The sequence below is a fragment of the Miniopterus natalensis genome, chromosome 17 (assembly GCF_054644295.1).
Source record: "Miniopterus natalensis isolate mMinNat1 chromosome 17, mMinNat1.hap1, whole genome shotgun sequence".
Taxonomy (NCBI): domain Eukaryota; kingdom Metazoa; phylum Chordata; class Mammalia; order Chiroptera; family Miniopteridae; genus Miniopterus; species Miniopterus natalensis.
In genome coordinates this window covers 43,498,715-43,638,975 of record NC_142097.1, presented here as the reverse complement: position 1 = coordinate 43,638,975, position 140,261 = coordinate 43,498,715, and the positions used below count along the sequence as shown (strand labels likewise).

The 140,261-nt window shown below is 59.6% G+C and overlaps 1 protein-coding gene and 2 long non-coding RNA genes across 4 annotated transcripts; 2 read left to right on the top strand and 1 right to left on the bottom strand.

Annotated features, from left to right (window-relative positions):
• Positions 1 to 57,775: 57,775 nt before the first annotated feature.
• On the bottom strand, positions 57,776 to 131,049 carry SEPTIN9 (septin 9). 2 transcript variants are annotated; one of them, XM_087826376.1, is made up of 11 exons: positions 130,919 to 131,049; positions 111,823 to 112,464; positions 64,205 to 64,396; positions 63,133 to 63,264; positions 62,569 to 62,650; positions 62,139 to 62,276; positions 61,833 to 61,950; positions 60,819 to 60,914; positions 60,482 to 60,578; positions 58,556 to 58,607; positions 57,776 to 58,397 (listed from the first exon to the last, which is right to left on the bottom strand). In XM_087826376.1, exons 1-11 carry the CDS (start codon positions 130,971 to 130,973, stop codon positions 58,268 to 58,270), a joined length of 1,734 nt encoding a protein of 577 aa, XP_087682502.1. In that variant the 5' UTR covers positions 130,974 to 131,049; the 3' UTR covers positions 57,776 to 58,267. The 2 variants fall into 2 exon arrangements, with proteins under 2 accessions (XP_087682502.1, XP_087682503.1); XM_087826377.1 differs by lacking the exons at positions 111,823 to 112,464; positions 130,919 to 131,049 and adding an exon at positions 81,315 to 81,399.
• Positions 130,270 to 133,697, top strand: LOC148091317 (uncharacterized). The gene is made up of 3 exons (XR_015715896.1): positions 130,270 to 130,481; positions 133,064 to 133,273; positions 133,414 to 133,697. It is a non-coding gene; the product is annotated as an uncharacterized LOC148091317 (long non-coding RNA).
• An 873-nt stretch (positions 133,698 to 134,570) lies between these two features.
• On the top strand, positions 134,571 to 135,376 carry LOC107532042 (uncharacterized). Its single transcript, XR_001602681.2, has 2 exons — positions 134,571 to 134,917; positions 135,225 to 135,376. It is a non-coding gene; the product is annotated as an uncharacterized LOC107532042 (long non-coding RNA).
• The last annotated feature ends 4,885 nt before the right edge of the window (positions 135,377 to 140,261 follow it).

The following is a 140,261-nucleotide window of genomic DNA, read 5'->3' as shown; positions in this document are numbered from 1 at the left end:
AACTGAGCTGCAGGAGCCTCCCGGAAGTCGTCTGACCTTGTGGAAAAATCAATGCCCTTCTTGTGTTTGTCGCCTGAAATACTTCATCGGTGATGATCCTTCCCCAGGTGACAACACGTTTTATGACAGAGCGTGTGGCAGGCAGCCGGGCCCCTGGTGGCTTCAGACGCAGCCTGACATCCCTTCCTGTCGTTATGGATGAGCCTCACCTGCGGGGGCTGGGAGGCGGGCGCTCTGCAGGGCCGGGAGGAGCCTGGATGCCACAGCCCTTTCCAGAGGAGACGGGTGGGGAAGTGAGAGGCTGGATTCCTAGAGCGTCAAAGCCGATGTCAGGGTGGCTGGGCCCACCCCACGCTTTGTGGGAGCTGAGGCCTGGAGAGAGGGGGTCCCCGGGGAGATCTGGAGGAGAGAGGCCGAGGTCACGCTGCCGTCAGGAGAGGGCAAAACCCGCATGCCGGCTTCTCTCTTCTAGCTCAGCTCAGGATTTTTTCTGTTCTTCTGTGAGCCTTTTAAAAACGGTCCCTGCCTCCTGCCTCCCCCGCTTTCCTTTCCACAAACATTGGAGAGCCTTCCACACACCGGGTACTCCCTGTGTTTATTTACTCAGCCTGGTGTGCAGACAGCCTCTGGGGCTGTCAAAGGGGACAGCAACCAGCAGTGTCATTCTCCCAGGGTCCTACCTGCCTCGCTCACCCTGTCCCCTGTTAGAGCAGGGCCTCGGCGACCCAGTCAGGGCCTGGGCCAGAAAGGGTCACCTGCAGGGCTGGGACAGGCCAAGGTCAGATGGCTTCTCTGGGTCATCCCTGGGGAAGGGCAGGAGTTCCCGATGGCTGTTGCCATCGGCCTGGCTCCTGGGCACCATGCTCCTCCCCGGGCAGGCGCCGCACCTCGCAGACATTTAGTCTTAGAGTCCAGGAGGGGACACGTGACTCCCGGGCACCTTCTGCCTCAGGACTATCCTGGTCGTGAGAGAAAGGGGAGGCCCAGGCACCCAGGTTCCTGTCTTCATCGTCTGACTGGCTGCCACAGCTCCTCTGCCTGCCGTGTGGACCTCTTTTTACTCTGCCTGTGTCGCACGGCCTGGCTAAACTGTCACTCCTTGGCTAGATCTAAGGCAGAGGCCCCCTTGTTACTTGGAGAGGAGACTCAGCTTTTCTGTGCCCATCAGAGAGCAGAGGGCAGGATGGGGAAGGAGGGGGGCCCCAGCCGGCCAGGAGCCTCCCCCCTCCCCCCCCCTCTCCCTCTCAGCCCTTCCCCCTGGGCTGACCACTGAGTCTTCCTCGGAGGGAGATGTCTCACAGGACAGCCTGGTCCTGGGAGGAGCCAGGACCCAGCCAGCAATTACTCAACTCACCACTTAACAGGAAAATCCCCGAGCCCGGGAACTGTCGCTCCGCCAGCTAGCAGCTCCCCAGGGAGCCAAGGTTCTGGGGGTGTTACAGGGAGGGTGGGATGGGAAGGCTCCCCCAATGAGGGGGCTGTGCCAGTTCTGTGCTGTCCCATTCCCCTCCACTCCATTGGGGCTGGCACATGCCAGGATCCTGCTTTTGGCAAAGGGAAGCAAAGTTGCTGCTGCTGAGTTAATTAAGGAGAGGAGGAGGCAGGTGGGTGGGAGTTGGCAAGCCCGGTGGTCATCAGTGCCAAGTGTCCAACACAGTGCCCACATGCCAGGTCCTGGGAGGGTGGGAGATGGGGGGATGGGACCCCTCCGAGAGTAACGCCAGCTGTTTGGAGGTCAATGCACCCCTCCCCCTGACTGCCTGCACCTGTCAGCCCCACAGATGGGGCTGTCTGTCCCCATGGCCGGCACTCACCAGGCACATCCTGGAGGAAGGAGACCCAGGGCCCACTGAGAGCAATCAGTAATAAGACGACAGGCTCTTCTGCCCCCACGTGGGGAAAGACTGGAGCGCACACTTCACCGAAGAAGATACATGAATGGCGAGCAAGCAGGTGACACAATGGGACCGCCAGTGAAACCTGCCACAAGACCAGAATGCTGAAACGGTATCTCACACGCACGTACTTGGTATGGACAGCAAAGTGACTGAAGTTCAAAAGACTGAGAACACAAGTCTGAGTGATAGCGTGAAACAGCTCCCACATGCTGTGGAGGGAGCGAAAGGCAGGGCAGCCACAGCTGGTGCACGCTGGCCGCTTCTTACGGAGTTAACATGCACTCGCTGAAAAACGCGGCAGCTCCACACCTCAGTTATCACCCAAGAGGAATGAAAACGTACACCCACGCAAAGCTTTGCCTGTGAATATTTATAGCACATTACTTATTATAGCCACTAACTGGAAATAGTTCAAATTTCCATTAACTAGTAAATGGGAAAATTTCAGGGTGGGGCAAACAAAGGTTTGAGTACACAAAAACAAAAAGTTTATGCTTGTATTATTATTTATTAATTATTGTATTATTTTCCATACAAACCACAGTAAACCTACTTTTGCCCCACCCTGTGTAGTGTAGTCATAGAATGGAATACTACTCAGCAATAAAAATAGTGACTATTAATATTAGTACTTGCAACATGTATAAATTTCAAAAGCCTAGGTAATAAACCTTCAATACATTGTGACTATTTTTGTTTTAAGTAATCAATTGGTCTTTAACAAAATTGAAACCTATTAAAATAGTTACATTATTTTATATTTTGCATATATTTGCCATTTCTGATCATTGTGATTCCTCTGTGTAGATCCAAATTTTCATGTGATACCATTTTCTGTTTGCCTGAAGGACTTCGTGAAAATTTCTTATAGTGCTTGTATGTTGGCAATTAATTCTCTGAGCCTTTGTAGGTCTGGAAAAAGTCTTTATTTTAAAAAACGATATGATCTTTAATTTTAAAAACTGCTTCCACAGGGTATAGAATTCTAGGTTGATAGGATTTCTTTTTGTAATTTGAGGATTTTATTCCACCATCTTCTGGCTTGCATTGTGTCGATGAGAAGTCTGCCGTCATCCTTGACGTCTCCCCCCCCCCCCCCCCCCGGCTGCTTTTAAGATTGTTGTTGTTGTTTTTATCACTGGTTTTCCACAATTTGATTATGATGTGCCTTGGTTTGATTTTCTTCATGTTTTCTTTGTTTGAGCTTTATTGATCTTCTTGGATCTGTACTTTATAAATTTCATTCAATTTTGAAAATTTTTGGTCATTAATTTCCTTAACTATTTTTTCTGTCCTGCCTTCTCTCTCTGCTCCTTTAGGCACTCTGATTATACATATCTTCCCCTGCTGATGTTATCCTGCAGCTTCTCATTGGTGCTTTGTTCATTTTTTTTTTTTTTCCCCAGTTACTTTCCTCTATATATTTCATTTTGGATAGATCCTATTCCTATGTATTTATGTTTACTATACTTTTCCCCTTCTGTGTCTAATCTGTTGTTAATCCCATCTGGGATATTTTTCTTCTCAGATATTGAATTTTTTACTTCTAGAAGTTCTATTTGCCTTTAAAAAATATATCTTCTATTTCTTCTCTTCATCATGCTCATGCTTTCCTTTTTTAAACGTATAAGTTATATTTATAGTAGCTGCTTAAATATCCTTGCCTACTAAATTTATTAGGTGTATAATTGTTGGGTCTGTTTCTATTAACTGCTTTTTTTCATGTATGAGACCTGTTTTCTGCTTCACATGTCTGGTAATTTTTTATCAGATGCCAGACATTGTTAATTCCTGTGCTTATTCCTTTAAATATTTTTGCACTCTTTTCTGGTTCATATTAAGTTACTTGGAAAAGAACTTGATTCTTTTTTTGAAGGATCATTTTTAAAGCTTTGTTTCACAGGTTTAGAACAGCCTTTAGTCCAGGGCTAATTTGCTTTCTGAAGCAATACCTTTCTGAGAACTCTGCTTGATAGTCCCTGCATTGGGAGATCTTTCTACTGGCTTTTGGACACATGAGCTATTCCTGGGCTCCTGTGAGCTCCTCGGATTGTTCCTGCTACTTTCCTTCCATGACCTCATAATCTCTCACATGCGGGCACTGGTCAGTATTCAGCCCAAAGCTTCAGGTGGACCTTCTGAAGATTTCTGAGGACCTCTGGGGTTCTTTTTTTTCCTGTGTGCAGCTCTGTCCCATCCAGTACTCTGCTCCACAAACTTTACCTGTCTTGGCCTTCCTGAAGTCTGAACACTATCTCCACAGCTTGATGAGTTCTCTGGATGCTGTGTAGTTTCCCCCTTCCTGTACTGTGGCCTGGAAACTCTCTCCAGGTTAGGAGCTGGGGGACTTGTAGGTCTCACCTCATTTTCTTCCCCCCTCTCTCAGAGATCACTCTTCTGTGGTGCCTGATGTCCAATGTGTGAAAACTGTTGTTTCAAATATTTGGTCTATTTTTAGTTAAGGCAGGAGAGTCAATGCTTACTCCATTGTAGCCAAAGCCTTGGTGTTTACAGTTTAATGGAGAGAAATAGCGGGTACATTCATATTGAAATACAAAGTGCTATAATGTCCTCAGAGCAGCAAAAGCAAGTGCTGCAATTGCTTATAGAAAGAGAAGATGCCTTCTGCCTGTTAGTGAAAGGTTTTGTCACTGAGAACACATTTTTCTCTACCACACTAACTGCATCATAACAACCCCCACTCTCTCCTGAATTCTGGGCCCTCATCCATGCAACTATGTCGGGTTCATCTCTACTTGGATATGTCACCAGCACCTCAAGCTCCAAGTCTGAATACACCCATGTTTCTTTCAAAGTCCTGTATCTTCAGACTCTCTTTCTCTGCTGCTAGCTAGTGGTCCTTTGAGATTGAACTCTTTGTCACTTCCATCAGAAAGTGTTCCTAACGTCTCCCAGCCTCTCCTCACCTTTCCCACCACAGCCACAGCCACAGCCGCCTTCTCTATCCTACCCTGTGTCTGTGTCTTGGGATCCTGTGAGCCCCATGAGGGCAGGACAGTGTATATCCTGGGTTATTCTAATTCTTAGCAGCACATAGCCGAGGTTCAATAAATGTTTCTTAAATAAATGGTCTCCCTGGCTGGGCTTGGCCCATCGAATGGTTGCTGCTACATACATCCACTCGGCCTGTACCCTGAACCTGCTCCCACTCCCCAACCCTTGCATGGTGACTTCTTTTATTTTAACTACTGGGTCGGGGAGGGGGTGTATGGAGACAGAGAGGGGATAGGAAATTTCATCAGGTGGGGCCTGTCCTTCTGTGATATCTGGCCCCTACAGAAACACTCTGCATGTGTGTTTGTGTGCATACACATTTGTGTGCTTGTGTTTATGTATCTGTGTGTGTATAGCTGTTTGTGTGCGCATGTGAGTTTGTGTGTATGTGTGTGAGCCTAAGCAATGTATTTTGTTTGGGTCTTTTGGTTCTTTCTTTTTTTTTACACAGCACATTTCCCATCCCTTTACCCCACCATACCCCCAGATGCCAGCAGCAGGGCCAAGAACTGCAGAGTCTGAGGGGGAGGCAGGAGCCCTGTCCAGGGTAGGTCTCCTGAACTCAGAGCTGTGACAATAGGAAGTGAGAAGTTATCTGGGAAGAAGCTCTAATAATAAATAAAACCAGCAAAGTTTGTCCAACTCAAATGTGAAATGTTCAAAACAGGGAGCGGGTGTCTAGTTCCCTGTGGAGACACACAGGCAGGGGCGGCCCAGTCCCCTCCCCCAGGCCTGCCTGCCCCTCCACCCCCGGTCAGCACGCTCATCTTTAACGGGGGACAATGCCAGTTCTGGCCCTCTGGCCTCACCAGACTTGAGGTTGGCGGCTGTGGACACATTTTGTAAACAGCCCCGGGCTGGACATATGTAAGGAATTAGGGAATTATTTCTCTGGATTCTGGCCCCAGAAGCCAGGCCCTGAGACATGAAGTAATGCTGGGGGTTTCTGCAGAAAGGAGTCTGGGGAGGGTGGGAGGAAGTGTGGCGAGATGAGAGACAAAGACAGACAATGGAGTCAGACTTTGCCTTGAGATTTTTATCATAAGATGGGGCCTGGTTGCCCTCCCTGGGCACTCCCTGTCTCCTCCTCGGCCTCCTGGGCTGCCCTCAGTCCTTCCCATTGTTCCAGAGCCACACATGCCGCTCCTTTCCGGAGGCCGCCTCCCCTCCCTGGGACTGAGGGACTGGGCCCTTGGGTGAGGGGCACTAGGGGGTCGAAGTGACCAAGAGGCTGGGGAGGGGCTGCCACCCTGTGCCAAGCACTCAGTAGAATCACCCTGTTCCTTTTTGAAAGTCAAAACCCCTCTTCAGGCTCCCCCACTCACCCTAGAGCCCCTGTATTATCCTTAGGCCATTTGGTAGTTGTTGCTATGGAGACTACAAGCAAAATGGCATGCAAATCAACACGGGCAATAACAGGGGGGGCGGGAGGAGGGGCGCCGAGGCCGCGGGGAGGGCAGGATCCCCCCCAATGCGGGCTCAGGCTCAGCAGAGCCCATTGGAAGGAAGGGCTGGGGAGGGTCCGGGCACAGGTCGTGAAGATTCCAATCCAGACTTAAGCCCCTGTCCCAGGTGTCGGATCACTGCAGAGAGAGGCTGGTTAACACGCCCCTCCACCCCCACCGCCCCCCCAGCCTCAAGCATTAACAGGGTCTGGGGGTGGCACAGGGCACACAGATGAGGAGCTGGTCTTGAGCCCTTCAAGCCCAGGTCCCAGGGGCTCCGTGATCCCCCCCCCGCCCCCCATGGAAACAATCTGCAATGCAAAGAGGCCACGGGACAGTGTGATGTTTGAGGGAAAAACTGCAGCCCCCAGAATGTAAATGCCTGCGACTGCGGCTTCTTGATTGAAATTAGGACTGACTCTGCGGAACGGAGACTTTTGGGGCTTTTCCCTTTTTCCTAGAGGTTCCCCAGTCAGGGCTGATCAAAGCCCCGGCAAATGTGCTCCGATCGGCTCTATGAGAGCAGAGCCCCAGGACGCTGGGCTCCGAAGCCCCACCGACTCGCTGTCGCAGTCTGAGCCTGGGAATGGCACCGAGGCTCCCTCAGACAGACGGCTATGAGGCAGGGGCGGGTGCTTAGTGTGGGACCCCCCCCCCCCCCCCCGAGCCTGGTCCTCATAGCCAACATTGTAGGCCTCATATATCTCTGCCCACAGAGGAGGAGACGGAGACCCAGCCTGGTCATTTCCCTGAAGGCTTGGAGCTGGCAAGTGGCCAGGCAGGACCTGAACTCGGGTCCCTCCCTCTCTGGCCCGTCTCCCTGCTTCCTCATTCACAGGACTTGTTCTGTGGGACCAGACCCTGAGAAGGGGGGCTCCACACACGTGCAGCTGGTATTCTTAGCACCGTTTTTACAAGTGAGGCTACTGAGGCTCAGGGGCCGTCATTTAACTCAACACACCCTTATTGAGCACCGGTCTGTGCTGGGCCCACACTCCGCTGTGAGTACCCGGGGTGTCACCTGCACCCCGCCTGCCACAGTGCCTGCCCTGCCCAGGGCTACGTGGTTCATTAAAGGCAGGTTCGGCTCCAAACGCAGAGCAATCAGCCCTTCCTGGATGTTGTTCTTTCTCTGGCAGCACACGCAGTGAATTTAGTTTTATGCCAGATGTATGACTTTTTACAGATGATCTCCCTGGGCCCTCACCAGGCGCTCTGCGAGGTGCACGAGGCAAGTGCGGCCTCCCTGGTTACAGACAAGGGAGGAGGCCCCACAGCCAGCGAGTGGGGCTGCAGGACAGGCCTCAAGTCCCGGGCAGGCTGCTCCCCCACTCCTGAACCAGTGTCTCCACTATTAGTGTCCTCACCCCCACTGTCCCCCTGTATGGGCTCCGTATTTGTATTTGTATTTTTTTTAATATGTGTTTTTATTGATTTCAGATAGAGGAAGAGAGACAGAAACATCCATGAGGAGAGAGAGGCATTGATCGGCTGCCTCCTGCACGCCCCCTGCTGGGGATGGAGCCCGCAACCCAGGCCTGTGCCCTGACCGGGAATCGAACCAGTGACCTCCTGGTGCATGGGACACTTATCCAACTGAACCACAGTGGCTGGGCTGGGCTCCGTATTTTTAAATGTGTTGCCTATAAAACTGAATATATTAAGTGTGAATGTGTTTCCCCATTTTTATGAAGCAACGACACTCCTCCTGTGAGTGTCAGCTCTCACTCAGTGTCCAGGCCCAGGCAGAGGTCAGGACACCTGAGAGCTTGGGCTCCGCTGGAGATGCCTCTGCTCGCTTCAAAATCGTGCGCACCTCCTAGTGCCAGGCACTGTTAGAGGCTTAAAATATGTCAGGGGCAAAACAAAGACCCCAGAGTTTATGTTTGGGGGACAGGAGGAATAACAAATGTGAGAAATATATAGACTGTAGCCCGGCGGGCGTGGCTCGGTGGTTGAGCGTCCACCTATGAAGTCTCGGCACAGGCCCGGGTTGCGGGCTCGAACCCCAGCAGGGGGCGTGCCGGAGGCAGCCGATCAGTGACTCTCCCCCTTGATGTTTCTGTCTCTGTCTCTCCCTCTCCCTTCCACTCTCTGAAATCAATACAATCATATTTTTTAAAAAAATGCAGATTGTAGATGGCAGGTTAGAAGATGACAAATGCTATGGAGGCCGACTGAGCGAAGTGAGGAGGGCTGGAGCGTGTGGGGGGGGTGGTTAGAGCAGGGGTTCAGGACAGACCTGCCGCTGGCATTTTAAAATATTGGAAATAACTCAGACCTCCTCAGGTTTCAGGGAACCCCACGTTGGTCACCCCTGGACTATACATATACCCAGCCTGGAAGCAGATATAACACCAGGATCTCGTGCCCTGGGTTCAGATCCTGCCTCCAACTCCTTTTTTTCAGAGACTGCGCCTTTAAATGTGCCCCACGAGCCCTGTACCAGGTGCAGGGTGGGACAAAGGCCAAGAGCACCTGGCCCACTTTGGGGCGCTCTCGGGTAGGGACGCCCCAGTCGCGGCTGTGCACCGACGCCGAGCGGAGCGAGCGTCTGCCCCGGACGGCTGAGAGCGGCACAGCCGGGGGGAGGCTAAGTCCAGGCGGGCGATGTATTTCGCTCCTCGTGCCGATTCTGAGTGACGGCCGAGAGTCCCCGGATCCTTTACCGAGAATGGCTGGGGGTGGCTGAGGCCCAGTCACTGAGGTAGGCGATGTTAGCCTGGCACAGCAAAGCAACCCTCCCGGCGCTGAGGAGGGACGGCCTGTGAAGCACCCCACGGTTGCCACCCATCGGACGAGGCCCCTCCGTAACGCCTCGCTTCCCGTTAGCCACTGCCCTGCTCTCCCCGGGAGGCCGCCCAGGCCTGGCCCACCCGCCCTGCACAGTGCCCGTGCTCCCCGGGCCCCACCCCCGTGAGGAACTGCGCCCTGCGACCCTGGACGTCAGCAGCGACAGTGATCCCTGGGCCAGGGTTGTCTGTGGTTCATCTTAGGGAGTAGCCGTTACTGCCGCTCCAAAACCTGGGACCTTCCACTCCAGGGAAGGCCAGGCCCCGCTCCCGTCCTAGAACTCTCCGTGACTAGGTGGGTGCGAGGCAGTTTCTTGGGGCTAGAGCAGGGGCCTGGTGCCCTCACTGGGGCTGCTCTGCCACAGCGTGACCTGCTTTTCCCAGGCAGCAGCAGCAGCATCTGAGCTCTGCAAGTTCCCCGGGGGGCAGGTGTCTAAGACCGTCCTACCTCAGAGAGGCCACCCTGGTGTTCCACCCCAAACACATGCACACATGTGCACACATGCACACACACACGTTCACAGGCATTACACACATGCACCTGCTCGCATGCACACACAGGTGCACATATCCACATGCATACACATGCATGCACATACACACTCACAGGCACAAACATGCATGCACACAGTTCACACTCGTGTGTGTACACATGTGCACACATATGCACTCACATGCACACAAAGTGAAGCACATGCACACATCCACACACACACACCTGGTGTGGGCAGAGGCGGGCTGACTCTGGGGGGCAATGACGGCCAGTCCTCTCCCCTTGGTGACAGAATGCCCCCCCCCATTCCTTATGCTGTGGCCCAGCAGATGCGGCCACTTCAGTTACCGGTGGCTGCGGTGGCCTGGGCTCTGGGCTCCTGCCCCCGGGGAGCCAGCCCTGGTCTGCAGCGAGGTGTGGAGAATGGAGCGGCTCCAGTGCTAACGACACTCCCGGAGCAGCCCGAGCCCACTCGATGGCTCTTTAATTATCTGGGATGAGAGCGCGGTCCTCCCCTCTTTATGTTCTGCTGGAGGAACCTGGGGCACCCGTTAATTACCTGATCCATATGTAAAGTGTCACGTGTAATTTTCCCAGAGCCAAAGGGCTCTCCCTCCAAGGCCGGCTCCTCTGTCAATAATGACGTGAGGGGAGGGAGGGCCTGGGCTCTGGAGGAGGACCCCTGAGCCGGGATCCTGCCAGGGCCAGGTGCTGGCCCAGCTGAGGGCTCCACCCGGGCTCCCCGAGCACCAGGCCCCAGGGGCGTCTGAGCGGCAGAAAAGGAAGGAAAGGCCCAGACACAGAATTAAGAGTCTGGTAAAGGGCCTTTCTCTATCCACCAGAGCCCGCCGAGGAGCGATGAGTGACAACTCAAAGCAGGACAGGAGATAAGCTCATGCTACAGCATGAAGGGCGCGGGTTAGATGAGAAGAGGGACTGTCCCGTGGGAGGGGGAATCGCAGACCAGTGACTCCCCACAGCAGGAGCAGGACGCGCTGCTGGGAGAGAGTGCGTGTCCCGGAGACCGAAATGGCCAAGACAGCAGCTAAAGGACCACGTGGTAGGAAGGTCATCTCACCAACAGCTTTACAAATGTGCCCAGGGACATGGGGGCAGGGGAGCAGAGAGGGAGACGGAGACGGAGACAGAGAGACAGAGAGATACAGATGCAAAGGCTTAATTTTACGCTGACCATGGGCTTCACCCACTGAAAACATCTTAACCTCTAACCAGGTCTCCAGGGGCCCAGTCATGCTCCCCAGGTGGATTCATCACACGCTGGTGGCTTTGAGCCTGGGCTCTGGAAAGGCTGAAGGGACAGGAGAAAGCAAAGGCACTTGGTTAAGCCCCGGCCCCCACCCCAGCCAGATTCCCTTCGCCCGACAGAGGGGGGTGTCCCTGGGCGGACTCCCAGACCTTGGGTGTGAGCTGGCCTGCGGCCTGGGCAGCCGGTGTGAAACGGGGAACCTTTCCAGCGGGATGCGCTCCGATGGCTGCACCCGGGCAGGGAACAGGGTCCCAGTCAGGCCCACGGGGGCGGCCAGCTGCCAGGACGAGCTGCTCCCATCGCCTTCCACCCACCCCGCCCACCCGGCTCTGAGGCTCCCTGACCCCCAGCTGCTGGAGCCCCTGCTGCCAGGCTTCCAGCATGTTCCAGGAAGAACCGTGGCAATTCTGCCTTCACGGGACCCGACAGCCCCCTAGCAGACCCTGTCTTAGCTGGGCCTGAAACGCAGACAGTTTGGGGAGGGGCACTTCAAGAAAAAGAATGGAAAGTTACAAATGGCAAAAGGGGAGCGTCCTGTGGCTTCTGCGTCATTCCCGGGTGCCCTGCTCTGGTCTGCGGAGCGCTGGACACCTGGCGCAGGCTTGGCACACAGGTGGGACTGATCTGGACTGACTCCGCTCTCGGCTTCAGAGGGCAGCGAGGTGGCCGAGCCAGTGACCTCATCCCATGCCTGAAGTCCCCTGGGTGCCACAGCTCAGGGCTGACACTTCCAGAGATTGGAAACCTGTACCAGGGGCCACAGTCCACCTGTCAGGGACCTAATGCAAGGACCCCACAGCTCTCTGCTCCCACCAGCCTGTTTCCCAGACCCTGGTCCTCCCTGGCCCTAAAGTGCTCATGTACACACACACACACACACACACACGCACACGCACACGCACACGGCCCTCATACACACACACACGCACACACACACACGCACATGGCCCTCATACACACACACACACACACACACACACGCACACGCACACGCACACGGCCCTCATACACACACACACATGCACACACACACGGCCCTCATACACACACACACACGCACACGGCCCTCATACACACACACACACACATGCACACACACACGGCCCTCATACACACACACACACGCACACGGCCCTCACACACACACACACACGCACATGTGGCCCTCACCTGCGTTGAGCCTCTTAGGGTGGGTTGCCCAGGTTTCCTGGCAGCCCTAGACCCCAGACCGGGGAAGCCGACAGCCCTGCCACACCCCGACTCCCACAGACACGGACAAGTCAGTGTCCCCTCCCTGGTCACTCTCCCCCAAGCCCCTCTCAGCCCCCCCCGCCCGGTGCTCCTCAGGCAGGGGTGCCCAGGAGGGTGGGGAGCGGCATCCTCGCCATCTCCTGCCCTGGCCTCTCGCCGCCTCTCCCCTCCACCCCGGGAATCTCCCAGCCTCTCCCGCCCCCTCCCTCCGCCTTTTCCCCTCATTACATCTTCTCACATCTTCTGGAATGAAAAACAATTCTCTCCCGCCACCCACTCGCCCCTCCCAGCCGGTTAAGACCATTGTATTAAATAGCGAGGGTCTCCAGCGTCCCTTTGTCGGTCTCCACAGCCTGGCCGGTGCTCATTTTAGAGCCGGAGCCCGAGGTCGGGGCCCCTCCGCGGGCTTAGATCAATCTCCCCCACAGCCCAATTCTGACAAATCTCCAGTCCGAGTGCCCTTTGTTGTATTTTCTTTGTTTGAAATATGGCAGCGACCGCCTCCGTGCCAGGCTCTGCACCTCTGCATATTAAATCACGGCCCTGATTCCCAGGAAGGGGAGGGGAGGGCGGGGGGCCCCCTCCCTGCCTGCCTGGCTGTGGGGGGAGCCCCCATCCCCTCCCTGCCCCTCCCCCTCCGCCCAGCCTACCCTGGCGGCTCCCACGGTGGCAGTGGCAGTTCATTGTCCTTTGTTCTCTGCTGCCTGCTGGTCCTGCTCACCTTCCTGAGGAGCATTAGTCCCTGCTCCCGAATCATTTATTCTTATAACTTGATGAGATCAAAAGGCACCCTACGGTCCCCCAAGCAGGGGCAAATGGGTAAACGGGGATGGCGGAAGGCTCCAGGAGGGGGCGCTCAGCCAGCCGCGCGGGGGAGAAGGGCTGGGGTGGGGGGCCGCTCCCCTCTGCCCTCTAGGCCCTGCCGCACCCTGCTGGGCTCGTTCCTGCCCCGGCCACCCTCTGGGACCCCCCCACCCCCCCATGAGAGGTGACTGTACCCCATCGCTCCATTCTCTCTCCTACGTCACGTCCACCCAGAACCCGAGAAGCTGAGCTTATCTGGAATAAGGGTCTTTGCAGGTATGACCAAGGTAAGGATGGAGATGAGCTCACCTGAATTTAGGGGGGGCCCTAAACACAATGACGAGGGTCATTAGCACAGAGAAGGACCCAGGGACACAGAGAAAAGGCCACCTGAAGACAGAGGTGGACAGGAGGTGATGCGGCCACAAGCCAAGGAGCACCAGGGGTTGCTGGCCACCGGCAGAGAGCAGGGGGCCTGGACCGGGCGTTCCCCCAGGGCGCCCGCCACCCCGGCTGTGAGCAGGGCCTCGCCCGCTGCTTTCTCGCTCCCGCGAACCTCCTGCACCCCGAAGACGAGCCCTGCCCTGCCTCTGAGCCCACAGACTGGCGGACGGGACTCATGCTGCGATCAGGGAGGGGCCGCTCCAGAGGGCCTGGTCTCCAGGCAGAAACCCCTCATTTGGAGCAAAGGCCAGGGTGCTCCCCGAGGACCCGGCGCCTGCAGAGGACCCTGCGGGCGCGGGTCCGCCGCACACACCTAATCACAACCCGGCCGCCGCACCAGGACACGCGCTAAACCGTCACGTCTATTCTTTCCCGTGGGAGGGGGGTGGGCTTCTTAAAGACAGAGATTTTAATCTAAGCTCTAAAACTGTGACTGAGCAAGACGTAATGCTGACAATTAGCCCGGACAAACAGCTAATGGCCCTGGTGGGGGATTTATGCCGGCTCCCTGCAGCCAGGGGGCGGGGCAGCCCTTCGAGAAGCCGCCAGTGGAGGCGGCCGGGCCCACAGCCCGCCACTGCCTGGCAGGCGGAGCAGGGCTGGGGACAGCCACCCAGCCAACGAGCCCCTGGGCCGTGGCGGGAGGAGCTGGGGTGACAGACTGCGGCTGTCTGGTTCTCAGGAAAGGAGAGTCTGGCCTCCTCTCCGAGGTGGACTGATACAGCAAACAGGACCCGGGCCTTCTAGGGGTTTAAGGGCTGCTGGGTCCCTGGGGGGCTGTGTGGGCTGGCTCATCTGCTGTGCCTCAGTTTCCTCAGCTGTGAAATAGGGGGTGCGTGCCCAGGAAAGGCCTCGGAGGATGCAGACGAAGCCTCTCTCTCAGGTCCTGGCCCATGTAAGGGTCCAAGGGACGGTCTCTGCTCCTGAACTGAGAGCACCCTTGGGCCCCCAGCACCCGTGTGCCCGGTGCTCGGACATCGGCACGAATGGGGGTGAACTGACTGACGTCTGGTCTTTAGACCCCCCCATATTCTCCCAGACGGCGCAGCCTTCCCAGCTGGAACAGAGTGGGATGGGTGAGGGATGGGCGGGTGAACGGACAGACGGACGAGTGGTGCACGGGTGAGCCTGCATGTCCTTCCGTGGCCGTGCTCGTGGCCGCCCAGGCTGGCCTGTCAGCACACCCCACAAACCTGTATTAGCAAACGGCTTCAAGCAGAGACAAATGTCCATGAGAGGCAGTTTGTTGGTCCAAAATAATTGCCTCCGATCAGGATGCGTTAAAACTGAGGCGTAACGAGGGCTCTGGTTACCTGACGATTTATGTACCCGACAGGCCGTCCTTCCCACCACAACACATTTGCATAAGACGCCGAATGGCTGCAGCTTCAGCGGACCTGACGATGCACCGTGATTCCAACCCCGCTTCTCTGGAGACAGACAATGGGCCGAACAGAAACACCTGTGCTCCCGGTGCTCCGTCTTTATTAACGGACGCGCGGGGAGGCAGAGCTCGAGCCGCACGGTCGCCCGGCGCAGAAAGCCCACCCCGCACCGGCGGCCGGCGGCCCCCGCCATCCATCTTCCTCCTGCCCGGGTGTCAACGCACCGCTTCCGATGCGGAACAAAGCTCGTGGCCCAGGCGCTGGTGCTGCTGCGACCGGCGTCCTGGCCTCTCGGTGCCACTTTGCATGTTCGGCGACGACGCTGTGGTTGAGATCCTCGGTTTTCTCGGTTCAAATTCTTTGCTCTGTCCACGGAAAAGATGGCTCCGTGCTGGGAGAGGCTACCGCGGGGCGGTGAACGCTGGCTCCCTGGCTCCCTGGCTCCGGGCTGCAGGCTGCAGGCAGGGACCGGCCCTTCTCCCTCCGGCGGCGCCAGCAGGAATCAACGGGAGGTGGCACTGCCATCTGCTGATGTGAACGCTCACATTGCCCCGGGAAAACTAAGGCCAAGGCCAAGGCCAAGGCCGAACTTGTGGGGAGATGCTCAGCCTCGCTCAGAATTAAAGAAATACAAATTAAAAGGATAACATAAGATTTTTTTTCACCCATCCAACCGGCAAAATTGCACATCCTTTCAGTGGCCAGCCCTCAATAAGGAAGGGACAGGCGGAAAGGACACAGACCCACAGGCCAGATGGGAGGGTTGTAAATTAGTTTCGGTTGTCCTTACCACGGTTTTCTAGAATTTGTGCAATAACACGCACGTTCTGTGCAACGGTGGGAAAACCTCCCAAGTAGTTACGGTCCCGATGTTCACAGATTCTTGCTATTATAGTGAGACTCAGGAAACGGAAGAACATAAACAGAGCTACGGAGAGATGCGGCGCAAGGTGACTTGTCAGAAGCGCCGCACAGACCTGCGCGTTCAGCCAGGAAGGCGGGAGACCAGGCGGGGGGGCGCGGCTCCCGGGGACGGCTGCGGGGGAGCATCTGTCCTTCTGCACTTTCCAAAATGTTACCCAAGACACACACCACTGTGGAAACCACCAACCGGGACCTGCTCAGAGAGGACTTTCCGGAACCTTCCCCGGGCAACAGCCCAGCCCTCGGGGAGGAAGCGCCCCCAGCCCCCGCTCTATGTTCATTCGCAGCCCCGCTCAGCCCGGGCGCCCGTTTGCAGGCGGGGCTTTGCCTCTCTCCCCGCCCGACTGTCGTCCGCTCCAGGACAGTGTCCGGCACACGACAGGCATCCCGTTGGCTGGGCGGGTGGTTAGACGGACGGAAAGGCAGGTGGATGGAGGAGGGAAGAGCTAAGGTCACAGGAAACAGGCGGACGGCATCAGAAATGGGCTTTCTCACCCCGATAGGTACCGAGTCCCGGCGATGTGCCAGTCGCTCTGCTGGGTGCCGGGGCACAGGTGTGCTGCTTGTCCCCGAGGAACACGGCCCCCAGGGAATCTGGCCCAGGGTGGGGCGCGCAGCAGGTGGGGAGCTAAGTTATTAAGTGATTTATTATGTCAAGCTTTACGTACATGATCTCATTTAATCTTCTCAAGGCCCCTGTAAGACTGACAGTGTGAGACGCGTTTCTCACACGGAAGGGGGTTCCTTATAAGACGGAGGAGGCCGTGAGAGCTGATGTGCGAACGGAGGGGCTTCATCAGGCCGCTGGAGTGGTCCCGGCAGGAGAGCAGAGCCTTCACCCCGAGTCTGCGGCGACCGGAACTGGGAGAAAAGCTGAGATTCCCCAGGCACTCGGCAGGCGGGGAGACAGACCCCGCTGGGCTCTCGAGGCAGAGAACAGAGCCCCGTCCTGGCTGCTGGGCGGCCCCGTAAAGCCCCGCCTCCCTCACAGCTGCTGAGCATTGAAGACTCCATGTTAACGACCCAGCAATGTCCTCATGTGGTGCCCCAGACATCTCAGCACCCAGTGGGACTTGGTACCTGAGTCATCATGAGGGTGGGGGGCAGTCAGGGAAGAGAGAGGCAGAATCAGGGTCACCAGCGGGGGCAGTGGGGTGAAGGAACCTGCAGGAGCTGGGATTTGGGGAAGAGACCTCGCCTGGGGGACGGGGAACCACCAGACGCTAGGGAAGGAGGGCTTGGGCCTGGGGTCTGGAATCTTTTGGCTGATGTGATGATATTCATCGTAAAGTGTGGGCTCCACGCCAGGCCGGTGTGGCTCAGCAGCTGAGTGTCGACCCTTGAACCAGGAGGTCGCCGGTTCGATTTCTGCTCAGGGCACATGCCTGCGTTTTGAGCTCCATCCCCAGCAGGGGGCGTGCAGGAGGCAGCCGATTGATGTTTCTCTCTCGTCCATGTTTCCATCTCTCTCTCCCTCTCTCTTCCTTTCTCTCTAAAATCAATAAAAACATATTTTTTAAAAAAGGGTAGGCTCCAATCCTGTTTCTCCAAGAAACAGACCTTGGCTTTGACACCGGGCCCCTCTGGGAGCTGGGACCACTCCCCCGGGGGGTGGGGAGACGTCGACGCCGGGCAGAAACAAAGGGAGACAGCGGCTCACACCCCAAGGGCACGGGGAGTCTGTTTCTCACCCTTCCCATTCCTGTTTCATATTTCAGTTAAAAAATAACGATGGCGATTTCAGAGCAGTCTCCCCTCCTCGGTAATTACCGAATTAACACATGCTAGCCGGCAGCGCCCAGCAGCACGCTGTGATGAATGCCTGGGACAATTAGATGCAGAGCCTTCCCCCGGCGTGAACCTCCTTAAACAGCCCAGACAGTGTCCTGCGCACGCCTCCCTTCCCCTCCAGTTAATGGGATCTGACGCTTGGCTTAATGGGCGGGCCCCACGGGTCAGAGCCGTGACTTCCCCGCCCAAGCTGGGAAACCAGAAAATGGGCCCAAATTAACTCATTCAGCTGATGCACCACGGAGTCGTGCCCGGCCTGGCGCTGGCTGTCCCAGGAGCAGAATGAGTGACCAGTGAGGCACCCGGGGAGGAGGGCAGGCTAGGTTCTCATGGGTGGTCCTGCACTCGGATGGTGGGAGACGAGACTTACGCTGAACGGCTGGCTGGCTGGCTGGCTGGCTGGCGAGATTGAGCTGAAAGCTGAAGATTTCCCAGCTCGAAAAAGGGGACTGGGTGTTGACTAGGAGGTAACAGGAGCGAGAGCAGGAGTCTGGCCTGGTGTCTTTGGCGTGAGCGTAAATGGGTGATAGGCAGGGTGAGGAAGACGGTGTGGCTGGGTGGGGCTCCCCCAGGGGGACTCAGGACCCACTGTGTTTTCGGCAAAGGGTGGACACACCTGGGCTGCTGCCTGTCCCGGGGGCCAGGTTAGAGACCAGAAGGGAGCTGATGCTGAATCTGGGCAGAAAAAGTGCCTCCAGGGGTCTCAGGCCCGGGAGAGGGGCGGGAGGGAGTCAAGAGAGAGTTCAAAGGAAGAACCAGCAGGCTTGGCACCGATTAGACACGAGACCGCAAAGAAAGGCAGGCGTTGGGGTGTGAGCGCAACGCCTAGGAAGGGGGATCGATCCACAGGGGTGAAAGAATGTGGGGCTGGAGGCATCAGTGTCCGGCTGGGTGGGGGGAGAGCGCCAGGGGTGGGGCGTCACAGCCAAAGACGCTCGCTGGAGCTGCTCGGGGCTCTGGCGCGGCTCGCAGGAGGCGCGGGAGGGGGAGGAAGGGCAGGCGTGGTCCCCGTGAGGCCCGCACAGGATTCTCCTGGTCATCCTCGGGGGAACCCCCACTCCCCGAGGCCATGTTCTAGACACTCAACCTTTCTTTTCTTTTTAATATGTTTCTACGGATTTTAGACAGAGGGAGAGAGAGCGGGAAACACCGATGATGAGAGAGAGTCCTGGATCGGCTGCCTCCCGAGCGCCCCCTACTGGGGAATCTAGTCCACAACCCGGGCGCATGCCCTGCCCGGGAATCGAACCAGCGACCTCTTGGTTCCTGGGATGACAACCACTGAGCCACGCTGGCCGGGGCTCGACTGCGCGTCGTAACACAGGTTATTTAACCTCCCAGCCCTCCATTTCCTCGGGTAGAATGAGGCTAACAGCAGCATTTATTGTAAAGGCCTGTCAAGGGGGTTAACCTGTGGTGCATGCTGTATGGCTGTCACCGTCACCACCCTCGTCAGTCACCTTCCTATCCCGCCAGGAACACGCGGGCGGCCCGGCCACTCAGCCCGCATCCCTTCCCCCCCGTGTGAATGTCGCGTTGTCCTCAACCGGCCGTTTCTTTTGAAGACGTCTTAACCACAGCTCGTGCCTCCGGAGTCTTCGCCGTGACAAACGTCAATAACCACGATGACTCCCCAAGGCTGAATTTTAAAAGAGCATTAAAGATTAAAGGAGGCGCAGGTCAATTACTGGGGCAAGTAAATGACTCTAGGAGTAATTACAGATAATTTTGTCTTGTTTATTTGGCATTCGTTCTAAGTGTCCGTAATCCTGGGTCCCGGGGGTCCTTGGCTTCGGGTCTGCTTTGGGCAGATGCTGGGGCTCAGCTCCAAGGGCAGAGGCCTGGGGCACTGGCACTCCTGGCATCTCTAGACTCAACCAGGTTGACCGGCTTCAGACCCACTCACAGGGGCATCACCCACCCTCCCCAAAACGTCCCAGATAGGCACCTGCTGTGGGAGGCACCAGGATGCCTACCAACCTCTACTCCCTGGTGGCTGACAGTGGGATGCAGACACCGGGGGCGGGGGAAGACCGAGCAGATGTCCCCAGGGTCTGCAGCACACCCAGAGAGCCCGTCACGTGACAGGGTGAAAGGCAAGGTTAGGCCACAGGCGAGAGTGAGGGAGACTGGTGAGGGGAGAGGGGCTGGGTGAGCTCACAGGTCAGGAGGAGGCGGAATCTTCAAAACATCTGAAGGAAACAAGGGGGCGTCATGGCTCCGAATTCTCCTTTGGTTAAAAGCGAGAGAAACCTACTCAAACCAGCTCAATAAAATGGTCTATGATTGGAAGAGGTGTTAGTTACAAACTGGGTGGGTTTAAAACAAGAGACATTTATGTATGCGTTGTTATATTTTTCACAATTGAAGGCAAACAAGAACTGAGATGATTTATCGCCAATAGAACTGGACCATGAGAACGGTTCATAAAAGTCCTTCAGGCAAAAGGAAAACACCACCAGTGAAAATCTAGATCAATACAAGGGAAAAAAGAGCATCAGAAATGACAAATAAGTGGATATGAAGCACTTTTTTTTATATTTTTGTACTTTTATATTTTGTACTGTGGGGCTTGCAAAAAATGTAGAAATAAAATGTATGACAACTAAAGTGCAAAGCATAGGAGGAAGGAAACATAAACTCATAAAGTTTTAAAAGTACATGTGAAGTGGTGTAGTACTATTTGAAGGTAAGCTGTGATAAGTTAAAGATGTATTTTGTAAACACTAGAACAACCACTGAATGAGAGAAAGAGAGATAAGCAAATGAGCTAACAGTAGATATAAAATTGAATCATAGCAAGATACGCAAGCAAAATTAAGTCAGACAAAGAGGGGGAAAGAAATAAAAACTGATGGAATGAACAGAAAACTAAGAGCAAGATAGTAGGCTTGAATTCATGTCAGTAACTACATTAAATATAGACGATCTAAACACCTCAGTTAAAAGGCAAAGATTGTCAGATCGGATCAAAAAAGAAATACAACATTATTATGATAGCACAAGAAGTCCACTTAAATAAAGGATGGATGTTAGGAAGAAGAAGAATGTTGAAAAGAAGAAAGATCTCAAACTAATGATCTAAGCTCCCATCTCAAGAAACTAGAAAAAAGGGCAGATTAAACCTAACATGAGCAGAATGAAGGAAATAAAGATAAGAGCAGAATGAAATGAAATATAGAAAAAAAACAAAACAGAAAAATCAAAGAAGTCAAAAGTTGAATCTTTGGAAAAGACTGTTAAAATTATTAAAACTAAACAAAACTAGCCTGACTGATCAAGATAAAAAACAACAACAGAGAAAACAGATTAACAATATCAGGCATGAAAGAGGGAACATCACTATGGACCTTACAGAAATGGAAAGGCTTATAAGCAAGCATGATGAATGGCTTTCTGTCAATAAATTTGATAACTTAGATGAAGCTGACAAATTCCCTGAAAAATACACACTATGAAAGGTTACTCAAGAGGAAATAGATAATCTGAATAGCCCTATACATACTTTTAAAAAATTAAATTTTTAAGGAAGAAACAATACCTGTTCTGCACAAACTTTTTCCAAAAGTTTAAGAGGAGGGGACACTTCCCAACTCATTTCATGAGGCCAGCATCACCACGCTACAGAAACCAGACAATGATATTACAATAAAAGAAACGTATACACCAATACCTTTCATGAACACAGGTGCAAAAATCTTATATAGGATGCATCCTGAACTGCTGACACTGGGAGGCCCGATCGATCTCTGTTGGGGGCTGTCCTGCACATCGTAGGACATTTAGCAGCATCCTTGACCTTTGCCTAGCAGATGCCAGGAACACCCCTTTATGTTCGCCCTTCCCGCCGGTCCCTGCCTCCGAGCGGGGTGGCTGAGCGCCAGCACCTCTTTAGAAGCCATGACAGAGATGGAGCATCCAGAGCTGCTTGGACTGGGTCTAGGTCCCTGAGGCCAAGAGTCAGGACCACTGGGCGGCTGGTTCCTTTGCCCGCTCCTCCCGTGGGGAGCTCAGCGGGACCAGGGACATCTTGCTCAGGCCTCCCTTTCACAGCGTGTCTGGCATCAGAGGTTTCCCGGATCAAGAAACGGCCAGCACTTCCCTCTAACAGTGTTTTACAGTGCTCTGCTAACAGCTATGGAAATTAAGTTTTATTTACTTATTTATTTAAATATGTCTTTATTGATTTCAGAGAGAGAAAGGGAGAGAAAGAGAGAGAGAGAGAGATCAATGATGAGAGTCATTGAGCGGTTGCCTCCTGCACGCCCCCGGCTGGGGGATCGAGCCTGAAACCCAGGCCTGTGCCCTGACTGGGAATCGAACCTCGATCTCTTGGATCCTAGGTCAATGCTCAACCGCTTAATCATACGGGCTGGGCTGGAAATTAAGTTTTAAAGGCAGGGTCTCTGGAGCTCTGGGCAGCAGCAAGCCAGGTGCAGCCCTGGTGCTAATGCAGGGGCCCGGCCAGCTCTCCCTGTGCCGGCTGCTCCCCAGCCACCGCCACCTTCTGCACAAGCCCAGGCCTCTCCCGTGCAGCTGGCACCTTGATCGATGCACCTGCTGTGTGGCTCATATGTGAGCGTTTGTAGGGGCCTCTCTGCCCACTGCCACGGGCTGCTCGCTAATAAAAGTCCTATAATGTACTGACTCCTCCACCACGATGCTGCTTCTCTTTCCTGGGCAATTTGCTCCTTTATAGGATTTAATCTGCCCCTGAAATCACTGCGTTATTAATGGGAAGCCAGCGCCAGCGCTGCCTCAATTAAACAGACCGCTCAGCAAACACCCACAAGAAAACCCGCGCCAGCCCCTGAGCTGGGGTCCAGGCTGGCTGTGCCCCCCTCCCCACGCAGACCTAGCCCCTCGAGCAGGGGCTTCCTGACTTAAAACCCTCAGTGACCTATCACTCCATTCGGGACAAAATCCAAACTCCTGGCCAGGGTCCTACAGGAAACACTGCCCCCACCTCACGGGCCCCACCTGAGGGAGCCCTACCTGGCTGCTCTCGGTCATTTCATCCAGTTTTATTTTTTATCATGCACTTATCACTACTTAGAATCATCTTACTTGTTTGTTTCTTGCCTGCTTTCTCCCGCTGGGAATCATAAAACTATGAGAACAGGGAGTGCACCTGAATCCCCAGGCTTAGAGCAGCACCTGGTGTGTAGGGGGCTCAGAACACAGGTAATGAGTGAATGAGTGGCCTTCTCACCCCACAAGCTGGCCGGCTTCTGAGCAATCACAGAACCCTTCCACTCTTTACTTTGGGGGCACAGCTTGGGGGGGGCGGAGGGAGAAGGAAGTCAGCCCAGAGTCCTCAGAGCAGCACGTGGAATCTAAACTCTCCCATGTGGGCGAGGTTCGGAGTGTGCTTGTGACTCGGGGACTGACAGCATGTGGCGGAAGTGGAACTGTGTGCCTTCTGAGGCTGGGTTGGAAGAGGCCACCAGGTGCCATCCTGCTCCTGGGACACTTGCCTTTGAAGCCCCGAGCAGCCAGGGAAACGGGCTGATGGTCCTGAGGCTGCCATGGTGTGAGGAAGCACAAGCGTCGTGAGGAGGCCACACGTGGGGACGCTGAGGTCCCGGCCAACAGCCAGCACCAAGTAGCAGACGCGTGAGTGAGGACGGTCCCAAGAGGATCCCAGCCCCAGCCATTGAACCGCCCTAGCAGGGGGGAGAGGAGAGCCATCCCCAAAGAATCCTGACCCAAAGAATCTGACAGCGTAATACAGGTGCTGCTTTGTGCCACTGAGATTCGGGCTAATCGTTGAGTTATTGGGAGGGTGGCTTGGGTGTGGGTGTTACTGTGGTGTCAGAACCAGGGGAGGATGAGTGGATCCCGATAGGGTCAGTGACCATCGCTCAGTCCAGCAGACACGGTGGCCCCAGCGGCCTCCCCCACATGGGTCTCCTTAGGAGGTGGGAGCTCTGGCTGCCAGGGGACGCCTGGGTTTCTAGAGGCATCCTCGGCAGGCGAGCACCCACTTGCCCCATCCCACCCGGGAGCGCTCCCCGTGGTCTTGGTGCAGGATGACTGACGACAGGCTGTAATTATTTTAATTCAGACGCACTCCCGTGTAGGCCTGACACCATGAATGCTGTTTTCCAGAGCAAACAGCTGTCAGAGCCATCAAGGCGAGCTGCTTACTGTTTTATATCATTACAATATTTAATTCCAGCCCCGTGACTCCCTTCCCCGCAGAGCACTCTCAGGGCGGTTTCTTCCGCGCCTCCCTGGAAGAACTAGAGCCAAGAAAGGTGAGAGGAAAAAGGCTGTTTCCTCAGATCAAAGTAACTAGTGACTGGGAGCTAAGCAGGTGAGAGGGGGAGGGAGGGAGGGAGCTGCGGGCGCTGCAGGTGGGCGCCCTATCTCAGCACCTTAGGAGACAGCAAGTCCCGGGCAGGGGACCCGCATTATTCTCTGTATCCTGAGAGCCACGTCACAGACCCCAGACCTAGGTAGCCCTCCAACAGGGCGTGTGAGGCCAGTGAACCAATAAACACGTGGCCCGATTCAGGAGGATCCGGGCCGGCGCCTTGCTGAGAACCTACCGCCCAGTGAGGCAGGAACGCGCCCCACGGTAGAGCACGTGTGGCTCCCGGGCTCAGACCCGCGGGCAGGTGCTGAGGGACCACCCCAGGGACCGGCCAGGCTCAGTCCCCTCTGACGGGCACGAGCTCGGACGGTCAAGGTAGCTCCCTGCCAGTTCTAATAACAGGCGAGCACATTCCGCAAAAGGCCTCCAGGCTCTGGGCCCCTCCCGAAAGGACAGCCATAGATTCCATCCCCTCAGTGTCCCTGCCCGGCCGGGGGGTCTAGGATCTAGAGCTCTGCCTCCTCGGACGGCCGCCTGCAGCGAATGCAGAGCCTCTCAGTGACGCTCAGAGGCAATTAGCCTGACGCGGACGCAGGGGCTGGATGGCGATTCACGGTTCTCCCAATTGTCCCTCCGGCGTATTTCCCACCCCCCCCCCGGCCTTCGAGGAGCCTGTGCTCCACGGCACAGGACAAACGGAGTCATGCGCAGGAAGGAGTGCGACGGGCTGGTTCCCAGCCAGCTGCTCCCTCTTCCCCCGTGCCGCTCGGCCCGGGTGCGGGGCCTGCCCGCGGCGCGAATGTGCAGTAGGACACCATAAATCCTTCTGACATTCCAGTGACCTTCCTGGGGCCTGGGGGAGCCGCATTTCACACCGAAGCTGGAGCCGTAAATATTCTCTCTGTGCGGTAAACGCTGAGCGACGCTGGCTCCTCGCTCCGGCCCCCTTTGTGCGGCCGCCTCGCAGGGGAGATTTATTCACCGCGGAGAAGTCCGGCCCCGGGCGGGCAGGTCGCCTCGTTCCAGCCGCGGCTCACCGCCTGCTGCCGCCCGATCCCCCTCCTGCACGCACACACATGCCCACACATGCTCACACACGCACACACATGCTCACATACATGTGTGAGCACACGTATGCCCACACACACACATGTGCTCACATACATGCGCACACGCACATATGCACACACGTGCACACATATACATGCACACACACATATGCACAGACACATATGCACACTCACGCTCCCATGATTATAAAGCTGGGAGAGGACAGTCCTGAGAAAATTGCACTCAAACATACACCAGTCTTTTCTTACCAGTCTTTTCATTGGAGGTGACTTTTAGATGGATTTACGTTAAATTTCTTTTTCTTTTTGCTCATCTGAACTTTATTTTATCCGCAATAGTCAAATAGTTCTTCTATAATTTTTAATTTTTCTAAATGAAATATGTGTTTAAAGGCAACAGCCCCCTGGGAGAAAGGGCGTCTAGGAGAGCCAGTGCCCGGCAGGCCCCGGGGATGGCCTGACTGCCCAGCATCATGCCCGTTTGTTGGATGGGTAGCGACAGACCTCAGAGGTGTGGGCTGGCCAAGAAGAGACCTGGTGGTTCCTGGCCAAGGGGCGGTTAAAGGAGTCCCCGTCTCGTTCCGCCAGAAGGCACTGTGTGGTTTTCAAAATAATGTCATGGGTGGCCTCCAAGGCGCCGGGTCTTGCCCAGCTAGGAAAACGTCCAAGCTGCCAGCTCAGTGAGTGGGAAGAGCCCGGACCAGCTCCTGTCTCTTGTCTCCTCCCAGAAATCAAACCCCAGCCCCTTAAACCACAACCTCCCTCCTCAGAGGGGAGGGCTTCGCTTCGCCCACCCACCCAAGAAATCGGGGATTATCAGAGGCTTCCCACTGCCTCTGCTACCCCCCCCATTTATTTCTGCAACTGTAATTAAGGTCCCGACAGAGAGGGCTAGCTGCCCGAGCTGTTGGTTCAATTTATTGATCAGCTATTTCTCAGAAGTTCATTGCTGGCTGGAGGCCGGGGATGGGGAAGTGGTTTCCTAGGGCTCGGGCTGCTCCGGCTGATTAAACGCAGTCACCGCACATCCATCCCGCAGGAGCAGCCCCCCAAGGTCAGACACTCATGCAAAGCGGGAGCCCGGGCCTCTCAGCCGGCAAGGCCTGAGAATCCTGGAAGCAGGAGAGGAGAGGGGGGAACCGAGGCTCAAAGGAAGGCAGGGGTGGGGTCAGAGTGATCCTTCCCTGGAAAAATGGGGTGCTCCCGGCCCCCAACAAAGACTACAAGAGGGTTTGCCACACAGAAGCCATTTGATTGGGTAAAAAGCCAAAGCTGAGGGTAAAAACTGGGTGTCCTGGTTTGGGGGATGCAGGACACGACGGCTCCCCCTTCCTCGGACGCGAAGCTCTGGGGGACTCGAGCCTCTGAGGAATCGAGGGTTACTTCCCCAGCTACAAAGGATCCCCAAAGGAACCGGTAAACCAGCAGCAAAGTTAGCGCCCTCGGGCAGCCCCTCGATGGGCACGAACATGGGCAGGGGCAGGGGCAGGGTGGAGGGGAGGCCTCGGCCCCCGGAGAGAAACGAAAGCCGATGGTTTGGGGGGGACCAGAGAGGAAGGGAGAAAACATTGCTCCCGGGTCATTCTGCTCCTTTTGAAGTGGGGGAGCTCAGTCTGGAAGGGCAAGGGGGTCGGGCTGCCTGGGGGCTCCCCACCCCACCCCACCCCCACCTGCCCAGACTCCTGGGCGCGGGAGCGGCCGAGCGAGGCCTTCGCGGCCGTTGCCACAGAGGACCCCGTGAGGTGCGACTGTGTCACCACGACTGAGCGTATGACAGACCGTGGCAAACGCCGCGGTGGCTAATTTCAAGCATTCATTACAATTCTTGGGAGACCCGGGAGCTGTCCCCGCTCTTGATCTTAACAGATGCCGTCCTGGAGCCGCCGCTTATCAAAATGACACACACGGTGCGGCGAGTAGATCGCGGTGCAGGGAAACACCGGCAGACGCCGTCAGAGACGCTCCTCGGCCCCGTTTAAAACGGTCCCCGCGCCTCAGCCCGCGTCACGGCCGCAGGGAGCCCAGCGGCGGGGGCCTCGGCACCAGCGGCAGCCTCAGCCGGCCTCTTCCGCCCTCGGGGTTCCCTCAGCCTTCGGGTGAAGGTGCCTGGGGGGGAGCCCGCATCTGGGCGGCAGGGTCCTGGTTCGGCAGCTCCGGGCAGGGCAGCGACCCCCAGGGAAGCTGCGATAAGAAGCCCCCCCCCAACTTCCAGTCCTGCTGCCAGTGAGCTCTTACCCCTCCGGGCGTCTGGAGGCTGCGGCTCCTGCCTCTCGATTCCAAGTTTCTCTTCTCCCCCCCCCCCCCGGGCACACTGAGCTCCTACTGTGCGCCACGCGTGGTACTGAGGTCTGGGCACGTGCAGGGGCCCTCCGAGGGCGTCCAGTCCAGAGCGGGAGCCCGTGGCTGTGTGGCCTGTGCCCAGCCGGGCCTGCCGGGTGACAGGGCATCCTGGGCAGCTGTGCCCTGCTGGGCTGCCGTTGGCCCAGTGAGTCGGGACGGCCGTTACCTGGCCAGGCGGCCTGAACCCTGGAGCCGGGATCTGGCCTGTCCAGGTGGCCTGGCTCTCCCTCGGAGGACAAATGACCAGGGAAGGCCCCGCACATCCTTAAAGGGCAAGAAAGCTGGGGGGCCACTTTAACAGATGCAGTAACCCCGGTCTCAGATACGTCACCTTCTCAGAGTTCAGCAGAGCTGCGAGTCCAAGGAAGGGGGGAGCCATCGCGTTCTGCACCCCCCACTTTAATAATGTTTGCCTTACACCCCTGACCCAAATAAAGGTTGCAAAGCCCCCCCAGGGTCCCCGGACTCACCCGTCCCTAACGATTCCCTCCCGAGGTGTGGCTCGATTAGAACCAGTCCCTGGGGGCTGTCGCCTAGCGCGTGGACACAGGTACATGTAGCACTCTGGGGAGACCCAGCAGCCCCCCCACGCCCCCGAGGACCACGTCAGCGGGCCACTCGGGGAGGGCGCCGCCCGCGTCTCAGAGACCTGTGCCGGAATGACAGGGCAGAGCGGCGTCCGAACCTCACCGGGGACTAATCGCCGGAATAACTAGACACGGGCCGCACATCAGCCCCAATTAATATTCAAACAAAGCGCAGCGAGCAGCTCCCCGCTTCAGCCTGACCCCCCACGGCCTCCTCGAGACACCGTTGCCCCTCTGGCCGGGTGAGGCCACCCACTCGCAGCAGCTGCGCCGAGGGGCCCGGCGGGCGATGGGCCACGCGGAGTGTATTCGGGGTGACGCATGGAGCCAAACAGCAGCTCAACTTTGAGCCGCAGCCCCCCGGGTGTGGGGAGGCGAGGGGGGACCACCGACCGCCTCCGGAGTCTCCCTCCCCCACACGCAGTTGGTGGGGACACAGGGTGCCCACTCGCGGTCTTTTCACCAAGAGTGGGGGGCCCGATGGCTCCGAGGAGTAATTCCTATCTGTTTCATTTTTTAAAAAAATAGGCATTGGATTAAGAAACTAAATAGTTTACATATTTAAACCCAAGTTAATAGATATTAAATTGTATTATTTATGAAATATTAATAATTCATTAGGATTTTCAAATTAAACATCAAACCTCTAACAAATTAAATTTAAATAATTAAGTCTATTATTAGTGGAGAGATCGCCGGGACGGGGCGGGGAAGGAAATGTGTTTCAGAAACTGTATTTTTTGTCCAAGGGGCTCAGGGTCTTCTTATCTCCATGTTGTAGGTGGGGAGGGGAGGACGGGGGGGAAGGGACTGGATTTGACCTTGAACCCTCTGCGGATGCATTTCTGAGTCGGGGCCCAACCCTCTCTCAAGTGCCTACGGGGGCGGATGGCCCTCCTCCTGCGGGAAGCCCACTGTGCCTGCAGGAGCTCCTGGGAAGCACTGGGGGCGTCTTTGTGGTTCACAGTGGGAGCTCTGGAATGGGCCCCCCCCCGGAAGTCAGCAGGGGAGGTGTCGGAGGCCAGGTGGGGCTGCAATGAATGGGGGTCAGACAGGAGGAGCTGCTGATGGCCCCCTGAGGAAGGGGGGGACAGCTTGAGCAAGACACCCCTGGGAGGTTGCTGACACCCGCTTGCCTGAGGTCTGGGAGCTCCAGGAATCGGGGTCCTTCCATTGGCTCGCAGAACAGCCCTGGGAGCGGGGATTATTCCCACGTAACAGATGGGGAAACTGAGGCCTAGGGATGTTGGAGAGAGGAGGCCTCCTAGCTGGGCATTCGCCTCCCAGCCCAGGAAGACGCACTTATCCTCTGGCACCCGAGACAGAGCCCGCCGTCGGTGGAAGCAGCCGAGTGTCGGAGGATTTCCAGAGCAGAGGCCGCCTCCCCTCAGCGGTACCTCCCAGGTCAAGTTCTCCCTTTCGGGGGCCTGACATCTCTTGCACCGCAAGTTAAACCATCATAGAGGCAGCTGAGTTCCAGAAACCAGACCCGGGGAAAGGAAATCTCACATTAAACACGAGACCACAGAAAGGGCCCCCCCCCCCGCCCTGTTCTCCAAGCCCACAAACCCAGCAGGGCCCCCGGAAGCTTCCTGTGCTGCAGAGTGGGGCTGGCAAGCCCGCCTGATCTGGGGGTGAACTGAACACCCCCCCAAGCTGCTAATTCCTCCTTAGCCGGGTCCAGCTGCGGGCACAGCGCTTGTCCCAGGGGCTCCCTCAGATCCCCCCATTGGGGTTCCATGAAAGGGGTGGAAAGAAACTTGGACCTCAAAGTGCTCTTACAAAACAGCATCTTTAGCAGTTAAGCAATTAATCCACACACACATGGATTCAATTTCCTTGAAACAGAAAATGGCTTGAAAACTGAGGGAGAGAAATGCTCAGGGTCAGATCCCCTCTGAGCTTGGTGAGCACGTGGGGAGACCAACAGAGAGGCCACTCTGCCCCCCAAGGCACCAGAGCCCCAGCTTCAGCAGAGGGCGAGGGGCCTGGGTTTCAGAAGAGAAGAGGCATTTTCAAGTGGGGACAAGAAGGACCGAGGCCCCCCGCTCTTGTGTGGACCGTCTTAGGCACAAAGTACACGAACAAGGCGATAAAACAAAGAACTTCAAAGAGCCACGCTGTGTCAGAGTCAGAGTCTTCTCCGAAAAACAACCCCCCCCCCCCCCCCGTTTCCCCAAGGCCACAGGAGGGGTTTCCAGGCAAACACTCGCTTCCTCTCGCAGTTTTATAACTTGGCCTCCACCAGTCACTCGGGAGACCGAATTTAATAGAATTATGTCGAGCCCTTTAATTGACCTCCCCACACAAAGAAAATTAATCACAGGACGACGCTTATATAAAACTCCTAAGGTCAAATGGGAGCCAAGCCGTCGGCTCCGAGGACAGAGAGAAGCAAGAATCAAGAGCTCTGCCCTCCGAGGGTCCCCGTGTTGGTGACAGGCAGGCGGGTGGGGAGGGGGATGCCACCGGGGGCACCATGAGTCCCTTCACTGTTTTGTGCGCACTCGCCGGGCGCCTGGCCTCGCTGGGAGGGTGTCCTCCGGCCGGAGGCCAGAAGCGCCGGGAATTTGTCTCCCTTCCCGGGACGGATGGGCGAGTTACACGCTCTCAGCTCCTGAGCCCCTGATGGGACACTCTTGGTCTGATCGCCATCCCCAAATGTGGGCTCGGCCTGACCCCAGCCCCATGTGTCGCCCCTTCCCGCCGTCTCGGCCCCACCCACCGCTCTGCCCTGCAGGAAATACCTCCTCACAAACTTTCAGCGCAGGCTCTCATCCCAGGACCTGCTCCTGGGGACCCCAGCCTACGACACACCTTCCAATGTCGTGAAAATGAGCGTTAGACTCGGGCACATACATGTCGAGCACTATGCGGTGTGTCCCCACCCACTGACTCCTCCGAGTGTTCCCAGGAAGGGACATCACTACACCCGCGTAAGAGACGAGAAAACCGAGGCCCAAGGTGGCCCGGGAAAGGGCAGCACCGGCGGTTCACACACAGCCACCCCTCGGCATCGGTGGGGGATCGGTTCCAGGACCCCCCACAATGACCAAAATCCACAAATGCTCAAGTCTCCTTTGCAAAATTACATAGTATTTGCATATAACCTACGCACATCCTCCTATATACTTTGAATCATCTCTGGATTCCTTATAATGCCTGAAACAATGTAAATGCTCTGCAGTTGTTGTTAGATTGTATTGTTTAGGGGCTAATGACAAGAAAAAAAGAAAGTCTGTTCATGTTCAGTACACACCCAGTCACCATAGTACAACAGCAACAATGTAACATTGTTAAAAAAGGTTTTTAATCCGCTGTTGGTTGAATTTGCAGGTGCGGGACCGTGGTTACCAAAGGCCAAGTGTGTTTCCAAGAAAGAACCTCAGTGTCTTTCAGGACTCCCCCCCCCCCCCCCCCGCCTGCCCCCCATAAAATGTAGCAGCTCTGAGATGCCACCCTGCCTATGGGAACAAATTGTTTCACGCTGGGTTTATCAGGACGCATTGTTTCGGACGCCGCTTCTCAGCATAACTGTTTCAGGCGGCAGACAGGCTGCGTATCGCGGCCCGGCCGACGCGTCTTCCAGGCTGGAGGCGCAGCCCCTCCGCCAGGCCGCGCTCGGCCTGTCCCACCCCACGGACCTGCCGCCCGGGAAGGAAAGAGCCCAGCCAACCGTACGCTAACCGCTGGCTTGCTGGCGACTGTTCGGTGAGATTTATTCTCTCATTCATCACCGCCCTCCCTTCATTCGTGTGAAATATAAAATTGATTAGGAAAGACTGCCATCATGGTTTAAGAAAAATAATTAGCTGCTACATCCTGCTGGCCCGAGCGCGACAGGAGGGGCGCCGGAATTAGGGACATTAAAACCCCACTCGCCCGCGCCGCGGAAGCCCTGCCCTTTCATCTCCAGGCGGCGCTTATTATTTCTGACACCGCGAGATATCTGCATCACCAGCTGCAACAAGGTCACTCGCTGAGAGGTGTCAGGTCCGCCATCAGTCAGGCGGGAGAGGGGACCCAAGCGAGCGCCGCCGGTGTGTCGGGGCGGCTTTTCCTCACGGCTGTCGAAGTGTCTCAGATGTCATTCCGAAAACCGAACACCGGGCAGCGCCCCCCCTCTGGGGCGTCACACACCTGCTGCCCATCGGCCTCTGGGGTAACCTCCACGGCCCCTGCCCAGCCCTGACCACCCGCCTGCAGGCCCCGAGCACCCCACTCCTGGGACCTGCTCCCCAGCAGTAATCAGGCTCTGTCTCTGACCCCAGGGTGCCTGGGGCAGCTGCTCCCAATCGAACTGCTGGTTTAAGTTCAGGTGGGGCTGGGGACCCCCCGGGTGCACCCCTCTTTCCAGATAGGAAAGGAGGCCCGTGGGTCACTGGCTGCCCTGCTCGCACAGCTGGCCGGTAGCTGGCCGCCCTAGAGAAATGCGCGAGGTTTACTTAGGAGCACAGGGGCTCAGACCTGACAGAGGCTTCTGCAGGAGGGACACCTGGAGCGGCCCTGGTTCTGTCACCCCGAGTTCTCTGTCCTGCCTCCATGCTTCCCACCTCTGTGCCAATCACAGCTGGCACTCGCAAAATCTACCAGCCACCTCAGCACGAGCCCCTTCAGCTCCTTCAGCGACAAATCTGACGGTCAAGGGCGGGGCGAAAAGGGGGCCGTGAGGGTGCCCAGCGGCCCAAATCAAAGGGGGTCAAGTGACGCTGAGCGTGGGTTTCGACTGCCCACCGGGGACCCCAGAGCTGGAAGCTCCTGCTGCCTCGCTTGGACCTGCGGGAGCAGAAAGCTGCGCTTCTGAGAGCGACCGGGCCGGCTTTGGGGTTTCCGCGCTCCCTGATTCCCGGGGGCAGTGTCCCGAGGGGTCTTTGCTTCACTGTTTGACAACGGACAGGCTCGGGGAGAGACCTCAAGAGTAGGTTTGTCCCAGGTCTTGGGTCAGCACATGAGCAGGCTCCACTGTGATAACTCGGGGCGCTGCCACAGGCCTCGGGACTGGCAGGTGGGGGGCCAGACATCCCCCAGGCACCTGAGGCGGGGCTGGGAAGAGCGATTTTCTGGGTCCCTGTCTGTGGAGGAGGAATTGCCCTCGGGGCTCGGAGATGAGGGTGCCGATCCGGGGGAATTTACGCGGAGGTGCTGCTGCTGGGGGACCCTGGGCCCATCTCCCGGTGGCCAGGTGCCCCTTCCCCTCACAGACACTCTCCACCCCCCGTGAGATGGTCTGACCCCAAGCACAGAATTTTCTAGATTAGCTCCTTTATGAAGCCTGGGGGGGGGGGGGAGATGGGAAGAGACAAGAGCCCTTTGGGGCGTCTTCATTTCCTCCCCCCACCCCGCCCAACGGCATTTGCGGGGGGTGTTGTCCCGGGTCGCCGTAATCCCTTCAGAATATTAGGGCATCGCCCCTCCATCTCTGGCGACATTAACTTCAGTTTTCCTTATGAGTTAATATTTGGCTGAAAATTAATATCATGGCGTTGAGGAGGGTCTCAGGGTAGGAGGAGAGACTAATTCATCCCCGGCTGCCGGGTCCCGGAGCGCAGGGGGGTCACGTAATGAACTGGGGCTGGGCCGGCTGCGAACACCCGCCCGCGGAGCCAGGGGCTCGCCGCTCCGGAGCCCGGGCACCGCCCCGCACCACCCGGGCCCACAGCCAGCTGCGCCCGCGCCCGCGCCGTTTGTCTAAGGATTTAATTAAGTGTGCTAAATGGAGAGGTTCTCTGAATTAACATTTTAAATGTGACTTATTGCAGGTTTAATATCGTCTTAATGCCAACCTGGGAAACTCCACGCCAAGTTGTTGACGTGCGAATCGAATTCATTTGGGCGGCTCCGGGGGGACCCATTAATTAATCTAAACAATGGACGGGCTCGGTCCTGACTTCTGATGAAGGTTATTTACGGAGACAATTTGCGATGAGTAAAGAGGCACAGTAGGCAAATACTTAATTGAATTCAAGAAAGTCTCGTGTTTAATATCGGGACGCGCCGGGCGAGGGAGCTTTGAGATCCCGCGCACGGGGCGGTCGCCGCGTCTTTCATCTCCTGTGCGCGGCGCTAATAACCAGGCGAGCGGATAATTACGTTTCCTGGCAATAAGCTGCTGGAGAGGGGACAACAGGTCTGGCCGGCGAGTCGCTTCCACGGAGAGAAATTTCTAAAGGCACCAACTTTGGCCCCTGGATGGCACCGAGCCCCCCACGCCCCCACCCCGGCTTCCCAAGGTGAAGGCATGGAGGGGTCTGGGCGGCGGGACCTTGCCGGCTGAGAAAGCCCTCCCACCCCCCCAGTCCCTGAGCGCCCGGTGCCTTCCCACTGCCCCCCCCCCCCCAGACGCCAGACCCGCAGGTGCCCGTTAGGGGCCTGGCTGATCGGGTGAGGACCAGCTGTCCTCTCTGGTTCCCACCTTCCCGGTCATCGCAGGCCCTGCCTCGGCCTCGGCCTCCAGGAGAACGGAAGCTCTAGGGAATGGGGCCCCCTTCTGCGTGGGGGGAGGCGCCCAGGGCCTCCCCTCCTGCCCCTCCAGCCCCAACCCTGCCTGCGACATCCTGGCACCAGCGACCTCCGACCTCCGTCCTGTCCACCCTTCAAGGCCCAGGGCAGCCCCGCTTTGTGCAGCGTCTTGAGGTCGCCGCTGGCTCACCGCGCCCTCGCCTTCCCCCGGTCGTGGGCTTCCCCCGGCTTCTCAGAGTGCGGCTCGGGCCCAGCAGCCTGGGCATTGCCCGGCACGACGACCTTGCAGACTGGCGGGGCCACCGGCCCCCTGAACCATTCGCTGCCTTTAACAGGACCCCCTGGGGCACACTCTCGCTGCGACCACCGATCCAGGGCGCTTTTTCTGTGGGGTAACTGCGCCCCCTCTTCCCGCCTCCCCCCTGGTGTCAGCTTCCCTGGAGCAGGACTCGGGCTGTGCCCTCTGGGATGGGTGGTGGCACCTGGGACCAGGGAGAGCCAGTGAAAATGGTGGTTTTTTCTCCTCACACGGAGCCGACTCCATGGCCCTGGGCATGGCTCCCGGGGCGGGGTGGGCAGTGGGGAGTAGCTGCCAGCCGGGCTCGGCTCGGCTCAGCAGCGGGTGGGCCCTGCAGGACCAGGCCCCTGGTTTCCTCCAGCGACAGCCCCCGTCCAGGGCGGTAAAGAACTTTCCACAAACCTCCGTTTTACCACATTTATCTCACGGTCAACCTTCAAAATGCCAGACGCTGCCACCAGCCCCGGGGGACGTCACGTTGCCTCTTCCCCCGAACGTCACACAGAAGCTCACTCCGAACCCCACCGACGGACCGAGGGGCCGGCTTCTCCTGTGTCGGCGCCCACCCCAGGGCCGGGCGGCCCAGGCAAAGGGACTCACCTCTGCCCCGCTCGGCCCTCGCCGCCTCCGCGTCCAAACCACGGGGAGCCACCTCCCGAGCCCGGGAGAGTCGAGGCTGGCGATTCAGTCTCGGGGAAAGCGTAACCATGTCCACGCACGTTACAGAGCCGCACGCTCCCGCTAAAAGAGAACACATGCATTGAAGACCATTTTTAAATTGGGGAAAATGCTCGCGTTATGTGTCAGCTGAACAAAGCAGAAGACAACGGGATCCCAAGTTTGTAAAACGACAGGAGGGAGGGGAATGGAACAGAAAAGCAGAAACATTATATTTCACCTCCAGACAGAGAAGTGCAGGTGACGCGTTTACCTCCTCGGGCGGTTCTGTAGTTTCCAACTTTTCCGCATGAGTGAGTGATACTTGGATACCACGTAATTAAAAGTTCCTTTTCTTAAAGGAAGCTTAATTCTCTCTCTCCCACCTCAGGGCAACGGCGCTCTGACAGGTGACACGCCGCAGGAAGGGCCCACACCTGAAGCCAACGGCACCCTCTTCCCTAACTTATCATGAAGAACCTCCTGGACATTAGCCCCCACGGGGCATCTCAGGGACTTCCTTCTGGTGGTGGGAGTGGGCAGAGGGGACCGCTTGGGAGAACCCAGCACAGCTCGCTGTCAAAGCCAGGGGCACAGAAGAAGTATTTTAATGGCACAAACCCCTCCGACCACAGAACGGGACTCCCATCCCTGTGCACCAACGTTGGCACCTATGGAACCTTCCAGAACCCAGCTGGCCCTGCAAGATGCTCCCCAGGCCCAGAACATGTTTTAGAGCTGATACCAGAGCTCAGTGGGCGGGGGGGGACGTGTCTGGGTGTCCAGGTCATGGGGTGTCCCTGGGAGGTCAGCCCACTGCCCCAGGTGGAGGGGGAGGCGTGCCTGGCCATGGAGAGCTGGACGGGCGAGACCGCCCAGGTCAGAAGGAAAAGGCACCGTGAGCCAGCTCTCCCCAGTCCCAGGTCTGGGCCTGCAAACATGGGGATCCGCCTGCTATGTGCCCACGGCCCTGGTCACTGGGCACACCTGGAGGGGGCTGGGGAGCGGGCAGGTGGGCGGATGACGGCCGAGGCCGGTAGAAGGGCGGAGGGCCCATCCCCAGACTGCTTCCCCGGCTCCATTCATTCCACACCTGTGAGTGGGGCACCCACAGCTACGCGGGGGGTCGGTGCCAGGTGCAGGCAGGGTAATAACCCCTGGGCACTAACTTTAGCACAGTGGTTCTCACCCTGGATGGGCCTCGGAATCACCTGGATGCTCTTTAAAAGACAGGTCTCTGAGCCCCCCCCCCCCGTTTCCCATTCAGCAAGTCAGAAGTGGGGCCCCCAAATCTGCACTTCTAACAAGTCCCCAGGCCACGCGCTGCTTCTGCTGCTGGCCGGGGAACCCACTTTGAGAACCGCTGAAAGAAAGAGCAGGAAGGCAGCCGACTGGAGCCCATCAGCTCCTTGCCCTGTGGGGATGGACACAGCGCGGGCACCGGGCCGGGGACAGCGGCCTGGCCGCCCCGGGGGTAATGGCACCGGCTCAGCCCACAGGGGACAAGCCCTCCCCGGGGAGTCTGCATCTCAGAGACGGGTCCTCTCGGCCCCGCGTCCCGTGGCGGCCAAGCCGCCCAGGCTCATTGGCATCCGCGCGGCTCACACACCTGAGCGTTTGAGGGTTTGCTGAGGGCCGGGGCTGGGGTCCCCCGGGGGGGGCGTTTATCACACTCAGTGGCTGCAGGTAGAAGGACATGGGGGGGTGCGGTGGGGGGCGCGGGAGCAGGGAAGATTAGTGACTAATTCACGCGTCTCTTTCTCCCAGAACAAAGCTGCCTCCCCTCAAGGCTGATCCTCACGCTGAGGTTTTCCACCCATTTTTAAAGGAGGCAGAAGGTGAAATACAATAATTTTTCATTAAGAAACGAAGCCACCCCTTCCTAAATATTCGGTTCTGCGTCTATCACCTCCGGGAGGAGGGGGGGAGAGTCCAACGCTGGAGAGGGAGTCTCCTCACCCGCAAAATCCATCCCAAAATAGCCTCGCCGTTGCCCTGGCAACCGGCACCCCTTTGCATATGGCTGCATGTTCTAGCCCAGTTCCCGGCGCTTCCTACAGGGCCGTGTCCTAAAGAGCCCTACGGCCGGGACTTGCGGCCCTGCTGCGCCGACTTCCCGCGGGAGGGGCGCGGACTGATGGGCGCCCTCGCCTGTGACAGCCTGTGACGGCCTGTGGCCGCCGTCCTCGAGGGCAGCCCGGATTCAGGAACGAAGCTGGTCTCGCCCTCTTCCTGCCCGAGAGCCAGTGCGAACGGGACAATGCCCGGGGGTCTCATTAGCACCAGAAAGTGGGGCCCCAGCCGGGGTTATGCCAGCAGCCCCTTCAGCCCCTCTCCCGTCGGAGGGCCCAGCCGGGAGGCCGGCCTTTTTGAATTAATGATCCTTCTGCACAGATTACCCGGGCTCGGTGCTGGGGGCAGTGGGGTGAGGTGGGGCTGGGGCAGGTGAGGGAGGATTTTCACACCCACACCTGGAGCCTCCAGTTTGGGGGGCTGAGCAGCATTCATGGGGGGCTCCCTCCACTGGTTAAAGCAGGAAGAGAGAGCTCTTGGCAGCACCCTCAACCCGAGTGCTACTTCTGTCCCAAGAGGCTTCTTGAGGCCGGGGAGTTAGGGACCTGGCTCCCTCTGGCCCCCAGGCAGGGGTGTAATGGAGAAAGGGGGAGGTCCCCAGGGCACCAGGAGACACTTGAGAGAAGATCATGGAAAACGGGGGCGATGGCAGGGGTTGGGGACAGGGATGGGTGGATCGGGGCTGCAGGGCCTGCAGTTCAGTTGCCAGCTGCCTCCCGGACCCGCCCAGTGCCCAGTGCCCTGGGCAAAAGCTGCTGAGCACCGGCTGTGCCTCCCAGGCTCTCAGAACTCAGGTCCATCCTGGGACCCGGCGGGAAGGAGAGCTCTGGGAATGGTTCCCGGGGACGCGCTGGGAGGAGAATGTTTGCCATCCCCCCAGGAAGGCTTAGGGGCTGCCTAGGACCCAAGTGCCACCAAGATGACAGCTCCTGCCTTCTTTCTTCTAGGAGCCGGCCTGCAGGCCGTCCTGGGCCAGCTCCAGGGGAGGGACCCAGGTAAGCGGCTGCCCTCCTGGAGCCCAGGGACGGTCCCACGGGGGCCATGAGTGCGTCCCAAGTGCTCGGCTCCCTGGAGCTGTTCTCTGCTGGCCGCCAGCAGCCTCACCTGTGCTGGTTCTGTCGCTGGGGTGGCCGGGGTGGAAGGGCCAGCGGTTTGGGTAGGTGGTGGTGTGAGCTCGGGGTGGTGGGGGGTGGGGGGATTTTGCGGCCTGGAGATGAGTGGGGTTGAGTTGGTGGGGTTGCCAGTCTGTGTCCCCTGGGTTTTCGGCTCTGCACAGGCTGGGCCCCAAGATTACCTGCTGATATCTTCCCTAGACCCTCATTACCAAGATGGAAGAAGCAAGAAACTGGACAAAAAACTGCCCCTGCTCACCCAATCCCAGCAAACTCCTTTTTAAATTGAGATTAAATTCATGTGAGGTGAATCCACAGTAAGGTCAACCGTTTAAAGTGAACACACAGTTAGCGGCATTTAGTGAGTGCCTTCACAGTTGTGCAACCTCTAGCTCTCTCTAGCTTCACCCCAAAAGGGACCCCCGTCCCGGGGCAGGTACACCCCATCCCCCGACCCAGCCACTGCAGCCGCCCACCGGCTTCCTGTCTGTGGACTTCCCTGCCCTGGGTACTTTGTATAAATGGAATTAAACAACAGGTGCCCGTTTTCCTTGACTCAGCATGTTTTTGGGCTCTGTCCGTGTGGCACCGTGTCAGCACTCCGTTCCTTTTTCATGCCCGAGTAATATTCCGCTGCATGGGTGGAGCCTCTTTTGTTTCCATCCCTCAGCCGGCAGACATTTGGGCTGTTTCCCCCTTTTGCCCCTTGTGAATATCGCTGCTATGAACGTGCTTGCACATGGACCTGTTTATACGCATTTTTCAGCTCTTTTGGGTATATTTCTAGAATTGCTGGGTCATGGGGAGGTCGTGTGTTTAAGTGCCGTTCCCGCCAGCCATGCACCGGGTTCGTCTCTCCACATTCTGATTCTGGCCACCCCGTGGGCGTGACGTGGCCCTGGCTGTGGGCTTGACCTTGTCTCCCAATGACCGATGACACTGAGCATCTTTTCATCTGCTCATTGGCCCAGACGTGAACGTTTTCCTCTTTGCAAAGAAGTGTGTTTTTTTCTTTCTTTTTAATGGTATCGATCTTTTTTTTGTTTATTTTTGTTTTTTTTCATTGTGTTTTTTTTGAGAGAGAGAGGAAGGGAGAGGGAGAGAGATAGAAACACCTGCCGTCTCCTGCACGACCCCTACTGGGGGTGAAGCCCCCACGGCAGCCCAGCGTGCCCTGCCCGGGAATCGAGGGGGCGACCTCTCGGTGGTGAGATAATGCTCAGCCGCTGAGCCACACCAGCCAGGCAAGAAGTGTGTTTTTTCCAATAAAGATTTTCACTCGCAGGGACAAGAATTGCAAGCTGAGCCTGGGGACACGTGTGGCCTGGGACAGGGTCCCTTCGAGAGAGAACTTCCCACCTCTTCCCGATCACAGAGCCGGGGAGACAGCCCGACAGCAGAAGACCCAGAGGTTGAGGAATATTTAGCATGAAGTTCCCGCGCACCCAGGGACCTCTTGCATCCCCGGCGGAGGGGAGCAAGGGGCATGTTCCTGCCAGAAGGTTCCAGGTGGGGCGGGCCTTCGTTTCCTTCACCACAGGGGGCCAGCAAATCTGCCCTTCGCACCATGAGCCGTGTCCAAGGAAGGAAAGACTAGCTTTGCCTTCCACAGGGGGCAAGGGGCTTCGGAGGGGCAGTCAGTTCACAATGAATTTTCCCTCCCCTGGGACCTTACCCCCGACACCATAAAACATCCCTGTGGGCCATCGGGTCATGGGGTCCCGTCATCTACAGGAGCGTTAAATGCAGGGAACCGGCTGAGAAATGGCACCGCATCCCTGCCCCTCCCCTGGGTCAGACACCTGCTTCCTCTGTACCCAACTCCACTGGACCAGCGGCCCTGCACGCGACCCCCAGTGTCCCTCGGTCACCGGCGATGTAGCCCCCGCTGGCCCTTGTCCTGGAGAAGAGCCCTGGTGGGGACAGCCCCGCGCCTACGTCGCCCGCAGCCTCCCGGCAGGATGCCAGCACCCCGGCCGCCGGCCCTCGGTGCCGCATGGCTCGAGCGATGCGCACAGCCCCTGCAAAGGACGAGTAATCCCACACAAACGGCAAGAGGAGAGGCCACCTCCACCGGCCGAGACACCATAACCCCCGTGTTCCTGAACCTCGCATTTCTTGTCCGACTTGTGCATAAAACTTTTCCAGATTCATACGCGCCAACCGCGTAAGTCACCCCCTCCCCAGACGGTCCCCATCCCGATGACCTTTTAGAAACTGATGGCTGCTTTCCTGTTGTTATCTGTAATTGGAAAAGCTCTGGAGATAAGGAAATTTATGGCAACGAGCAATCTACCTGCGAGGAGCCATAAAGAACGCAGGTGTCTGAGGGGGCGGCGGGCCGGGCACACACTCCCGGTTTATGAGCTGCTATCTCGCCAGCCAGGCCCCTGGCAGCCGCGGACCCACAGCACCCCTGGAGCCCAGGATGTGGCTCCCGCAGGGCTGGCCCAGGAGCCACACGCGCCTGCCCCCCAGGTTCACTCACATCCCCACCCCCATGGAGACTGAGCCAGGACAGGGGGGTCTGAGAGAGGAGGGATCACGGGAGCATCTTGTCCCTGCCCGGTCCCTGGTGGCTTACCGAGGGCCTACTGTGTGCCGCATGCGGCTCAATGGGCTGGAGGCGCACAGTGAGTAAAATATGCGAGACTCCTGCCTGTGGATTTATAGCCGCCGGGGCTGGAGACACAGTCCGAGGGCCCCAGCCACAGACGGAGCAGGAAATGACCCCTCTGTGCGCCCCACACCTGTAGTCACCGCCTCCTGGCTGGGCTGCCCTCCCTCCAGTCCAGCCTCCAGGGGGAGACCTGGATAAAACACAGGTACAGGGTACCCTGCCCTGCTCCGAGCCCTCTGCGCCACACGCACACCCGTCACAGCATCGTTCACAAGGGCCAGGCGTCCGTCAGTGGGCACACGGACACCCCGGGCCCGTCCGCGCTAGGAGAACTAACTATCTGGCCTTTGGAAGGCAGGCATCCTGACCCCTGCTCAAGGACATCAAGCTCGGTGAAATCAGCCAGACACAGGACAAATATTGATGGTTCCACTTACATGAGGGACCCGGGAGTCAGGTCCACAGAGACAGGGAGTAGAGTGGAGGTTGCCAGGGCCGGTGGGCAAGGCCTCTCTCCAGCTTAAGGCACGAAGCTGAGAGTCGGGGGGGATCTGGAGGCCACACACGGCCCCCACCTTCATGCGGTTATCACCCCCATCAGGGCGAGGACACCTCTCCCCAATCCCCAAGTAATTCCTGCTACAAACTTTCTGCCCGAGGCATGGAATGCACTGGGGGGGGGGACTGGGGAGAGTCGGGGGTCCAGAGGGTGGGAGAGCCGGGAAACCCTCCCATGCAAGGCTCACTGCCCCCCAGAGGAGCTGGGGCTCCCAGAACTGCCCCTTTCCTGAGCTCCCTGCTCCCCATGTCGCAGGAGCCACTCTGCCGTCCAAGTCCAAGTCCAAGTGCCCACCAGCGCCCCGCCCAGTCTGGTGCCTCCGCGGACGCTGGGCTCGGAGCAGCCGCTTCTCTCCCCCCCTCCCCGAGGGTAGGGTTCCCAACCACCCTTCGTGGGGCCTGAGCCTGGGCCCTGGGGCGGTGGGGGGAGTGTGAGGACAGCTCCGTGTGGCCCTTGTTTCTGGTGGGGAGAGTGCGTGTGTGCACACGTGAGTGTGCGTGTGTCGTACGTGTGTCACTGTGGAGCAATTTGGTTTCCAAGGAGACGGCGGGAAGGCGTGGGGCTGCTGCCCCCACTCCGCGAGGGAGAAACGCATGTGGTGGCGCCCAGCTCCCCGGGGAGCCCTGCCAGTTACTGCCCGCGTGCTGGCGGCCACGCCGGGGCCAGCCTGCCACGCCGCCCAGGAGGGGCCGGCCGGGGAGCGCCCCCTGTGGGCTGGGCTGGGCCGGGGGCTGGGGCTGGGTGGCAGCACAGGGACCCGTTCCCCGGTGAGAGCCAGCAGCCCCCCTGGGTGCCCACCCTCTCCCCGCCCCTCCCCGCAGGCGGGGGGCCGACAGGCAGCTGGCCACCCAGGGCCCCACTCCACTGCTCGTTATTTCCCATGATGAACGTGTTATTAGGTCTTACCCTCGGAATAATCAATTTGGAATCACCACGCTGATGAGTTAATGGGCACTTGGTGGGTGTCATTTGAGACTCTCTCTGCAAAGCACAGTTCTGTTTTTAACAGCGCTGCCTCGGGTACACAGGAGGGCACGCTAAGTGCCCCCCGCCCAGCGTCACCACCTCTGCTGCTCTGCGCTGTGGCCCTGGGCTGCTGCTACCCAACGAGCCAGCTCGTGCCCTGTGCCCGGATCCTGCCCCCCCCCGGTAGCCCTTGCTGTGTGCTATGGACTGAACATGTGTGTCCCCAAAACTCATACGCTGAATCCTAACCCCATGTTGAGTGTCCTTATAAAAGGGACCCCAGAGAGCTCCCTTGTCCCTGTGTCCCTGCGAGGACACAAGGGGTCAAGAAGACAAGACGCGTGTCTATGAACCAGGTGGGGGCCCTCACCAGACGTGAATCTGCCAGCACCGTGACCTTGGCTTCCCCTCCGGGACAGGGAGACAAATGTCTGCTGTCCCAGCCCCACTCGCGAGGTTGTCACCCCGCCCGCCTGCAGGGCCCCGCAATCCTCCAGCACCGACGGAGGGAAGCTCTGAGGGCGGCTCCCTCTCCCGGACGGGGTTGAAAAGAGTCCGACCTCACACCCGGCAGAGGTCCGCCCTGTCCGGCTCAGCGGCACCACCTAACGCTGATGGAACAAGCGGCAGGGAAACTTCTTATAGAAAAAATGTCACTGCAAAGACAGGCGACGGGACAGAGCGTCACTGTCGGCCACCACAAGGAGGTGTAGGCCAAGCGGGGCGGGAGAGTGAGCCGACACCGGACCTGCCTCCCAGCCCCAGGCCTCCGGCTGACAGGGAGGGAGGGAGGCACTGCAAGAGTTAATCCTCTGGGTCATTGGGGGGAAAGAGGGACATCTGTAATATTTTAAACAATAATAAAATTTTAAAAAAAGAAAAAATTAAATCCTTGGGACGGGGGCGGGGGAGGCGGGTCGGGGCTGCCGTTTTCCACCACGGGCCCCCCGGCCCTGGGATCGGCTCCTACGCGCAAGTACAGCTCCGATGAAGAGACCTCCTCCAGGGGGAGGGATGGCTGAGCTAGAACTGCCACTGTCACTGGCAGAACTGTGGCCCGGGCAGCTTAGGAAAAGGGAGTCTCCGTCTCCCACGGGGGCACCTTGACGAGCTCCCTCCGGGGGGGCCGGGCTTCCATCACTGTGCCCCCCTCATCCCTCCCCACGTGGCCACTAGACCAAGGCCGTGGTCACGCTGGTACTGAGTGGGCTAGGGCACTACCACGCCCGCGCCCCACAGGCTTGCCCGGCTCCTGTGGCCACCTGTCTGCAGTGCTCGGACATGTGCCCTGGGCCTCCGGCCTTGGCAAGACAGGCCCCCCTTGGCTGCCCTCCTAGCGTTCATGCCACCTTCCCAACAGCCTCCATCCCTCCAGCTGGGGTCTGAGTGGGTCCATCCCTGGGTCCGGGGATACAGCACATGACACAGGCTGAGCCAGTCAGTGCGCTTCCCATCCCTTTGCCAGTGATGGGCAGGTGGGCACGTTCACACATCCAGCCTGACTAACGCCAGCCCGGAGCCTTTGCTTGGGGTGTCCAAAGAGGCTCCCCCCCTTTCTTATCAGGTATGACCAGGAAACCATGGAGCCCAGGGGGCTGCCGGGAGCCTCCTGGGACCTACAGCTGCAGGCGGAACTTAGAGAAGGGGACACAGGTGTCTGTGCGCACGCACACCCATGTGCACACACACACATGCACACACACATGCACACGCACCCATGTGCACGCACACACATGCACACACACATGCACACGCACCCATGTGCACGCACACACATGCACACGCACCCACATGCACGCACACACACGCCTGCTGTGGTTCCCGCGCATCAGGCTCCCAGCTGCCTCACACGGCCCCTCGGAAAGTGACCGGCAGGGGGCCCCAGTTCAGCCTGTTCAATAGCCGGCTGCTCTGTGGGAGGCCCCCAGCAAGCAGATGCGGGCCTCCTAGTGCGGCCAGACCACCCGCCCCGGCAGGGAGAGGCGAGGGCCGCCCTCCCCAAAGCAAATCCCAGCTTCTTGATGGATCCAGAAATGGGGAACCGAGTTCTCTCCTTTCCCTGCAGGATTTCTGCGTTTTCCAGCCACGCGCCCCAGGACCGAGGAGGGGAGCACACGTCCTCGCCGAGCGCCCCTCCCCAGAGCCCCTGAGCCAGCCGAGCTCCTAAAAGTCCACACTCGGCGCTGGCTGAGCTCGGACGGGTTCCCGGGGGTTTGTAAAACTCATGAAACCTAAGAACGGGGAGATCTCCGGAGCACCTTTCCGAGAACTGAGGTATCGTGTGAAACATTCACTGAGGTCCCAAGATAAGTAACAGTTGGGTGTAAAGGTCGAATGGGGCTGCCAAGCAGGGGAGAAGGTGGGGGGATTAAAAGAGAGGCCAGCTGAGCGGGTGTTGGGGGGGAACAAGTGAGGCCACCTAAGCGGCGCCCGGTGCCACTGAGCAGCGGCCACGGGCTGCCTGCTCCCTCCCGCCCGCGCGAGCGGAACCAGCGCTGAGGTCTAAGCATCAGCCCCCCCCCCGGATCATCGTGGCTCATGAGCAAATAACCCAGTGACCCCTTCACTCCAAACTAAAAGGGGTCACCGGCCCTTTGGCCTCTGTGTAGTTTGACTGAAGACAAATAAATTCTGTTTAAGGAAAGGTCTGCAAAGCCCACTTAGAGCAGCAGACGCCCCCTACGGCCCTGGGGCTCCCCCGCCCCCCAAAGCAGGCTGCACAGGCCACGGAGCGGGTGGGGAGGGGAGGCCCAGGCCCCTCTCATCCTGTTTACTCTCCAAACACGCGTCTCGCTTCTATGAAGTGAGTTCACCGGCGCCTGGGAGATTGAAATCCGGCTCCCAGTGGGTAACCTCCAGCAGACAAGCCTGGGCGCAGGTACAGCCCAGGAGCCGACAGACAGAACACCGAGTGGACAGACGGACAGGGTCCTACCTGGGAGCTGGGACCTGAGAGCACAGAGGTCCAGTCTTTCCTGGGTGGCCGGTCCACGTGTTTACCTCCGGAGCCGAGGACAGTGGTCGCTGGGCTCAGGGGCCGCCCTGGCCCGTGGGCCTCCCACTCTCGGGACCCGCAGCCCTCTCGCTGCCGGGCCTGCTCAGGCCGTTTCTTGGGGAAGTGTTTCCGTTTTACTGAGAAAACTCCGCAGCCGGGAGGTGAAGTCCCTGGTCAGTTAGTGGAGAGCCAGGACCCGAGCCCAGAGGGGTCCGAGTCTGAAGTCTGGGCTCCCAACACGTACTCCCGGCGGGGCAGGTACCAGAGAATCCTCCCTGCCACGAGCTAGCCGTCGGCTTTCCAGACCCTTCCCTGGGGCTCTCGGTCTGGCCGCTGTTCAGAATCAGCTGTAGAGCTCTGGAAAAGGCAGGTGCCTGGCCCATCCCTGCAGAACTGCCCTCCAGGGCGCTGGGTGCAGGGCCCGAGGCTGATTCCCACCAGCACTGAGCCCCGGTCAGTCCTAGGAGCCTCCAGACACACTGCTGGGCCCAGCCGACCCCCTGTGCCGTGCCGTTGGCCCGCGTTTCCACTTCTTCGGGGACTCCAGGACCCCACGCCGGGTTGAGGAGGGGGCAGGAGGGGACAGGACGTCCAGAGGAGGCGCTGGGGGTGTGTGCGTCCCAGGTGGCCAGTCAGCTCGGGAAGGACACTGACAGACCAGAGGGTGGACGGGATGCTCGGCCCAGTGGAGGCCTCCCAGCCAGAGCTGCTGCGTGGGCCGCTTGAGCCCACCCGCCGGGGGTGGGCAGAGCGGCGGGCTCACAGGTGTAGGTGCAGCCTGGGGGAGGTGTGGAGGCTGCAGGTGAATCTGCCAGATCGCTCCCACCTGAGCCCCCGCCCCGCCCCCCGGCACTGGGTTACAGCCTTGCAGCCGCGGCCTGGCAGTTACCAGCCCACCGGTTTCTCCGCCGGCGGGCACGGAGCTCGCATCCCATCCTGGGCAGCATCACACGGGAATGACCGCCAGTCAGCTCACCTGGACAGGCGCAAAGGGCCACCGCTCCAGGCCATGCCCCCACAGTGCCCTCTGTGTGCCCTGCGGTGCTCAGCCAACTCCTGTGGAGTAAGGGGCGTGGTTCCCAGGCTGTCATAATTGCAAGGGGTGGATGCAGCGGGTGATCTCAGTGACCCCCCCCAGAGGAGGGCCAGGCTCTGCACGGACTGGTCAAGGCCTCCTCCCTGCACAGGGACAGGGCAAGACACATCCTGTGTGCAAGTGTTTGTGTCCACACATGGGTCAGAGTGAGAGGCAGCCCTGGAAACCCAGCCTCCTTTCCGGGGCTGAGGCCGGCAGAGACGTGAGGGGGACCTCACTCTGCCCTCAGGGTGCGGACACCTCGGCTCCGCTTGCACAGATAGCTTCAGCACCCGGGACAGACAGTGTGTCCCTCACCCAGCCTTCCACGGCACCTTCTGCAACAGGACGTGGCACATCTGTGTCCTCTGCGGTTTGCATTTCAAAACTCAGGGAGGCACGTCATGGAAACAGACTGGACTCAGGGTCAGGCAGGACCCCAACTCTGCCCCAGGAAGCCTGGGACCTCGGGCAGGTCCTGGGGCCTCCTCGAGCCTCAATTTCCTCTCCTGCGAGGCGCACGGGGTTAGGCCAGGTGATTCCCATGGTCCCTCCCAGCTCTGAGCTCCGAGCACTTACCTCCAAACCCCTCTGCACCTCCTCCGAGTCCTATATGCACGAGAACCAGCCGCCGCTTATAAAAACGCCCACGTGCCCGGAGGGGCAGCCTGTGTTCTGCTCCTTTCTACCTGAACCTCCTGGCTCCCAGGGAAGCAGCTGTTTCATCTGGTTGTGCGGCGGCCGGAGTATTAGCTGCGCTGGGCCACTGAGGACATTCCAGCCATAAATAATGAGGCGGGTTATAAACGTAGCGGGCGCGGTCCCTCCCCTGCCACGGCGCTGGTTGCTGCCGCTTTTCTCGTTTTGAAATGCCACTCTGTGCCAAAAGCCTTCAGAGAGGGAGCTAATTAACATCCCTTGCTGTGGACTAATTCTCGCTTCAACACGTGGCTGTCACTTCCCTGTCATCATCGCTGATTTACAGCAGGGTTTAATTAAATTCTCCGCACGTTATTTAGCATTCTCCTAAGACACCGCCGGAGAGGCCCGGGGTGTTGAAAACGTCACCTGCTGAGACGTATCACCTCCCCTTAAGCACATATGACAGCGACAAACTTGGACTAATTGCAGTGACTCGGTTATTTGTTTGTGTGTTTTAATATTTAATTGCTTTCATGTTCGTCCAATTACCCAGCAACAGCAAATAGAAATTAACTTTTTATCAGCGTGTCCCCAGCCCAGCGAATGAGCGCCCCGAAGACTCCGCGCGCGGGGAGCTGCCCAGCCCGAGAGGGACGCGGGGGTGCTCAGCTCAGCTCAGCTCACCCGCGGAGGAAACTAGGGGAGCACCCCCCTGGCTCCCGCCCCGGCTCCCAGCCCGCCTTCCAGGAGCATCCGGCCAGGGATGCGGGGCCACACCGCCGCCCCGTGGCCGCTCCACGTAACTGCCCCCGTTCCTGCCGGCGCTCAGGGTTCCCTGGAAGGAGATGAGTGCTGGGGACATGCGAGCTTTGTCCTCAAGTTCCCACGCACACCAGCCGCATGCTCCTCCCGGTGGAGGCTCTGTCTTCAGTACCTTCTGCCAAGCTCCCTGGGACAAAGGTAGGACCCGAGACCATGTCACCTGCGTGCCATTTACATCACTAACCCCTGGAGACAGGATGTGCAGGAGGCTTATCAGGAACCGTGTCCTGAGCAGATGCATCGCCCGGACCCCGAGGCGGCCCGCGGAGCCCCCCAAAGCCAGTCCCTCGGGTGTTCTCTCGAAAGTTCCCACTCGCTGCCTTTCCCGTCCCCTCGCTCCAACATGTCCTGTGACATTTAGACATGTGCTTTTCTCCCAAGCCCAACCTCAGCATCTCAGAATATCTGCAGGACATTAAAAACAAGAAGGGAATGAAGAATTCGCCTTTTCTGGACCTTCGGCGTTTCCACGTGGAGTAAGAACGCTCTCCCCCCAGCCCCACAGGATGCTGGCAACATCCAGCTTTCCAAAAATAAAAATAATCTTTCCGTGTACTCACATCTCATCTCCCCGGCTCAGCTGTAAGCTCCTTAGGGGGCCGGCCCAGAAACTAGCAGAGACAAGTAAGCAGGGGGAGAGCTAAAGAAAACGCCCGGGCAGCCTCCCGCTGACGGCCCACGAGCAGCCCTTAGATGAGGCCTGGCTTGCGGGGGGCAGCCTGGGGTCTGGGAGGAAAGGCCCCCGTCCACCGGGCCAGCAACGCCCTCCGCGGGCCAGGCGCCGGCCCTGTGGTGGTGATAAAACAATGCGAGTCCCTGTCCTTGGTGCTGGACTCTGGGAGGAAACACAATGACCAGGGAGTCGAGGTGAGTGGAGGGAGGGTGCCCCCCCAAGAGTGCAGCCAAATGGGGGAATCTGGGCTGAGGGACCGGCAAAAGCTTGCCCAGGATTCGGCTCGAGCTGACAGCTGAAGAAAAAAGACAGGAGCTGTTTTCATTTAGCGAAGACTGGGAGGCCTTTCGGAAAATATTTCCCGGGACCCAGAGTTGATGCAAATGGACCCGCCCCAAAAGACGGGCTCTAATTGGTCCCTGCAGGCGCCTCCCCGGCCCAGGGTCGGCGAGCAGTTCAGCGCCCGCGTGAACAGCTCCGTCCGGGTCCCCGAGGCACTCAGGGGCTGTCACAGCCGCTCTTCAGGTCCCTGAGGTTTTTACCTTAAATTCACATTGAGTCCTCAACTCGCTCTTCCTCTCAAATTAATTCCCCCTGACAGGCGAGTCCTCAGAGGAAGTGACAAAGCCTTAAATCCGGTGGCTTGGCTGAAAACTGCTGGGAAACCAGGAGAGGGAGGGGACAGAGCGCCGGGGGCTCCCATCGCGCTCGGTGCCCCAGCAGCCCGACCAGGGGGCCCTCCCTTCTTCCTGTGGCACAAAGATCCAGCGCCCCTAAGCTCTGCTCCACGCTCAGCAAGCCGCGGCTTGTCACCCACCACAGGCCCGCGGGTCTGCGCCCCGCGGAGGGAACCCGCTGCTCGAGCTCAAGGTCACGGACGGGCTCCGGGAGCCTAGAAATTGGAAACCGGCCTGAGGCTGACCCAGGGGCGCCTGGCGTTTTTCGAAGGCAGTCGAGTGTGGCCCACCGGGTCAAACCTCAATCATCGGTCAGTGCTCAACGGCTGAGCCACACCGGCCGGGCACAAGTCCGATTTCTTCATGGGACCAGGTTCCTGACCCAACTCGGGGGCCAGCGAGGCCAGCAGAGGGCTGGGGGGAGGAGGGGGTGCCACGGTGATGGTATTTAATTGCACTAATTACTAATAGCGGCCCAAACCAGGCACCGGACCACAAGTCAATTCATTTTAAAAGCTATATAATAGTGTTTAGGATAGGGAATTAATTTTTATAGCCACTGGAGCCGCTTAATTTCCACTGCAATACAGATTTATTACAAATTAAATTTCCCCCTCGAGTGTTTAACGCAAAGACAGTGGACACAGCAGTGGTCGGACCCCTCCCGCTGTGCTGGAAACCAAGGGCCGGGCTGGAGGGCCGGCCAAGTACCCTTAAAGGAGTATTTACACCTGTTGTGTAAATACCTTGTTAAAGATTGAGCTTTAGGAAAACGCTGCGGAGGGGAAAGAGCCAGGCAGGGGCTCGGAGCAGAGCGGCCGTGAGATCCTCTTGCCGTGTTCCCCTGCAGACGTTAGTGCCTCGGTCCCCCTCCTGCCAGAGCAGCTGTGGTTAGGGACCCGGGATGTACCGTGAGAAGGACATTTTCGATTCATTGCTTCCAAGACTGTCAGCTGGGGCTACCTAATCGAGAGCCTCAGGGGGGAGCCTGAACAGCGGGCTGGAGGCTGGGAGTGGGGGTCAGGGTGGGTGCCTCCCGTGGCCTCTCCTCGTGGCTGGCCGTGTCCTCGGTGTCCTCACGCGGCCTTCCCTCTGTGTGTCTGTGTCCTAATCAACTCTTCTTATAGGAGCACAGTCCCACCGGGTTAGGGCCCACCCATACAGCCCCATTGAACCTGGCCATCTCTCTCTAAATACACCCATGTCCTGATGTCCAGGGGGTTATGGCTTTAATATATGAATTTTGGGGGGACACAGCTCAGATTCCTCCCCAAACACACGTCACCCAGTGAGGGAGGGGTTTCCTGAGAGCCTGTGTCGGGGAGAGACACCTGGTTCTGGCCACTGGCTTTATTTATGTTTAAGGACACGTACGCCAGAGGATGATTTAAAATAACAACAAATAAGTCAAAGGCCTTGAAGGCAGAGAGAACATTCCAGAAAGTCCCAGACTTAAAGGACTGTCCTGACAAGAGAGGCTGGTTTCCAGAGTCAGCTTTAGCTGCTCCTTGAGGTGGCCGGGAGCCCAGGGGGAGAGGGCAGCTCCGCCCAGGGCCTGGCACCCACCCCTCCACCCGCTCCCTGGTGGCCAGGCCCCTGCGGCTCATTAGCAGCCACCTCAGCAGGTAGGGCCGGCCCCCCTCCAGGAGCAGCTTCCCCTGGGGGACTCGGGCGGGAGGCCAGAGCCTACGTGACAGGTGTCAGGTCAGATCACCAGCTCCCCGGGAACATCTTCCTCGCTGTCATCCTCGCCTCCAGCCACGCACGGCAGACACGGACTGAGAAACAGACAGTCCCCGTAATGATGCCAGCAGGCGGCCAGCAGCTCTGCCCTCCTGGCTCTGCCAAGGGCATGGTCCCTGGGCCTCGCCCCTGCCTTGGAACAAAGCAGAACTCAAAGCGGGTGCATCCAGAGAAGGGGTGCCCCTGGGAAGGGTGACCCTGGATTCCCTCCCAGCCCCCGCTCCCAAGCAGCAGAGAGAAAAGGCAGACCCGATGCCCAGGGGTGGCAGCATCTGGCTCTGATGGGTGGTCCCCTGCCCCACTGAATGCACCGTCGCCCTGTCCGTTCATTCGTCATCAGCATGCCCGCCGCCGGGGCATTTCGAGCTCTGCAGGAGACGGGACAAGAACCTTCCGGCCTCCTGCAGGCCCCGCGGCTCCGGGACTGCTCCGTGCTCTCGGCCCCGCTGGCCCGGCCCGGCCCCTCAGCGCCCGCCGCACCCCGCGAGGCCGTGGAAGGGGGGTCACGAGGGGCAGGGCCCAGGAGGAGAGAAATAGTAGCTCAGTCAGCAGGTGTGCGGGGGAAGGAGGGGCGCCAGGCCAAGCACCCCGGCGGCTTCAGCTCCCTCCCGGCCTGCCCGGGGAGCCCGCGGGAGAGCCGGCATGTCCGGCCGCAGCCGGCCCGCGTCCCTGGGGCGCCGGCCCGCGAAGCTCGCCTGCCCCTTCAGTCCCTCCAGGCCCCTCCAGCCTCGCGCCGGATCCCCAGGGCGTTACCCTACCTGGCTCCCCCCGCCCTCCCCACACCCAGTCTCCACGCAGCTGACACAGGGCTTCTGGGAACTGCGCTGTTCAGTACGTTGGCAAGTTCGTTTTAAATAAAATTTTATTTTATTTTTTAGTCCTCACTGAGGACATGCTTGACTTTAGAGAGAGGGGAAGGGAGGGAGGGAGAGAAACACTGACCGGCTGCCTTCCTGTATGTGCCCCAACCGGGGTCAAACCTGCAACCTAGGTATGTGCCCACATCTCCAGCGCTGACGGCCACGGACCCGCCGTGGCTCCTGCGCTGGGCGGCTGGGCCGCAGCGTCCACCCTGCTGCCAACGGAGCCTCCGCACAGATCCGGTCACGGCTCTGCCCTTCGGAAGGGTCCTTAGTAGCTCCCCATAGTTTGCCGAACAGCTCAAGCCCCTCACCGCAGCCCTCGAAGGTTCACACTATAGTCCCTGCGAGCGCCAGCACCGCCCTGCCAACGCCCAGACCTCCGCCCGGTCCCCCTACTTGCCTGTGACCCGCCTGTGCCTCGCCGTCTGGGGCCCGGCGCCGCTCCTCCTGCGGTCGGGCCAACCCCCCGCCACCCCTTACTCCCTCTGCCCACAGCCGTCTGGTTTCCCTGCCGCGCCCTCGGCTCCCACGGCCTCCGCGCCAGCTCCGCCCTGCGCTGTACCTGTCACACACTCGCGTCTGCCCCACTGGCCCCACTCCTGAGAGCGTGTCCTGTCTTTCAGGACCTAGACTCCCGGTAGGGAGCATGGTGCCCGGCCCAGGGAGGGCCTCGGAACATCATTTCTTAAATAAATACGCAGGTGACACATGAATGAAGACAGAGGGGCAGAAGCGGTGCTGGTGTGCCAAGGACACCGCCCTAAAGAGCCGGCTTGGTAACAGACCCCGGGGCGTGGGGAGAGGACAGCTGCCAGCCGCTTCGGTCCACACCCGTGATCGGTGATGGAACCGGGTTCAGAACCTGGAAGGTGTGTGAAGCGCAGGTTCCGCCTCCGGGGGGAGCTGCTGAGCATTCAATTAACTGTTTTAATCCCCAAAAAGTAGCGCACGCGTGATCTGCACACTTCCGTGAGCTCTGCAGCTGACTGGGGGTGGGGATGGCAAATACCAGCCTTTGGAGCATTAAAGACAAGGCTATTAGAGCTAAAAGAGAGAGTACAAAGAATGGCGAGAACCCCCTAAATTACAAGTGTGGGTTACAGTAATTGCTAAATTACAGAGCTCCAGCTTTATTAGACACACCCCCCCCCTCAGCTTCCCCGGTTTTCAAAGGCTGTCTTGAGCTCACAAAAGCCAAAGAGCTCTGTGGAAAGTCTGGCAGAGAGCTGAGCGGGGCTAACGGGAGCCCCCGCCGTAGGTGAGGCCGGGGCCCAAGATCTGGCAAATTCCCCTGAGGAACCAAGCCGCACGTGGCGGGGTTCGGAGCTGGGATGGTGGGACTTTTCAGGTACGCAGAGGCAGTGGTGGCCAGTGGCGGACGGGCCTGCAGTCCTGAGCATTTTTACAGGGTGTTCAGAGGCGCTGGGTTCAGCGGAGAGGACCCTTCGTCAGGCTAATTAATATCCGTCGTTATTTTCAACATTCGCAGCTGCAACATCTCAAGCTCTACCGGTGTCTCGTCTTTGAGAATTATCTCCCGCCTCTGCACACTGATGGTCTCCTGCTCTACAGCTCTCGCCCCCCACGCACCGCGTTCCCACCCCCAGTGCCTCCTGACGTGCCAGCTACGCTCAGGGACGTACCACCTACCTTTGTCGTCTACGTAGTTTTCCATGCTGGCCTCTCCCTGCCGAGCACCCGGCCCCGCCTGCAGCGTGAGGTGAATCAAAGCCCGGGCCCCACTCAGCTGCCTGCTGGATCGACTCCGCCCCTCCCACTAACGGCCCAGTGGAGCAGGGGCATGTTCTTTTCCCAGGGGATATATATTTATATACCATGCTACTGCTTTTCTACACAGACATCTGAGTAAATAAAACACCGTCAGACATGCAAAGACGTGAGAAAATGCGACCCATAATCAAGAGAAGACTTATCAATACAAGTAGACCCACAGGCGGCAGAACTACTAGACAAGGACTTTAAACGAACTAGATAAAAGACGTTAAGGGATCTACTGGGAAAGGCAGACAGCAGCTGCGGACAGGCCCCAGGCAGCAGAAAGTGCGGCAGGAGGGGCTGCAAATCGCTTAGCTGCTGCTTCGGCGTCAGCTCTACTTTCGACCTTCTAGTTGGTTTTTGTTCCTTTTGGCTCCAGGGCAGAAGAGCAAGATGAGGCCAAAGCAGGGCCTTTTTCTTTATTTTAGCTTCAGGATGTTGATGATGGTGATGGTGACGGTGGTGGTGATGACAGCGAACATCCGTGGAAAGGTCGTTATTGACCAGACGTTATTATAAGTGCTTCACGTGAACCCACTCATTTCATTACAACAGTCCTATGTGTCAGGTAGTTCACCATCACTTTACACATGGGGAAACTGAGACAGGGACCTATGTTCAGTCACCCACCCAAAGGCACCCAGCTGGTAAGTGGAAGAACCGGGACTCAGAGCCGGCCCCCGAGAACGCCGACTTTGATGGCCTTTGCAAATGAACTCGGTCCAAGGGCCCGCAAAAAATTAAGGGAGAAGGCATACAGGACCTCGAGACATCAGCATTTAGGAAAATTCGTTTCGATGAGAAAACTCAGGGAGCCCCAAGCTGAAGTTTCTGCCCTCGTGCCTCTCGAGGACTGACCACCGAGAACATCGCTGCAGAATTTGCAGATGGTCAGGGTTCTTGTTTCTAACCATTTGGACATGTTCTGACGGGTTTCTCTGCTTTTCATTACTGGGTGTTGCAATGCTGGGTGTCGCAATACTGGCTGTGTGATTACTGCCAGCGTGTCAGCAGAGGGCTTGTCTCATGGCTTGTCACCGCACAGTTGCAATGTCAGCATCCCTCTGCCCTGCTCCACAGTGCAGCTGACCCCAGCCCTCACCCTCCAGGAGTAAACCCCAAACCCAAGGCCAGGCCGGTGGACTGTCAGAGCCCTGCGTATTCCCCATACTGTGTGCCGTGGGGGGGGGTAGACACGGCACTTGTGTACTGGAGTCTCCCCCCCCCCCACTCTGATGCCACACGGCCAGCACGATGCCATCCTAGATGGCCACACTCCAGCTTGGCCTCCCCCAGAGAGGGTGGGTGGCACAGGAGAGCCGCACAGAGCAGCACCCATGGAGAGAGGCACTTGCAGGAGGAAACCGGGCATCCAGGCCTCACCACCACTCTGCCCCATGACCTGCAGCCTCAGTCTCCCCATCTGTGGACTCAGCAGTCTCCGATGTGTCTTCTTCAGAGGGACCGTGTGGGTGAGAGTCTTTGCAAACCGAGCCCAGGCAGAAGTCAGGGCTCCTTGCTACAGGAAAGGGCTTTTTCTCCCCCACCACCCCCTGGCTGCGTGGGGTGAGTGAGGCATCTCGGACACACTCAGCCAGGAAGAGTCCCAGAAGGAAGCCACTTGGTGGAGCCCCTGATGGGATCCAGTCTGGGCAGAATCCGGATTCTGAGTGGTGTCCACCCGCGCCTGGCCTTGAGGCTGCCCTGCCCCATGCCCACCCCGTGTTCCCTGAGTGCCTGGGCCCTAGGCTGAGCTCCACCCAGGCGGTGTCCTCGGTGCTGCACCCACATAGTCCCTCAATGTGGCCGATTCCTTTAGGGGACTTAAATTTCTTCCTGGGACAGGCTGATGAAGTTATTCATCGGGGAAGATGGAGAGGCCCGGGCAGTTCTCTAAGTGCCCCTGGTACGGGGTCGGAGGGGCAGGGCCTGGGTAACTTGCAGCAGCTCCCTGGCATGATGACTCTCCAATAATTCGTTTTTGAATCAGATGGACGGTTCAAGGCCCACGCACTCCGGGCAGCTTTGTTTATACTTTTTTACTCCCATTTATAGTCACCTTCTCCCAACAGCAAGGAAGATATTTTCTCCGGTGGGCGCTAACTCCTCAGGCCCGGAGGAAACTGCTGCTGAGCAGCTAGACGGGGCTCTCCCTGGCAGCACAGAGGTTCGGTGTCCCCTGAAACCAGCCGGCCTGCTAACAAAGCTGGTCGGGCCCTGCAGGGAGCGAAGAGGGCGCAAGGAGGCCCGGGACAGTGCGCGGCCCATGGGTTTTATTTTTGTGGCTTGTTTGAACCCCGCAGCGGGGCAGGGAGGCGCGAGCCCGGGACACCAGGTCTTCACAGCGCCCTTCGGAAGCCTGGGCCCACAGGGCAGCCTCTCCAATGCCAGGCCACCTGGAGCCCAGTCCTCTTGGGGCGTGTGAAACAGGCATGAAAAGCTTGTGAAGCGCTAGCAGTTCCTGGGCTCCAGTGGGTTTAAATTTCAAGGACGACTTATTTCCAAGGAGACGGTAATAAACCGCTCACGGCTCCTCCCTGGGGGAACCTTCCAAAGGCTCCTTTACCATAAATAAGGTCCGCTGTTCGCTCGTCAATCATCCCCGCAAACGCGCGCCTCTCAAGTCCCGAGGGAATCGAACAATCCCGGGCGCCGTCAGCCTGCGCCCAGGGTCAGAGGAGGAACCCCACTCCGGAGACGGCCCGGTTTGCATTTGGATCATTTATTTCAGGAAATACGTTTTCAACACTTCGTTATTTATACAAAAAGACGGATTTCTCAGGAGGAGGCACATAGCAAAAGGCCACTGCGGAACATATCCCCCAGTGAAACTAAGGGTTTTTCGAGATCTGGCTACAGAAGGAAAGCGAAGGCGTCCCGCGGCGGACGCTGCGGAGCCCCCCGCAGCGCAGAGGCTGGGGGGCGAGCCCACCGGGGAGGCTGCCCCGCCCCGCCCCGAGGCTGGAGATGGACCCGTCCTTCAAAATCGTGGTTTTGGCAAAAACATGGCAAGTCGGCAAGTAAACTGATTCGCTGAGGTGTCCTTCCTCTGGTAGGTGGGGAGTGAACACCCAATGTGACAACACCCACGCACATGCGCACACACACCCCCCAGGGCACACCTGCGGGCACGCCTCTGTCTAATCTCTCCCACTGTGCACTCGTGGATGGTCCCAGCTGGTCCCCTCATGGGGACAGAGGGTGAGGGAGCACATGGCCAGCTGTGGGCTGTGCAACCTGACTCCCCGACATTCCCTCTTTTGGAGTCTTCTTAATGGGCCCTGGGGTGCAGGGACCCAGGCACACTCAGGGCAACAGAAAGTTAAGGTCGCCTGGCCCCCCAACTCCCCGGGTCACAGCGTCAGTCAGGGCCAGGCCAGGGCTGAGTGTGCCTCTTGGGTGGCCGACTGGGCCTTCACTTAACCAGAGCACCTGGGCCAATGGACGTCCAGACAGACACACACACACAAGCACACTTGCTCAGTCACAGGGGGCAGGACGGGGCAGGGACCAAGGCCACTGGGGCCACTCTGAACAGACCAGCCACGGTCCACAGAGCCTCCCTTCCTTTGGGCACCTGTCCATCATTTCCTTGCTCAACTCCCCAGCGGACTCACTTGAACTCAAAATTCAGGGGGAGGGGCGGGGGTGCATCTCTTTTCTTCCTTTGAGTCCTCAATCAAATCCCAGCGAGAGGAAGACACAGGGAGATTAGGACATACCTCTCTCTCCAAACTGTCCCCACTTCCTGTCCCGGGGGACAGCTGGGAGAGTCTGTGGGCTGAGTGGACGGCAGAGATAAAGGCACTTTCTGCTCCAGGACGGCTTGCAGGTGGGTGGGTGGCAGCCAGTGGTGCTCGCCACGTCTAAGCAATTGGCAACTTGTGTCTCATGGAATTAACTATTCTCCCCTTGGGGGGGACAAGGGGTTAGAGGGGGGCTCTCTGAGTTACGTGGTCTGAGTTACGGCCCAGGCCATGTAGGGAGGTGGAGGCAGGAAGGGGCTCCAGGTCCCCCAGGCTGGCTCCATCCCCCTGGGCACAACCCCGGCATGTTCCAGGGGCTGAGACAGCGGAGGGGTGGGGTGGGGTGGGGTGGGGAGCCAAGAGCAAGAGCAGGAGGTTGCTCCTCCAGCCCCCAGAGCTGGGCCTGGGGCGGGGGCGGCACCGATTCCGCGGGTCCTCTCCCAGCCCTCCCGGCCGCGGTCCAGCTCCTCCAGACCTCAGGGACGGCCAGAGCTCGGCCTCCACTCCAGGCCCCGTGGCGGAGCCAGTAACAATCACACTCAGGGGCACTAGTCATCTCGTCCTCGGGGGGCACCGTGGGGAGGGGGGGGAACGATGGTGAACGGAGGAAATGATATAAAATGAAACGGGGCAATGGGTGGGCTGGGGCACGGGGAGGCTGGGGCTGGGCCCCGGGAGCGGCGCATCTACATCTCCTCGGCTCCCGGCTCCTTGTCGTCCACACCGTTGGACATGTTGCTCTCGTGCAGGCGCTTCACGCGGTAGGCCTCGAAGTGGATGCTGCTGGTGATGTCCTTGATGTTCTGCATGTGCGTCCTGGGGCACAGGAGGGCGACGGGTGGCGGGGTGCCCACCCTGCTCGGCCTGGCCCTCCCCACCCCAACCCCACTGTGCTTGGGCCCCCCAGCCGGCGATTTAGGCCCATCACCCACCCCCACGCCCCGATTTAGGGTCCTGTGGGCGCCGAGGCTCACCTGATGAGGAGGTCCCGCAGGTATGCGAACTCGCAGTGCGTGGTGTTCTCAACTGAGGGGAGGAGGCAGAGGGGTCACTGGACGCCCCTCCCGAGCCCGGCCCCGCCCCGCCCCCAGGAGCTCCGGTGCCAAGAGGAGCCAACGGCTCCAAGGCGGGACAGAAGTTTTCCCAGGGTCCACATAGAGGCTGCTGGGCTGTGGGAACTGCCCCCTCGCCGCCACCCTTATTGTTTCGCGGGGGCCTGACAACGCACAGGTCACTGCATGCGGCAGGAACCGGGACACGACAGGCGAGCAGGACCCACAGAACCAGCCCCGCTCGCTTCCCAAGTTCCTCCGTTTCCACGACTGGCGCCCGCCAGGCCGAGCTCACCACCAGGGGGCAGCAGAGGCGTGCCAACCTCTGTGCCGCCCTCCTGGCCCCTCCCAGGCCCCCACTGCCCCTTTCAGGTTTCCAAGGTCTCCCTCCCAAACACAAAAAGGTCCCTAAGCAGCAAGATTTCAGGAAGAGAGGAGCTGAAAGGGGAGGGGCCGGGACAGGACACGCCCAGGGTAAAGCCTGGCTGCCTACGGGTGTGGACAGGAAACACCCGCCCTGCACCCGGCAGCCAGCACCCACGCAGGCACCTGAGAAAGGTCGCTGGGCCTGCCCCCCTCCAGTCCAGTGCAAGTGGGCCCACGGATTCGAGGGCCTGGCTGGGCAGGTTTTCTGCCCGAGGAGGGACAGACACAGCTACAGGGCGCTGCGTGGATTTAACAGTAATCCATGTAAAATGAGCAGCCTGGGGCGTGCTCACTGCCTACAGTTTTCATTATCAGCTTCTTAGAGCATTCTCCCCGCAAAGCTCCAGTGGTCTCCGGACAATCTCTCACTTTACTGAAATCTTGGCACAGTACCCACTTTATGGATGGTGAAAACTGAGGCCCTGGGGGGTTGGGGCACTTGCTCAGTTTCAAAGAGCCAGGGTGGGGGCTGTGGCTGGGCCCCAGTGCATTCTCCTTCCTTCTCTACCCGGGCCTTTCAGTCAAGGAACAGAGAGCAAAGTGGCCCATTTTCACCTGTCCTTTCCCTCCCTCCATTCGACAAAGGGCGGAACAGAGAGAAGAAAAGTAATGAAACGCCCGGGTCCATCCCACCTAGGATGTGTTACCACCTGAAGTGAGTGGAACTGTGTCCCCAAAACTATGTCCAACTCCCAACCCTCAGTACTTGCAACTGGGGAGTTATTTGGAAAAAGAAAGGTAGGCCCTAACGCCAATGACAAACGTCTTTATAAGAAGAGGGGACGTCAGACACACAGAAGGCTGATGGCAGAGCAGAGTAGAGGGATGCGTCCACAAGCCAAGGACGTGAAGCACGGCCGACAGCCCCTGGGAGAGAGGCCTAGGAGATTCTCCCTCAAGCCTCCAGAGGGAACAGACCCTGCTGATACCTTGATTTTGGACTCTGGCCTCCAAAACTGTGAGAGAATGAATTTATGTTTTAAGCCATCCAGGTTGTGCTAACTGGTTACGGCGGCCACAAGACACTAAGAGGCGGAGGTCCCATGAATTGTTGCAGGGGGAGGGCCGTCTGGTTCTCAGAGCTGGGCAGAGCTATAGCCCAGCCCTTTTCCTAGGCCCAGAGAGGTGGATCAATTTGTCCAGGGTCACACAGCATGCCTGTGAAACATCAGCTCCGGACCCAGAACTCAGCAGTGCCCATTAGGATCTAATCCTTTCTCCCTAGAAACTGCCCCACCAGCGGGAGATCCGGGGAGACGCGCAGCTCCATCAGCACCTGGCAGCCCCTCCGGGATGAGCCGCTTGCCCCTCCCGTTTCCCCAGTGGGTGGGGGGCAACCCAAGGGATGAGGCGCTTGGTGCGCAGAGGTGGCTCTATTTTGCTGGCCTGTCCAGCGGCCCTGGACATCAGCTGGGCTCTTACCTTCAATGGTGCCCCATTTGGTTTTCCTGCCAAGGATCCTTTTTCCGTTCACTTGGTACTCGTGGTCACTGCCCACCACGGCAAACGGGATCATCTCCTGGGGGAGGGGCCGGTGGTGCGGGTCACACGAGGGCCCCCGGGAGGCGCTGTCCGGAGCTTGGGGCCCCGCAGCCAAGAGGGCCGCTGTGGACACTGGGGCTGCCACCCCTACCAGCCCAGAGAGTGATGTTCTCATGGCTCGAGGCCATCCCGCCATTTCCCTCAGGCCCCTGGATGGGGCAGGAAGACCCCAGCCCACACCCTTGGGCGGGAGCAGAGCCCAGGGTGATTCACTCACTCGGAACTTCTCGTTCACCAGCCGGTCCTCGGCATCCTCATCAAACTCCTTCTGGGGGTACACGTCGATGCCGTTGGACAGCAGGTCGGCGGTGATCTGGGGGTGCAGAGGGGCGAGGTGTGGGCACCGTCCATGCGGCAAGCCGGACCTGCCTGGTGGTATCTGTCCTTGCCGTGACCTCCACGGTGTCAGTGGCCCCAGGCTCGGGGTCAAGGGTGGGCTCTTGGGGGCTGGTGACCTTGACATTCTCCAGTTCTTATGCCTCCCCAGTGGAGGGGCAGCTGCAGACCTGCCGTCCAGGAGAACTGCGACTGCCCCAGGGACTCGGGTCATTGTCCCAAGTGTCTCCTTGTCTTTCGGGACTGCTGGTTCCTCCCCTCCTGAGCTCTACACCTAGAATTCCTCTCACTGTGGCCCCGAATGCCTGCAGGGGCCCCTCCTGTGGCCCAGGGTGGACCTGCTGTGTTAAACTGTCACCACCCTCTGCAGTGACAGATGCCCAGCACAGATGTTCAATCGCCGCATCCAGCAAACAGCCGTCATTTCTGCCCCGAGCACAGACCCAGGCCGTGTGCTGCACGGGGGCTTCTGATTCCTCCCCTCCACAGACAATCCCATTTTAAGGGGGCTGTCCTGCCCTAAGCATGCTGGGAAAATCCCAGGCACCTGGGCCCGAGCGTGGGGATGAGATGGAAGTGCCTCCCACTCACGACCCTTGCGACAGAGGCTGTGCTGGTCCTAGTACCCGGGTTTCAAGTTCCCAGGTGGTCCTGACATGTGGCCCTGTTAAGAAGACGCGGCCCAGGGTTGCCCTCCTGCTCAGACACCCTCCCCACACAGCTGGCACCGGGGCCTTGGCAGAGGAAGAGGGGACCACATGTCCCTTGGGCAGAGACTGTCCCTTTCTGATTCTCTCTTCTAATAAAAACCTGGCCTGTTGTGTCCAACGGCTCTTACTGGCCTCACTCCCGCCGAGGGGTGAGGGCTGGGGGCCAGGTGGAGGGGGAGCCCTACCCGCTGTTTGAAGTAGACCCTCTCCTCCAGGGTCAGCGTGTCAGCCTTGGCGATGACCGGGACGATGTTGACCACCTTGCTTAGGCGCTTCATGAACTCGATGTCCAGGGGCCTGAGGCTGGAACGGGACATTGTGGGTGAGTGTGGCCAGGGGACAGTGAGAGGAACGAGGGAGGGTCACCCGCCTCGGGCCCGGGTGCAGCTCAGGGACCGTCTCGGCCGACCTGGTCCTCAGGCCTCCACACCCGGGCTGGAGGGGAGGGCGGGACGCGGGGGGGGGGGGGGAGGGGGAGGCGGGGCACCTACGAGTGGCCGGTGGCCGGGATGAAATACAGGCAGCAGTGCACGCGCGTGTCGGGGATGCGCTTCTTCCGGTTGATGTTGACCTCCTCCTGCAGGTATTTCTCGTACTGGTCGTTGATGAACTTCATGATGGGCTGCCAGCTGCGGTGCAGGGCGGGCCGGTCAGCCTGCACGCGCCTCCCGGCCCCCCGCAGGCCACAGGCCCCCGGGTCCCGGCCAGGGCTTCCAGCGGGTGTGCTGGGCCCGCGACTCTCAGCTTCACCTCAGACCCTGACCTCAGGGGCGGGTGGGGGAAGGGCAAGATCCCCAGGGTTCCTCTGCTTCGGGCCAGAATCTGGGACCCCCCACCCCCCGCCCCAGGGTTTAGGAGCACCCCGCTAGAGCTCTTGCACCTGGAGGAGCAGCCCCGCGCCCGCAGGCCTGGAGCCCTCACCAGTTCTCGTTGTTGATGTGGTCCCCGAAGCCCGGCGTGTCGATGACTGTCAGCTTCATGCGGACACCTTTCTCCTCAATATCTGCGTAGACCACAGAGCCCACCCGGCTCAGGGGGTGGCCCAGGACCCCGACACACCCAGTGTGCCACCCCACCTGGTACAAGGAATCCCCGGCTGCCTGGCCAGCCCTGCCCCAATGAGGCCCACTTGGGGCACCCCAGGGTGATCAGCAATGACACCCCAGGTTACGCCAGGGACATGAGAGCCTCCACCGGCAGAAGTCCAGCAGGGGCTGGTCATATTTACCTGGGCGGCCCTGCTCATGATTTCTGGTGAAAAATGCAGTTGTCTCTATGAGCTCAGTCTGACTGGGGCCACAGGAGCCCCAGGGCTGACCCCTCACCCCTGACCCAGAGTTAACATGCCCAGAGGTATTGCCTAGAGGTATTTCTGCAGGTTCCCAACTCAGGGGACCTGGGGTCCTGGCCCGGCACCCCAGCATCCAGCTTCAGGAAGGAGGGAGGTACGCCCAGCCCAGCCCAGCCCAGCCCAGCCCCACTCACCGTGCGTGATGGACTTGATCTCTATGGTCTTGGGGATGCGCTCCTCGGAGGCTGGCTGCTGCACCGACTTCCGGCTGATTTTGGATTTGAAGAGGGTATTGATCAAGGTGGACTTCCCCAAGCCGCTCTGCCCTGGGGGGAGAACGGGCTGTCGGCAAGGGTCGGCGGGGCACGGCGGGGCTCTGGCCAGGCGTTCACGGGCCCTGTGACTCAGCAATGTTGGGGCATCACCCCCAGCACCACTCAGTGGCGGGGCTCTGGTCAAGGAGAGCCAGGCAGCGGCCAAGCTCCCACAGCACATGGCCGGACCCAACACCTTCTGACCACAAGGGGCCCACTCACTCTTTGCAGGTCTCAGGCTCCCTCCTGAGAGAGGCTGAGATGCAGAGCAGGATTGGGGGGGACTGGCTCTGCAGGTGCAGCTCCACCCTTAGCTTCTGGACACACTGGTTCCACATGAGGCTCAGAGGGAAAGCTCTGCCCAGAGCCTCCCACCCAGGACTCCAGAGGCAGGCTCTGCCTCCCCCATGGAGGGAGGTCTGTGAGCTTCAATGGTCCAACCACGGCCAGGCCGCCCACACTGTGGGGTTCCGGTCCAAAGACCCGGGGGCCGGGCTCCCAGCCTTTGGAAACATCTAGGTTCAAGTGCTGGCATGCTCAGCACGCGGCCAGTGACCGCCAGCCTCGGTGAAAGGTCACTGGGTCACTTCCTCTTGGTGCAGGAAGCTCAGGCCCGCATAGGACTAGAGGCCAGGGCTCCAGTGGAAGCGAGGGGGACATTTCAGTAGAAGCTGAAAGGAGGAGCCCTGGTTTCCCAAGCGCCTGCCCAGCTAGGCCGCCCTCCACGAGCCCTTCCGGGGCTCTGAATGCAGGGGCGGCGGCCACTCGGAGGAGCTGGGACCCTCAGGCAGGCACAGGGATGCACACACAGTGCCACCTGCAACCAGTCCCGCAGGCCGGGTCTGTCACCCCCGTTACAGAAATGGGGACTGGGCCCGGGAGTGAGTGCTGGCCCACAGAGCCACCCCGGCGTAGCGGTGGGGTTGAGTGGTGCCCCAGGGGCGGAACCCACCAACCACCATGATGTTGAACTCGAAGCCCTGCTTCATGGCCTTCCTGCGCATCTGCTCTAGGATGGAGTCAATCCCCACATAGCCGAAGTCCACAGGGGCCTTCTCGTTCCGAGGTGCAGGTGCTGGCTTGAGCCCGGCGTCTCTGGGGGTGTCAGCCATGTCGCCAACGCAGCCGGGAGCTGCCTCGGTGGCTGTGGAAAGAAGAGCAGAGGTGTTAGGGGTGACGGGGGTCATCCGCAGGTGCCCACCAAGCACTTACATCCTCAGGTGGCTCCAACCATCAGCCCCATTTTTCAGATGGGGAAACTGAGGCTGCCCAAGAGATCCTCGAGGAACGCTGGAAGTTGAAGGCCCTAGCCACGGTGCCGTGTAAAAGGCACTGACCGTAGGCAGCCACGCAGCTTGGCCCTCTGAGTGCCACCTGACTCTCAGACCTGTCCCCTCTTTCATCTCTGTCTCCACCAGCCTGCCCCTCCCTAACTCCTCAGCACCTGAGCTTCACCCTGGAGAACTGCTCAGAGGAGGGCAGGGCCCGGGGTATCCAGGTGGGCCCCCCTCTCCTTCACCTGCCTCAAAGAGGCCGCACCACCTGCTGCAGACTCAAAGCCTCAGGGCCCCTCAGGTCAAGCAGCCTAGGCCAGGACAGAGGGAGGACAGCCTCATGAAAATGGCGGGGAGGGACCAGCACTGTCCATCCTGCCACTCCTGGGTGAAGTGAATTCAATCCCAGCTACCGGCCAATAGTCCTGGGGTGGGCGGGAGTGCCCAGTGGGCTCCCTGGAGGCAGAAGTACCTGTATGCAGAGCCACGCTCCCCCCCCACCCCCCGTCCAGCGGTTCTGGAGCAAGCAGCCCCCTTCCCCTGGAGTGGACCCAGGTGGCCACCTTCTCTCTGCCGGCCCAGCAGAAGCGCCCCTTGCCCACAGGCCAGGGTGAGGTTTTGCTTTCGGGTCAGCTGCCGGGCAGGCAGGTGGGGCTGAACTCAGAATAACTCAGGCTTCCGCGGTCTGCAGGTCGGAACCTTCTGCCTTTCCACAGCCCCTCCCCCTGGCTGCCCTCGAGCCCACAAGCCCAGATCAGAGGCTGGGGGTGGTGCCCGGAAGGTGCCCACTGGGGACATGAGGCACACTGTCCATCCAGTTTGGGTTCCCACCGGGGCCTGTGTCCCAGTGTGCCCCAGACACACACCTTTACCGGGCCGGCCACTCAGCTGCCCCTGTGGGGCCTCTGCCAGGGTGGGCAAGCAGCCCCCAACCACGCCCTCCGACCACCCACTCCTGCCCTGGCCCCAGGAAGCCCACGACATAGGTGCCAGACCAGAGGCCACTGCCCAGTGGTCAGTAAACCGCGTTTCTACTTTCTGGGGAGATAACCAACTCTACCCCCCACTAGCCCCCCGCCAGCCCAGCACAGGGCTGCAGAGAGAGGAAGGCGACAAAGGCCCTGGCTGACCGATTCCAGAAACCCGGCGGTGGGCGATTTATCTCAGAATCAGTCACTCGCTTGCCTGTTTCACAAGGACTCCTATAAAAAGCCAGGGAGCACCCAGGGGTCCATGCGCCCACCCCCAGGCCGGGGAAAGGCGAAGGACCAGGAGGGGGACCCACTGCCACCCAGGAGGAGGCTGAGGCCCACCGCTCGCCAGGGGGCCTCCTCCCTCTGATCCCAATTCAGAAATGCCCTCCCCGGGCCCTGCACCTTTAAGTAAACACAGGCGAGAGCTGCTACTGGGCGCACATGCGGCTTTGGGGCCTCGGCCTGCACCGAGGCTCGGGGCCCCGCCCACGTGACTAGAAATTGCTTCCATGTGTCTGCGGGTCTGGGAGCCATTCTCCACCCAGCCCTCCGTGACCCTCCGCCCCCACCCCCAGCAGTACTGGGGGGAGACCCCGAAGCCCCTCACTACCCTGCGCGTCCCGGGAGCAGCCGCCCCAGCCGGCCCTGCCACAGGCCCACCACCCACAGCAGGAACCTGAACCAAAGCAAACATCCTGCCCACCAGGCCTGCTCGAGAAATCATAATAAAACCAGAATGAGCCCATCCTCCTGCGCAGGTGGGGTCCGCTCCCACCTCTCGGGGAGCCCTGGTGGGCCCTCGATCCTGCCTGTCCCGATGGCCCGTGGGCACAGTGACAGTAACACGAGAACTGCCCCTGCCCGGCCAGGGGGAGGCTGCGGGGTCACCCCCAGGACCTCCACATGAAAGAGCGGAGCCCAGCAGGCAGGTTCGCCCGGACACTCTGTGGACCCTTTTCCCACGGAAGCCACCGTGCAGGGCTCAGGGCGCCAGGTGCTCCAGCTGGAAGGACGGTAGAGACCGATGGCCCAGCCCCATCGACGCTCGGCCTCACTGTCCAACAAGGTGACTTCCCCCCGAAACACAACCCCCCGCCCCCAGCCCCCCGCAACCTCCCTTCTACTTTCTGTCTCTGTGAAGCTGACTGTCTAGGAGCCTCGCCTAAGTAGGACCACACAACACTTTTCCTTTCAGTCTGGCTCATTTCACTGAGCAGCGTCCTCAAGGCCCATCGATGCTGCAGCCGGGCCAGGGTTTCCTCCCAGCCTGAGCGACAGTCCGCTGCACCGGTGGAGCACCCCCCGTGTCGGCTGGCCTGCCGCTGGGCGCTTGGGCTGCTGCTGCACCAACACAGGTGTGCACGTCTCCTTGAGGGCCTGCTTTCCTCTGGAATAAACCCAGGAGTGGGATGGCTGGTCACATGGTCACAGTACTTGTAATCTGAGGAACCGCCAACTCTTGTCACATGTGACTTCTGCATACTTGAAATGCAGCTAGTCCAACCGAAGAATTGAAATTTTTATTTAATTTTAACTCATACATTTAAATAGTTATACGTGGCAAATGGTAACTCGGCCCAGAGTTCTACTCCAACCTACTCCTTTTGCAAACAGGGAATCTGAGGTCCCCAGAGTGATATTTTCTGAAATGCCATTGGAACTGGTCAGGCCAACACGAGACCTTCGTTGAATTTAATCAATCCTGTAATTTCACATTCATTCTGAGATAGCTGATTAATATCTGTGTGTCCCCTACAGACCGTGAGCTCCAGGGGGGATGGCAATGACCTGTGTGGGTCCCCACTGGAGCTCCAGAGCCCTGTGGAGGAGGCGCTGGATCAGGACTCGTGGAATGAATGGGGTCCTGGGAGTCTCCCCTGGGCTGGGAGCAGGCTGGACCATAGTCCCCTTCACGATGGGCAGACCGTTGTCCACAGCTTCGCTCATCTTGACCTGTGACCCATCCACCTCCCCCAGTGACCCCTGCCTGGGACTGGGGCCTCACTCTTTCCCAAGGCCCTGTCACCTGATTTTTTTGTTTCACACCCAAATTTCATCAAGTGCTATTAATAGGAAAGGGAAGTTCTTAACAGAAAAACAAGAGGTTTCACATTTACGTCCAAGATCGCTACATCCTGCCAGCTCCCGAGGCTGTGGCGTGCTCGGTGATATCCCCCACTCCTAGCCCAGGGAGTGGCACAAAGTAGCTACTCAAGAAATACCTAAAACAGCCAACGGATGAATGGTTAAACAAAATGTGGTAGATCCAGACAGTGGAACATTACTCGGCCATAAAAAAGCAGTGAGGTCCTCACACCACGGAGGAGCCTTGAAAACAGCATGTGAGGAAGCAGCGAGGCGTGAAGCCACACGCTGTGGGACTCCATCGCTATGCAATGTCCAGAGCAGGCAAACCCAGGGGCAGAAAGCAGCCCAGGGCTTGCCAGGGGCCGGGGGAGAGGCAGTGGCTGCTTAATGCGTACGGCGTTTCCTTTAGGGGTGATGAGAATGTTCTGGAACCACACGGAGAGGAAGGTCCCGCGACACTGAATGAACTGCACACTCCAAATGGGTGAATGGGATGGGGTGGGAATTAGAGCTCAACAGCTGCTGTATTAGGAAAGAAAGGGAGACGCGGCGAGTGGAGTGGACTGAAAAGAACCCCACTGTGCCCCTGAGAGCCATGGGCTTGGAGGGCAGCCGAGGCCCAGACGCTGCACACAGGCCTGCGGATCTGGTGCCCAGGGCTGCCAGCAGTGCCCGCATGAGCAGCCCCTTCATCCCCCAGTCAGGGCAATTCTGGGGGCAGCAGACCAGCCAGATAACCTCTCTCTGCAGGTGCCCATTTTGAGCCCTGGCCCATTTGCCTCTCCTGGAAGGAGAGCCCTCGCCACCCACTGGCTGGTGACAGCTGCCCCTGGCCTGTGATGGAGCTGCCCGAGCTCTGACCGTCTTGGGGACCTGCCCCCTCCTTCACCACAGGCGCCTGCTGGGGCCTCTTCTCAGGATTTGGGGGTGGGGGGAAGGATTGGTCCCTAGAGCAAGGAGGGGAGGGAAGAGGCAGAGCCCCCCCAACCCCAACTGGTGACCTCGCTCTTCTGGGTGCCTTCTCCGGGGCTGAAATTCACAGCCCAAGCCAGCGCCATCTGAGGACATCTGCACCAAGGGACACATTCTCCCCAACCCCAGGCCGTGCCAAGGATGACAGGATCGGATCGCGGTCTGCGGCTCGCTGGGACCGGGGCCGTGGGATGCTTATCTGGCTGGGAGGCAGCCTTAGAAAGGAGCCAGCTATTGGGGGGATGCCTCTCGGCTTGGGGAGCTCACACATCATCACAGCCCCTGGCCAGCCGTGGGGAGGGCCCTGCCGCCCAGCCAGCTGGAAAGGAATTGTGAGCATTTTAATCTCCACAACCTCTGAGAAAAGGCAGCTGAGGCCAAGCTGGGCTGGAGCTCTTCAATACCAGCTACCAGGCTCAGCATGGGGTCTCGGACTCCAGGGGCCTCTCAGGGTCGGCGACAGCTCTCCCAGGACACTGGTGCTGATGCGGGCAAAGCCTGGCAGACCAGCTGCCCCAGCCAAAGCTCCCGGAGGGACCCATGCGGGACAGATTGTCAGCAGGCCCGTTTAAGCTCCACCTCCAGGGGGCTGCCCGGTTGAGCTGACAAAACCCACAGGGGCCTCAAAGACGACACCCCACCTCTGAGACGAGTGGCTGAGCGAAGGGAGAAGCTGCTGTGGGTAGACCTTGGAGAGGGAACTGCCCTGGAAAGAGATGTTAAAGAAATGCCTACACACAATAATGACAGAAAAAGATCCTGAGGTCCTAGTGGACCAGGACCACAACATCGATTCATTCAACAAATATTTCCTGAGCACCTACAACATAGTAAAGAAAAAGAGAAGACACTACAGGCTTGAGAGGAGTCTGAATGAAAACAGTGATAGCACATAGGAACGTGAAGTCCATCGATTCAAATATTTATTACCCAAACTTCCAGACAGATTCACAGCAGTCCCCTCTAGGTAAGGAACCTAGCCTGGTAAGAAAGTCCAGAATTTTTGTGTGCGTATCACAAATCTCTTTTAGAAGCTGTTGAAAGGTAAGGACTCCCTCCCTTTAAAAAAAATGCATGAAGGGAGACACCCGCCAATAAATTTGGACAATTCGGGGGCTCATCAAAGAACCCCTAGGTCCATGGGTCTCAGTTAAAAAATATAACTTAGTCTAATGGGAGCTTAGAATTTATTTGTGTTATCTCTTCACTGAACTTTTATCAGCCAGGGCTCCGTGGCCAGGGAAGGGTGAGGAAAAGTTTAAAATGATCCAAGGTGGAAAATTAACTGGAGAAGCCAAGGGGGAAGAGAGGAGAAGAGCTGAGGCTGTGAACAGCTGGCCAACATCCCTGAGCACAGGGGCTGTGCCCTGGGAGCTGCTGCGAGTGGGCGGGGCCGCTGGGTGGGCGGGGCTGCTGGTGGGCGGGGCCGCCGGGTGGGCAGAGCTGCAGGGTGGGCAGAGCTGCAGGGGTGGGCAGCAGAGACTCAGACCGCAGGGCTTTGAACACAGGCTCGTTTCCTGTGTCCCCATTAACCCACCCCAGCCACTACAAACTCCTCATAAATGTCACTGGAGAACTTCCTGTTCCTTCTAAAGATGCAAACACTGAATATAAACGGCCGAATTTTGCAAATCGTGCGGGTGGGATCAAGGACTGAATTTTAAAGGCGCACAGGGCTCGTCTAATTCGATAAGTAATTCCAAATCGAATTACACTTCACACTTTGTCCGGGGCAGGAAACATCTCATCAGAGCCTGGTCAGGAACCGAGTGCCAGAAATCTGAGCCGTCGGCCTGGCCTGCAACTGCTCGGAGCCCCGGCACAGAGCGCCCGGCTCCCGGAGAGGGGCGGGACCTGCACTCCAAGGCTGCGTCTCTCTCCCACGGAGCTCCTGCCCTTTGCCAAGAGGAAACCCAAACCCAGATCGCAGTTTTACGGCCTCTGTGCGGGTGGAAGGGCACATGAATCAAAATCTCCCACGACCCGGCGCCCTTGGCAAGACCTGGGAGGGGACACAGCAGTGCCAGCGCACCACCCACTGCCTTGATTCATTCAGAGGCCTCGGGCACCCCGAAGTCGGAGGCCCTGCCTTTACTGCCCACCCCGCTTCGCCCAGCCTTTCTCTCACCAAACCCTGAAAAGCAAGCCTCTCCCTCCTCGCCCCGGCAGGAATCTCAAGAAGGTCTTCCTTTCTGCCAACACGGTTTCAATGGCCCCGCCGGGAGAGGCAGATTTGGACCCCAGCCAATCTCCCCCCAGCCCCCTCCTGGAAGAGGCCCTTTCTTTCCTTCATTTGCAGCGGCCGGGCCGCCTCTCCAGCCGGGGACCTCGCAGGCTCAGGGCCTATTGAGACATCAATCTCCAGGCGGAGCAGGCTCCAACCTGCAAGTGTCCTCACTGGCTTCCAAAAAGGCTTCCCACAGAATTAACTCAGAGAGGGCCCAGGAGGAGCCCTCCGCCTCCTGTGTCAGATTGACTTTGTATTTTGTTTTCCACGGCCCACTCCCCTCGCAGGATCAGGAAATGTGCCGGAGGCCTCTCCCATCCCAGGGAACCTTCCAGCAAGATGGGCCCCTAACCCAAAGCAAACCCAGAACCCAGCCCCGGCCCAGCCAGGCCGCCCACTGAGTCCGAGCGGCCCCACCAACCACAGAGATTCCGTTAGTTCTTGGCAAATGTCTGTGAAGTTAAAGAGGGAAAGAAGGGATCCTCCCCCGCGGATGGGTGGAAACTGGCCATTTGTCACAGGGTGGAATTTCCTCTTATCGGGGATGTCCCCCTAAGGGGGGGCAGTGCCTCAGAGCCCCCAGTCCCCTCTCCTATCAGCGGGGCTGTCAGCAGATACACACCAGAGCTCCGTGCAAAACGGAGCGAGAGAGGGGACTGGGGCTCTGCTTCCCCCACTGATGAAATCATCTAAAATGACAAGAAGGAGACAGGGGATGGCCTCTGGGGTGCGACCGGGACCCCCTGCCAGGGGCTGAGTAGAAAAGAGCTTTAACCCAAAACTATGAAGCAGTGTCCTTCTCTGGTGCAGATCGGCTGGGCCCTGGATGCTGCCTGAGGCTCCCCCTCGCCAAGGTCGCCTCAGAAAGGCAGAGTGGGGCACAGAGGCAGGTGGGGAGGGGTCAGGAGCAGAGGACACCTCTCATCACGGGGTTCAGGGGTCTGAAGGTTGAGGGGAAGTGGGGAGGGGGCAGCTCCATTTCTGGGTGGCAGGAGCAGGGACACCTTGGGTCATTTCCTCTCCCACCTCTGCCCTGGTCCCTGGCTGGACGCTCTCCCCAGGGACTTCACCCATCTGCTGGGTACTAAACGCCAACTCTGTCCAGATTCGTGCCAGTGCCAGCCTGACAGTCCCTGAGTTCATCATGGCTCAGCAGAGACGTCTCACTGTGCCAGGCCCTCTGCCCGGTCCTGCGTATGCGGGGCCCCTGCCCTAGTGAGGTCTGCATGTCTCAGACTGAGCATGCCCCAAACTGAGCTCTGGACCCTCCCATCCCAAACCCATGACCCAGTTCTACCAGCTAGATCCAGGGCATCGCCTTGCTCCCCCCTTTTCCATCACCCCAAATCCAATCACCCACCCCAAAGCCCTGTCCATTCTCACCCAACGTATCTGCAGGTGGTCACCCTGCCCCCCATCTCCACACAGCACAATCCAAGCTGTCACCGAGAATTGCCTCCCCCTACCCCCAACCCATCCTCCTGGAAGCACCAGGATGGACTGACTGTAACTTAATCTCATCATTCCTGGGTTTGAAACCCCGAGGGGTTCCCACTGCACCTGGGACAACACAGAATCCGAGGCCTCAAGATCCTGGGGCTGGATCCTGTTCCATTCCACCCGCTGTGTGACCCTGAACAAGTAACTTCACCTCTCTGTGCCTCCATTTTCCTATGCGTAAAAAATGGGGTGATAATACGAGTTGCCTCCTAAGAGTGCTGCAGACCAAGCAAGACACTGGCGGAGCAACACAGAACAGTGCCCCGCACAGTGATGCCCAGTGTGTTAATGAAATGCACGCCCCATCCAGCGCTCCAGGTCAATGCATGGGCCTTCTCCCTGGCTCCTAAAAGCTCCTCAAACAAGGCTCCTCAGAGAGGTCTCCGGGGCCCAGAATGCTCTCTCCTGCTGCTCCCGGGCGCTCCCCAGTCTTCCCAGGGTGCTAATCGGCACCAACCCCTCTATTCTTGTCCCAAATGTCCCCGGTTACAGCTCCTAGCTGCGTACTCCATCCTCGAGTCAAACGCCTGCCTCCCTCACCAGGCGGGAGCTCCGGGGTCTCCAATTCACCGCTGCAAATCCTCCGCCTCAGAGCACGGGTGAGGTGCTGCTGCTTGAGCGGGTGAATGAATGGTGAGCCCACCCTCTCCCCGGAGCATCCTGGAGGCCCCGCCGCTCCTCCGAGAATCCAGGTGGCGCCTGGCCCCTCCGAGGTCCCCGCGGGTGGCTGCACCCTTTCCCACGGGCTTCCCCAGTTTCAGTGTGCGGCAGCCTGTGACCGCGACATGAACGATTTCCGGTTTCCATCTTCCTTCTGGAGCCACAAAGCAGGGAGCAGGAAGGATGGATGGACTTCCCAGGACAGCTCCTTCCCATTCAGAAAAATGTGCTCCGGAAATGCCCAGGGGGGGTCTGGGGGCACCCACTGGGGGGGGGGGGAGGTGGGCGGACACTGGCCGGCCTGGGACAGGGCCCTAACCCCACCCCCATCTGCACCTACCCCCACGGGGGGCTCAGACCCTGGGGGCTCCCCAGGAGCACAGCAGAGGTAAAGATGGGGTAGGCAGGAGGCTCCAAACAGAAAGCCTGGGCCCACCCCAAACTCTGCCCCTCAGCTAAGCTGCTCCCCAGGCTGCAGCTGGCCTGGCCTCCCCTACAGCAAGGATTGGGTCCCCTATGTGGAGGGACCAGGTGTCCCTGGAAGAAACGACACTGAGACCTAGTCTCCGTGAGTCAGAGTTTCATACTCCAAGGACCACTTTCCCTGGCGCCCATTAATTTGCCGTCTGGCAAATTCGTTATGTGTCCAGTTAAACAGGACATATCACCAGCCCAAACTTAGAGCGATTCGGGCAACTGGCAAAGAGAATTTATCAACTGAGACACAACCAGAGACCCCAAAATATACAAGACCTGGTCCTGGCCCCCAGGAGCTGGGCTAAGACCGAAAGACACCAGGGACTGAGCTGGGCCATCCAAGGGCTGGCCCGTGTATGGGACGTTTCAGTTTACGATGCACTCGAATCTGTTTGCCGGCATCTAATCCCCATCTTCACATCCTTCCTCCAGAACCTACACTTCCTGCCCGGCCGGGTAGCTCAGTGGGTTAGAGCGTCATTCCGACCCGCCAAGGTTGCAGGTTTGATCCCGGTCAGGGCACATCCAAGAAGCAGCCAATGATGCGTAAATAAGTGGAACAAGTCGACGTCTCTCTCTCTCACTTCTTGTATCTAAAATAAGTTTTTTTTTAAAAGAGTCTACATTTCCTGTGGTAATTAGCTGCGACTTTTGAAACCAGATCAAAACGGCCAGAGCTACAGTAACAACAGGGTCCGACGCAAGCCGCAGCAACACAAAGCTACACTTGGGAGTCACCCCAATCCACGGGGTCCCCCAGCATGCCCTCCCCTGACCACGGAAAGACCCCAACTCACCCTGGCACCCTCTGCACCCTGGGGGTGACCTACTGTGGGACTGGAAGTGCCCGGTGTCTTCCAGTCGCTCTCCGAAGTCAGCCCAGAACCTGGAGGCCCCAGAGTGGGAGCCTGTCCCCTCCCAGGTCCCCGCAGCCCGAGGCTCCGGGAAGGAGGCACATTCATATGGTAATTTCTGCCTGAGAAGCTTGCAGGCCCCTCTAGCTGGCCGCCCCGAGGAGGAGGGAGGGGGCCTGGCCTGGCCGGATGCTTGGCCCCTGCCCAAGACAGCGCCAAGCGGGCCCTTCCCAGCGCGCTCACGGCTGTGACACTGAGGAGTGGACACTGAGGGACAGCCCGTGAGGCCAGACTCCGGCAGCCAGGGCAGGGTGGGGGTGGGGGGCAGGCACCAGGTGTGGTGGGGCTTCGCTTTTGGTGCTTTAAAATGACAATGGATGGCATCTGTTTCACAGTCTAACGTCTGTGTGCGTGATGCACAGGATGGTCTAGAAAGGGCAGAGCTGGGCCCTGGGGGACCTGCGGCCGCCCTCACCCCCTCCCTGGGTCCCAGAGGCAGCCCCTCCACGTCCACCCTCCCAGGAAGGAAACAGCATCGTTCCCACCCCTGCCGAGGCTGGTGGGGGAGGGACGGGTTCTCTCAGGAAAAGAAGCGGCTTCCCACAGGCCGGTCGTCTCCCTTACACTCCTCCTGGGGGTGGGGTACACCGAGCCCACCCACTTCCTCTCTCAGGCACGCTCTCCTATCTCCCCCAGAAAGGGCAGAGAAACCTCCACTTCCCCTTCTGCCCCGTTCTGGGCCCTGTGCAGGCAAAAAAAAACCCTGCAAGTCAGGGCCAGGGCCCAGTGCAGCCCCGAATGGCCACCCTGTGTCCCCACCCCACCCCACCCCACCCCTCCCCTCCCCACCCAGGTACTGCTTCACCCTATAGCACAGAGCTGGGCCCTGGGCTCACGATGATAAAAATAAAAAAAGAGCCCTGGCAAACTGCATGGACACAGACTTGAGACCTGCGGTGGGGGGTTGGGAGGTGCTCCCAGCCACTGGGGATCAGACACAACGAGCAGACAGTGTCCCCAACCTGTGCGGGGGAGCCAGGCTGTACCACGTGACCAGCAACCCCCCCAGAGCGATGGAAACACATGTCCCCACCCACCTGGACCCCGGTGTCCACCGCTGCACAATTCACAGTAGCTAAGAAGGGGAAGCAGCCCAAATGCCAACCCACTGGTGAACGGGTAAACCAACAGTGACGTGGCCATGAGATGGGGTACTATTCAGCCACGAAAAAGAACCAAGTATGAACGGTACGCGTGGGCGAACCCTGAGAACTTGACGCTGAAGCGAGAGAAGCCAGACGCAAAGGGCACCTAGGGCATGGCTCTGAAAGAGGGACACTCACAGAGACAGAGCCGGCCGGTGGCTGCCAGGGGCCGGCAGTGGGAGAAGGAGTGACTGCTACTGGGTACGAGGTCTCTCTGGGGGATGTCCTGGAGTCAGTGGCGATGGTTACGTAACTTTGTAAATACACCAAAAACCACAGAACTGTACACTTTAAAAGAGTGAATTTTATGGCACATGAATTATGTCGATAAAGCCGTTATTAACAAGAAAAAAAAAGCTGGTGGCCTATGAATGTTCCCCAAAGAATGGGAGTGGGGGCCCTGTCCTTCCTGTCCACGGCCAGCCCCCAGCATGGATCTAGCAAAACCTCTGCTTCCCAGGACCCCCGCTCAGCACTGCATTCCCAGATCCCACCAGTGTCCCTTTCAATGTACCTGGACCAGCCAGGCTGGGTGCGGCCTCGGGACCCAGGCCAGGCAGACAGGCCAGGTGCTCGGAGCCCGGCCAGTCCAGTCTGTGTCTGAGCTAAACATTTGATCTCCATTTGTCCTCATGATGACCCCAAGAAGTGGTAAATACTATTCTATGTGGCTCAGAGGGGGCAGGTCACGTGAACAGGGCCACGGGGTCACTGAGAGGTGCACGGGGACCCAGGCAGTTCATTCAGAATGACAGGGCAGGGGCAGATGCCGGGGCAGGTACAATCAGGAGCCTCAGGAAACGCCGGCCTCGGTACCAAGAGGTGGGCCTGCTCCCTGGGCCCAGGTCTCTGACGCAGACAGGGGTCCTCAGGCCACAGCAGCAGCCGATCTGAAGTCCCACTCTTACTCCTGCTCTCCCCGTCTCCCACAGGAGCCCCCCATGGGAACCACACCAGGAGGGATTGCCACCATTCCCCAACTTCCGGGCTTCCCTCTGGAGTCACGGCCACTGGGCAGACACCGGGCCTTGCCCAGGATGCTGTGTTTCTCGGATCTCAACAGCCCCCTTTTCTGGCTCCAGGTGCTCTCAGCCCGCTGGGTGCTAAGAGGGGGCAAGGAAGGGCTCACACTAAACCATCGCAAGGGGGTCCCGCTCTGCAACTTATTTATAATAAATGACCCTAATTTATTCACCCTCACAGGGCAGGAAGTCACAGGAGGCAATTCCTCACCAACCCAAACTTGCCTCTGCGGCTTGGCCTCAGTTTTCATGTCTGTCAGATGGGGCAACAGCCCAGCCCATGGGTTTTAGAAGGAAGCTGAGGGGTCCACGGAGGTGGAAACCATGGCCATGGGGCGAGCTGCTGGAGCTCCAGCGAGAATCGGGAACGCGTACCCACCGATCAGCCCCCACCGGTCAGAGGGGGCGGCACGCCGGACAGCCTCCTCCTGTTCTCCCAGTTTTTAAAAACTCACACATGAACCAACAGTGTTTTTTTCCCCAAGAGCAGAAGTCTGGGGAGATGCCGTGGAAACATTCTGCCCCATCACTCACTTCTCTGCCTCAGTTTACACCCGTCACGTGAGGAGGGAGGCAGCCCCGCCCACCAGCTGGTGACACAGGTCATACTTACATGAAATCCCCCGAGATGAAGACTGAGGGACCCCGGGCACCGGGCCCGGAGTAAATGGTGGCGGAGATGGCGCTGGCCCGGGGTGGCAGCCCTGGCTCGCGGACACGCCAGCCTCCGGGGATGGAGAGCGCCCGCCGGCGGAGCGTGTGGCCTGCCCCTCTGGGTGGGCGAGACCCCTCCGCCGCCTGGGCCCATCTGCCCGCCCCTGGCCCCGCCCGCCCCAGCTACAATGGGGCCGCTGTCCAACCTGTCATTATTCTTCGGGGCCACGACTGTCACCAGGCAATGGGCAGCTTTTCCTCGGGCCTCGGCAGACAAGGGACAAAAGACACAGATCCCGTCCTCGCTCCCGCAGCACCAGGGCGGGGGGGCGGGGCGGGTCAGAGGGTCCAGCCCCCCACAGGGAGAATGTATGCAAGTCCCTGGAGAAACACCGCTGCCTGGCCTTTTTCTTAAAAGTGGCTCCGAGGAGACGGCGCGTGGAGAGAGCGGACGGTGGCTGTTCTTACGGGGCTCTGGGGCGGGGCTCACAGAAGCCACGGGGCGTTGGGATAAAAGGCACACAGTTGTTCATGCAAACATTAACTGAGCAAGCAACTGAGAGCAGGCCCTGGCAGCGATCAATAACACAATCCCTGCAGTCCCGTGAAGGACGGACAGACGGCCACCAACCGACCCGGTGCTCCCGGTGACAGGCACCTGGAACTAGGTCTGAGAGATAAGAGATAAGGGCCTGGGAGTCGGGAGACCCTGTCCATGCACATTCCACTGAGGACACCACAAGGACACACAGCTGGTAACCTTTTGGGTGACCCCACCACTGGGCACCCTGTGCCTGGCGTCACAGAGCAGCGCAGCGGCTGGCAGGCCCCCTTGGGGCATGAACCCCAATGAGGGGCGCTGCACACCAGGCAGGTGCAAAGGGACAGAGCAGGGGCACCGCAGAAGCTGGGGAACCTCCTTCCAGCAGCCACATGGGGGTCACTGTCGGCAACTCAACTCCAACCAGGAGCTGGGGCTCCCAGTGCAGCTCGGGGTGCTCAGGGGCCAACATCTCACAGAGAGTGTCCCCCACCCCCAGCTCCAGGAGAGCGGTGAGAAACTGCGGGGCACTTCTACCACGATCCAGCTCCTGAACTCCAGTGGAAGCGTTTAAAGCCGTGTTTAGGCTGAGACAGTGAGGGAGAGGGCAGTGAGTGGACGGGCTCTCTCCATCTTTCAGGGCCTCTGTACGGAGCTGCCCCCCACCAAACCCAGGCCCAGCCCCTCTCCCAGGAAACTGCTCTGAGGCGGGACAGGTGACCCAGACAAGGGCACAGTGCAGCTCGGGCCCCTGCGGAGCATCGGAATCAGAACTCGAAGCTCCCTACCTGGGAAGACTAAGCCCCCTCTTTGCTGCCCTCAGAGCCTGGCTGGAATGTGGCCTCCAGTGGTGAGAAAAGAGAAAAGAAAGAGATGAACCCCACCCACTCGCCCACCTACACCCCAGGGAGGAGCCAAGGCCGAGAGAAGCTCCCCCCCCCCCCCGCCAGCCCCGGAACAGGCCCATCATGAGCCACCCCCACCCCATGGGTAGGCTCGAGGGGTACCAGCTGGGGCAAGACACCCTCCTGGCCTGTCCTCGGACCGGGGCCTTCCCCAGGTCCCAGCCTGCTCCTCACAGGGCAGGCTCCGGGCCAGCCACCCTCAGCACCCCGCCTGGGAAGGCTCCTAAGGCTCCACTCAGCTCCCGAGAACAGGTCCCTACCTGTTCCAGGACCAGCCTGGTGCTGAGTAAACAAATCAAAGCTTGGTGCTGGGAGGCAGAAGTCTGGAATGGAGTCCCACCCAGCCAAGGGCTATGGTTTTTGCTGGAAGCATCTCCCCAAGACCCTGCTGTAGGGTGCTGGGGCCTCAGGATCACCAGCCCCAGCCATCCCCAACCCCACAGCCTTAAGAAGCCCAACTGGCATCAATGGCATGAGCCAAGGTTGGGGGACGTGAGGAGAGGGGCAGGTGGGAGCCACAGGGTGTGGAAGGCTGATGGCTACACTGCAGAGGACGCCAGCCAGGGACCAGGCAAGCAGGTGTCCCCTCCCTCACGCACTGAAACAGCCACTCTTCCCACACGTGGCCAGTGAGAGGGGGACCCTGGCCAGCCCAAGATTTAAACGTGGGAGGGTCGGGGTCAGATAACGGAAGCGGAGCAACAGTGACCTCAGACACGGTGACCGGCTTTTGGAAAAAAGCCTGAGACCTTTGACCTGGCAGGAAGCCGGGCCAGCTCCAGGCCGTGGGGACTCTCCCAAGGACAGTCTTCCCCTTCTCTTGAAGGCCTCCCAGCCCCTGGGAAGAGCCCTATCAGGCGGAGCAGCTCGGGCCTGGGCCTGCGCCCGGTGACAACAGGAAATGGGGAGGGTATGGTGGGCGGGGAAGCGGGGGGGGGGGGGGGGGGGGGACGCCAGCCCAGAGGCTCGGGCAGCCCAGGGGGTCCAGGGTTGTGCGGTGAAAGCCTGTGGGGGGCCTGGCGCTCCGGGAAGGACCCCACAGGCCCCCAAGACCCGGGCCCTCGACGGCGCCGGCAACGGTCTGCCTCGCGACTGCCTCCCCCCATCAGAACAGGGCTCTCAGAAGGCTCCATGCCTGGGTGCACAGTAGGTCCTCCCCGCGTGCCAGCTGAACCGGCCATTGTCCCGGATGTCACGGTGCCAGCCCCAAGGAGCAGAGGCTGACGGAGACACAGACAGAAACCAGCAGACACAGTAGTGTTGCCACAACACGGAAATGATCGGAAGGCAACGGGGACACCCGGGAGGGGTGGGCGAGGGGTCGGTGACCACGCAGGTCCCCCAAGACGGGCTTGAGAGAGGCCAGCCACAGAAGAGGCCTCCTTTCCCAGCCGCAGCCTCACCCAAGAGAGACCCGGGGGGAGAGAAGCAGCCCACCCCTGCAAAGAGGCCTCCCATGGACCCTGCACCCCCCGGGCGGTTAAACACATGAGTTCCTCCCACTTCCTGACGAGGAGCCCCCTGAAGTGCCAAAGAGAAGTGACGTTTCTGTAAACACCCGTGGAGGCCCCTCGAGTTTCAAGGCACAGCAACAATGAATGAAGAGGAAAACCACAGGCAATTATAAGGGAACTGAGAGAACGGGGCTTTTTCTAGTTCCTCTCTTGACACAGTTTTCCCCGCAGGATCCAAACCGAATTCCAAGCCGGGTGCTGTCCCCATGGCCAGAGAGCCGCTGCCGCTTGGCACGTTTTTATCCAGGAAAGGAATTTCAAACTTCTCTTGGGCGAGCAGAGATGCTCCCCCAAACCTCTGACAAAAATGCCGGCAGATTGCACGGCGGGGGGGGGAAGGGGGGGCCCCGGCAGACGGCATGCTGAGCCAATCCCGGGGGACATCTGGGATGAAGTTTCAGGCAGATGGCATTGCCTCCGGGCACCTCGGCGTAGGTGCAGGGCTGGGCGAGCGGTGCTGGCTGTGGGGTTCACTCCAGGGGCTCTCTCAACATCTCAGCTCAGCTGGCATGTCCCCAAGGAGCTGCTTCCTTCCCCCTGCTCCCCGACATGGAGCGGGACACCCTCCCACCAGGTCCTCTAGCAAAGCACACGCATTCCAGCCCCCCACCCACAGGCTCCCAGCAACACCGCACATCCCAGCCTCCCAGGCACCCGGACGAGCTGAAGCTGAAGCCGCCCCATGGCAATGCCGGCCCGGCCGCCGCATCTCAGTCCCGCAAGGCTAGTGTCTGAAGAAACTGGTCTCCAGCCGTCCTCGAAGCCGCCGCCTCGGCTAAGGGCTGACGGCCACAGGAGGCGGCGGTGGCCAGCCCTGGGTCCCCGCAGCCCTCCTGAAAGTCAGGGAAGCCCCTTGCAAAAGGGAAATTGACTCCTCCAAGAAACTCCCGCCGGGGGAGGACCTCGCCACTCGGCTCTGCTGGCCAAATATTTACAAAGAGATAGCTGTGGCCGCACAAAGCTCTTTTCTTCTACTCTGAGACCAAAAATCTGGGCCCCGCGTGGAGACCGAGCTCCTGCCGCCACTCTCCCAGGGACAGGAGCTGTCCCACCGGGCCGGGCCGGGGACCCTGGGGAAGCGCTGCTCCTGGTCCCGCCGCCTGACCATCGGGGGGGGCTGACCAACGCTGTGACACCTGAGGCCCCCCTGCAAGTGGTGCGAGGCTGGAGGGAACAAAGGGAGCGGAGGACTCACCCCAGCAGCGGAGTCGGGCTGCGCCGGCTGCCTGAGAGTGCGGCCCGCCCACCGGGTCACATGGCTCGGAGCCCAGCCGAGGATCAAAGGGGCTTTGTGGCCTCGGAACAAGGAGCCTCCCAGAGCGCGAGCAGAGGTAGGAGGGACTGCGACTGACTTCGACGGGAGAACTGGCTCCAAGGGGCAGGGCGAGGGGAGCAGAGGAGGAGGGGGCAGGCGGAGAGAAGGGGCTCCGTCAGCCAACCGGGTCCGCGGGGTGTACTATCCTCATGCGTAAGAAGCGCCAAGGAGCGGGGCTGCCAAGCCAGCCTCGGTCACCCCGAAAGGAAAGTGACAGCCCCAGGGCAGAGCTCCGGGAAGGAGAGAGGGAGAGGCTCACCTGGACACCCAGCCAGGCGGCCTGCCCCTGCCAGGAGCCCGCGCCTGCACAGCCACCGGTCCCTCCCCCTAGCCCAGCCCGTCCCCTGCCTGGGTGCTGGGTGGTGCCAAGAATCTGACAAGCCCAGGGGCGCCTGCTCTCCCTGCTGCCCCACCCCGCTTCCCCTTCACCAGGTGCACCCCAGATGCGCCCCCCCACCTGGCCCTGACCCCTACCAGCCCAGATGACACACCTAAGCTCTCAGGGGGCCTCTTCCCCCAGGGCTGCAGGACTCCCCCGGAATGAAGTCCAGACCCACAGCCGGGAGCTGTTGTTCCAAGCTTCCAGGCAGCCAGGGATCAGAGCACAACCAGCCTGCGAGCCCCGACTGCCGAGGTGTGCCACGGGGGAGGTGACCCTGCCTGGGGGAGGCAGCAGGAGAGAAGCGGGGGCTGGGGCTGGAGAGGCGGGGCTGGGGGCCAGCTCACCCCGAGCTCTTTCTTCTTCCCGGAGCCTTGGAACTTGGGATTCCAGTCCAGCTCCAGCTCCTCCAGCCCCGAAGGGCCTGGGCTGGGAGTCGGCCTCCTCCTTCCTCCCCTCCCTGCAGGCCCTGCTGGAGCTGGGACCCCTGGGGGATGGGCTAGGTGGTCCCAAAGGAGGGAGCTTGGAAGCAACTCGGCCAGGCCTGGGCCTGGATGCTGGGATGGGCCAGACCCACCCCCTGCCACGGCCTTTGACCCCATGCGTGAGTCATTCTAGGCCTGGGCGTGGCCAAGCAGCCCCAGGCTCTCACTGGGGACTTCCAGGGGGCTGGTTTTGGGGACTTGCCTGGGGCCGGGAGCCCAGAGTGACACCTGGGAAGGCAGTTTTAGGGCCAGTGGCTGGTCTCCTGCCTCCTGGAGGAATAACTCCGGCCCAGCCCCCTGGGTCACGGCCACAGCCACGGCCACGCCAAAGACGTTCCCTGGGCTCTGCAGGCTCTCGAGTTTCCCATTCCCAGATCCCCCCACATGGCTGGTGGGTGAGGCTCCAGAGCACCCACCCCACCACCCACACAGGCAGGCTGACTATGTCCAGCTGGTTGAACCTCCAGGTTCCTCAGAAGCCAGCTGTTCCCCAGCAGAGGCCACCAGCCCGTCCAACCCAGCCGCTCCCCACTCCTGCTGGCCAACTGCATCGCCCCAGCGGCCCCTGGGATCTTCGGGTTTGCCACACAGGAGTTAGGGGGTTGCTGCACAATGTCCCTCCCACCCTCACGCGAGTGGCCGGGCCGTGCCAAGCTGCTACCATCATCTCCAGGCACCGGGCCAAAGACGGGGAACATCCAGGGGAGAGACTGCGCGTCTGGAGTCCCTGTTCCCATCTCAGTGCGAGGGAGGCCGGTGGTGGGTCTGAAATGTTGCCTCAGAGTCAAACACCAGAAGAACCAAGGCCCCCTTCCCTCGCTATCGCTGTGGCCTAACAGCTGCAGGGGTTCTGACCTTCCCCATCTGTGAAATGGGCACGAGTGACCCCCAGTTGCGAGAATCAGAGGAAGATGTGTGTGTCCAGACCAGGAAGGCAACAGCTCAAAACATGTGCTTCCTTCTCCAAGGAGGTGATTTCCTGGGACAGGGATGGGGAGCACCCCCCCCAAGGCCCTTGTCACTGGGCCCTCAATGATGGCTCCAGGAACCAGCGACAAAGGATGCCAAGAGGGTCGGATTCCTGTCACTCCAGGTGGCAGGGTTAACAGGGAGCTGTGGGGATGTCACCTCCACTCTGCCTGCCCTGGTGGCTTCCTGCTCAGCTGTGGGCAGAGGCCTTCCTCCCCCCACGCCCACCCCCCAGCACTCCCCCAGGAACCTCCTCCTCTGCCTCTGGCCCCACAGGCCACCCCCAGGGCCCACCCCCCCTTCCTGGTTACCAGTGGACAACCCCCCTGCTCTCCAAGCCCACCCCTCGCCCTTCCTCCCCCTCCATGTACTCCTCCAGGGAGGCCGCCTGGGAGCCTTTTACACAGCCATCCTCACTGGTCACCCGATCGATGGGGATCCTTAGGGCACAGGAGAGGGAATCCCTGAGCCTGACAAGCCCCCCAGTCCAGGCCCTTTCCCAACACAGATCTCCCGCCTCCAGAAGTGCTCGGGGCTCCCTGGCGCTCGGCACACGCATCGCATCGCGTCTCGAGAAGCCTCAGCCAGTGCAGCTGCTGGCCCATCTCTGGCAGAAGCAGGGCGAGCCCCGCGTGTAATTTTAAAGATTCCAAAATGGGACACCTGTAATACTCTCAACCATAAAAATAAATTAAAAAATAAAAAATAATAAAGATTGCAGCAGCCACATTAAAACGATAAGAAGAAACCGGTGAGTTCATTCTAATATATTTCACTTAACCTAAAGGAGCCAAAATATTATCAGTTCAACATGTAATCAGTATAAAAATTGAGGTATTTGACATTCTTGCCTCTTTCTGTACTAAGCAGCACTCTACACTGCCCACATCTCTCGATGTGGATGGCCACGTTTCAAGTGGTCAAGAGCCACACGTGGCCAGAGACCACAGTCCCGGATAATGCAGCTCTCGATAGTCTCAGCGTTATCCCAGGATCACGCCGGATCCGTGGAGAGCCCTCCATCTGGACCATCGAATTGCAGCCCCGCAGACCACTCTCAGAGCTGGTGCAGGACACAGCTCCACGGGACACACAGTGGCGTCCACTGCTGAAGCCACTAATCCCTACACCACAGCGTCCCCTTGCGGCGGACGTACTGGGGACACTTCTCTCAGATTCCGGCACCAGGAAGCATGGAGCTTCCCCTAAGAAATTAATTTCCTAGACACGAGCCAAGCACCAATCAGGCTGTCCCACGGCCACTGCCAATCCACCCCTTTCTAGGGTTCCCTATCCCACCCGGCCCATAGGCGCTCGGGCCGGGATGAACCCCTCACTCCAAGGCAGCGGGCCACAGGCTGCCCAGCTCCCTGACACGCGAGGCCGGGTGCAGAGGGACAGCAGGGCGGCTGGAATTTCCCCCGCTGCGGGGAGCCAGGAACCGTCTTGGTGGAGGGCCCAGAAACTGGAAGTCACGCAGACTCGAGGGCTGGAACGCTAGCGGGGCCACTTGCAGAGGGGGGAGGGGGGGATGGTGGAATCACAGGCGGGGACCCCGGGGAAGGCGGAGGAAAGAGGGAGGGTGGCCCCACTGCAGCTCGGGCCCTCCCCGGGCTGAGATGTCACGGGCACTGGCCTCCCCTGAGCGAACGCGCTTCCAGCGACCAACCCACCACGCTTTCTGTCTGTTACTTCAAAGCCACGCCGAACCGCACTGATTAAAAAACAATCTGCAGAGACAGAAAGCAGGCTGGTGGTGGCCACGGGGGGAGAAGGAATGGGGAACGACTGCTAGTGGTCACAGGGGTCCCTTTTGGGGCGACGGGAATGTTCTGGAACTCTAGGCGGCAGTGACGGCTAATGTGCCGTTGGGGCAACGTGAATGTGCTAATGCTACCAATGACAAGCTCTAGGTTCTGTGTGTTTTACCACCATAAAATATATATTTAAAGATAAGAAGGATTAATGTGTCCATTTTTTCCCTTGAGCCAGTGTGTTTTGTTTTACACCTTAACATCAGTGGGCCCTAAGACGAGTCGTGAGCCCCGTGGCCTGTCCCGGAACCGGTGTTACCTTCTACGGCGGGTGTTACCTTAACCTGCAGGTGGGACTAAGGCCTGGGAATGCAGACGTTACCCTGGGTTCTCTAGGTGGGCCCTAAATGTACCCTAAGGGTCCTTATGAGAGGGACACAGAGGGACACTGGGAGAGTATAGAGAAGATGACCACGTGATGGTGGAGTGACGTGGCCACAAGTCAAGGACCGCCGGCAGCCACAGGAAACTCGGCAAGGCAAGGACGGCCCCTCCCCTGCAGCCTCCAGAAGGAACCGGCCCTGCTGACACCCTGACTGAGCCCAGTGACCCTGACCTCAGACATCTGGCCTCCAGAACTGCAGGAGAGCAAGTTTCTGTTTCAGGCCACTGAGCTTGTGGTCATGTCATGGCAGCCACAGGAAACTCACTCAACCCGAGGTCAGCCTGGGCCCGTGGGAGTTGGGAGGAGCCTTACTGTCCAGGTGAAGGGCCGCCGGGCCAGGCGTCAGCAGCGGGCAGGCGCTCTCCCAGCCCCGACGGGGTCTAGGGCTTTCCCAAGGCTGTCGCTCTGAGCTCGACCCTCACTCTCAGAGCAGACGAGCCCCCTCACCGGGCACGAGGCTGACAGGAGGTGGAAAGGGGATCCCATGGTGTCCCTGACACGGATGCTATAGGCCATTGCACCTGCCCCGTGAGCAGCTGTCCAGGGGGGGACCCCTGGAAGCTAAGGGGTCCCCCCCTCCAACAGGCCCACTGGGAGAAGAGCACAGTCTCTGAGGTGTCACCGGCCCCTGCAGTGCCCGGGGCGGGTGGGGGGTGGGGTGGGCTGGTCCCTGCGAAGGTTCTCGGCCCAGCAGGGCTGCAGTGTGGGGCCATTTTGTCACATTTCTCTGTCTTCCGGTTCCTTTTCAACTTGACCTAGGAGAGCGGCTGGGCTCCCCCTAATCTCAATAACAAGCAATCCCCCTTTCCTTTGGCACAGCTACTTCCCCCAGCTGCTCACTTTCTCCGCCTCTGAACAACCCAGCCGCCCGACAGTTGGTCTACATCGCGGCTTCTATCTTCCCGCCGCCCACTCGCTTCCGAACCTTTGCCGTCTGGCTTCTGCCCGTAGCACTATTGAAACCCAGCTCTTGAAAATACCTACATCACCGACACCCAGTTCCACCCCTTCCGAACCTGGGACAGTTTGGCACATGCAGGAACCACCCTCCTTCCTCTCCTCTTCCACCGAGGCGGGGGTTCAGACAGTCTCCTCTCCCCTCATCTCCATCACCATCACCCCCAGACTGACGTCTCTGGTCCTGACCCCTTCCCGGCTCAGTCACATCTCTACAGTGTAGTGTTTCTGAAGACCCTGCAACCTTCATTCAGGCCCTATTGTCCCCCAACCCCCACCTAAAACCCCCTGTTAAAAGCCGCCGCCTCCAGGAAGCCCTCCGGATGTCCTCCATCTGATGTGACCAGCACCTCCCCCTTTCCTGTTTCGTGAGTCACACCCCAACCTGGAGCCCTCGCCAAGCTGACTTACTCACCACCTCCCGAGTCTCCTAGGCAGCGGCTTCAAGGTCGGTTTTTGGAACTCAGGGGCAAGGAGGCCCCATTTCCTCCCTTCTAAGAAGGGCACCTCCCACCCCCAGTCAGGTTGCACGTGCCCCTCCCCGGACACCTTCAACACACATTTCCTTTTCTTCTTTCACTGTGTCAACAATGTATCTTAGAAATTATCTATGATAACTCAGAACATTGTGGCCCAGATAGAAATTACTTGATGATATCATAACTTGGAACATTGTGGCTGCTCCTCACCTGCAGACTCTATTGTTCAGGTGTGACGGCCACTCTGCAGCTCACAGTGGCCCCAGGCACACTGCCGCCCCACCCCACCCCCAACCAGCGAGCCCAGGAGCTGCAAACTCTGGGCAGATACGAAGTCAGAATCCTAAACACAGGCAATAAAACAGTCAGTCCCTGCAGATTTCAATGACAAATACAAACCCAGTGTGTCTGCTGCAAGGGGGAGTCTGGCCCTGAGAGCTGGCTCAGGGGTGTCAGGAGGGAGGATGGCCAGGTGGGGGCGCTCCAGGTTGGCGATCGGATTTTAAGTCAAACAAGAAATGGTTTGGTATTTAGAGGCGACCGAGGTTCTGGGACAGCGGAGGGGCAGTAGAAAGGGCAGGACAGGGTCTCAATCCTGGGGCACACTACCATCTACAGGGGTGCCCGGTCCGGCTAAGAAATGCAGATGCCTGGGCCCCGCCTCAGTGATTCTGATTTAACTAATCTAGGGGTTGGCATTTTTTAAAATTTCTCAAGGGACTCTCATGTGTAGTCAGGGCTGAGAACTACAGATTAGGACTGACAGAGACATCCCCCCCCCCAAGATTTAGCAAGATCTTGATAAAATGAGCTGCATGTGTCCAAGAAACATGTAGGGTGAGTGGGGGCTGAGAGCCAAGAGTTCTTCAACCATCCACAGAAGCCCTGCCCTCAGAGGTTTCATCCAGCTACGGGGCCAACGCGAACCCAGCACAAAATCAATCCTTAGCTCGAACTGTGTCTCAATGCAGAAGGTCCTGCAGTTCTTGCTACCTGAACAGCAACAAGGGGCACCGGCCAATGCAGTGGGCAAGGCTCAGGCCTCTGGCCAAGGGTCTTCACAGTACCTGCTGCCAGGGTGGGACTGGAAAGAGAACAGAACAAGGACACCTAGGGAAGGGTCGTAAAAATTATCTTGAGCAGAAGGCACCTGAGTTCCTGAAATCTCTTATCTGCCTAAAAGCAGCGCCTCCGGAACTCATGGTCACCAGTCCCCTCCTCTGAGCAGCCTGGGAAGACTGACTCTTATCACAGAAGATAAGCGTCCAGCCACCCCTGAAACACGCTGTTGCAAAGCTATCAATCTCCCAGCTATTCTCCGAAGGGTCCATTTATCTTTTCAGAAAGTCCTTTGTCTTCCAGTAAGTGCTCTCCTCCCCTCCCCTTCCCCGACGAGGATGGCATAAGCCCCAAATCCTGACTGTCCCCTTGAGCCACGTTTTTCCGTGAACCCCCACATGTATGTGATTAAATCCATTTTTTCTCTTACTGATGTAGCTTTCGTCAGATTAATATGCAGGCCCCCAACCACTGAACCTAAGAGGGTGGAGGAAAAGACTTTCCTCCCAGACACCTAAAAAACCCTCTTCACGGCAGATCTGCAACTTCCCCGCCCAGGGCCAGCGACCTGGATTCCCATTTCCCAAAGTCTCTTAAAGCAGGATATAACCTGCCATGCAGGTACTGTCCCAAAGGTTTCTGCAGCCAAATAAATTTGGCAATTGTTACCCTTTCTGGCCCCTCTTTTGGATATTTACAAGTAGCTATCAGTATACTAAATGTATTCCATTTTGCAAAGTGTGTTATTAAGTTTAAACTGTTTCCCAAACTTGTTGGACCATGGAACCCCTTTGCCTCTACAATGCTCATTAATGGTCCCACAGGGAACACAGTTTGGGGAGCGCTGGTTTACACTTACAAGCCCATCAGCTCTGCTCCTGCTCTAGGCCAGGCATCCGATGGCTCCAGCCTCTCCCGGCACAGGCTCGGGTGGGTGTGGGGAGCCTGAGACCCCCAGCTAGGATGCTTACCTGAGACCGCCACGGGTGCCGGGATCATACTTTTAATCCAAATCCCTAAGCTACCAGGGGTCACGAGAATGATCACGGCAGCACTGTTACCAAGGTAAAACCCTGAAAACACTCCAGTGTCCACGGAGGAGAGAAGAGAGAGCTACAGCACCGCTCCCCCTGCCCCCAGTGATCACGGCTGGGCAGTGAGAAGAATGCACAGGCCATGGGCATCGGAGCAAAGGACCTGAACGCAGGCATGAAACCTAAGCAGCGAAAGCAGGTGCGCCCACAACCTGCTCCGGGTTCCATAGCTTTGCAATGTGCAGAACGACACACGTGCTGCTGAGAGAAACATGGCTCCGTGGCAGATGTTCTAGGGTACACGTGGCAATGCCTCACAACAGGAAGGAAATGAGACCAGCCGGTGTCTGTGTCTTGGGCTAGACAGGCCCCCAGGTGTTCGCTGTCTAAGGTGGCCCATGCTGTTTTTTTAAAAACAGCAGAAATCTTTAGAGGCACTGGGAGCAACAAGCCGGGAGGGTTTCTGCATCTAGGTGACCCAGGAGATGCGTCATAACCTTCCTGAGCCTCAGTTTACTCACCTGTAAGTCGAGGGCAATGAGCCCACCTGCTCCTGAGGAGGCAGCTCAAGCTTCCTGCCCTCCCCGACGGGTTGGGGGACATGCTACCAGCAGACACTGTCAAAGGGCTTCGGAAACCACATGAAGCACCTGGCCCGGGGGAGTCGGCTCCGGGCCTGTTTTCATGACCTGGCAGAAAGCGTCCCAGTGAAAGGAAGCTTGGGTTTTCCTCCAGGGTGGGGGCCTCGGTATGAGGCCTGAGGTCTAAGGGCTTCCACGGCCATTCCGTATATGCGATGTGAGGCCTTGTCAGCCCCAGACCCACTTTTAGGGGGGGTGCCTGAAACCCCTTATCCCTTTAGCAGGGACACTAGAGCAGGTAAAACCTCCGCTCGTGGGAAGCGAAGAAGCTTGTTTGAATTGGCCCCAAACCAGCCCCGACCAGCTCTCTTCTCGCTCTCCTCCCAGCACCCGGAGCTCAGGAAATTCCAGGTGGTGAGGCAGCTGGAACATCACCTCCGTCTGTTTATTCAGAGACGGGACCCTGGCCCTCCTTCCCTTCACAAACCTGGGCATCCCTGGTGCCAGCGCCTCCCTGCCTAGGGGCTAGTGACCCCACCTGTGAGCTACCCAGGGCCTCGGGGTCTCAGGCGCCCCACAGAACTCTCCATTTCATCTGGGCTTTGGAGTCAGAAGGATTGGGGTTCAAATCCGCCTCCACTTAGGAGCCGGGTAACACTGGGCAAATTTCCTAATCTCCCGGAAGCTGTTTTCTCATCTGTCAGAAGGGGAGCGGGGCCCTTCCATCAGAGAGGCGGCACATGCGCGGGCTGCCCAGCACCCAAGCGGTGCTCCCTCCCGGCACTCGGGGGGCGCGTGGGCGGGGAGACGGCCCAGGGGAACCAGGCATCTGCCAGCTTCCCCATCTCAGGGGCCCCGAGCTGGGAGTGGGACCAGAAGGAAGCAGAAACTGTTGACTGGCATGAAGAGCTGTGATTACCAATGACTTTTACGCATCTGTGCTTTTAAACCCTGATGCTGGAGCCAAAGAGCCGTCTGGGAAATTTCTCTGTTCAAAGCACATTAAAAAGGAAGAAAGAAAGAAGTCCTGCAAACATAATATGCAGCGAGAGCAGGAAATGAAGGTGTGCTGTAGGGTGCTGTTTAGATAAAGTCCACACCGGCCAAAACCCTCTGTGGGGAGGGAGCATTCCTGCGCCCGGATCGTGGCGGGTACGTGGATCTCTGCACGTGGTAACATTTCGTAGAATCCCACACCGAGGACATGGGCGCCTGTGAGCCCAGTGACAGCCGGCCACGCCCGTGGCTCGGTTGCTGTACCTCATCAGTGTCCAGGGTTCGACGCAGACAGAGGCCTGTCAGGTCCTTGGGGAAGAGCACACAGGACTCACTACTGGCTTTGCAACTCCTGGCGCGTCTAAGATCACTTCGAAATAAAAAGGTTTTATAAAGTTTGTTAAGAATATGAAATGCCAAGATATTTTATTCCGATGTACAAGTTAGAAATGGGAACTGGAAGATCCACTGGCTGCCGTTCATTCCTTCACTCAGCACCGGTGCCCCCCACCTCCCAGTGCCGCCACTGAGTCAGCTACAGGGACTGAGGTTTGGTCGCCCAGACATGGGCCCTGCCTTAGGGCCAGGGAGGAGACGCCAAGTTCAAAGAGGTGGTAGGTGGAACCCACTCGATTTGGCAACACTTGGCAAGGGCCTGGGCACCTGCCCACAGTCCACTGAGGTCATTCTTAGTGAGTCCTATGGGAAAGCCGGCCCTGCAGGCAGGGGCCTGGAGGCAGGCAAGCAACCAACCAAAGAGGCTGCAGGTTTGATTTCCAGGCCCAGTTAGGGGGCTGGGATTTGCTCGGCTGGCCCCGTGGCTCCAAAAATGACTGTGTCATGGCCTCACTTCTGCAAACTGCTGGGCTCCGGGTGCTGATGGGGGACGGCAGAGATCGCAAACCCGCCCAGCGAGATCTCGGGGAGCCCTGGGCAGCCTGGAGCGCCTGCAGGAGCTCCAGCCACCACACTCCCCAATTGGTTTGCTCCCCCACGGTCCACGCCTGGTGCCCCTCCCCCACCACCAGGAGGAAAGCGCTTTGGGAGGAGCTAGAAATCTGGCTCGAACGCCCAGCATGCCCTGGGCCTCCGTTTCCTCATTTGCAAATCAAGCCGATGATCCCCAAAGTCTCTTTCAGTGGCAGAATCCTAAGCCTGAAAGGAAAATAGGCCACAAAAAGGAGGCAGGTGCGCAGGCCCTCACCCTTGCCTTCATTTGTGGAAAAAGGAAACCGTTTCCCCCGGTTTCTTTCCTGCCCTGCCTGGGGAAGTCTTCCTGTGGGCTCAGGAGCTGGGGGAGTCTAGGGGAGCCCAGGATCTCCCAGGGCTAGGGTACACAGGGAATTCCCCCTGAATTCTTCCAGGAGAGCAGCTCCACTTCCTGCACGTACTCACCTCCTGCTGCTGCTGTAACAAATCACCACAAACGTAGTGACTTCAAACAGCACAAACTGGTCACCTTACAGTTTTAGGGGTGAGAAGTCCACTGAGCTGGAATCAGGGCGTCAACTGGGCTGGCTCCCTCGGGAGGATCTAAAGCTGGGGGGGGGGGGACGTCTGGCCAGCGGGCTCTGTACCGCCCGCAAAATCATTTGGTCTGGCCCTGCCAAGGCAACCGCAGGCGGGACTAGAAATTCAACAAACCTAGGAGCTTTTTTCATAGCGAACGTTTAAGTTGATAATTTTGTATGGCCCAAGAATGATGTTATAAATATCCAAATGGCCCTTGGCAGAAAAATGGTTCCCCACCCCTGCCCTAGAGGAACAAGCCTTTTGCAGCTCCCAGTGGCTGCTGCCCACACCCCCTGGCCCCTGGCACTTCTTTCTCGCATCTTCAGCGTCAGCCGTGGCCAAGGAGCGGCCAATGACCTGACTCTCCGGCCGGCCGCTGCAGCCAGTTTTGAAAACCCTGTGATTACACTGGGCCTGTGTGGATTATCCGAGATGATCTCCCCCGATGATCCAGGATAATCTCCCCATTTGAAGGCCAGCTGGTCAGCCTTATCTCCATCTGCAGCCTGGATTCCCCTTGGCCAATGAACCTAACAACCCAACATGGACGGTGAGCCCCTAACAACGCGCAGCTAGCAAACAGTGGCACCCCTGCCACAGAGACACCCGGAGATGGTCTTCATGCTCTGTCCTGAGCAGCGGCACCCTGGCCTTCTCCCTGGTGTCCTCCGGAAACCAGCAGTCAGCCCACCCTACAGGGGGTGGCGGGAGCTTTCAGTCACTCCCAGGATGGGGCTGGGTGCCGGGAAGTGGCCTTGCCCACGCCCACCCCAAGCCTCCATCGAGAGAGGCCAGTGCAGCCAAACAGGAGGCCGTAGGTGGCGGGGCCAAGGGCCAGGCCATTCTCTCTGGCAGGGCCCGAGGGCAGAGGAGGAGAGAGGAAGGCCAACGTTATTCCAGCCGGGTTCTCAGGGGAAGGGCACAGGCAGAGGAAGCCGGGGCCCCAACTCAGCTGTGAGGGAGGGGCAGGGCTCCGCCGACACCCCCACCCCATGGCTCCTGCCCAGGGCCTCCAGGAGGGCCCCGCCCCCACCCCATCTCAGGGGAGCAAGTGAGGCCCCGCGTTGCCAAATTCCAGTAATGAATCCCACATTCATTCCTCCTCTCCTTATTGCAAACCCTCGCCCCGCCTCCAGGCTGCTCTGCACAGCTGGCCTGCAGAAGTGGGGGGTGGCTCCGAGGCGCTGGCTGCACCCCCACCCGGCCCTTCCTCGGAAGAGCTGGCCTCTCATTCCTGCCCTTTCCCTGGGAAAGCTGGAGCAGGAGTCAGGAACCGGATCCACCATTAACCCCTTCCTGCCCGTCGGTTCCTACAGGCGCCCCCGCAGGGTGAGCGGGCCAGGTGAGCCCCCCATCCAGCCCACGGAGCTGGGGAAGAGGTGACTGTGGACAAGTGTGGACGGCAGGGACAGCAGAACAGACGGACAGTCAGGCTGGGTGCACACAGACAGCTGGTCAACCACCTATCTGCAGCCACGTTGCCAGGCTCTGTCCCCACGTGAGGGAATGGTATTCAGATGTGGCAGAATGAAGGCCCGAGAGGTCCCACCTCGCCAACACACAGAGGCAGGGCTCAAAGCAATGCTACGCACCCAGGCCGCAGCCCTGACATGTGTGTGCCTCACAGTCGCACACGCGGCACCCCTGCAGGGAAGGTGACACACCGACCACATCCTCAGACACATGCCCACCACATGTAAGACAGCCAGGGGGGAGGGGAGGGTTGAGACACAAGGGCCCCACAAAACTGCAATGGTTTCGATAAGCAGTCACGCTGGTCAGGAGCCCAAGGGGGGTCAGCCTCCACCAACTGCCCCGTCTCATGTCAACATCTCTCTAGAATGATGGGAAACTGGGCTGTACGGACCAGCGACCACTGACACCTCCGCCCCACCGCGAGGATGAGCCGTCCTGCCTCCAGACCAGCCCAGGGCAGGCACCTCTCTTCCCTGTCTAAACACGGGCCGGAGGCTGCTTATGGCCGTTCCACACCAAGAGACATCCATTCCACGAAATGCCACAGAACCAGGGCCTGGGAGTCATGACTCCGGCTCTGCCACTTACCGGCTGTGTGACCCTGGCCAAGTTACTGCCCCTCTCTGGGCCTCAGAGACAAGAGAGAGCTACACTGAGGTCCGAGGAGGTTTAGGAACCAGCCTCTGGAGTCACGCTTCCTGAATTCACACCCTCCCTGTGCCACACCCTCTAGCTGTGTGGCCGTGGGCAGATTACTGAACCTCCCTGTGCCTCCGGTTCCTCACCTGGGAAAAGGGAATAACAACAGAGTTGAAGTCAGAGGGTTGTTGGGAGGTGGAAAGGAAGGACTTACTGCAAGTAAAGAGCCCTGAGACCGTGCAGGTCCACAGGAACCCGTCACCGTGAGTGCCCACCGACACTGCCGGCACAACACCGAGGGGCCCCGCCCAGGCCCCAGCCAGCAGAGTGCCGCCTCCTGTCCTCCCCCGGGCAGCGGCCACAGCTGGAGCCCAGCCTTAGTCTCCAGCAACCCGCTGCCCTCGCGAGTTGGCAGGGAGGCCCCAGGCCACCGCCCTCCGACCACATGGAGTGGGGGGCGCCGCCTCATCAGGCCCACGCTTTCCACCCCCCCCCCCCCCCCGCTTCCTGCGCACATACCAACCTCGGGTCTGGTGGGAGAGGGCCGTGCACAGGGAAACCTCAGACTCCAGGGGGTGTGAAACAAGGGAGTCATGTTTCAGGGGCCTGGGGGTGCCCCGGGACATCAGGGGGCTCCCCACAGCCCATGGAGGGTCCCCACAGGTGGATGGGGCCCCACCACGCCTGCAGAGGGGTCCTTTTTCCACCTCTGCCCCTCCCTCCAGCAGCCCTGGGGGTGGGGGGGGAACGACATGACACAGGGCGAATGTGGCCCAGTTGGGTGAGTGCGGGACAGCCGACAGGGCTGGAATGGGGCGAGGAGCCCAGACCCGGAGCCGGTCTTGCCACCGCACTGCGTGGCCCTGTTCAGGGGCACCTTCTACAGAAAGCAGGCTAAGAGCAGCTGCCCGGGGAGGTGCAGGGGCCCTGCCGCAAGTGGGAAAGTGAGAGACTTACACAGGCAGCCGGCTGCAGCCACTTCTGCACCAAACCCCACACGCACACACACAATGTCTGGCTTGGGGAGGCCAGAAGACGAGGGCTCCGTGCCTGCAGGGGAGCCCCCCACCCCTGGTCAGGGAGGCCCCACACACGCTCCCCTCTGGGCCGCGCACTGAGCATCGGGCGGAAGGCCTTAATTAGTACCAGACGGGGTTGTGCCGAAGGGAGGGAGGGGACAGGAAAGGAAACCAACGCAGAACATGAAGGGCCCAGGGAAGGGGGTGGGGGAAGGGGGTGGGAGCCGAGGAAGAGCGGGCGCACTCTGGCCAAGCCTGCAGGGGAGGGGGTGCAGAGATGCAGCCTGGCCTCGACACCCACCCCCCTGCAGCTTTCTCCCAGTTTTCTTATCTACAGCGGGGGCCCTGGGAAGGCTGAATCCTGCTCTGAGGTCAGAGGTCAGGCTCCAGCTCCAGCCAACCTTCTCTGCACCCCTAGAAAGCCAGTGGGTCAGTGCCAAGGAACACAAATGCTGTTTCAGGCACGGGCAGGGTCCTGCCACAGACTCTCAGTGGCCTCCCGGCACACCTTACGTGGAACGACTGGCCCCTTCTCTACTCGGACACCAGCCTGCCGCCAGCCTGGGGGGCCATGTCCCTGTCCCAGCTCCTGTATCAAAGGAGAGTCGCCCGAGCAGCCGTGCAGTGGCCTGCCTCACGCAGCCCCCTTTCCCCAGCCCACCCTCATTTGGTTCAGGGATCACCCTGCACCCTGCACCCTGCTCTGCGAAGGGCCACCTTGTGCTTTAGCCAATGACCAAGGCCCAGCTTTGGCCAACGACCAGGGCCCAGGAGGCAAAGCTTCCGAGCTACCGGTACACGATGGGGAGGGCTTCTGAGAGGGGGGACTCCAGGGATGCCGCCTCCCTTTTGAGAACTAAGCGTGCTCTGGGAGTCAGTGAGTGTTCCCACAGCCGCTGCAGTCCCTTCCTGATGGCTTCCAGAAAAAGCATCCATCTGTGGCTGTCAGTGTCCTGAGATCCAAGAATACTCTCAGAGCGGCAACTACAACAAGCTAAGACGGAGAAAGTGCTTACTGAGTGCAGGCACCATTCCCAGAGCTCTACGCGTATCCTCTTAGGTCCTCAAACAGCCCACGTGAGGCTTCCCATCATCACTCTCAGCTTTTAACAGATGAGGAAATGGACACAGAGAAGTTAAGCTACTTGCCCCAGGCCACACAGCGTGACAGGTAGGAGCAGGCTCCCTCCAGAGCCAGCCCCTTTCCTGCTAGCCTCCCTGCGCCCCCGCTGTGGAGGGGCAGTCCAGTGGTCCCGTCTCCAGGAATCTCAGATTCGAATCGGAAGCCCTGGGCCAGGGAGCTGGCACCGTCCCCTCTCTCGCCTCAGTTCTCAGCTCCAGACTTGGCACAGAGGAGGCCTCAACGGGAATGAATGCGTGAACCAACGAACGAGGGCCCGAGGGTGGGGGAAAGGGAGAGGGGCCAGGACAAAACACAATAGAGGCATCATTTACCACTCACCAGCCTCCACAGATAACCCCAAGGGGTAAAGAGAAAGCACCCCAGGGCCCACGGCCTGGCCCCCACCCCCGTCTCGGCTCGGGTCCACCCTCGAGCACTCAGCCTGTTTCCAAGTCCCCTTGGCCACGAGAGGGGTAACCTCTGTCCTGTAATGTGGCTCAGCCCTTCTCTAAGGGAAGACCCCCACTAAGTGAGGGGCACGAAAACCCCAGAGGCAGGAGGTCGGGTCCTATTTTTTGCGGGGGGGGGGGGGGGGAGGGTATTAATCATCTGTATTAAGTGCATGTGTCGAAAAAACAGACCAGAAGGAAACACCAAAACGTTAACAGTGCTGATTTCAGTGGGATGCAGTTATGATCGATCATTTTCTTTATAGTTTTTTAATTTAAAAAAATGTTTTTGTCATGAGTAGGCATGATTTTATTTTAATCACAAAAAATAAAGGTTATTTTTTAATCGGGAAGACGCACTCTTCTTAGCGTCTCAGCAGTCCTAACAGTTGCTGGCAGATGGACTGTTCCAAGGAGCTGTCAGTGGGCACTGGGCTGGGTCTTCCCCGGGCGGGCAGGGGGGCTCCATGGGGCCAGGTCCCTTCTCCTCCGTGTGCAGAGCTGGGTCTGGGACCCACCAAGGGGACCGCCGTGAGGCCACTTCCCGCTGGGCTGCAGGGAGGGTGTGGGGTCAACCCAGGTTTATGTCAACACAGCTCTGCTCCATCCCCAGCCTGGTGGGGGCCCCCACCCCTGCCCGGCTCCCCGCCCAACAACTCCAGGAAAATGTTAGCTGGCAGGGAAGCCGCTGGGGGTGACAGGAGACACCTTCCGGGGACAGAGCTGTAAAAAACGTCCTCTCCACCCAGTCCTCTCCCAGGACTTGAGACCGCCACTGCCCCCTACTGACCAGCTGGGAAGGACACTGTCCCTAAACAAATCCCCGGAGTGACCACCTCTTTTGGATCACAGAAAACTAAGACAACAGCTTCCGGCCTTCTCCCCTCACCGGCCTCTCCATGAGGACAGCGTCACCTGGGCGCCTGACACCTGGAGCAGCCCGGCCACACCAAGATGTCCCCTCCGATTCTCTGTCACCACCCCCACGAGGCAATCAGAGCCCAGCCCCTCCACCAACTGCAGCCCGGGTGCCCGGTAACTTCCACGCCACAGCCAGCCTGCGGCCAGCACTGGCAAGCAGGCCTGTGAGTGGCAGCTGCCTCCCCCCCGCACAAGCTCCGACGCGCCCAGCCCAGCCGGCCCCGGTCTCTCTGACACACGCACAGAAGGACACAGGTGACATCACCAACCTGCACGCTCGCCTCAGTTCCAGTCATATAGGGGGGAGTCCTGCGGAGATGCCCCACCTGCCGCCTCCTCCAGGAAGCTGAGGCTGTCATTAGCAGCAGCCTTATTTATCAGGCACTGACTGTATGCCCGGGGCTGCGCCATGTCTTTTTCTTACATTATCCCATCAAATTCCCACATTTGTCCCAACTTACAAAGCAACGGGACAAATTCAGAGTGGTTAACCTGCCTAGAAGAGTAAGTGGCAGGATCAGAATGTGAACCTAGGTCCAGTTCCAAACGCCTCCCTCCATCTTCCTGAGCCCACCAGGTGCCAGCACCACAATGCATCTGCCAGCAGCATCTTCGTGGCTCGAGGCTGTCCGCTAGGGTGTGACAATGCCACTTTGCGCTTTTGTCCTAATCTCTGCATCAGACAAAGCTCTCGCTTTCTACGGTCCACCAGACACCACTTCCTCCAGGAATTCTTCCCTGATTGCTCCAGTTAGAGGGAGCTTCCCCTCCTGCGCTGCCCTGGTACTTGGTTAGTGCTCCTGAGGAAGGTGTGGGGGCCTCGTAGGCTACCTGAGGGGTCAGACCGCAGGGAACAGCACAGAACAGGCGGTTGGTTCTGGAGGGGAGAAGGCCTGGGGCCAGAGCAGGGGACGGAGAGTGCTCAGATTCAGGAATCTGCAGGAAGCAGCTGTGTGGGGGGATGCTTCTCGGGTTTCTCAGGGTCCGGCAACTCAGTGGGTGGAGAGGGTGCTGGTTCTTAAGCAGGAGGCCTGGGGGGTGGACTCCGGAGGAACAGGGCTGGCAGCCTGGGCTGGGCCTAGGAAACCCACTCAGGGACCCCCTCCCCCACCGTGCCAGGACCCCTCAGTCATCCCAATTCACTTCTCTGTGTCACCCCCACCCGTGTGACTGCAGATGGACTTCTCACAGGTGACCACTTCCCCAGCAGGTCACATAGGCCCCACGTAGTCACCCTCACGTCACACCGCCTCCTGCAGGTTACGCCCCGCAGGCGGCAGGATCACATGGCTGGGGTGGGGCAGGGGGTGACCCTGCGACTTCTGGCTCCACGCCACTCGCACGCGTAGATGTGGACGGGTGGTGGGCGGAGGAGTGGCTCCCCCTTGTCAGCCTGGGTCCCTCAGTTACTGAGCACAGACACCGCCCCACTCGGCTGGAAGTCAGGCAGCCTCGGGAGCGGGCACCTTCCACGTGCGGGCGGCCCCGGGGCGGCGGCCCCGCGGCTCAGACAGGCCCAGGAGGGGCAGGGGCTGCAGCCGGAGCTGCACTCCGGGTGGGTGGCCACATCCCCTGTCCTGGACTCTGGAGCTGGCAGGAGAGGGCCCCAGGGCCACAGGCTGGGAGTCCAGCCTGCAAAGCCCAGAGGCTTCCAGAGGCCCTGGCCCAGCTTCCTGTGCAGCTGGGCTCCCTGCACACTCAGTCCCTGTCAGCACGACCTCCCACAGCTGGTCCAGCTTCCCAGGCCCGGCACACGGTGCAGGTCAGAGCTGCACTGGGGGTGGCAAGGGGCCAGGAACAACCCAGGGGGTAGGGGGCGGGGGTCACACTCCAGGAAACGGAAGCGAGCTCTCTGGGGCCAAGCCCACTGCACAGGCCCCGCCTGCTGCTCCCCCACTCTCCCAACAGGAACCTACGCTGGCCAGCAGTGACCAGGGGTCTGAGCCTGTCCCCCAGCTCCCTCCTCCTGAGTGAGTGCCGCGTCCCACAAGCTCCCCTCAGGGGCTGGGCTCAGAAGGGACCAGGAGCCCATTCATTCAGGGATCCAGCCAAGCGCTGGTCAATATTGCAATAGGAAGGGTTTCCGTACACTTCTCACAAAAACCCTTCGACAGAGGATGCCCTTCAACCCATTTTACAAAGAAACTAAGTCCTAGAGTGACCTGCTGCGCCAAGGAGCCCAACCAGAGGCTGTCACAGTGACAGAGAAACCTGTGCCCAGTCACCAACCAGCTGGGGCCCTGGAGTCAAACAGCCCTGTGTTCAAAATACTAAGCCTGGCCAGCCACTTCTAGCTGTGTACCCTGGGGCAAGTGACTCGACCTCTCTGTGCCTCAGTACCAGCTTCTCTACAACAGCACCAGTAACTATTTCCTAAGCTGGCTGTGCCAATACATCCCCTGAAGCCCATAGCTCGGGGCCCAGCGCCGTGTAAAGTGTGCAGCAAGCGGTCACTGTGATTAATGAAATAATGAAGGCTGGGAGGGGAGCGACAGCCTCCCCGTGGGGTCCCAAAAATGGAAACAAATCTGCTCAGCTCTTGAGGCAGCAGCAAGCCAAGGGCAGGCTCCCAGGCCTGGCTCCCAGCACACAGACCAGCCCCTCGAAGAACATTCCCTCCAGCCGCAGGCAGGGCCGGGGCAGGCCGCCACCCTCGAACCATCCCAGAGCTGGCACCTGCTCCGAAAGCACACACTCGGACTTTCCAGATCTTTCCTCCCCTCTCTCTGACCTTCCTCCACTCAGCCACCACCCCCCACTTTCTTACTCTCTCCTTTCATTCCTGTTCAAAAACAAATAATTGCGGCCAAATGTGTCAGCTGGCTCCCTGGAACCTGCGGAGGCTACACTTCGGGGAGGGGTGGCCATGGGAACGATTACTCACCGAGAGCAGGATGCAGGGCAGGGGAGGGGGTGGGGGGTTGAGACAGGGTCACTGGGCAATGACAGGGGCCAGTCTGGCACCGCTCCCCAATCAGGACCGAGCCTGGGGCCACATCCCTAAAGTCTCCTGGACAAGAGACTTGACACTCCCAGTTACATGGTCACAAACACTGCATGGAGTCTGCCACTTTCGGGAGTAGGGAGGATCCCCTGGTGGGTCCCTGAGCATTCTGTGCACAAACACTCGGGGGGGGGGGGGGCAGAGGCTGCTCACCCCCACGCACTGGCTGAGATGCATGTTCGATCTCTGAGCCCACAGGTCGCACCTGGTAACATTGGCACTGAGTCCTGACTAAGGTCCCAGAGGAAGGGAAATTGGAAGGTGCAGGGGAGGGGGGATCAGAGCTGTGTGTAATAAACTTTCTTTTGCAGTGTTGATACCCCCCCCCCAAAGAGACTCTGGTTCCAAAGGGCAGGCTCAGGCCCAGGAAGCTGCACTTCAGATTCAGAACTTTCCAGACCTGTGCCCTGGAAACGTAAGCCTGGCAGGTGGAAGCAGGGCCCTCTGCCACAGGGTCTCGCCCACGGTTTCAGCTTCCCCATCCTGCCCTGTGGCCAGGAGCCCTGCCCCCTCCCTGGGAACAGCCCTGAGCACTCCCTGAGGAAGGAAGGGCTCTGAAGGAAGAGGCTGGGGGTTTTATGGACCCCCTGTACCCCTGAATCCTGCTCTCACTCCAGCCTCCCCCACCTCCATTCCCAGGCAGAACCCTGGGGCCTGCTCCTGAGGCCCAGAGATGAGAAATGAGGGGACTCGAGGAAGCTCTCCCCGTCCCCCAGGACGTGCTGACGGGCTGACCTCCCAGAAAGCCACGTGGTGTCCACTACTGTCCTGGCCGGCCTGCCTGGCTCGAGACGGAGCGTTGATAAGAGTGGAGATGCTGCTCTTCCGCTGGTTTTGCCACCTGACTTTCTCTGATTCCTGAGGGCCCCGGCCACAGGGTCCAGAAAGCGTGGACAGGGCCCTGTGCTGGTCGAGGTAACACCATCCAGAGCTAAGCCCAGTGGGAGTGGGGCTGGCAGGACCTCTGGCCAGGGCCTTCTGATTGTGGAATAGTGAGGAAGCTGCCATCCCTGAGGGCAAGGCTTGTCCATTTCCCACCCTCACCCCGGTGGGGTTAGAGGAAGCCCCCAGGGAGCCCATCAGCACCCAGGTCAGCCCAAGCAGGCAGGTGGGGGAACCGCTTGAGCTCCAGACAGAAAGATCAGAAACCTCTGGGGAGCCTGCAGGAGCCATCCATGTACACAGGACAGAGTGCTCAGGGACCTGCAGGGACCTGCTCCGGGTCCAGGTCCGGGGAGCAAACCTGGGAGGCAGGAATGCTGGCGTGACAGTCCAGGGTCTCCAGCTCTTCCCAGGGCTAGGCCCCCCCCCATCCCAAACATCTCCTGTTGGCTCTTCCAGAGAATTCAGGCTGGCCTGTGAGGCGGGGCAGGGGGACAGCTGGCCAGGCTGGGCTGGCCGGGGTTGGGCTAGCCTGGAGGTGACAGTGAGCTGCCCCAGCGGGCTCTCTGCAGCGGTGATCAGGAGAGAGAAATGGGACTTCCAATCGGTTCCCACTCACCCCCTGACAAGCAGTATCTTATTTCAAAACCCAGGGCAGCGGAGGGGCCGGGGAAGGGGAATACCAGCGTCTCCTTTCTAACTGGGGTTTTCTTTCATTTCATCATTCCCAGCGCCTTGTGAGAGCAGAAGGCTGGTGCTGGCCCAGGCTCTTCAGCATCCCAGCCAGAGCTCGGGTGGAGACCCGGCCTCGCACATTGGCCGGTCCCCAGCCCTGGGTGGCCAGCAGAGAGCTTCACCCCCCTGCTGCTGCCTCCTAGGCCAGCAGCAGCCAGGCTCCCCCAGGGTCCCAATCCAGACTGTCAACAGCTGTGGAGCTGCAGGCCAGTGGCTGGAGCTCCCTGTGCCTTGATTTCCTAACCTGGAAGCTGGCCTTATCCTGCTGGGGAGGGGGGGTCAGGCTGCTCAGCCCTGGCCACCCAGCCGAGGTAAGGATTTTACTCGTTGCCACAGGAATCTGGACCTGGAAGAGCCAGGGGAGTCCTCCAAAAACGAAGGGGAGGCGCTTGTGCCAGCGGGCGGTGAGCCTCAGGGGAGAGGACACTAGCAGGGAGGAGCAGAAGGAAGAAAGAACAGCCAATAGGGAGGCCCCTCCAGGTCCCCAGACCACTCAACAGGAACACGGCCCCCAGTGCTCCCTGGGCCTGCGCTCCCGGATCCCCCGGGTCCAGGCAGAACGCCCCACCGCGGGAGCCGGGTGTCTCCTGGGCCTGAAGGCACAGTGGGGCTGTCAGGTGATCAAGCACCAAGACCAGGGTGGCCAGGGCCCCACCCCACCCTTGAGACCAGGGCGCAACTACCTGCCAAGGACGAGCCTGCATGAGAAATAAGCAAGGACGTGGGAACAGGCAAGCCTCCTGCCGGGTTAAATCTCGGGAACTCGGGTTCTAACCTGCTGACCTGGGCTCTCCCCGCTGAAGAGAACGTCCACTCACATAAACTGCCGGCCAAGTGGGCTTTGGATTCGAGATCCGACCCGGTTCACGCACCTGCCCCGTCCATGCAGCATGACCGCCCGCCCATCACCCTCCCCAGAGACACAGGAGTGGCGGAGTCCCCGCCACCAGGGCTGCCGCAGGAGGAAGTGCAGCTCCGATGCTCCTGCCTGGCCCAGGCACTGAAGTGGGGGGACGGAGGGTCCACCCTCCTCCTGAACCCCCGCCAGCCTCCCCGGCCGCGCCCCACACCGGAAACCCACCTCCCGCACCCCCGTCCCAAGGCACCAGGCCTGAACTCACCCAGTGGGGGGTGGGGCCTGGGGCGCCTGCAGTCCAGGCGGCAGTGGATGGTAGGTGGCTCCAAGGCCGTGCTTTGGGAGGTGCCTCAACCCTCTGTAACCCGAGCCCCGTATGACATGCCCGCCCTTCCTATCTGCACAGATACGCATTCGTCAGCCCGCAGGCGGGCAGGCAGCCACCACCAGGAGGCCTGACGTTAGGCCACAGCCTGGGGAGTCATCCTGAGCGTGAAACAGAGCCCCTGCTCCCCCCTCCCAGGCTGGACTGAGGCAGGCACTGCCCCGGGGAGTGGGCAGGGGTCATGCCACCACTCAGGCTTGTCCTGGGGTAACCAGTGAGTAGTGGTGATCGTGGGTTTACTGCCCCTCTAACTAGGCTCCCGGTCTGTAATGTGCTCCCCATCACTGGGCACAGGAAGGAGCTGACACCCCAAGTTCTACCAGAGGAGGAGGCTGTGCCTGACAGCGTGCCCCAGGTGCCCCCAGCCCCTGAGCGCCCACTCCGTGGCCAGGCTTCTGTGACCTGCACTCGCTGACACATTACCTTCCTCACCTGCACGGCCAACACCTGAACACCTGTGCCCAGGTGTTCTCACGTGGGGAGGGAGGGGACCCCAACCCCACCAGGAAGGCTGGGCTCCTGAAGCACCAGGAGGGGGGATTTGGGGCTGAGGAACTTTGAGACATTTGGAGGCAGGAAACAAAGTTTGGGGGCATCCCTACAAAGCCCCAAATGACTATGAAAAAGTACAAACATATCTATGTTTTAAGACAGTAAACACCTGTGAATACAAATAATGGCTTCTCTATAATGAATTTCCACTAACCACCCCCTCTACACACCAGCACCTCCGAACAATTTGGGGGGTTTTAAATAGCTTTCAGGACGCTTCTCTAGAAAAAGGGTATGAAATGTAAGAAAAAAACCTCAAGCAGACCCATGGAAAATTTTTTAAGTGTTTAACGTATTAGGCTCCCACAAAAGTATCAGACTCAGATGTTTCACCAGCGAATTCTTGAACCGTTTGAACGCAGAGATGACTGTGTGGCTGCGAACGACGTCCCAGGACAGAGAGGGGGGAAAAAAGAAACACATCCAAATTATTTTTGCTCAGCCAGCACAACACTGACACCAAACCTGATAAAAATAGAGGCCGCACACACGCCCCACATGCTGGAGACCGAGCCCACTTGCGTGCGTCCGCGCGAAAACCTCAGATCCCCGCCTCCCTCTGTAAACCCAAATAAATTCCAGTGGGTTTTCAGTGCACAGAAACACAACCGTACACGCACCAGATGAAAACCTGGGCGGAATTCTTCTCTGTGACGGAGCGCAGAAGCCTCTAAGCAGAACACGGCCCCAAAAAGCAAAAATAAAGCAATACACTGGGCGACCTGAGGGTTGGAAGTCTCTGTTTGGAAGAACTCACTCTAAGTAAAATTAAAAGCGACTGGGAAAAAGCATGTGTACCAGCTTTCTGCAGAGGTGCACGAAGAACTCTTAAAAAATAGCAACAAGAAAAGAGTAACAGCCCCACTGGGGGGAAAAACGAGCCAAGGACAGGAATCAGCCGTTTGCAGGGAGCCAGGGCCCTGGGCCTGGGGGGGGGGGGGGCACCTCCCGTTTCTTAGTTAGAGACGCACAGGATGCTACACCAGTCGGGCAGCTTCCCACCATCCCCGCCTGGGCGACAGGCCACGGGCCTCTCTGCTGTTTGGGCTAAAAACTGGTGTAACTGCTTTAGAGTCCAATTTGGCAACACGACTCAGAATTTTATTTATTTTTTAAATTTTTATTTCTTTATTTTTAGAGGAAGGAACACACACAGAGAGAAACAGCGATCTGCCGTCCTGCTTGTTCATGCGCTCACTGGTTGCTTCTTATACGTGCCCTGACCAGGGGTCGAACCCCAAACCTTGGAATATCGGGACGATGCTCTAACCAACTGAGCCACACCGGCCAGGGCCACGACTCAAAGTTTTAAATGCACACGACCCTGGTGCAGAAAGTGCACTCGGAAGGCCTACCCGACAGCCACACATGCACGGATATAAATGAGAGGCACCGTCGAAGCCTCGTTTATCACAGTGAAAAGGGCGACAAGATCGGTGGGACGGACGGGGCAGTCAGGGGACTGCGCGGACGGCAAAGACGCCGCGGTGATGTGAACTGGGCAACAGCTGGCTGCAGAGGCTGAGCCCACGTGTGTCCTCAAAAGCCTCTGACACTTACACGGATCTCTCTCCGCGTGTCCCGAAGGAGGGTCCGCGCTTGCGAAACCTGGGCCGCAGCGCCCCAGCCGTGAACTCGGGCCCCCTGGGGAAAGGGTGGGGATCGGGAGAGACAGGTTCCCTTCCGATTTCAAGTGATCTTTGCTTTTTCTCTCCCGACAGTGGCCAAAGTCCCTGGGAAGCGGGAGTGGGGGATACGAGCAGAGCATGAAATACAAGCCACACCCACCCGCTAAACAGGGGCTGGGTTTAGTTTTCCTTCATGGGTGTGTCTGGGCCACACTGCAAGTCCTCACACCGTGTCCCTTTCATTCTAAGGACGCCGTGTAGGAGGCGACAGGAAAATGCCCACCCACCGGCGAGAAAATGGACACGGTATCAGTTACCAGGCCTGTGTGGGGCAGGAAAGGGGTCTGAGGCCCCGTCCCGCAGCGACAAGCAGCCAAGTTCTCCCAGGTGGCCCCCACTCTAACATCGGACACTTTGAAGCTGTAACCTCTGTGGGTCATTCTGGAAGGAAGGAAAGGACTAGGTGACCTCCAGGGCCACCTCTGATCCCAAGTGCTCCTGGTCTCTCTGAACTGCATTGGACCAGCCCAGGGATTCCCAAACCGGGTTCCCACGGAAGTCGCGCAGTAACAGCAACGGGAAAAGGGGGGGAGGCCTCCCCTCACCGGAGCACGTCCACCTGTATCCCCTCCCCGCTCAGAGAATGGACACTCAGACCTGGCCGCCAGCTGCCTTTGCTCAGCATCGACAACCCGCAGCTCTGGGTGCTCCTGGGGATGCCGGGGGGTGACGACTGTGACACCTACAGAAAGCCCAGGTCAGGGAAGCCAAATAGGAGAGGACAGGAAAAGAAGTCGGCCACACACAGCCACAGGGCCACAGGCAGCCACAGCAGGCCAGTGTGAACCACGTGGCATCCTCCAGGCCGACTGTGGGATCCCAGGGTCTGGGCAGGGCTGCCCACACTTCAGGGCACCCGGTGGGGGCCTGAGCACACTCCTACGGCGCTGAATGTGCCCTCTGTCCACATGGCACAGAGCGTGGCTGTCTGGCCCGGGCGCATCCCCCGGACAGCAGCTGTCCTGGGCCTGGGAGGCTGTGGACGCAGACACAGCAACTCTTGTGGCAGCTGCTCCGGCTTCCTGGGATGCGCACCGGGAGCCTCGCCCCGCGCCATGTGTCCGGGGACCCGGGCTCTGTCCTGGGGCCGGGCTGGGGGGTCAGGGCCGAGGCGCCCAGCGGCGGGGGGCAGAGCGGAGACCGCCTCCAGGGCTGCCTCCTTGCCCAGCCTCCCCCGCAGCTGCGCCTGCTCTATTTAAGGCACTCGGCAGCTGCCGGGGCTGCATTCCCGGTCGCCCCCCTGTCCTCCTCACCACTGGGCTGGGCTTGGCAGGCAGCTGGGCGGGCTGGTGATGGGAGGTGGGTTCCTTTTACTCGCTGCCCCTACCCTGCCCCATCTTGAAGGACACACCTGGTCCTGGCCACTCCTCCCACAGGGTCCTCTGTCCCCCCATAAGCCAGGGCCTTCCCGCTTCCGCCGCAGGTATGTGAGCGAGCCTCGGGGACAGCTCAGAGAACGGGTGTGCCTTCCCCACGACAAAGAACAGTTCTAGATGGTTTGAGTGAGAGAGAAACCCTACGGAGACGCTCGCTCAGTGTGCCCCACTCCAATCTCAGGTCCACTGTCACACATGACCCCTGGCTCCACCATGGACTTGGGCACCTGGAAAGCTCGGGCCACCTTGGGCCAGCAGGCCCAACCCCTCCCCCATTTGGCAGATAGAGAAAATGAGCCGGGGCTGGGGGTGGAGAGCACAGTGAAGTCCCATAGGGTAAAGCCGGGTTATGCCCAGGAACTCAGCTGGGCTCCAGATGGAACGCCCCACTCGCCACCCGGCCCTGTCACCCTGGCCTCCCCCAGGGCCTCCTATGAGCACCCAGCAACAGCAAAGAACCAGGCCCATGAGTAAGTGGCCGGTGCCCGCCTTATAAGGCAGCCTCAGGAAACTTGGCTGGTGTCAGCCTCGGAGCCAGGGGTGGGTGGCTCCCAGGGCGAGGCAGAGCCAGCACCCACCCCGCAGACAGGATTCTGGGCTCTGCAGCCTAGCCCCACCCAGAGCCACCCATGCAGAGGCAGAGGGAGAGCAGCGACCTGGGAGAAGACGCAGGGTCATTCCCACCCAGAGGCCGAGAGAGGGGCAGAGATGACCGCAGAGGCAACTGGGAAGGTGCCAGGTCCAGGGATGGGCACCAGCCTCAGAAACCAAGAACACCACATGCCGGAGTGGAGAGGGTCAGGTCTGTGGGTCCTCAGTTGACCAGAAAAGTATCTGCTTAGACCCTCAAGGGTCCTCTGGGGTCCCTGCATCTGCTTGCAAGTGTGACAAAAAAGCCGTCTCATCTCACTCCTCCAACACTGTTTTACTGAGCACCGACTATGTCCAAGCCACTTACCCAGCACCTTACGGGACTCTTAAAAACAACATCAAAGACAACTGCTCCACCCTCAAGTAAGCTAGAACCCAGCGCAGGGCACGGAGGGAATTCTGAATATTCGGCAAACGTTAAGGGTTTGGTTAGAGGTGAATTTCAGTTTCTTTCTAATTTCTATATTTTCTGCATTTTCAAAAAAAGGTACTATGAAACACTACTTTCTACGTTAAAAATTGTAGCAGGAGAAAGAAGGTTCATATACAAATAATTTTCGTTCCAAGCCAAACATGAGACATTATACATGAGAAAGATGTAAGGAGGCCTGGGAGTCAGAGGAAGTGAGGCTACCTCCAACTAGTGGGAGGGCTTCATGAAAGAAACGCCATCTGAGCTGGGCTTTGAAGGGTGCATAGGAGTTCAAAGAGCAGTGGTGTGAAGAGGAGCAAAGTTGGGGGTCAGAAGGTCAGAGCTGTGAGGAAAGGTGGCCTGTGGGAGGCCATGGAAACACTGGGACAGGAGGAGCTGAGGAGCAGAGAGATAGCAGCTGGACAAGAGGGTGGATGGACTGTGGAGGCCGTGGGGTGAGTGAGCCAGTGAAGGCTCAGAGTGAGCAAGGAATTCATCAGTACCACGTTTAGGGAGGTCAATCTGGGAGCAACTCAGCTGGGGACCCAGAGGACCTGGTGCTGCCTTTGGGTAAAAGGGGCAGTGTGCCACGAAGGGCAGTCAGAGTAGGGCCTGCGGGTGGGAGGCCCCCTGGAGCTCTCCACCCAGCCCCCAAGGAAGGGCAGAAGGGGACGGGAGTGCCGGGGCTTCAGGAGCGATGGACAGGACGTGGGGCGGCGGGAGGACCGGATGTGCATCTGGAAGGACTGGACATACCAGGACCAGAGAAAGGAAGAGCCCCTTGAAGAAGGGGCTGGGTGGGAACGCAGAGCTGGGCGCCCAGAAGCCACGGCGGTGGGTTCCGGGAACACCCTCCAGCAGGAAAGCCCTGCCCTCCTGCAGACCTGCCCCGACCTCGGGCCTGGACGCCCAGGGCCAAGCGGCTCTAGGCCACATTCCCCAGCGCTCAGTGGGCCTCGCCCACCCCCTCGCCCTGCTTACTCCCAGGCCAGAGGGTGGCTCACTCCACAGTGGCTCCTGGAAGGTGCTGTAAGAGGGAAGACCTCCCAGGGAGCCATCCAAGCCCCCCTTCTCCACAGTGCACCCTTCCTCTCCCCAGCGTCTGTCCAACCCCACCCCCCCCACCCCCCCAGCGTCTGTCCAGCCTAAAGGTTCTCCACGGGTGAGTACCCATCTCAGAGAGCCTGTCCCCACCCTGCTGGTAAGACATGAGGGTCGGGCACCGGCACATGTGTGAGTTCACACGCATGTACACACACAACTGGCACAGTCTTGCTGGCCTATGGCCCCTCCACACGGAGCTGGACTCCCCTCTGCACAGGCCGCTCCCGAGGCGAGTGCTCTCACGCCCACTCGGATATTTAAATTATTTTCCACAGAGAAACTGCACAGCTCCCTCCCAGCACCTCTGGACCGGGGCCTGGGCTGGGAATGCTTTTCTCTCCCTCCTTTGCCAGGTCAATCCCCCCATCTCCAAAAGTTAGGGGAAGGAAGGGTCACGCTCCCAGGAAGGCCCCTGCACTGCTCCTGGTCCGACTGCCCCATCCTGCTCCTGCGGGCCCAGTGCTCAGCCAGAGCCAGCCTGACCGTCCCTGCACACCTCTGAGGCTGTGCCCCACCCGCCAGTGACCCAGGGCAGTGCCACCCTGAGCAGACACCCCCCTGCCTGCGCCCCAGAGCTGGGACCATTTCCTTGGTCACCCAGCACGACCCGGCCGGCCTGGGGATGACCATCCCCAACCACATCCTGTTTGACTAGGCTGAGCGCGAACACAGCACCCCCAGGAGGGGGACATATCCGGTGCCAAAGGCGCTGGACCGACAGAAGACCATGAGGAAACGGCCTCCCGGCCACTCCCCAAACACTGGCCGTGCCTGTGTCCTCACAGCACACCGGGGAGGGGCTGTGCAGGGTCAGGGTCAGGGTCAGGGTCAGGGAGATGGGGGAGAGAACAGACACACAGACCCAGGGCCGAAGGGTCTCCACGGTCCCGCAGTCCGGGGCCTCTCCGTGTCTCAGCCCCTCGCTTCCCCCCGACCCCCGACCTGCTCAGTCCAGTGTCCCCTTGAACAGAACACAGCAGCTCAGCCCACACCCCCCCCACCAGCCCAGCGCCCACCCGTCCCCAAGTCCACTGGGCACTGCCAAGGTTTCACTCAACAAGGGGGTGGGAACAGACAGAGACGCGTGCCCGCGCCCCAGCAGCGCTGCGCCCGGCGCCCAGGAGCAGAAACAGCCCCACGCCCACCAGAGACTATGGACAAACACAGGGCGGTCCCCACGCCGCGGAACTCAAGCCTCCGACAGGAGGGACCCGACACCTGCTATGACACGGACGGACCGTGAGGACACAGCTCAGTGGAATCAGCCAGACACTGAGGGACACACACCGAGTGACCCCACGTATATGAGGTCCTGGGGGAGTCAGGTTTACAGAGTCAGGAGGCGGGCGGTGGGTGGCAGGGCTGGGGTGGGAGAGGGGGTGAGCGTGCAATGAGAACGGGGTTCTGGAGAGGGGGGTGGCGACGGCTGCAAGGCAAGGTGAATGGACCGAATGCCACTGAGCTGTGCACATAAACACGGTTAAAAGGATAAATCTTACGTCATATGTAGTGTAACCACAATTAAAAACAATCATCATGAAAAGGTAAATAAAAAACCCAGAACGAATCTGTCTGTGCAGCCCACGAACACCTACTGGACATCTCCTGAGGTCCGAGTCCTGCGATCAGAACTGACCAGGCCGTCGTGCGGCTCAGCCCAGCTGGCACCTGCGCACATCCCAGCGGCCGGGGGCGCGGTGTCCCAAGGGGACCGGCACTGCCTCCTCTGGAATCTCCCAGAGTGAGCCCGAGTCCGGGTCTGGGTCCTTCAAGGACAGCGCCCAAGCCCCTTGCTTCCCTCTTCCTCTCCTGATCAGAGGAGCACCCTAAAACAGCTGTGGGCAGGTACCATGGGGATCCCTGGCCGGGGGGGCTCCTCCCCGTGGTCCAGAGAGCCTTAGGGCGCAGAGATTAGGCGACTCTGTGTTCTCCTTGCCTCTGCTCACAGTCCCCCGTCCTGGGGGAGAATGTGGAAGACCCTCCAACGCAAAACCTCAGGAGGGCAGGACCCACCCACCCCCCAGTCCCACTCCGGGGCCTCGGCCTCGGCCTCGGCCAGGCATTTGCAGGGCTGCCTGCCATTCCTCCCCTGGGCCCAGTGGCCACAGAAGGTGAGAGTCCGTCCCTGGGTCTCAAACCTCCCTGCCTCTCATTTCCAGGCTCCAGCCCCACACCCCCGCCATCCTGGGCTCACAGAGGGCCCGTGTTGACCAGTGAAGGAACCCCTTGAAACCCAGAGGTTCCTCCCCAAGTCTAACTCAAGTCCCACTTGCTGCATCTCAGTTCATCCACCGTGGACAGAAAGAGCTGCCAGTCTGCTCCCCTGACCTACAGTCACTCGCCCCTGTGTATTCTTGGTCTCCACAGAAGCACGGCCCCCCCCATTCAGCTTCTTTCTCCAACACTCCACAGCAAAGCCAGCTCCCGCCCCCCCAATCCTCACCACACCCGGTGCTTGCTACTCACCTTCCTGGCTCCTGGGTGGCGCCTCGGCAGAGGGGGGCTGGGGCTTGGGCTCCAGCCTGCTGTGCAGCTGAGACATCGGGGTGGGTTCTGAATTCTCCAGGGTCTGGGCTGGGATAGGGGAGGCGGGCACCTCGGCTGACTTGGGCACCTGGATCTCCACCCTCTTGGGGGCAGGGTCTGCACTGGGGGCGGTGGGCACCTCAGGGATCTTGGAGGTGGGGGTCTCCACCCTCCGGTGGGCTGGCTCCTGGGGCTTGACTATGGTGATCTCCGCCCTCCGGGGGGCGGGCTCCGGCGTCTTGTGGCCCAGTGCCTCCGCCCGCTTCAGCCCGAACCGGGAGGGCCCGGGGGGGCCGGCATTCTCCACCTGCTTGGACGAGATGTCGATGGAGATCTCGGTGCGCCGGGACATGGGCTCGGACTTGGGCCCCGACAGCTCGACCCTTCGCAGGGCGGCCTTGGGGGAGCGCTGGCTCAGGGAGTCTACATGGCGGGCGGCGGGCTCGGAGTTCTTCACGCCCAGGTCCTGGAATTTCTGGGTGGAGCTGGCCACGGTGGCCCGGAGAAGGGGAGTCTGGACCCTCCGGGGTGGAGTGGAGTTGGGCGTCTCAACCTCCTCGACCTCAAAAGATCTTTTCAAGGCTGAAAGACAGAGAGAGGAGGACATGGTGAGTGGACGGCTCGGGGACACCCAGGAGCATTGCAGTGAAGGCCGGAGGGGAGCTGGTGGGGCCGCGGCAGCCAGGGCAGGCCCTGTACCCTTCACCTCTCAGAAAGGAAAGGGGACAGCCCCCCTCCACCAGGAGACTCAGAGGCTCAGCCGTCATGCGCTCTGGGGGAGAGGGAACAGGCTGGAGCCTGGAGGATGCCAGCCTCTGTCCGGCCACGGCCACCACCACGGCCACGGCGTGGACCAGCTACATCCCCTATCAGGTGTGTGGCTCCAGGGAAGCCCTGGAATTTTCCTGTCGTGGCCTTCCCTTCTCCCGCCTCGCATCCCCTCAACGCAGACACCGTCAGCAAACACACCCTCGGCACCTCCCCAGCGGCAGCGGGGGGCGGGGGGATGTCCCCCGGTAATAACAGCGCACGGTGACCAACCAGAGCCATGGTGGGAACAACATCACATCGACAACAGCGAGGAGCAGACACTGACATTTCCCGCAGGTGAGGGCCGGGCTCGCTGCACACGTCGCACCGACCCGCGAGCTAACCCTTCGCTGGAAATAACGCTGTTCTCGCCTGGTTCAGATGGGGAAACCGAGGCCCGGGGCTCGGGGGTGCTCCCGTTAGAGCAGGCAAATGGAAAGATGAGCGGGGCACGTGGTAGGTTCTCGCCTGCGTTTGCGGCCGTTTGTTGTCTCTTGTTTGAATTCGTTCCTATAACACAAGAGCTGAAGACGCAGGATCCTGGTTCCAGCCAGAGGCCACCCGACATTCCCAACAGCAGAGGCCGCGAGTGGCGGACCCCGAGGACGTGTCTGCCGGGCTCCCAGGCCCAACACAGCACCATTAGGATGAAACCCCTGGGCTGCAGCTCTAAGGGCCCTTCCCACTGGGGGTCGCCTCACTCCTGCTCTGCACCCCAGCCCCTGACCTGTCCCAACCACACTCAACAGATGCATGCGCAGAGCTGCGGCCGAGCGACTCCAACTCGTCTGTGTCCGGGGACACAGGGAAGGGAAAGCTGCCTCCTCCCGCCTTTTCCGGACTCACACGAAACCCCAGGTCGGGGGAGTGGCCGTCGCCGTCGCCGTCGGGGGAACGGCGCTGCTCTGGGTTTACAGGGCAGTGTTTGGTGGCGGAACAGATCAGACCGTTTCCAGGGCAGGCTGTGCAGGGGACGCCCGTGCACAGGTGCCTCTCCCCTGGGGGTGCCATGACACCCGAAGCACCCAGCTGGGACAAATCAGGAGACGGCCTGTCATAAAGCTGGCGTGACAGGGTCCCTGGGCATCTGTTCCCCCATCGGAGTCCTGAAAACATACCCCAGGTCCTGTGTGTACACACACACACACACACACACACACACACACACACACACACACGCGCGCACACACGGCCACCCTCCTTGGAAACGCCCTCCACCCCCTCCGCTGGGGAAGCGGGTGTAACCTACTCCCGGCACTCATCCTGCCCCTCCCTACGGAGGCAGAGGCACCCAAGGGGGGTCCCCGCGGGGCCACAGAAGCCAGCAAGCTCACCATTTTGCAGGTTTGAGACCCCTACGTGACCGCGCGGACGGCGCAGTGGGGAGCGGCCCTGGCTGCCTCCCCTTTGGTCTGAACAACATTACTGGAGCCGGAGGCGATGCCAGAGGTCCCCGGTGGACCGGACAACGTGGGCTCTGCAGAGCACCAGGCACATAAACCCCAGGGCCACGGGGAGAGGGAGATACAGCCACCCCCAGCGCAGGGCGTGCCCACCTCTGCCACGGACGTTCCCGACTTCCTCCATTGAACTCAAGTCCCCCCAAGCTGGGCACAAGCCTCGCCTGCTCCCCGAAGCCCTCCCCAAGGCGCACCAAGGGCCCGAAGCCGGTCGGGCGCTTATCCCGAGGAGACCACGAGAAGAGCAGGAGACGTGTTGCAGGAGGACACCGGCATCAGCATTACAACAGCAAACGCTGGGAACCACCCGGGTTTACATCGGTTTTTAAACCCGTATGCCAAAGTCTTACTCGGGCACCGAAATCGCAGTTTTGAAGATGAGAAATGCTGAGACTATGATGTAAAAATAGCTGAATACGGGACGGCCGCAGGCGGGGATCTGGTTTCCTCAGAGATCTGGTTTTCTCACTCCCCAAACGCCGGTCTCCAGGCAGAACCACGGTGGGCGTTTCTGTCCATAAGATGCTCCTGCCTTTTCCCAACATGCGACATGAAATGTGGTCACTTAGTATCTTCAGGGGTAAAGCCATCACCACTGTGCATAAACCAACCTGGCTGAGAGCAAGGGGAGGGGGTGGGTACCTGGGCGTGCCCGCCGGGTCCTTCCCCAAAGCCCGGCCCCTCCAGTCCACCCAGCACACAAGCCCCGCCGCCTCCCCAGGGGCAGCCCTTCCTGTCCGCCTGGCCCGCGGGGGTCGAAGAGAGAGCGGCGGGATCTGGGCCTGTTTAAGGAGGAATGTGCGGCGCACAAGGGGCCATTGTGAGGGCTGCTCTGACCGCAGGCTGCCGCGGGCCTCGCCCCGCTCCCGAAACACTTCCCAGGGCACGCAGGGGGCCTGGGCAAGCTGCAGAGCCCCGCTCCAGGCTCCAGGCCGGGACATTTGTCAGCAAGGAAATGCTGCAGACGAGGTCAGAACAAGCCCATGCGCAGCTCTCGAGGGAAAGAGCCATGTGGCCACCACCCAGCACCCCGTCCAGCTCTGGCTCAGGCGCCAGGACCCCTGGTCACGCTGAGTCTCTCCCAGGCAGCGGCAAAGCAGGTTCCCTCCCTGGAGAAACAGCGGCCACTCGGGAGCCAGGGTCGGGGGCTGCGGAGCCCAGAGGGACGGTGCCAGGCTCCCCGTCCTGAGCCTGCAGGAAAAGGCCACGGGAACACCCACCCCGCAGGGAACTGCACGACCGTGGAGTGAGTCCAGGAGCCGGTGGGACCCCTGGGGCCAGCTGGGTGCAGCGGCCCTCCCCACTCCTCCCTGTTCTCTCCTGCAAGTCCGGGCCTGGCACAGACCCCGACTCTATGCAGTGGGTGGGTGAGGGGCTCAGGGAGGGCACTAGGGTGAGCCGAGTGGGGTCCAGTTGTGGGACAGGGAGGAATGGGACGCCCCCCCCCCCAACCGTGCAGCAGGGAAGACAGAAGAGTGGTAACCATGCAGCAGTTTTTACAGGTGTCGGTGCCCCAGGCGGGAAGACGGGAAGGGGCAACACTGCTCCCCATGCCAGCAGCTCTCAGGCAGTAACTGGTGGGTCGACACACCAACCCCACTCTGGTGGGACAACTCTGGGGAGCCTGGTGCAGAGCCTCCCGGTGCTGCACGGGGCTGAGCTCCGGTCCCCCCGGACGTAGCGCGTTAACATGCCTGGGGATGCACCTGAGCGGCCGCCTCCCTGGGGCTCTCACTCCCACCTGGGGGGCCAGGGACACGACTGGCTCCCCCTGCACATCCCCTGGGACCAGCTGGGGGCACCTCACACTGAAACCCTTGTCTCAGGAGCTGCCTCTGGGGGAGGACTCGGATGGAGAAAGTGGGGGCAGGTGCCCTCAGAAAGCAAAACAGTCTAAAAGGAGGGGCTCAAAAGTAGCCGCTGTGGCTGAGCCGGAGCAGGGGAGTCAGAAAACTGAGCTGTCCCTGGGCTTCGGGCAGAGGAACACGTCTGTTTAACAACAGCCACGTCCATATAAAGGAAGGAGAGCGAAAAGCCGCACCCACAGCTCAGAATCCTCCCTCTACCCTCTCCCTCGCTCCCCAAGGCCAGACAGCCTGAGGACCATGCCCGTGCCAGCCCCCTCTGCCCCGGCTCCAGGTCAGGGCCCAGGGGACAGTGGTGGCTGGGGGGCTGCTGGCTGCCGTGGGATCACGTGGCCGGCTGCGGTGGCCTGGGCATGCGGGGAGTGCACCCAGCCCCGGCTCCCTGGCCCTCCAACCAGATGCCAGCCAGCATTCCATCACCTGGCACAGTCTCGCTGCGGGTCCGGCCAGCCCACACCCCTGGGAAAGGAGGAACCAGCTGGTCCCTGAGGCTTACCAGGAGGCCTCTCCACCCAGGGGAGCCCACCCCATGTACACATTTTATTTTGATGACTGTCTTTTGCTTTGGGTGTTAGGAGGAGCGGCTTTCTCTCGGTCTCTGGTGTCCTGGGCCCAGAAGACACAGGCACTCCAAGGGTCCTTTCTGCTCAGCACAGCCCCCACCCGGGGGGCCTGGCCTGGTCCCTGGCCAGGGTCTCCCGACTCTGGATTAGTGATGTGAGAAGGAGCAGATCTGACATGCCAGCCAGGGCCAAGAGAAACAAACAAGCCCCTTCCCTCCTCCGCAGGCTGCAGGAGGGCCTATGCCACTCTCCAAAGGGGGACCCTCCTCGCAGCCTGCCGGGCACAGCAGCCCTTCCCTACCAGCAACGTAAAAGAGCTCAAAGGCCAGGGAGTGACGCGCCAGCGACCTGCGGCCCCTCCACTTGGGATGGAACCTCGGCCATGGGCGGGGAGCCCAGAGCAGCTGTGGCCAGCAGCTGGCCCTCAGGAGCCCAGACCTCGTCTTAGTCCCCAAATTCATCACACTACTTTCTCCCTGGAAAAAAGCTCTCCAGTAGCCTGGCAAGTGTGGGCACAGGCAGAACCAGCCCCAGCTCCCAACCAGCCCTCCCCAGCCAACCACCCCGTCAAGTCCACCTAGATTGGGACAGGGGGTCCCGCTGATCCCTTCACAACAGCTCCCAGAATCTGCTGTACCATTTGAGGGACACTGTCCAACAGTGTCCCCCACAATGGTGTGTTTAAGTCTTAATTCTGGAACCCTTGGAAGTGACCTTGTTTGGGAAAAGGGTCTCTGTAGGTGTAATTAAGGTAAGAATTGGAGGTGAGGCTGTCCTGGATTAGGGTGGGCCCGAAATCTGATGGCATGTGTCCTCAGAGAGACAGCAAAGAAGGAGACACGCAGGGGAGGTCACGTGGGGATGGAGAAGAGACCGTACTGGCCGAGGATGCCAGAGCCTCCAGAAGTGGGAGAGGCCTGGATGGACCCTCCCTCAGAGCCTCCAGTGGGAACCAGCCCTGCCCACGCCTTGATTTCAGACCCACGGCCTCCGGAACTGAGAGGCACAAATTTCTGTTTTAAGCTCCCCAGACTGTGGCACTTTGTCACATCTGCCCTAGGGAATTAACGCACCCAGAGAACACTGAAGAAAGGCAGGTCTGCATTCAAGTCCTCAGCCTTCCATGGATGCTGGGGACACGGGTGTCCTGGAATGGGCGTGGCCTGGAGGGAAGGAGCCTGTCTGTCCCTGCCTGCTGGCCTCAGCCCACAGCCCAGGGTCTTCAGAGCTAGCACAGTCCCCTCCTGCTGTTTGCCCCGGCCCCGCACCAGCCTCAGAGCTTCCCCTCCTCTGCCCGGACAAGGGACCACGCATGCAGCCCACGTGGGATGGCCCAGCTCACACCTACTGTCCCACTGTCATTATTCAGGCCACCTCTTTCACTCTCAAGAGTGTCCCAATTGGGGCCATAAATTATCTGGTCGCCCTACCAACAGCCAGTTAATTCCTGGTGTTTGCCCCCCCCCCCCACTCCAGAGAAGGGTCTTGGGTGATGGCTCTGGGGTTCGGGGAGCTGGCTCACACGTGAGACTCCTGCAGGCATCACGGGGCATGGTGCCTCCTGCTCCAAGACATCTTTCTGCGCACACAAGCCACTCCCCGGGCCCGGGCCTCTTCTTGGAAAGCCCCGCCGCCCACGGAGGGCAGCTACTCGGTGCTTGTCCCAGCCACCTGCCCCTGCCCGGGTCCTGGCAGCACCTCTGGGTCATCCAGGAGACTTTAAAAGTTGCCCGAAGATGCTGGACTTGCTTTTCTCTTGACTAAATGAAAGCGACAGGAACATGAGTGCATTTAGGATGTGTTTTGGACCAGTCGTGTCATCCCCACCAACAGAACCGGACGAGGGAGCTGGGGCAGAAGGTGCAGTGCAGAGATGCGGGTTAGATAAGAGGAGGGTTTCCTGAGCAGGGGCGGAGGAGGCCCGGGTGCCGCCAGGCTGGAGAAGAGGAGGGGACAGGTGACCTTGCAGACCTCCGTCGATCAAAGGTTCCCTGATAAATGGCAGCCCCTGGGAGGTGATTGACTTCAAAACAGAAAATCACAGACCCAGCTCCACAACACAAAATCACAGGCCCAGGGATTCAAGTTACAAAGCTCCTTCTCCCACTAAAGGGTGCCCCCCATTCATCTTCTGAGCCTCCTTCCTGCCTCCTCCCTCCCACCGTCCACTGCTCCCCCAAACACGCCTCTTCCCCAATCACAGGCCCTGTGAGAGCCCTGGCCCCCTGGGCCTTGAGGCAGGAACCATCCAACGGCCCTCCCGCAGAGCAGACCCTGCAGACAGGCCGTGCTGTCCCCGAGAGGCTGGGCGCAGACCGGGACCTGGACCCTCAGGACCGCACAAGCCAGGCCCCCCCAGTGGTCAGCGGCTCTGTTCTCAGCCCAGCGACCGTGCACACGGGTGGTGGACACTCCCTCCTCCTTTACCCCACCGACCACGGGCGGAAATGGTTAAAGCACTGTAAAAATGTAAAAAAAACAAACCCTAACGCCAGGGGCCATTGGCCCAGGTGAGGACCTCCATCAATCACCCCGTCTGCCAAGGACACCAGAGGGACAGATGGGGCTCTCTGTGGTGTGGCCCAGGGGTGGACAGCAGGTGGGCGCAGCCCAAGCCAATATGAGCAGTGGCCTAATTACAGGGGACGGTGACCCCAGGGAGCAGAGTTCAGGCCTCGGTCAGGCTCCGGTCAAAGCAGCACCCAGGAGTCTGGCTGCACCCCAGGCCTCCTGAGGAATGGAGTGGGGGGTGGCGAGGTTCCCAACAGCAGGACCCAAAGCTGGCCAAGCTGGGCTGGATGGGAAGGCGGAGCCTCGGTGACCGCCGAGCCCTGCATGCTCCGTGATGGACTGCAGGGCTCAGGCCTGCTGACCCTCAGGGGCTGGCCCTGCTTGCTCTGTCCTTAAGGACACGAGGGGTTTGCAAAGGGGGTGACCAGACTTAAAGGGGACACTGCATAGTGCGCGGCCCTTCGGCCGCCTGCCTGCTCGGCCGCAGGTGGGCAGATAAACTACCCCGTCCAGGATCGTGCCCCATAAAGAGACAACCCCCAATTCTGCTCATGGCCCGTGGGAGAAGCAGAAGTGAAAGCAGTTTACAGTGAGCTCCAAACCCTTGGCACTGGAGCTCCTGGGAGACACACCCACCCCGCTGCCCAGCGCCCAGCTCAGCTGGCAACCTCTGACCCGCCTGCTGGCCACACAGGCCCCAAGGCCAACCTCCACCTCCACCCCCTCATGCTGTCCCGAGGCAGCCAGGCCCTTCCCGGCCACCAGCTGCAGGGCCACAGGGCAGGGAGAGAACCAAGCCCTCACCTACCCAGAAACTGCCCAGGGTCCCCACCCACCCAGCCAGCCTGCGAGCCCCTCTGTGGCAAAAGTTGGGGGCAGGAGAAAGAGCTGCAGGAAACGAGGCTGCAGGCAGGAGTCACTTTTCTTAACTAAAAATGGAGCATTTTCGCCAAGTTGTCCCCAGTACAAGTGCTCGGTGTGGGAGGGTTGGGGAAGCTCTTCAGACAGCCCAGAGCTGCGGGGGCGACTGGGGAGAGGCGCGGAGTTGTCACAAGCGCCATCTCCGCCCCACCCGAGCCAGGCAGATGACCCCCATGGCCTCAGTTTCCTGCAGAAGTCCAGGAAGGGCTGAACCGAAAGGTCCCTCCCAGCTCGGACACAGGATGACCCCATGAAGGCCATTTTGAGATCTGCTACCAGCTCCAAGTTTCTCTCATTGATCCAGAACCAACCAGGTCCTGCAATTCCAATGCTCAGCAGAGCTGCAGGGGCCTGGTGGGGGCTGCACAGGGTGGGCGAGCCCACCTCCCCTCCGGCAAAGGTCAGGGACCTCAGCTCTGGTCACATTCCTGTGGCCAGAAATGCAGCGGCCGGCAGGGCCTGCAGATGCAGAGGACAGCAGCCTGCTCTTCACTCGGCACCCCAACCGGGAGCTGGGAAAGCCGCAGACCAGGGGTCTCAAATCCGGGTGGGAGACTGGGTTGGGTGCGTCCTTTCTTTTTGACAACGAACTTTTAAAAATAATTATCTGTTGCTCTTTTCCTGACTTTAAAAGCAACGTATGTGCAATGAAGAAAATCTGCAAAACACAGAGACAGCTACGGGAAAAACACCTCTAACCCAGGACCCCACACCAAGGACAGTATTTTGACAAATGTCCTTCCAATCAGTCTACTGAGTATGTACCCAAATTTTTAAATATAGGCTCCGGCAGCCACACCGCTGTGAGCGTCCCTCCCTAGCGCTAGCTGCTCAAACCTCTGTGCACCCTGCACCCTCCCTGAATTCCCTGTGGTTCCAAAGTTCGGTTCCAGGTCATTCTCAACTCAGACTGTTGATCAGAATCATTTCTGGAGCTTGGAAGAAAGTGGACCGCTGGTCCCCGCCTCTCAGAGGGTCTGGTTCAGGAGGCCTGGGTGGGCCTGGCACCCCACGGTGGGTCTGAGGGGCAGCAGTGAGAAGCTCAGCCTCCCATGGCCTCAGCGCCTTGTCCCCAGCCCACCCCTCCTGGGAATCCAGTAAGAAGAAAACCCCAGCACTGACCTGCAGCCTTGGAGCCGCCCGCTCAGCAGCCCCACCGGCCCTCGTGTTCTGCAGTCACCCAAGGTCGCGGCCCAGCCTCAGCCACCAGCGCTCAGCTCCCAGGTCAGTCACACACCCGAGGACACACTGGACAATGCTGGGGGTGGAGGCCCATGTGACCGGGGGGCGTGTCAGTCGCAATGCCCCCAAACCTGCCCAGGGCCCACACTGTGTTTACCTTAGAGTCCAGGGCCTCCACGGTAAATAAGGGTGAACTCGCCTGCCCCAGGAAACAGGGCAGGACAGGGGCACAGTGTGGCCATCCAGGAGCACAGCCAGCCTCCCACCTGCCTTCCGCCTCCACTGGCGTCTCCCCGCTGCTCCCTAGGGCAGTGGTCACATTCCCCACCAAGGACTGTCGCCTCCTGAGGGCAGGGGCGAGGCTCATTCATGTCTGTCCCTGCTACAGATGGACTGTCTGTGTACCCACAAATTCCTATGCTGAACCCTAACCCCAGTGTGATGGTGTTAGGAGGTGAACCTGTGGGAGGTGAGGAGGACATGAGGGTGGGGCCCCCATGAATGGATTAGTGCCCTGATGAAAGAGACCCCCTCCTGCCCTGTGAGGACGCAGCGAGACACCGTGTAAGAACCAGGAAGAGGGCCCCCACCAAACACCAATCTACCAACACCTCGATCTCGGACATGCAGCCTCCAAACTGAGAAGTAAATGTCTAGGATATGGCATCTGTTATTGCAGCCCGGGCAGACGAAGGCCATCCCCCTCGCCACAGGGCCTACCATGTCCTACCCATCTAAAAAGGGTCAGTTTCATTGAATCTTTCCAGGTGGACGGTTAGCGAGTGCTCACCACATGCTGGGCACTGTTCTAAAGACTTTCATTACATCAGCTCATTCAATTGTCATGACCACCTGAAGGGAGTGATGTTACTCTCACCCCCATTTTACAGACAAGAAACCAAGGCAGAGAGGCTGAGGCTTCACCCAGCATCACGGCGTGGACAAGGGTGAAACAGAAGGGAGCCAGCATGGTAGACCACTGCCCCGTCTGCCTCCAACTCCCACCTGGGCCCCTAAAAGCTAGAGAGAGCGGGGGACATCTGTAATACTTTCAACAATAAGGATAAGTTTTTTAAAAATAAAAAAATAATAATAAAAGCAGAGAGCAGGCCTGAGCTGAGCCCTGTGCACACCCTGCCCCGCCCCCCCGAAGGCCCCGCCACCCTGCAAGCCGAGCTCTGTTATTTCTGTTTTGCAAACGTGGTCATCGAACTAGAGAGCATGAAGGCTGGGACTGGGACAGAGGCGGCCCCCACCAGACCCCAGGCTCTGGACTTCCAGCTGTCCCCACCCCCCCCCAAGTAGACCGAGACTTCCATCACGGCCAGGCAGGTGGCAACAGGGAGGGCCAGGGGCAGGTTTCAGCAGCAGGGAGTGATGGACATGCAGGTATGAGGTCAGGAGGGCATGAGCCTGCCTCCCAGTGTGGCCTCGGGCCAGCTGTGACCTGAGGGAGCCTAGCAGCCTGGCCACCTCGCTGGGTTCTGGAGGACCAAGTGCTCAGCCCAATGCCTGGCACATAGTAGGTGCTCAATAAAGGAGATGGTTATAAAAAATAATAAGAACCAGCTTGGTCAGGGGAAGTGCCTGTGAGCAAAGGGGGAACAGCTGGAAGGGCCTGGACTTGGGTCAGAGAAAAAGAATGTGGGATGGAGGGGAAAGGAGGCCAGAGCCCGACAGCTGGCTCCAGGGCAGCTGTTTGCAGGAGCCTGGCTTCAACATTTAAATATTAGGAAAGATGTAAATATTTGAGCCCCCCTCCCAGCCCAGCCTTACTGGGGCTGCAGCCAGAGCAGGGGGGAGACTCCCTCCCCCACCAGAGTCCCCATCCCTCCATCTGCCCCAAACTGGGGTTCCTGGAGCCAGGACTTGGGTGGGGGCAACAACCCAGGAGGGAGGGGACACAGCTCCGCCTCCCACCTCTTCCCTGCAAGGGGCCTGCAAAGGTGCAAAGGAATGATCACCTTCCCCATCTCGCCCCCAAGGGGCCCCAGGCCAGTCAAGGGTTTCTTTTGTAGTTTAGCAAAAAAGCAAAGCAGCCCTTTCTGAGGTTTGCTGATGGAGGCCGGGGTTAAGGCACGACACTCCAAGCCTGCTCCGCCCTCGCTGAGCTAACACACCGGGCACCTCTCCCTCCTGGGTTATTCACCACCCAAGTCCCTTCCAGGGGGCGAGACGGAGCCTGGGTCCTCTTGAGGCCCCTCACCTATGCCTGCAAGCACAGCCCTCTCCCCCCGCCTCCCACCTCAGTGCCCAGGGCACCTGTCAGCCAGCACCGCCTGCCTGCTAAACTCGTGCCCAGGACTCTGCTTAGGTGCTCCTTCCTCCGGGAAGTCCTGCTAAACCAACCCCTCTCCTGGGCTCATGCCTGGACCCCCAGAACCTAGAACAGAGCTGGCCCTTAGCTGGCGCCCAGACAGCTGTTGAATAAACAAACGAGTGAGTGACGGCCTCTCCCTCCAGAGGACAGCCAGGTCCCAGCACGAGAACTGTAGGAAAAACCCAAACCAGCTACTTCACAGAGCATGCCTTCCCCCGACTCTAATGGGGACAGGAGGCAGGGACAGCAGGAGGCTGGCTTGGTCTGCAGCCAGAACTTGCGTGCTTTTACTGGAGATAATATCGATCCGCAGGGGACACAGTGCAGGGACCTGGCCTGTTGGGGAAACTGCCCACCCACATGGCCGGGAGGGCCCACTAGCCTTGCTCAGAGCCGGCCTCCCCTCCAGGGAGGGGCCAGAAGAGACCCTGCCTGGAGAGCATGGAAGTCCACCAGGCTGGTGTCGCGGATGGTCCCACGACAACCCCCCCCCATCTCCCAGTCCATGCTGAGGGAGGGGTGGCGGCAGGGGCCTGGATCCAAGCCAGACTCACTCTGCTGGGGACTCCTCTCTCTTCCCGCCAAAAAGAAAGGTGAGGCCGGTCCATCAGGGAACCTCCTGCAGGCAGAGAGACCTGTCGGTGGCCCCGGGGGCCTCCCTTCCTCACTCCCAGGGGCACCCTCAGCTGCGGCTTCCCACCAGGAGGTGCCCGGACCCCCAGGCCCTGCCCGAGGGGACAGTGGGAAACCCAGCAGCAAAGATGGTCATTGTAGCCAGCACTCCTCAAAGGGCAGAGAAAGGCTATGGGTCTGGGGGTGGAAAAGAGACACAAGAATCCTGGGGGAAGACCTGACACCAGCTGCCCAGAGCCCAGGGTTCCAACCCTCCTTGGAGAGCGAGGAAACCGGGCCGGAGAGAGGGAAAACCAGCCGCCAGGAATGCCCCCTCAGCCTAAATAAGACCTGAGCCACAAGGCAGACCCACTCTCTGTCCCCACCCCATCCCCTGCAAGACCTGGCCTGAGGCCCTGGGGGCACCCCTGCCCCATTTGTACCCAGGGTACAAGTGCTGTCGAACCCCCACCAGATGGCCCCCTGATGCTCAGCCAGAGGAGGAATGGATGAGGGGAGCTGGGGGGACATCTGGCCTGCCTCCCCTCCCCCATCTCACCTGGCGCCCGGGATGCTATTCCATGTGTTTGAAGGCAGGGGCTCCTGGCATTGGGGACAGGAACACAGGAAGCTCTAAGGTGTGTGTAGGGAGGGGCACACCAGTGAGTTTAAGGCCGGGCCCTTGGTTTTCTGGATTTTGCTATTGGGCCAGACATCGGCTTCCCCAGCTGGCCCAGAGACAAGGGGAAGTGGGGGAGAAGCCCAGGGACTGCAGGGGACTCGGCCTCCCAGGAGGGGCTGGTAGAGACTCAAGGATGCATGAAAGAGGGTGAGGGGACACAAACATGAGGAGGAAGGAGGCAGGTCAGAGTCTGACCCCAGGCTCCCCTCCTCGTGGGCCTGGCTGTGGACAGAGCCCGGAGGTGGGCGTGGGGCTCGCTGTGGATATCCTCCTCTGAATCAAGGTCCTCCTCTCACCCCTCCCCCTAAACTTCTGGACACTGGCAGCACTTAAAAAATAACAACAAACTTGAAGTTTCTAGAAGGTCTGCTGGTCCAGGCGGAACGGAGTCTCGGGCTCTGTCCAGACCAAATTAAACAGCCTGAGCCCCAAAATGCCCCGGCGCCAGGGGTGTCTGGGGGCTGACTGCTGAGAGATGACAAATCCTCAGGCTTCTGGGACCGTGTTCCAGAGAGTTCCAGACTGTTAGGCCTCATAAGCAATTCAGAGAGCCTCCAAATTTGGGAAAAAAACGAGAGGGCTTTGGAAAGAAAGCCACGGTCGGACAATTTTCCTCAGTGGCTTTGTCAAGACAAAGCATAGGACCTCGTTTCCTGGCTGGGTTCTGGGATGAATCAAAAAAATAAAAAAGCCCCCTGGTAGCCCAGAGCCCCAGCCCACCCCACCCTTCTACACCCACCACCAGGTCTCTGAGGGTCTGCGGCGTGCAGCCCACGGGCCGGTCACAGGACAGTGAGCACACATGGCCCTGCCCTTGAGGGTCTCCAAGCCCAGAGGGAGCACCCAGTCTGGCCTGGCAGCAAGGTGGGCTGCTTCCTGGGTCTGGAGGCCAAATGGATCCCTTGAGTCTGCCCCCACCCCTGCTCCGCACTGGGCCCCGTGCCCGTCTGCGCCCAGATGAGGAGCAGCAGGCCAGCCCATCCCCTGGCTCAGCCGGTGAACCAGGGCGGGGACTTGGCCTCTGACTGGCCTCCCCTGCCCTCCGGGGGTGCAAGGAGAAAAAGCAGGAGGGACCCTGTTCTGCTCAGCCAACACCAGGACATGAGGGCTGCCACAGTGCCCGGGAGAAGTCCCTGGCTCCTGCAGGGCAAGTAAGCCACCCACACATTCATGTTCCCCTTGATGACGCCCCATCACAACGGGCCACTGCTCCTGACCAGCAGGACAGCCTCCTCCACACATATGGCCCAAGCAAGTGCCCAGCATATGCCAGCACTGGGCCTGCTGCTGACCCAGGAGCTCAAACTCTGGTGGGTTTGTTTTTCCAGGCACAGAGGCCCCCGAGGCCCCCACCCTGTGCCCAGGCTCCTCATGCCCACAAGGGGCAAGGGGTGCAGAGCTAACTGGCCCTCGTGGCCAGCGAGAGACAGGTGGCTCTCCCCACTGGCCAGAGATGGGGCTGCTTTCCCAGCTGGGAACCAGGCTCAGCACCCACACGATGGGGACTCGCTGCTAGACAAGGAGGACAAGTCCCAGGCACCGGCTCCCCACTGTGACCGCTTCTCAGGAAGGCTGGGGGCCAGCAGAGCCTGGGGCAGGCAGCCTGACCCCACCCATCTTCAGTCAGGTTGTCCAGCATGTGCCCATGTCACTGTCCGCACGTGGCCCTGCAGGCAGGCCTGTGGTCCACCCATTTGTGATGCCCCAGAGTGCAAGGGATGGTAGAGAAGACTGGATCAACCCCCAGAGAAGGAACCCTGCAGCCACAAGACCCCAGTCTCCTCTGTGACAGGAGCCCAAGTATTTGCCGGACCCCCAGGCAGGCTTCCAGGGCTCCAACCTGCAGTGCTGACCACGCCATCCACCCTCCTCCCCTGGGGGGATCAGACAGGCCCCCGCCTGCACCTCTGAACACCTCCCATCACCCTGATCCTGATGTTAAGGCGCCTACACCCACCTGCCCCTTGCGAGACCTGCCCCATCCAGCAGCAGCACCCAGCACATACCCTCCAGCAGGACCCGGCTCAGTGCTGGGCAGCCCTTAAACAGGGGTGTTTAAAACCCCACTCAACGGAGGGGGAAACTGAGGCTTAGGGGCCAAAACACTTACCCTGATGCACACAGCTTCAAAGGGCAGCGGAGGCCCGTCCTCCTGAGCCCTTCCTGACTCTGCTCCACAGAGCAGGGGTCCCGTGCTTGCCCCACCTCCCGGCCTCAGTCTGCCCCTCAGCCCAGCTGTGAAGCCAAATACAGAGGCGCTTCTGCTGCCCAGGGCACGCGTGTCCGCCCTCCCCGCATAGCCAGGACGGTAGGTGTGCCCTGTCCCAGGTCCTGGACACCAAGAGCCCCAGGCCAATGCTTGGGTGGCTGTGGGGCCCATAGGAGAGCTTTTTAGCTGCGTGGCCAGCGTCCTGCAGGCACCTGGGCTCCCAGAAGAGCAGCCACATGTACACGGTCCAGCGTCCTCCGGGCGAGAGCGCGGCGCTGGGGCCAGCGCGCCTGGTCTGCTTTCCACGCGCGTCAAGTACTTTCCAGATTCTTTCTCCCCCTACAAGTCTGGTTACAGCCAACAGCCGGGACAGCGGGCCCGCAGCGGGCTCTCAGGCGGCTCTGTCACACAAAGACCCAAGTTGTAACAGCCCCTGCGATAAGAACTTGACCTGCGTCAAGAACAAGCCATGCAACGCCTGAGCCTTGCCGACCCGGAGCGAGATAGGGGCGGGGTCACCCCTCCTGCCGCCCTGTCACGGGGGCTGTGACGGCGCTGAGGCCAACTCTAGGGCGTTCGTGTCAGGAAACGCGGGAAATGAGACCAAAAATCACATCAGCAAAATACAAAGTACTCCTCTTGCCTCTACGTGGGGGGGTCTCCACAGAGTCCCGAGGTGATCTGTGAAGGGAAGGCCAAGGTGGGTGCAGGGGGGTCGTGTTCATGCAGGGCAGGGCAACCCTCTCAGTCCCGGAGGGGACCTGAGCCCGACAGACACCTCCAAATAGAAAGTCGGCTGAATCCCCTCGGAGACATGACTAATCTGACCCTCAGGGGCGGTCACTGTCCGGGTTCTCAAGGGTGGGGAACAGACCAGGAGTAAGGTGATGAAAGTGGACAGCTGCTCCGCAAGGCAGGGGGCAGATGTGCCCAGCACGTGGGGAACCAGCAGAATTTTAACTTGGGGCACCCACTCCATACACACACCAGGGCAGCTTCCTGTCTGCCCCTGCCACCCCACCCCACACCCCATCCCAGGGTAGCTGCCTGCTGCTCTGCAGGGCATGTTCCTCTGGCCTGGATGCCACCACTACCTCCAAATGTCCCTGAAACACCCTTTGACTTCATGGCAAGATTCCAGTTGGCTCGGATTAAAAATTACCCCTGGTGGCAATGGGACCCAAAATTACCCCTGCTTAGGTGGTGGCCCCTGGGGCCTCCATCCTTTAGCAATTGACGTGAGAGAACAGGTCCTCTGGCCTCGGAAACTATCGGTCACGCAGCTGCAGGGGAGCTGGCAGCTTCCTCCCTGCCCTTCCACCTTACTTGCAGAAATCGACACCACGTGGGTGACCACGGCCACGGCCCCCCGCGGGTCCCCAGAAATAGACCCACGCTCCTCTGATCTCGGTCACTCCAGCGGCCTCCCCAAGACAGTCCAGGCTCCAGGCCAGTACACCTGGCCCTCCGCAGCCACAAGCTGGCCCCTCCTCGTGCCCCAGCCGCCCAACAGACCAGCTTATCCTGGCCTCCCCTGCTTGCCCTGGCTGCCCCTGACCGGAATGCTCTCCTCCTGCCTCCCACAATCAAATTCAGACTTTCACTCAAAGTCCACCTCCCCCGTAAGGACTTCTGTGGTTGGCAGCGGTGACCTCTCCCTGCCCTGTGCCACCCATTGTTGCACTGGCTCACACCCTCTTCTCCTTCCCCAGGTCCTTCCATACAAGGCTGTCAGCTCCTGGAACGCTCAGGGAGGACGACTCTCGGGTCCCCAAGCTGGCATGCTCACACTTACACTCGGGCACACCTCCACTCAGGAAACCGGACCCCCATCCTCAGAGCACTTCGAACTTTTCAGGGCGCGCAGGGAGAGACGGATGCACCCGGGGAACCTGAGGGTCTGAGGCCTCGCTCCCGAACAGGGAGAAATCTCCCCCTGGAGTCACAGGGCTGCCAACTGTTGCCCTAGGATGGTCTCAAAGAGGCCATTGTCTCCGACTAAATTAGAGGGTCAAGAAGCCGCCGGAGAGGCAGCCGCACAGGCTGCCAGCATCTTCAGATGGGGCACGCCGGGTGGGCACGGACCGAGGCAGGGGCACTAACAGCCTAAGAGGCATGAGCTGCAACAGCTGTAGGACCCCGCGACCCCCACAGCTACAGCTCCCCATGCTGCCTCGGGGCCCCATCAAGCCCATTCTTCCCCAGATCCCCCCTCCTGGGCAATGCCCTCGCATCGGGGACTGCAAGCTGACCTACCCCGCTGGCCACAAGGGGAGCGCGCGCTGCGCGGACCTGAGGAGGGCAGCCTCTCCAGGTGGGCCAGGGCCCCCCTCGGACATTCGGGAGAGGACAAGGCCCCCGAGGAGCGGCAGTAGAGCAGCAGCTGTGGAGGGCCAGCTGGGGCAGGCAGAAGGTCAAGCAGACGCGGGGAGCCCCCGGATGAGCATGCGCCCCAAGGTGTCCGAGGGCAGGCACAAGGGTCACAGCTCTGCAGACCCTGAGCTCCCGTGCCCAGCACTCGGGCTGGGAGTCGGAGGGTTCTCACGGCTCAGCCAGCCCACGGCACACTCATCCCTCCGGACAGGGTGTGCCGGCCACAGGACCACAACCCTCCAGTCTCTTTACCCCCCTGATCCGGCCAGTGCAGGCCCAGCCCAGAATCACCACGGCTGGGCTCTGCTTGGGTCCAAACGGGCTCTGGTTCCCAGACGTGGCCCCCGCGAATGGGGCCGAACCCAGGCGGGCCATGTGAGCAGCTGGGCTCTGCACAGCCCCAGCCCAGCCCCGGTTCTGCCCGTGAAGGGTGGAGGACCTCCCGGCGGGGCCCGGCCCCTGGACGGCTGCAGTTCCTTCCAGCCCAGCCTCCCCCACACCAGCCCACCAGAGGGCTCTGCCCGAGGCTGCCGGGGAGCCCTCCGAGGGGCGGGGGCTCCGGGTCCCAGCACAGGCAGGCCCGCCCCTCAGAAATCCGGCCCCAAGCGCTGGGGACTATTGTGTGAGTTCCCTTCCGACCACTTTATTTACTCCCCAGGACGCAGGACGCAGAGCCACGGGCGGGCAGTCACGAGGACGCACGAAAGCGCGCGCGCACGCAGACAGACACACACACACAGACACACAGACACACACACAGACACACACACACACGCACACACACAGACACAGACACACACACACACACACACACAGACACACACACAGGCCCAAAGCCAGGATGCCGGACGCGCTTCCAGGGAGAACCCCCCCCCAAGTCTCTCCACACTTCGTAAACCCCAAAGGGGGGAGGAGCCAAAATGCACTCCCATCCCGCACGCAGACCCCCACCCTTCCCCACACGGACTCTGCGAGACTGCTGAGGATGCCCGCAGGCCTGGATGGGGGACGATGGGGCGCCCCCCAAGACCTCGCCGTGTCCACTCGGCCGCCTTCCCCGGCCCGGATTCGCTCAGCCCGGGCCAAAACTGGTATGGGGGAGGGGTCTGCCCCCCCCCCCCGCGGGGCGAGGGGGCGGGTCCCCAACTCCCCCGGCTCCCCTGCAGGGCGCTGGGCCGAGGGGACTTCGAAGGCCCAGCCGGAGCGCCCGAGGGAGGGGACAGAGCGAGCGCCGCAGGGAGGGACCGGGCGACAGCCGAGAGCGCAGCGGCGCGCCGGCCGCGCGTGAAGCCCCGCGGGCCCTCCGGGAGCCTGCCGAGCTCGGCACACAAACAACAATAAAAGGAAGGAAGCCCGGCGGCAGCTGTCCGCGCACTGGGTCCTCCACGTAGGCGACGCGGGGCGGGGCGGGGGCGCGCAGCAGGGGGGCGCCCTCTCGGGGGTCCCGCCTTCCCCCGCCGCGCACTCGTCGAGCCCGGGCGCGGGGGGGCCTCCGAGCGCTCCCGCTGCCCGCCCGGCACCCACCCACCTTCGAAGTCCGAGATGATCCCGTCCAGCTGCGCGTTGACCGCGGGGTCGGACATGGTGGCTCGCGGGCAGCGCCGAGCGCGGAGGGCGGCGAGGAGGAAGCGCCCCGGCCGGGCCGGTCCCTGCGCGCTGGCTGGGGCGCCGCGCCCGCGCTCCCGCTCCCGCTCCCGCTCCCGCTCCCGCCGTGCAGAGCTGGCCGCGGAGCCCCTCGGCCCCCGGGCTCGGCTGAATGAATGGGGGAGGCGGGCGGGCGCCGGCCTCCCGCTCCTGGCGCCCCCGCCCCGCCCTGCCCCCGCCTCCTGGGCGGATCAGGTTCCCGCACCGTGGCCCGGCCTCCCCGGCTCGCACTGGCTGCTCCGCCCGCCCGTCAAGGCTGGGACCCGAGGGGGCTGGGGCGCGAGCGGCCGCCGCGGGACCGGCCGCGTCCAGGGCGCTGGACTCGAGTGCCCCCCTGCTCCCGGCGGGCCCACGCCCAGGGGACTGCGCTGCACCGGGCCGGCCCCTCCTCCCCGCCCCCCGCGCCCGCGGCGGCCAGATGTGGGCGGATGTGGACGGCGGGCGCGGGGGCGGTGCCGGGGAGGGCGGGGGAGATTATTCCCCCTCCCTGGGGCGCAGGGTTCCTGGGGCCGGAGGTTTTATTGACGCGAGCAAACACAGTTGGCCGCGGCCGCCTTCGCGCGCCCAGCGCCTGCAAGGGTTAAACGCTCCAGCTGGCTGCCGGCGGGATCCTGGCCTGTTGGCGGGGAGCCGAGGGGCAAAGGCAGGAAAGAGTCACGTGGCCCGGAGGGGGACCCCCTCCAGCTATTCCCTACCCCCACCCTTCCTCCTAGGGGGTCGCTCCTGCGCGCTCTGGGACGGGTGACCGGAGGCGCTGGCCCAGCGGGGGCCTGGGGCAGGGATGGAGCGCGCTGTCAGGACAGCTGGGGGACATATCCGCCCCCCATGTCCCCCCTCCCCCCAATAAGGGACTTCTCGAATACAGAGCATGGACCTGGTCTTGCCCTAGTTATTACACTAGGAGTTAAAGGTGGAGAGAAAGGAGGCTGCCCGTGGGCTCCGGCTCCCAGTCTGGGCCATGCGCCTTGGGGCATAACTTCCACACTTCTCCAGCCCTTCAACCCCTCTGGCAAACACGGATTAAACCCTGTTACCTACCAGGCAGGCAGGTCCTAGGGGCTGGGGCCTAAAGGATGAGTTGGAACTTGAGAAGCAATAGGATCAAGTCCCCAAGAACGGCCGCTGATAATGGGGTGGGGGCTTGCGGGACGCGGGTCTCCTCCACCATCCACCCACCTGCCCCCCCCTTGGCTCACCTATTAGACACCCCTGCCCATTCCTGTTCCCCTCCCTACCTTAGACCCTCCGCCTCTGCCCAAAGTCAGGGGGCAGTGGGAAAACTCACAGCATGAAGTAAGACCCCCCCTTCTGGTGGGCAACTGTGATAGCTGCTCTCAGGTGCCACCTGAGTGCCCCATAGCTCCTCCTAGTTCTCAGGTCGGTCCCTGTCCCCCCCCCCCCAATTCTGCCGTGCAGGGGATGCAGGGCCTGACGGCCATGCCGGTTATTCCAGGCCTCTAGCTGAGAATGCACTAGGTTTGGTGGGCTTCCTTCAACAGATAAGACTGAGCCCTTGCTTTTTAAGGAAAGCAGACACTCCCTCCCTCATGCTTGGGATATTTTGAACTATTTTCAACCAAGTGAGTTTGTGAACATAGAGCTGCAAAACCACAGACATTTCAGATGCGCACACACCCCCGTCCGCCTGGAAGCCCAGGTTTCAGAACTGGAGTCGCCACTGTCATTGATAGCCCCCTGATGTATTCCACCCCAGCCCGGGCGTTTCTTGTCTGCACACCAGCACCTGGGCCCGCTCACCCGTCCAGCCGTCTGGGATACCTGTCCACCCGTATCTGGGAGTTTGGTGGCCCCCTGCCTCTAAGAAACGGCCTAACAGCACGGGCCGCCTGGGAAGACGCGGGGTGCCCCGAGCCCCAGCCTGGGCCATGCATGGTTCTTCAGTGTTTTCATAAAAAAAACACCTGGAGAGTGTAGACACACCCTTGCGATTGTCCTCACAGAGCTGGCATGGGCTCTGCCAGATTAGCATAGGGCCCGCTTATTGTGCATTACTCCCTGCCGTTCACAGCAGAGCTAAATATACTTGGGCGTTTCTCCTTGGGGAGCCCGGCCAGGGTGCACGCCTCACCAAAAGGCTCCCCCATGGGAGCCCGAAGGACAATGGCAGGAAGAGTCGACTTATAACCTACAAGGCCAGGAAGCGACCCATGTTGGCACGACTGCTCCGGAGCCCATCCAGTCTGTCCCCTGACTGCACTTTAATCCTGGACACCTCCAGGTGAGGAGATTCCTGCGCTCCCCCGGGAAACCCAACCCAGCACTTAGCCACACTCCCAGCCTTCAGGAAGTTCGCCCTTGTATCTAACCAACCGCTCTAATTGTACATCATTTATTTCCTCTTTTTTTTCCTGTCCTCAGAGGAGATGGGAAACAGCTGGGCACCACCCTTCAAGTAATAATTACCTTCTCCAAACTGGAAGACAATCCAGTCGCTCCTTGGCCTTCTCTTTCTCGGCTTCAATCATCCATCCCCGGTCCTTTAATCATCCCCCCGGCCTTTAATCACTTCTGATGGCTGTGCCCAATCTGGGGCTCCAGGACCCTAATAAGCCCCTCCACCCCCCTTTCCTGGGGCATGAGCAGTTGGGGCCAGGGGGCTGAATGAATGATCCTGGCAGGGGCCCTGGGCAGATAAAATGAGCAGCAGCAGCAGCAGCAGCAAGAGAGGAAAATGCACTTAAATCTGGCAAGAAAAACACAAAGGTAAGGCCTCTGCCTTCTGGAATGGCACACTCTCCTGAGGTCACGGAGAAGGCAAGGCCATTTGTAGGCCTGGCCCCACGGGGAGGTGTGATTAGAGGGGCCTCCTACCCCACAGGTCCAGCACGAGACTTGCTGTGAGGTGAATGGTGCAGCCCACTCCCCACGCCCCCAACGCAAAACCTCAGAATGCGACCTGATTTGCTGTAAGGATCTTTGGAGATGTAATTAAGACAAGGCTGTCCAGCGAAGATCATCTTGGGTGAAGATGGGCCCTAACCCAGCCATGAGCATCTTTATGGGGCCGAGAAGGACACACGCAGATGCAGAGAAGAGGCCACGTGAAGCCAGAAGCAGGGACTGGAGTGATGCGGCCACAAGGCGAAGCACACTTGCCACCCAGAAGCTGGAAGAGGCAGGAGGGACGCTCCCCTGGAGCCTTCGGAGGAGCAGCCCTGCTGATACCCTGATTTGGGGCTTCCCGCCTCCAGAGCTGGGGGAGTCCGTTTCTGTTGTGTTCAGCCCCCCTGGTTTGCAGTCCTTTTGTCACAGCAGCCCCAGGACACTAATACATATGTCAAGGTCCCAGCTGAGCCATTTGTTTAGGTCGGAGCGGCATCCCCCAAAGATGTCCAGTAAGCCACAGAGCCTGTCCCAGGAAACAGGCTGTCCCACAGCAGCAGGCAGTCCTGGGGGAACGGGGGGAAAGCTGCTGGCCGGGGACGGGGGGTAAAGGTACAGTATGGAGTCGGGTTCGAGCCTCCCTGGGAATGGGAAGGACTGGTCTGATGAGAAGCCCACAGGTCAAGCTGGGTGGAGTGAAGCTCGAAATGCATGGGAAACGGAGGGAGGGAGGGAGGAAGGAAACGGTGGGCGGAAACAGCGCACACCAGTATCCGTGACCCCAGCTCCGGGGGCTTGGGGGGCAGAGGGAGGACCGGTGGCTGTTTGCCCAGCCACTCTGGGCTTTTGGACAGGACACCCCACTAAGTGGCTCATTTGTTTTGTCACAGACCAGGGCTACTCCGGGGCAGGGGCCATATGGTCTCAGCTTGTCTGGGCCTGGCGCACAGTAGGACCTCCCCCAACCCCGAGCTCCCTCGGCCCTCCATCTCCATACACGGCACTGCCATCCTCCCGGGCGCTCCAGCCAAACACCCAGGTGTCACCCCGAGTCCTGCCTCCCTCACCCGCCGGTAAGTTCCCACCTCCAGCGTGTGTAGGGAGCAGTCTGATTCTGCCCCCCGCATGTCCCTCTGCAGACCAAGCCCCCCCAGTGGTCAGCTGCCTGACACGCTCCCACCGGCGCTCTAGGGTTATAAACCGACACCACCCGGTTTGCAGCGCCTGCCTTTTCTGCGATGTGAAGCCCCTCGCCGATGTCCAGCCACCGGTGTGACGCTCCTGAATCTGGGAGAGCTGTGCGGGGGCCGCCACTGTATGGCCCCAGCGGGAAGGGGCTCGGGCAGAGATGACCGTCAGATGGGGTAAAATACCGAGGGAGCTCAAGTGTGGTGTATCTATCACCTTTGTTCCTAATGTAAGTACTTGTAAGTTATTGAATTTATGTAAGTCTAATATGTAATTTAATTTTTTTCTAATAAAGCAATGCATTTCTTTACGGTGGTAAAAATTTAAAATTACCATTTTAACCATTTTTTTAAGCGTACAGTCAAGTGGCATTAGGTACATTTATGCTGTTGTGCAGCCATTGTCACCCTCCATCTCCAGAACTATTTCATTTTCCCAAACTGAAACTCCGTCCACATTAAACACTCGCTCCCCTCCCCCCCGCCCCGCCCCTTAGCCCCCCAGCAACGTCCCTTCTACTTCCTCTCCCTGTGGGTTTCACTACTCTGGGGACCTCCTGTAAGTGGAATCAGATAATATGGGTCCTTTGTATCTTGCTGATTCCACGGAGCTCGATGTCCTCAAGGTTCACCTGTGTCGCGGCAGGTGGTGGGGTTTCCTCCCAACCGAACAGCGCCGCTGTGACCGCGGGCGCAGGTCTCCTCGAATCTCCGCTTCTCATTCTTTTGAGTATTTACCCAAAAGTGAAAACATGTGGTAAGTCTATGACTTAATTTAAAATAATAATATATATATATTTTAAATTTTATGTATTTTATAAAATGTAAATTACACCTTTTGCAGAGCATGTCATTAAAATGTTAACGATCGCTGTTTAACCACCAGCTCACAAAAGGCCCCCACGCTGAACACTGGCTCTTGCCCCAGGGCCCTCCTCCCTCCCAAGTCCCTGCAAAGCCCTCGCTGACCAGCCTTCCTCTGCCCCTGCCCCTGCCCCTGCCCCCCTCTGCCCAGAGCTCGGCGAGGCTCTGAAAGCCCTGGCATGTGGCTCAGGCGGCGTCATCTGATTACTGGCAAGTCCAGTGGGCTTCTGATCAGCAAATTCAGCAGTCTGGGCCCCCACAGGCTTGGTGAGTTATCACCCAGATACGCTTCTCTCGATGATTCATATTTTATTCCTAATTATTCCAGCTTTACATAGTCCCACGACCCTGTGTTCCTCCTCCAACCCCCAAAACCAGGCTTTGGAACCGGCTAAAGTCCCCAACGTCCCAGCAACCACCTGAGGCTGGATGTACCAAGATGGGTAGGGGGACGCTCAGCACCCCCATATAGCCCTGCTGACAGAGACTCCCACGGGTCCTTCCAGGGGCTCTGCGAAGTCACGCAAGGGGCCTCTAAGGAGCAGCCCCCCTGGTGCCAACCCAGCCTCAAAGCAGCAGGCGGCTGTGCCAGCCTGCAGACTCCTCACCAGGGGCTGCCAGGAGGCTTGGCTAAGCCTCTACCTGGGAGGACAGGCTGTCCCTCAGTGTCCCTGCGCCCCTGCCACTGTTCCCCAGCAGGCTGCTGGCCACCGCTGCAGTGCGGGGACAGGGCTGAGTCACTGGCCTGCCCCAGTTCCACGTCAGCAGGAACAACGGCCTAGAGCAGAGAAGAAAGGCCAGCAGGCCCTCTGAGGCCACACTTATTTTTAAAGTCACCGCAGTGACCAAGGTGACGTCCTCTCTGGGGAGCTGCCCACCCGCCTGCCCCCTTGGACTGTGGCCATGTGACCTAACGATGCCCCTGCCCACCACCCTGGCAACACCCAGCGAGTGGGAGGAGAGAGGGCTAAAATTCGGAGGAAGCAGGGGCCCTCCTCCCTCTTCCTCAACCTTCCAGAAGGGCTTCCAGGCGTATCCTGCACCCACAGCCCTGCTGAAAGCCACCTCCATGCCAATCCCTTAAGTGCTTATCAGCCCTACCCTTGAATACCTTCAGTGACAGGGAGCTCAGTGCCTATCATTGCTGCTTCCTCTATCTTTGGCCAGTTTGGGCCGTATAAATAGAGATAGAGATGGAGAGGGGGGGCGGATGAATTACGGTCGGCCTGCCCGTAGCTTTTGCCCACAGAAGAGGGCATCCACTCTGCTCTTCTCCGACTGGAAGGGTGGAAAGGAGACTCAGAGGTGTGGGTTGCCGACAGCTTTTCCTTGGGACCTGGAATTTGGAGCATCTGCCCCCTCCATTCTGAGACGACGACAGAGACACTGGCCCCCGGGGAGTGTTAGGGGAACAGCATCTCCCACGCTTCCCCAGCAACGACAGAAACCTGCCCGGGGAACCGCAGTGGGCCCTGGAAGAGAACTGATTCTCAACCATATGGTCACTATGAGGACATGTGCTGGAAACCAGCCTGAAAGGCCAGAGGCTGTTCCAGAAGCATGAGATCAGGGAGGTAGCAGGTGTCCAGGCAGCCTGGGCTCTGTTCCTTCCTCAGCCAGTGACCCCAGAACCCCTGGGTGCTCCAGGACGTCCCCCAGAGGGTAAATCCAGGGTCAGAGGGAGGGGGAGGAGCCTAGGCGACCCCACCATCCTTGAGCCAGGCTGCCGAGGCCCAGCAGGGAAGCTGCGACCCCCAAGGAAGAGGGTGGCCGGTACCTGGGACGCTGCCCCTGGGTCTTGGCCCGAAGCCTTGGGAACAGAATGCTGTGCGTGGGAGGGAGGCAGGAAGAGCGGGTGCGCGGGGCCCCCCCGACGATCTGCCGCTGCTTTCCGGGGTATGGACTCTCCCCACCCGAGCGCTGCTGCAGCCAGCGGCAGCGAATCAGTCTCAATGCACCGTTTGTCCCCCTTGTCCCCCGTGTGAAGTGGCCTGGGGATGTAATGGCTTTGCTATTAACGCACGGGGCCTGTCCTCACCCTCCCGCCTCAGCATGAGTCACTTGCCCTGACTCGGCCCAGCAAGCAGCCCTTGCCAGGAGTTTGCCTGCGCCGGCTGCTCTGTGTGAGAGGGACCAGGACAAAGGACAAAGGCTGCCCAGCCCAGGGGCCTAGGGGCCCACACAGCTTCCTACGGACTGTATAGATCAGGGTGCCCCTTAAGCCAGGGGAAGGTCCCCGTGTGTCTCTTTGGTTCCTGGGGACCTGGGCAGCCATGCCTTACCCACTGGAGACAGGCAATCTCCCAGGAGACTCCTGCAAGGCTCCTGAGCCAATGTGGAAACCGGCCAGAGAGAAGGAACACAACAGCCCACGGCCTCTGGGGCCAATGACCACCCTTCCCATGTCTGGGACCAACTGCACCTATATGGGCGGGGCCGCTGAGTCAGAGACGGCTTGGGGGCGCCCACCTGGAAAACGAAGGAAGCGCTGAGCATCCCCAGCAGTCCTGGTGGCCACGTGGGCCACCTTCTCACACAGCTGCTCTCCAGCAGAGAGAAATCTCTCACCTTCGGAACAGGGTGGGGCCATTCCAGACAGGGCCACGTCAGCACTGGTCTCAGTCTAGGTCTCCGTGGCTTGTCCCGTCCACAAGACCACAGACCTGGCCCTGGGCCTGCCAGTTCTGCCCATGAGAGGACACCTCTGGAGCCACAGGGCCTAGAGGCAGGACGGGACAGGGGATCCGCCTGGTGAGCTGGAGCTGCCACCCAAGAGGGAAACAGACCCGCACACAAGTCCAAGTGCAGCCTGCGGTGCCACGGCATCGTTTTCAAGTAGGTCAACACGGACATTCTGAGCCAGTGAATCACCACCCTCGGCACATCTGGGGAGGCCCGTGGCCGTCCCCTGCTGCTGGAGAGGAGCCCGCGTGGTACATATGGTCTGTCCAGCAATTGCGAGGTTTCCACTCGACTGCGAATAATCCAGAGCATTTATCTAGGAAAAAAGTACAGGGCTGTCCAACTGGGGACCTAAACTGTCAGAACACATGTCCCCTTCCTGCAGAAGTGTGTCCCCTTCCCAGTGCCCACCCTCTCGTGCCATTGGCCAGCTGAGCCTCAGCTGTCCAGAACACAATGGGACTGCGACCGTTGGTTGTCCTGCAGGCCTCTGAATCTCCCCATTCATCCCCACATCTTTAGATCTGAGCCGGCGGCACGGTGACTGGAGACAAAGCAAGATCTTTAGACGGAGGGTGAGCCTTGTTCGGTAGGAACCCCCTATTAAAACAGAGATCAGCACTCAGACCTTCCAGGAAGATTCCCGTTAAGAAAGGATGAAAGGTGAGGCTGAAACAGCGGCGTCCTGGTAAATATTTAACCACCTGCTCCAGTGGACAGGGAAGAAGCTCAATGTTTGCCCATTGCCCTGGTGTAAACACACTCACAATCGCTGACGACCAACAGGCTGTCAACACGACATCACTGAACACAGAGCTGGAAGGGACGTGCAGCCACGGGTTGAAACTCTCAGATCACCAGCACGTATCCTTCCCCGGGAGAGTGAGGTGTCCAGAGTACCCTCTGCTGCTCAGAACAGCTGCGTAAGGAGTGGCAGGTTTGGAAAGTGAGGCTGGAGTACATTCTACGGTAAAGACTCCACGGGTGATAAGAAAGATCACAGCTTACTTTGAAATGCACCGAAAATTAAAACAAGGTGGCTGGCGGGAGGGACGGCGAGGCGGACAGGTGGTAAAGCCGGGCTGATTCCGTGTTAATGGGAGAACCTAAATGCTAGGTGTGTCGGTGGGCATTGTAAAATGGTCCCAACTTTGCTCTGTGTTTTCACAGAAAGTGTAGGGAGGAGAGAGGAACTAGGGAGCCACTGTGGCTGTTGGAGCAGGAGCAGACCCCCAGATAGAGCCTGCGCCGGAATCCCAGCCCGGCGCGTGTGGCCGCACCTCCCCTCTCCTTTCTCAGGACTGCAGGAAGGATGCTGATCGAGCCCAAGTCCCCACGACTCCATCCTGCCCACCTCTCCCCACCGGGAGCCGGGAGATTCTACAGCAGCTGTGGGTCCGTGCAGGTGCCAGCGCTCCACCCTGCCCGTCTGGGCGCAGTGCCTGGCATATGACAGATGCTGAGTGACAGTCAGCCCCTCCCCTCCGCCCAGCAGCCTGGTCCAGCAGCCACCCAGCTGACACTTCTGGACGGACGGCCAACAACCTCAGCTCTGCCCTGGTGACCCCGCAAACATCCTACATCATAAAGCCATCGGCAAACGTCTCAATAGCTTCCTCTCCCATGGCGCCGTCCCCTGTCCCACCAGTG

Excerpts from the sequence above, each read along its gene's own strand:
- SEPTIN9 (XM_087826376.1), bottom strand. The coding sequence starts at position 130,973 with ATGTCCGACCCCGCGGTCAACGCGCAGCTGGACGGGATCATCTCGGAC. Across the intron at positions 60,579-60,818 it reads TGGTGAACGAGAAGTTCCGA|GAGATGATCCCGTTTGCCGT; the intron begins GTGAGTGAATCA and ends CCCCTCCCCCAG. Across the intron at positions 58,608-60,481 it reads CAAATGGGGCACCATTGAAG|TTGAGAACACCACGCACTGC; the intron begins GTAAGAGCCCAG and ends TCCTCCCCTCAG.